Genomic DNA, 124,105 nt, shown 5'->3' on the forward strand with positions numbered 1-124,105 from the left:
TGCTATGATGAAAAAAAAATGGAGGAGCATGATATAAGCTGCTTTAGGTTCCTATTGGGGAGAAATACAGGATCCAAATGAAATAAGATTCAGTTCTTGCCCAATCATTCACCATATACTTGTCTTTCCCTTTCTGGCTGTAACTTTTAAGATTTAATCAACTTCCCATCACACAAACAATCCTGTATTATTCTAAGTGTAGCCTTCTACAACAAATCTAACCAGACATCTGCTTCCAAGGAGGTTGTTTTTTCGTGGTATTTTGTTAGCAGGTTCATTAAAAATGTGGAGCATGTGTGTGCGTAAAATGGAAGGGAAAATGGCAGCAAATGAAGCATGCTCCAATTTCAGAATGAGTTTTAGACATTCTGCTTGTGAAATCCAGATTTAAGGAGTGAAGTACAGTGCAAAGCAAAAAGCCAGGAGAAAAGCAATAGGACAGGAGGAGGATGTCTCTAATATTATATATTATAAAACATTCTTGATCTAGGTTCAAACTAAACAGTGGGCTGATGTTGTGCAATAAATGGCTTCGTTAGCTGACGAGCTACAGAAATATAGGCTAATCCAACCTCTGCAGATCTTAGAAGCTAAGCAAGATAGTACTTGGAAGGGAAGCTACAAAAGAACACTGAGATTGCCACATAGAGAAAGGCAATGGCAAACTCCCTCTGTATGTCTCTTGACTTGAAAACCTTATAGGGACTCCATGAGGGGGTTGTGACCTGATTGTGTTGTACACACACATAGAAAATTAAAAATAAAAGCCCCACACATTTAACACTGGACTAACTTTTTTAAAAGTTTAATTCCAATTTGTTTTTTTTTTTTTAAAAAAACAGAAAATAAAGCATGGCAAATAAACTGTGGCTTCTGAGCTTGGGGTAAGGTTTCAGTGCAGATGCAAACTCAATCTACGCTCCAAGCATTTTGTACAGCTGCATTCTTCTGCGGAGCCCGAGATTATATTTTGGGTGTGAAATATGAGAGATGGGCTCGCCACAGGTTGATCTGCTAAATGATCTCCCCCTACGTGGGTTATCTGATGTCGTTGAAAGTGGCATTTCAAACCTTTCCACAGTGTAAGCATTCCAAAGGTTTCTCCCCTGAGTGGATTCTTTGATGCTGTTGAAGACTGAAACTCCTAGTGAATCTCTTTCCACACTCTGAACATTTATATGGTTTCGTTTGTGAATGGATTTTTTGGTGTTGAGTCAGGGCTGATTTATATTGGAAGCGCTTGCCACAGGCTGAGCAGCTATACGGTCTCTCTCCTGTGTGGCTTCTGTGATGTTCAAGGAGCTCCGATCTGCACCTGAAGTTCTTTCCACACACCAAGCACTTATGGATCTTCTTTCTACTGTGTTTTTGCAAATGAAAATTATATTGGGATTTATCTGAGAAGTTCTTTCCACATTCCAAGCGCTTGTTCGCTTCCTCCACCATGTAAATTACTTCATGGACATTCTCTCCTTGGCAAGAAAAGGGTTTATCCCTCTCCTCGATCATGAGGCTTCCTTTCTGCCTCTTGGCTCCACCTTGATTCGCATTGTTTCCTTCCCACTCGTCACACCTGGCTTCATCTGATGATAAGCGATGCAGTTCTTCATCATCCTCAATTTCCTGATCATCCCCTGTGGGAATAAAGAGAGAGATCGTATTAGGCATCATGCAAGATCTGATTTACACTTGAACTTCGATCCACACCCAACATATTTCATGGCTTCTTCCTGCTGTACATTGAAATGTATATTAAAGGAAAATTTAGCTGTACATCAAAGCCTGCTACATCAGAGGAGATCATTCCAGACTTTGGGGTATTTTATACAGCTCCTCACCTAAGTGAATTCTTGAATGTGATGCAAGGGCCATTCTTCGACTGAAGCTCTTCCCACAATCCAAGCAACTGTAAGGCTTGTCTCCTGACGGAACTTGTTCCTGAGAGATATTTGAGCTCTGAATGGAGCTCTTCCCAACAGCTACATTTTTGTTTTCTTTTTCCATGGAGCAGATTCTCTTGTGAGCACTGAGGCCTTTTCCCCCTCTGTTGTTGGTTGACATTTCTTCGTGCAAGCCCCCTCCATGGCAAGGAATGGGATTATCCACCTTCTTCTCTGGATGGCTTCCTTCCTGCTTCTCTGGCCCACCTTGATCCCAGAAGTTTTCGTCAGCCTCTTCATTCTTGGCTTTTTCCAATGAGAAAACCTGGAATTCCCCACCCGTCTCATTTACAAGTCCTGCTGGAATAAAGGGAAAGAACCAATCAACCCCAACACAAGAAGCCAAGCCACAAGTCTGGCGCCCCTGATGGATGGGTGTGCAATTTGTTCCCTCCATCAGAGCCTCTTCCCCTCCACTCAAAAGGAGTCACAGGTTTTCCCAGCCAGACCTCTAAGTAGAACAGTTTTCACTGGCTGCTTAACTGCCACCTTCCACAACCCGCCCCCCATATGTACTTAAAGGAAAAAAGAGACTGAAGTTTCCTCCTTCTGCCTTTCACCTTAGACTTGAAAGTACTTATTTTCATTTTCCAATATTGATGGTTAAATATGAAATACTTTGCGTACAATCCAGTCCTGTGACTGCATAGTGTTTCCTCAGAGTATGCAGATCATGAGACTGGTTTTCAGTCTCCCAAAATTCGTATTTGCTGTGGGAGGGGAGGGAAGACAGAACCTCACCAAGTGAAATCCTAAATTCAAAAGGGACCACAATAGCTTTGGCAATGAGTCAGTTGTTGGGGGAGTGGTGCAAGGGAAGGCCCGGCTGCACCTACTGCGCCACTCAAGGGAAGTTTAAGGGCTTTGGACTTGTCCCTCAGGGTTCTTCTTAAAAAACTAGCCCCCCCAATTTTGGAATACTCTGAAGAAATTAAGGACAGAATGACCCTTGAAAGGAGAAAAGGAGCCACTGCTGAGCTCAGCCCCTGAAGGTCCAAAAAGGCTCCATCCCCCCCTTACCCAGAAGGCTGGCTTCGCCGTTCTCCTCTTCCTTGATGTTCATCAAGGGCTGCCTCTGCTTGCAGATTCTCTTGTGAGCACTAAGGCCTTTGTCCCCTCTGCTATTGGTTGACCTTTCTTCTTGGACTGGGATTTTGTGCAAGCCCCCCCTTTGGCAAGGACTGGGATTATCTGGTCTGCCTGGATCCCAGAAGTTTTTGTCAGCCTCTTCATTCTTGGCTTTTTCCAATGAGAAAACCTGGAAGTCCCCAACATTTACAAGTCCTGCTGGAATAAAGGGAAACATCCAATCAGCCCCAACACAAGAAGACAAGCCACAAATCTGGCACTCCTCATCGGGTGTGCATTTTGTTCTTTCCATCAGAGCTTCACCCCCTCCACACAAACCAAGTAGGTGATCTCACCTTCTCCCCGAACAGGCCCTTCAGTACTGAACCTAACAATATAATACAAGGGCAAACAATATAACAAACAATTTAACAACATTTAATGTATCAATAATGAATTAAAGCCCAAGGAATGAACCAGACATAAAAATAAGCCCCCACACAAGGGAGGCACAGGCAGCAATAGTCAGTGCGACACAGCAGCGTAGTGAGGGGCAAGGTAAATGCAGTCAGGGTCTTCAAACATCTTGTTTGAAGACAAAGCCTTTAATTCTTAATGTTGCTTGATTTGTGTGTTTTCTCTGCAGGTGTCCATGACCAAACAAGGGGTACAAAGACCACAACGACTCTACAAGGAGCCAGCAGAGAACTTGTTTCAATTTCTCTTCCTCAGGAGTAAAAAAAAAACAGAGGACCACCTTGAACACAGTGAAGCACCTAGAATCTCTATTGTGGCAACATGATGCCTACAGAACCAAAAAGCCTGGTTGCCACAATAGAGATTCCAAGTGCTTCACTGTGTTCAAGGTGGTCCTCTGTGTTTTTTTTTACTCCTGAGGAAGAGAAATTGAAACAAGTTCTTTGCTGGCTCCTTGTAGTCGTTGTGGTCTTTGTACCCCTTGTTTGGTTATGGACAACCTGCAGAGAAAAAACACAAATCAAGCAACATTAAGAATTAAAGGCTTTGTCTTCAAACAAGATGTTTAAAGACCCTGACTGCATTTACCTTGCCCCTCACTACGCTGCTGTGTCGCACTGACTATTGCTGCCTGTGTCTCCCTTGTGTGGGGGCTTACTTTTATGTCAGGTTCATTCCTTGGGCTTTAATTCATTACTGATACATTAAATGTTGTTAAATTGTTTGTTATATTGTTTGCCCTTGTATTATATTGTTAGGTTCAGTTCTTGTGAGGGTTCCTCCGTAGTAGTAGTTGAGGCCCTTCAGTACAGCAGTTTTCATATTCTTCCCGTCCCACAAACTTCCTGTATTTATTAAAGGAAAAAAAAAAGACCGAAGATCGCTCCCCCTCTCCCTTTCAAATTGGACTTGCAATGGCCCTTGAAAGACGAAAACAAGCCACTGCTGAGCTCAGCCGTGGAAGGAGCTTCTGAGCATCCCAGATCTCATGTCCCAGAAAGCCTCCATCCCCTCTTACCCAGAGGGCTGGCCTCTCCGTTCTCCTCTTCTTTGATGTTCATTAAGAGCTGCCTCTGTTTGTCCTCAGATGGAGTCCAGCCTGACTCAGAGACAATCCCTGCTGTCGCCTTCAGAAAAACCAAGATCTGGCCATTAATATGAATTAAATCCCTTCATGATAGACTAATTATTTTCAAAACAACATTTTTATACACATATACACTGTATGTCACTGAACTGCTAGGGTACAGCATCCTAACAATAAGGTGGCACCACCACCAAAAAGGTCTCAAACACATTTGGCACCAACAGAACAGCAGGAGTGGGAGATATGGGTGAAAAAAATCTTCTGGACTCTCCAGGCCACACCTGTCACCAGTGAAGATGGCAAGGGGCAGGAGCCTAGAAATAACAGACTCCCAAGACCCGCTCTTTCAGGGGGGAGATCACCCCATCAAGGCTGACCAAACGCTGACTCTTGAATTGAGAATTCCTCTCCACCCAAATACTCTGGATTCAGCTTCCAGGCAAGTGAGGGAACAGACCCTTCCATCAAGGCCTGGTATTTCCTCAAGACAGACAGACATTTCAGTTCTTGCTCCACTCCAGCCATCCTATAGTAAGAACCCATGCAACAGAAGGGCCTTACCAGTTTCTCCTGCCTGATGAACTCTTCAGCTAGGGCCACTGCCTGGGAGCAGCTCTCAGGGCTATTTTCCCTCACCCGTCTCTGAAGCGTCAGAGGCAGAACAATTAGCAGCTGCTCCAAGATCAAGAGCTCCAGGATTTGCTCCTTGCTGTGATTCTCCACTCTCAGCCACCCACGGCAAGCTTCCTGCAGTTGGATATATGCCGCTCGTGGCCCCTCAGCCTCCTGGTAGCAGAAACACCTGAACTGCTGACGCTGCTTTTCCCGGCTCAGGGCATCCCCTCGCAAGATGGCTGCCTTCACCTTCTCATAATCGTCTCTCATTCTGAAATCCATATTCTTAAAGGCCTTCTCAGCTTCTCCACTGAGTGATGGCAAGAGTCGGGTCACCCACTCTTCCTTGGGCCATTGACAGGCCTCGGCAACTTGTTCAAAGGAGGCCAGAAAGGCCTTGGTATCCTTCCAGGGTGAAGGTTTCTCTGGCAAATGTGGAATTCCCCATCTTGAGTGAGGGTTTTCCATTGTCCTGAGGAATTCCTGCCACTGGGCTTCCCACTGCACAAGGGAAAGAGAACCCTCTCCACCTTGCTGATTCTTGGGATCTTCTGGTCTCCTTTGAAGAAATTCCTTAATACTCTCAACCTGGAAAATATGAGGGAATTTTCCTCTCCGGTCTGATTCTCTCTCCAATTTAGCTCTCGTAGCATCTTCCTTCTCCATTTTTGCCTCTGAAGGATCCCTCAGTAATGGTGCTGCAAGAAAGAAAACTCTAGAATATGTTACTGTGTTCCAGAGGGAGCTTCTCCCCAGAGAAAAGAAAAAAAATGAGAAAGGAAGATGAGGCATACTGGAATGGTCAGATCCTGGTACAGCCCCCCCCCATGTGATTTTTCTGCCCACATGCACAAATTATTCATAAAACGACATCAGTGTGAATATACATGTCCACTTCTTTGTTAAATGCATTTATTAAGATTCTGATTTAAAGGTTCTGGATCCCCACCTCTACCTTCCTAGAAAACTCCTTCCTATACAGCCTGTAAAACGCAAGGAGGGCCAAATCCTTTCTGACCTTCTCAGGCAGGCAGTTCTGTTTGGTAGGAGACATACAGCGAATGTTCCAGTATCAGCCGCAAGCAGTTCTATCTGTTTGCCTGGCAGCACCGTCAAAAAAATCCCTGCTTTAATGAGTGCAAGAGGCCAAAAGGGGTTGTGGCTCGGTGGCAGAGCACCTGCTTTGCATACACAAGGTGACAGGTTCGATCCCTGGCATCTCTAGTTAAATGGATCAGGCCTGAGGGAATGCAAAGCCCTCTGCCCGACACCCTGGAAAGCTCAGAGTATACAAGACTGGCCTTAATCGTCTCAGTAAAAGGCAGCTTCATGTGTGCAGTGTAACAGGACCGGCTGCCCTACAGATTTGTGAGTCTGCCCTACAGATTTGTGAGTCTAATGCAATATAACAAAGAGGCAAATGTCGGAGAAACAGTAAGACAAACAACCCGAGGTCTCTCACGCAGATTCACACCACTACAACATTCAATGTTAAGACATTTTCAAAAAAAAAATTCAATACATTAATGTGCAAAGTGCATAATTGTGTCATACATATAAATATTTCACATATAAATATTAACAATTTCATAAATATCCATCAATCCATAAATACTCAATAAATACCATAAATACCTAATAAATACTACAGTATCTCTCAGTGTCCTCACTTAAAGGTACATCAATAATAATTATTAGACATACAATCCATGTAGTAAACGACTGAATTAATTTTCGTTTTTCTGCCGGTCCAGGAAAGAAGTCCAACACGGGATGCCAACATGATACAGGTAAATGTTCATTTATAAACTTGATTAACTGGTGTGCTCTTGTTTTACAGATTCATTCATCCCACGGGACGCCACTGGAGACGGCTCAGCCCGACAGACTGCTAGCCAGATCGTCTCACACCAACGTGCTTTTTCACGGGCTATTAATGCTAGACCCGAACAAAATATACATGCAATGACAGTTTGTGCTAATAAACATATTGATACCAATAAATGTCTGATTCATTCATAAGTGTTTAAAGATAAAGCACAGAGTCATTACTGACCCATGGGCGGATGTCACATCATGACGTTTTCTTGGCAGATTTTTTACAGGGTGGTGGATATACTCAAGCCTTCATTCAAGACAGAAAAGATGGTTCCGTGAGCACGTAGGTACTCATGACACCTTTATAATAGGCTAATTACACTCTCTCTCCACTATCTTAAAGGGGCCATGCCTAAAGGAAACAAAACAAATCCAACTCTTGATTTCTCCCTTTAGGGACTCTAAAACCAAGTTAAAAAATGCAAAAGGACTCCCTTTGTCACAGGAATCTCTGATTCAATCTCCCTCCCCTATGGGTCACCACCTCCACTATTGAAAAATGTAGATCTCTCTCTCAATGATGCAATTCCTCACAGTGAGCCACAAGTGGCACCTCTAGGGCATGTCGTCTAATCTTCGATAGATGTTCTTGAATTCCAATATACAGTGGCTGCATAATGTTGCCTATATAAATTGAAGGACAGGGGCACAGTATAATATAAATTAGTCCTGGAGAACTGCATGTGGAACAATGCTTTAAAGGGACAGATCTGTCCTGGTCTATGTTGATACAATTGCCTTCTAGAGCTAATCCACAAACATTACCACGACCTTATCTAGAATGACCTATGAGATAATTTGGTTGTCTATCTACCTCCTTCATGACGGAAAGTCTAACAGAATAACTGCAGCTCTTACAATATACCCTATTTCCTTCTGCATTTTTTACTTTCCATTCTTAAAAAATGAAAGCTCACAAACCAACATCCAACATTTCACTGTCTGCATATTCTCTCCTTTCCCCAAAGTGCTCCATCTTAGCTTCAGCCTCCCTTTCTTTTTCTCACTGAGGTCCCAGATAGATTGCAGAGTGCGAGTGAAATACAACATAAGCAACAAGCAGGACATTCACTGAACAAGTACAATAATGAAGAACAGTTAGGATATTCAGTGAAAACAGAGACAACAGGGTATAATAGCAGAAAAAAATAAAAACAAGCATAGAGTCAAGTAAAAAGATGAAATCCTTTTGAAACAACTCATAACTAATTTACATGGCATGTTAAACACTGCGCACACTCCCTAATGGCACATAACTGCAACAGCAAACAGGAGCCAACAGCATAGCATGTAGTTCCGGCCCCTACCAAAGCATCTCTCTAAACTATTTTTATGACATAGCACTGGGGAGAAAGCCCTCCGGAATAATTCAGATTTACATAGTTTTCAGAAAGCCAGAGTGGGAGCTTTCCTGACCTCTTTAGGCAGCTCATTCCGTAAGGTGAGGTCCTCCACAGAGAAAGCATGAGAGGGGGCAGCTGTTAATTTTGCCCAACTGCAGGGCATTACCTGCAGAAAGCCCTGTCCAAGTGAGCGAAGCTGAAGTGGAGGAATATACGGAGCACCCCGTGAGGCAAGCCCAATTCTTTGACTTTACCAATCCTTGCTGCTGTAGAGGAAAAATTCTCATTTCAATTATTTTTTAAAAAGGACAGGATCAAGTTTCAAGCTTGAAAATATCTTTCAAGCGCCATCATCCATCCACGGAAGTCTGTGTTTAGATCCCAAAAGTGGAAGGTCTACTGTGGGTACTCAATGGGGAGAGCAGGGCACTCTGTTCATACTCAAGAGGCAAGAACCAAAGAAGATTCTGGAAGGAGGTCATGTTTGCTCCACAGGAACCCCATGGTATGGAGTGTGATTATAGGCCTTTTTACCTGAGTACCTATGTAAGAATTGTCCTTTATTCTTTATGAATGAGTTTTACACTCAGAGGCTAAGCTTAAAACACCAGTGCAAGCAGCTTGGTCAAAAGTGTTTGAATACTTCCCCTCTCCCAATACTACACAGAGGAAAGGGTGATAAAGCAAATTAGTATAAAGAATGCAAGAAGGCAGGTGGAAGACAAAGGAGCGGCAATACTCTGGTCTGAGCAGCCACAGGAGAAAATCTCTCCTTTTCCCACCATGTTACGTTTTGCCCAGAGGTGGAGTGAGAAGAGGTGGCTGGCCTTAAAACGAACTAACCATTCTTCTTGGGAGAGTCATTCTTGGGGTAGCTGTGCTTGGAGAGAGTTGAGAACCATCTATCCTAGGCAGATTGCTTTAGGAGGGAGATGCACCTTGGGTCTCTGAGCTGAACTGCGCCTACAAAACTAACCTCGCACCCATAACAAATATCCAGCGTATTTAACACCACAGAAAAAAGCTTAGCCAGGGAAAAGAGGCTTGTTGCTTGTTGCTTGTTTCAAACTATTTGGTTTTCCCTGTGCTCAGATGCTGCAGTATTTTGTAGGCCAACTGTAGGGTTTTTTAAAAAAAAATCTGTTATCTAGCGTTTGCGTATATATTTAAAGCTAAATTATTTTTTTTAGAGCCGAGTTGGGTCTTTGCAGCCACAAAACTACCTCTCCCCTGACCCGTTTCCCAAAATTGAAGCCAGAAGCTCAGAGCTCATGCTTAGCTGGGGAAATGCCTCCACACTGGCTCATGTAAGGAGCGGATAACGGATACTTTTCAAAGGGTCCTGGCTCAGGCTAGAGGCCTGTGATGGCAGCAGTGAGGAAAAGGGATTGAGTAATACAGAGAAAGGTTAGCTCCTCGTTAGGGTCTAGCAACTTAAGACCAGAACCAGCAAATCCAGTCCTTCGTTCTGTGGCGAAAACAAGGGCAGGTGAGGTCATTTTTCCACATATATTATGAACACACATACCCCGGTGAAAATGAAAAGCTTCCAATAATAAGGAAAAGATTCTTTTGAAGAGTGCAGACAGGGAAATGCCCCCCCACTCCATTCATAGGACCTTTAGCCCCCCCCCCCAGGAATTCAGGTACGGTAGAGAGTCAGAGGACTGGCACCCTCCACTCTCTCAGACCGCGGCAGCGTCACTGTGGGGCCAGCCCTTCCCCTGCCCCTCCACTGTACGACAGCACACCTGCCAGACTACGTTCCGCAGCCGTATCCACATGCCTTTAAGTTACTGTTGCCAAGGGATCGGGAGAGACTCCAGCCTGCCCTGCTCTTTTATGCGCAGAGATCAGGGAAGGGAATCTGTTCCCGGCCTGGAGGGAAACCTGATCCCCTCCTGCGCTTTGCTGCAAATCCATCCTCGGTTGAAGGGGGCGAATCCAGAGCTAGCCACCCTCCTTGGGAGCAGAGAAGGGGGCCAGCCTGACTTGCTCCTTCCTGGCCCTGCTCTGTATGTGGGGCCCAGAGAGACGGCCCTGCAGGGCTGCCCAGCCCGGGGGAGCTTCTCCTTCCCTACCGCCCCTTACCCTTCCAGGCTTTCCCCAGTCAGCCTCCTTCTTCGCGCTTTCCGGCAAATAAAGCGGGATCCGGAAAGGAGGAAAAAGAACGCCCCACTTGTTCCCCACCCCTGTGTTTCTACTCTAGGAAGTGCAGCTCTATCACCCTCATAACCCTTTAGTACCCTGGATGGCAAAGGCGGCGGGCGGTGGGGGTAGCTTTTAATTTTAATGAATTCGATTTTTTTTTAAAAAAGGAAAATAATTAAATGTGTTTGTTCTTTGAAGTTTCTGGCCAGGTAAGTCTGCTCTGGAAGCCCAGCAGTGGAAGAGGGCTGGCGGGTTGCTGCTCCTTGTGCCCAAACCTAACCACTAGATAACGCTGCCTCCTTCAAGCTCTTCTCGAGGGTGCCTCTCACACACACACAAATCTCATGAACAACGAAGTCGTGCTGGGCGAAACCGACTTTCTGTCTAGTCGAACAGCAACCGTGCTCAGCCTAGATCAGTGGTTCTCTACTACTACCACCCCAGCTAAGTGAAAGGCAGTGTGGTGTAGTAGATACAGTTTCCAACCTAAATCTGGGAGACCCAGTTTCATATCCCCACCCTGCCCTGGCCTAGTCACCTACCTCACAGGGCTGTTGTGAAGATGAAAAAGAAGAGGGAGGGGAGTCTGTGCACACCCACTGTCCTGAGCGCCTTAGAGGGAGGAGGGCTGGATACAGAGGCACTCAAATAAAATATAATGGCTTAAAATACAGAGACACACCCGGCCCACAATTAGGACATTAAAACAGCACTCTAAAGAAGGCACTTTTTATTTTATTTATGCAGATCTATTAAGCAGGTTCTGGGCTGCTTGTGCCCCAGGGGTGGGTGCTTGCTTTTTGGCACTGTTCCTCTCTTGGCTTCCTTGCTCTGCCCTCCCTTCATCATTACACAGAGATAGTCTCACAGGTGGAAGTGCATTAATTTTTATGTTGTGCTTTCCTCCAAGTAGGGAGGGGTCATTCCTCTGATTCCTATTTGTTGTGCACCAGTTGTGGAGGATTTAGCAGAGAAAACTACGTTTGCCAGTCTCCAGATAAGGGCTGGCAATCTTCCAGAATTATAACTTATCTCCAGACTGTTGGAATAGAGGGGACTCGGCATGCCTGGATATTGGGAGGGGTCTATGTTTTGTCTTTAAGGAAGCCTGAAAAGTAGGAAAAATTATATTAGGGAGGTTAAATCCCCTCTGCCCCCAACCAAAGCATGTGACAAGGACATTCCAGGATACCTGGGCAGCCTGCAGCTTTACTGCTATGACAACAGTAAAGTCTCTGCTGCTTAAGCACCCTTCTTCTCACTTGAGGAGGAAGTAAGCACATTTTCTACTCATAACTCACATGGGGAGAACCTGCCACACTGTGAGGAAAAATTCACCATGAGCGGTAGCTTTATTGTCCACCACAGAACACCCTTGGGGGAGGGGGGAGCCACGTAAATGTTTCATGTGTGGAAAAAGTTTCAGTGTGAACTCAACACTTCTCTAGCATCCCAAGATCCATAGAAGCAAGAACTGTATCAGTGTTTCGATTGCAGCGAAAGCTTCAACCAGTGTACCGTCTTGATCTCATGCCAGAGAATCCACATGGGAGAGAAGCCATATTGATACTCGGATTGTAGCAAAAAGTTTTCTTGACTAGCTGAACCATATCAGGCATCAGAGAGTCCACACAGGAGAGAAGCCATATAAATGAGAATGGGGAAAGCTTCAGTAAGAACTCACCCCCATTAGACACCGGAGAATTTACACTGCCACAATGACACACAAATGCGCAGAACCTGCAGAAAGCTTACACAATAAATCCAATCTTAAAAGACATCCAGATGTTCATAGAGAAAACACACTATTACCCAGACTGTGGAGAAACCAGCAGTCAGGGAACAGACTTGCTGAAGTATCAGAGAATTTGCACAGTACAGAAATAGGAGCCATGTTTCCATTGTAGTGAAAATTCTAGATGTATTGTTTACCCTGAAAATTACCCAGAAGCAGCTGTTGGGGGGGTTGCCTTTCTTCCTATTCCTGGCTATTCCTCACTTCGCCTTTTGGATCTGGCTGGAGAGTAGTGTGTACTATAGAGTGCCCTCTACTGTCCATGGGATGGGCATTAATGTCATCTTGGTCAGGGATGTGGAATCACTAGGATTGTCAGTCCCTTGCTGGGGGCAGAGGATCCTCTGCTTACCTGGCCGACGGGGAAAAGGTGGGGGAACATGCCTCCCAGGGCATGCTCCTGTGCTCCACAGCAGCCTGATTTGGGCCCCAAATGGGCTGTATCAGGCCCGTTTGGGGCTTAAATTGGCCAACTGTGAAACGCAATAGTTGTTCAGAAACCTCATGGCAGTGGTTCCGTGCTCCTCAGTGGGCTGAATTGGGCGTGTTTTGGGCCGAAATTGGCCTGCTGTGAAGCGTGGGAGCACTCCAGGGCCTGTCATGCTGCCCCAGCAGCACTCCCATGCTCCTCAGCGAGCCGATTTTGGCCCCAAACAGGCCCAATTGGGCCCACTACAGAGCGCGAGAGCACTGCTGGGAGGACCCTGAAGAGCTTCTGCACTTCGCAGTGGGCCAATTTAGTCCCCAAATGGGCTGAAATTGGCCCACTGTGGAGTGTGGGAGTGCTTCCAGGGCGGCACAGGCCCTGTGTGATGATATCTCTCTCAGAAGTTACATCATCACACTGTACCGGAAGCATGTATCTCCTGCCTCCCACCCGGAGGGTAAGGGGACGTGGCAACCCTTGGAATCACTGACCCTTCCCACAATACACTTCACTGTACAGTTGATGGGTATCCCAGCAATGTCTACACCTATAGCCTCCTCACCCCTGATAATTGATCTGTGGGCACAAGGAAGGGGACAGGAAGGCAGTATACTAGGGTTGCCTGCTACAAGTTGGGAAATTCCTGGAGATCTGGGGGGTGAAACCTGGAGATAGTGGGGTTTAAGGAGGGAAAGAACCTTGGCATGGCATAATTGCATAGAGTCCACCCCCCAAAGTAGCCATTTTCTCCAGGTGAACTTATCTCTGTGGCCTGGAGACCAGTTGTAATTGCGGGGGATCTCCAGCTACTACCTGGAGGCTGGTAACCCTACAGTACACATGTGGTCCTCCTGCAGTTGTGGGAATATGCCTTCCTCGAAAGGTGCCTGGTGGGAGAAGGCGAGCTGTTGCTTCTTTCAAACCACCATACCGCCCTTTCTGCTGGGCTCAGTCTTGATCCCTCCCAGACTATCTCACCCAGGCCTGGCTGCCTGCTACTGTTGAACGGCAGCCCACCCCCACCCCCCACAAGCCAGTATAGTGTAGTGGGTAGAGTTTCAGAGTAAGACATGGGAGACCCAGGTTTGAATCACCACTCTGTTGTAGAAGCTCATGCGGTGACTTTCATCCAATCACATACTCTTAGCCTAACCTACCTTTCAGCTAGTTTCAAGAGGGTAGTTGTGTTGGTCTGTAGTACAAGAGCAAGACTTGGGTCCAACTAACTAAATTTCCAAGGTACAAGCTTTTGAGAGTCGAGGCTCCCTTTGTCAGATATGATGAGTGGAAAAAGGAAGGGATCTTTTTAATCCAGGCAGACAGTGGGAGGCACATTGTAAATTAGAGCATCAGGAAGCTAGCTATTACACATGCTTGATAGATCATGGGAGCAAAGTGCAGAAAATCAGCATCTGTAATATGAGAAAAATCCTATGTCCCAGTTCAACCATGGGGATCCATTATTCCAAATTTGCAAATTTTCCATTGAAGTTTCTCTGCTTGAGAACTACTACTCTTAGGTAGCATTTCTCAAGCAACCAACATGAAACAATTCATCATTGACAACAATGCATTTTCCAACATGGACACAAACTCTGGGACTGCAATAAACCAAGACGCCAACTCTGTCCCCATATTCACTCTAGCAACACAGTCACTGGGCTTAATAGTGACTAGTTATAACATCTCACGGTCATTCACTTGTTCATCAACCAGTGTTAAATATGCCATCGTCAGCAATGCCCTTCAGCGCTCTACATGGGACAAGCAGGTGAGTCACTTCACAAAAGAATAAATGGACATAAATCTGATATTAAAAAAATTGCAGCAGTGAAAACCAGTGGTAGAACATTTTAATCTCTCAGGACATTCCATTGCTGACCTAAATATTTTGTACTTTCATTGTGGAATGGAGTCTGAAGTTACATTTTGGCCATGAAATATGAGAGAAGGTCCTGACATAGGTTGAACACCTAAATGATTTCTTCTGATGTGAATTATTTGATGTCGTTGAAGGTGGGATCTGCAACCAAATCTCTTTCCACACTCTGCGCATTCAAAAGGTTTCTCCCCTGTGTGGATTCTTTGATGCTGTTGAAGATTGTTCTTCCAACTGAAAATCTTTCCGCACTCTGAACATTTATATGGTTTCTCTTGTGAATGCATTTTTTGGTGATGCGAAAGATTTGTTTTATGTGGGAAGCTCTTCCCACAGACTGAGCAACTATACGGTTTTTCTCCTGTGTGCACTCTGTGATGTCCAACAAGCTCGCCTCTGTACCTGAAACTCTTTCCACAAACCAAGCATTTATGGGTTTTCTTTCTATTGTGCTTTTGCAAATGAAAATTATATTGGGTTTTATCTGAGAAGTCCTTTCCACATTCCAAGCACTTGTATGCTTCCTTTGCCATGTAAATTACTTCACGGAAATCCTCTCCTTCACAAGAAAGGGGTTTATCCCTCTTCTCAATCATGTGGCTTCCTTTCTGTTTCTTGGGTCCACCTCGATTAGTATAGCTTCTTTTCCACTCCGCACACCTGGCTTCATCTGGTGATAAGCGATCCAGTTCTTCATCATCCTCAATCTCCTGATCATCCCCTGTGGGAATAAACAGAGAGACTGTATTAGGAATCATGCAAGGAGATCTAATTTGCACTTGAACTTTGATCCACACCCAACATATTTTGCGGCTTCTTCCTGCTGTACATTTAAACATATGTTAAAAGAAAATTTAGCTGTACATCAAAGCCTGCTGCATCAGAAGAGATAATTCCACACTTTGGGGTATTTTATATGGCTCCTCACCAGAGTGAATTCTTGAATGTGATGCAAGGGCCATTCTCCGTCTGAAGCTCTTTCCACACTCCAAGCAATTATACGGTTTATCTCCTGAGGGAACTTGCTCCTGAGATATAATATTTGAGATCTGTATGGGGCTCTTCCCAACAGTCACACTTTTGTTTTCTTTTTCCCAGGAGCAGATTCTCTTGTGAGCACTGAGGCCTTTTCCCCCTCTGTTATTGGTTGATCTTTCTTGGATTGGGATTTTGCGCAAGCCCCCTCCTTGGCAAGGACTGGGATTATCTGGTCTGCCTGGATCCCAGAAGTTTTCGTCAGCCTCTTCATTCTTGGCTTTTTCCAATGAGAAAACCTGGAAGTCCCCAACATTTACAAATCCTGCTAGAATAAAGGGAAAGATCCAATCAGCCCCAACACGAAAAGCCAAGCCACAAATCTGGCACTCCTCATTGAGTGTGCATTTCGTTCTTTCCATCAGAGTTTCACCCCCTCCACACAAACCGAGTAGGTGATCTCACCTTTTCCCCAGCCAGGCCCTTCACTACAGCAGTTTTCATATTCTTCCCATCTGCCACCTCCCACAAACTTCCTATATTTATGAAAGAAAAATAAGAGACCGAAGATCGCTCCCCCTCTCCCTTTCAAATTGGACTTGCAATGGCTCTTGAAAGGCAAAAAGAAGCCGCTGCTGAGCTCAGCCGTTGAAAGAGCTTCTGAGCATCCCAGATCTCATGTCCCAGAAAGCCTCCATCCCCTCTTACCCAGAGGGCTGGCCTCTCCATTCTCCTCTTCTTTGATGTTCATTAAGAGCTGCCTCTGCTTGTACTCAGACGGAGTCCAGCCTGACTCAGAGACGATCCCTGCTGTCGCCTTCAGAAAAACCAAGATCTGGCCATTAATATGAATTAAATCCCTTCATGATAGACTATTTTCAAAGCAACATTTTTATATACATAGATATACACTGTATGTCACTGAACTGCTAGGGTGCAGCATCCTAACTCTAAGGTGGCACCACCACCAAAAGGCCTCAAACATATTTGGCACCAACAGAACAGCAGGAGAGGGGAGATACGGGTGAAAAAAATCTTCTGGACTCTCCAGGCCACACCTGTCACCAGTGAAGATGGCAAGGGGCAGGAGCCTAGAAATAACAGACTCCTAAGACCCGCTGTTTCAGGGGGGAACAGACTCTTCCATCAAGGCCTGTTATTTCCCCAAGAGAGACAGAATTTCTTGCTTCACTCCAGGCCATCCTGCAGTAAGAACCCATGCAACAGAAGGGCCTCACCTGTTTCTCCTGCCTTAAGAGGAACTCCTCGGCTAGAGCCACTGCCTGGGAGCAGCTCTCAGGGCCATTTTCCCTCACCCACCTCTGGATCTCTGGGGGCAGGACAGTCAGCAGCTGCTCCAAAATCAAGAGCTCCAGGATTTGCTCCTTGCTGTGATTCTCTACTCTCAGCCACCCACGACAGGTTTCCTGCAGTTGGATATATGCCCCTCGTGGCCCCTCAGCCTCCTGGTAGCAGAAACACCTGAACTGTTGACGTTGCTTCTCCCGGCTCAGGGCATCCCCTCGCAAGATGGCTGCCTTCACCTTCCCATAATCCTCTCTGTCTGTGATATCCAGACTGTTAAAGGCCTTCTTGGCTTCACCGCTGAGGGCTGGCAGGAGTCGTGTCATCCACTCCTCCTTGGCCCACTGACAGGCTTCGGCCACTTGCTCAAAGGAGGCCAGAAAGGCCTTGGTATCCTTCCAGGGTGAAGGTTTCTCTGGCAAATGTGGGATTCCCCATCTTGAGTGAGGGTTTTCCACTGTCCTGAGGAATTCCTGCCACTGGGCTTCCCACTGCACAAGGGAAAGAGAACCCTCTCCACCTTGCTGATTCTTGGGATCTTCTGGTCTCCTTTGAAGAAATTCCTTAATACTCTCAACCTGGAAAATATGAGGGAATTTTCCTCTCCGGTCTGATTCTCTCTCCAATTTAGCTCTCGTAGCATCTTCCTTCTCCATTTTTGCCTCTGAAGGATCCCTCAGTAATGGTGCTGCAAGAAAGAAAACTCTAGAATATGTTACTGTGTTCCAGAGGGAGCTTCTCCCCAGAGAAAAGAAAAAAAATGAGAAAGGAAGATGAGGCGTACTGGAATGGTCAGATCCTGGTACAGCCCCCCCCATGTGATTTTTCTGCCCACATGCACAAATTATTCATAAAACAACATCAGTGTGAATATACATGTCCACTTCTTTGTTAAATGCATTTATTAAGATTCTGATTTAAAGGTTCTGGATCCCCACCTCTACCTTCCTAGAAAACTCCTTCCTATACAGCCTGTAAAATGAAAGGAGGGCCAAATCCTTTCTGACCTTCTCAGGCAGGCAGTTCTGTTTGGTAGGAGACATACAGCGAATGTTCCAGTATCAGCCGCAAGCAGTTCTATCTGTTTGCCTGGCAGCACCGTCAAAAAAATCCCTGCTTCAATGAGTGCAAGAGGCCAAAAGGGTTGTGGCTCGGTGGCAGAGCACCTGCTTTGCATACACAAGGTGACAGGTTCGATCCCTGGCATCTCTAGTTAAATGGATCAAGCCTGAGGGAATGCAAAGTCCTCTGCCCGAGACCCTGGAAAGCTCAGAGTATAGAAGACTGGCCTTAATCGTCTCAGTAAAAGGCAGCTTCATGTGTGCAGTGTAACAGGACCGGCTGCCCTACAGATTTGTGAGTCCCATGCCACAGAGGGCTTTCCTTCTGGTCCTGAAAGCCAAGTGGGAACCAATCTCATGGAATGGAATGTGATTATATGCCTCTTTTCCCGAGTACCTATGTAAAAATTTTCCTCTGTTCTTTATGAATGTTGGCTTTTACACTCTATAAATACTCAGAGCCAAGCTACAAGTGATGCCTGACACAGGTTGGACACTTGTCAGCTTCCCTCAAGTTCTGATGGGAAATGCAGGCATCTTGGTCTTGCAGCTGTAATGGAGAGCCAAGCTGTAAAACCAGGACGCCTACATTTCCCATCAAAACTTGAGGTAAGCTGACAAGTGTCCTAACTGTGTAAGGTGTCACTTGTAGCTTGGCTCTCAGAGGTTAAGCTTAAAACACCAGCGCAAGCAGCCTGGTCAAAACAGAGGCTACAAAACTAACCTTGGGCCGATAACAAATATCTGTCAGTCTATTAAACACCAAATAGAAAAGCTTAGCTAGGGAAAGAGGATTACATGTTTCAGATTATCTGGTTTTCTCTGTGCTCAGATACTGCTGCGTTTCGTGGCCCAATCATAGTTTTCAAAAAAAATCTGTTATCTATGGTCTGCTTATGGTCTCCCAACTATTAAAATAAAGCCAGAACCAACAAAGCAAATCCTTCATTCTCTGTGGTGAAAACAAGGGCAGGTGGATTCATTTCCCCACATGTGTTGTTGTTGTTGTTGTTGTTGTTGTTGTTTATAGTAGTAATGTATTATGAATACACATACCCTGGTAAAAATGAAAAGCTTCCAATAATAAGGAAAAGATTCTTTTGAAGAGCGCAGACAGGCAAATGCCCCCCCCACTCCATTCACGGGACCTTTAGCCTCGGTTGAAGGGGGCGAATCCAGAGCTAGCCACCCTCCTTGGGAGCAGAGAAGGGGGCCAGCCTGACTTGCTCCTTCCTGGCCCTGCTCTGTATGTGGGGCCCAGAGAGACGGCCCTGCAGGGCTGCCCAGCCCGGGGGAGCTTCTCCTTCCCTACCGCCCCTTACCCTTGCAGGCTTTCCCCAGTCCGCCTCCTTCCTCGCGCCCTGCAGGGCGGCCCTGCCCCAGGGATCGTCTCCTCCTCCCTCCCCGCGCCTTACCCCTCCAGGCGTCTTCCAGTCTGACGCCAGCCCCTTTTTCCTGGCTCTCCTACAAACAGAGCCAGACCCCGAAAAGAGAAATAGGTATTCCCTGCTTCTTCCCCGCCTCTGTGCATCCAGTCTAGGAACCTCAGCTCTGTCACCTTCTTAACCCTTCAGACCAAATCTCCATCTCCTCCAACATCCTTCTTCCCCCGTGGGCAGCGGGAAAGCCCACAGAGGAGGGCGGGCGGACAGCTGTCTTCCTCTGTGTCTGTCCCTAGCGCCTTAAAATTTGGGTAGACTGTCTTTAAATATGGAGGCTCCATTTCAGTGCCATGGCTAAGACTTGTTACTTGGGAATTTTCCCCCAACAAAAAAACGCCACCACAGTACTTAAAAAAAATACAAAAAAACATGATAGCAGCCATTGACACAATGAATTCTGTATTTCGGTTATGCTTTGTATGAAGAGGTAATGGAGTGTGAAAAAACAGTAAAAGGAGAGAGGGTGTTCCCTCTAACACCTGTGTCTTGAGACCCTTTTACCTGAGATGCAAGGGAAAGAATCTGCAACCTCACACATGTCAAGTTTGTGTTCTTTGCAAATCCATTCACCCTCATGGATTGGGTCTTCCCCAGTAAAGGAATGAACAAATACATCTTTGGATTTTTAAATTTATCCTGAGTCATGATTAGGTTCAATTTTTGTTTATATTCCACCTAAGTTTGTAGAAGACATGCCTTCTTTGTATCCCCTCCAGTGGTGTCTGCCTAAATGTGTTTACTGTGACTATAGAGCTTGTTTCTGTATTCTTTTGAAATTGTTTTGAATTATGGTTAAAAACCTATTCATCAACATTTTTTTAAAATCTCACATTGCAAAAAAATACCTTTGTAAAATATGGAGGCAAAATAAAAGCAGAACAAGAAATAATACATTTGGTGTTTCCACGATAAACCAAATATCTGTTTTTATTTACAAGTAATAAAAGCACAATATTTTGATTCAGATTAATAATGCTGAGCCTTTACAGCTATCAAGGCTTTTATATACTTTTTTGCCAAAATATACAACAATCCAAGGCCAGTATTATTCCCATATTGCAGGTGTGCAGGGACGGGGGGGGGGGGGAGGAAACAGGCAGGGTTTGCCAAGGACTACCTTTCTCAAAGTCACTGCCTGTGATTATTATTTATTTGTTTACAACCTGTCAGCCTGTTCTATACTGTCACCCTGGGTGGTCCTGCAGTAGAAACCAAAGCAGACTTTTTGCAATGTAGGATTTGCTGAGCAGTCCTTTCACAGTCAAAAATTGTTGTTAAAATGAATCTTTAAAATCTAAAGCATTAGTCCTACAAAGCATGGCATACTTGGTAAATCAGTAGACAGATAGAAGAAGCAGAATGCTAAAAAGAACCAAAAGATGTAAAGCTAGCTAATTCTGTATTTAGAAAGAAATCTCACCATTCTCCTCAAAAATTAGTTCAGGTCTTAAAAGCCAATTTGATGTAGCGGTTAAGAGCGCAGGACTCTAACCTGGAGAACCGGGTTTGATTCCCCACTCCTCCACTTGAAGCCAGCTGGGTGACCTTGGGTCAGTCACACCTTTCTCGGAGCTCTCTCAGCCCCACCCATCTCACAGGGTGATTATTGTTGTGGGGATAATAATAACGTACTTTGTAAACCGCTCTGAGTGGGTGTTAAGTTGTCCTGAAGGGCAGTATATAATTTGAATGTTGTTGTTGTTGTTGTTAAAAGCTTGACTCTCAACTCCTGGCTTTTTGAGATCTCCCCAAACACCCATCTCCATCTCCACGCTTAACCTATTCTACCTCGCAGTGTTGTTGTGAAGATAAAACAGAGGAGAGAAGACTGATGTAAGGCTGCTGTAAGGCTGCTTTGTGTCCCCACTGGGTAGAAAAAGAGGGTATAAATGGAATAAATATCAGATTCTGTTTTTAGCAGGAGTAACTATGACACTCTAAGTTACAGGAGGAGCACTATCATTTGGTGTCACCTTCCCTGAACATATTGGTAAGGATCCAGGTCCTGAGAAGTGTCACAGGTATTTTGTTAGTCCATGTCAGGGATCGTATGGTGTTAATAGTAGTGCTGAACAGAAGATCAGTCATGAAAGACTCCATATGATTGTGCTAGGCTCTGAACAAAAATATTTAGGAGTTAAGCTGGATCCTTGGAGGTAAATTCTATTGACATGGTTAAGCTATGGTTAGTCAGGATAACTAGTGCACCTTTGAAACCGATGCAGCAGGTAGAACTTTTGAGAAATTATGTGATTCCAAGGTTGTTGTATATCGCTGACCATGTTGATTTATTTATGGCTCAGCTAGGCCCTGTTGATGATGTAGTGCAAGCTGTAGTTAAAAAGTGGTTGCATCTTCCAATATGCACCACTAGCGGTTTGTTTTATTCTCACTTTAGAGATGGTGGTTTAGGGTTGGCAAAGTTAGAGATGTTAGTACTGATAACACAACTGAAGAAATTACATAGAGTTGCTCAATCTGATAACACTACTATAAGAAAACTTTGCAGAGTTGGGCAGCTACAGGATGTATGATGAAAGGTGGATGAAGTTAGGCGATATTAAAGGGGAGGCTCCGTGTTGTTTTTAGCAAGATTGATAACAATGAGCACATTGATATTGATAGATGGATTTGAGAGAAAAGGATAGTTAAATATCTGACTCTCCTTGATTACTGAGATTTGGAATAATTAATCTGTCAAGGAAGTGGTATCCAATTGTTTAAGGATGATTTTGGCAGCAACGCTTGGATTAGTGATGGGTGGGGATTCTCAGAACGACATTATATCACTGCACTGAAGCTATGTTCCAATGTCCTGCCTACATTGTTGTTGGCAATCCCAATAAGAACCCTCGGCAGTGTTCAGATCATGAGGGAAAGATGGGGCAGCCTGAAAGGAAACCCATAAGTCTGATTCCCTGAACCATACCAGTTTCTGTCCACTTTGCATGTATTACTTTGTAAAAACAGTATCTGTGGGGGCCACCAGAAAAGGCTGATGGGCAGGTCTACTCCTGATTCATGCAACAGTCCTCAGTGAAATCAGCATTCACCTACACCCATGGTGGCCATTTTGATCTTGGGATGTTGGCTGGTCACATTGATTTCAGCCAGTAACAGAGGGAGAGTTCTCATATCATCAAGAAGCTGATTCTCCCCTACATAATGAAAAATAAAGTTTTTGCCAGCTTCCTGAAAAGAAAGAGCTCACTTGTTGAACCTCCTTAGGGAAGGAGATCCTCAGACAAACAGCAAATATTAAAAATACTCTTCTGTGTGTAACTAAGGGCCCTAACTAGGGTTGCCAGGTCCCCTTACCCTCCTGGTGGGAGCAGGGGAGACCCGGCTCTTACCTCTTGTCGTCTTTATTTTTTTTACTTGTGCACGCACAGGGCTTTTTTTCCTGGGGAAAGAGGTGGTGGAACTCAGTGGGTTGCCCTTGGCAGCACAGAGGGCAATCTCAACTCCCCTCTGTCTGGAGATCAGGGGGCGGGGCCACCAGCCATGTGACCATTTTCAAGAGGTTCCAGAACTCCATCCCCCTGCGTTCCTGCTGAAAAAAAGCCCTGTGCATGCATAGCAACATCACTTCTAGTTATGTCACTTCCGGAGATATCACCATGCAGGTGCAAGGGCACGCCTGCTTCACAGCAGGCTGATTTGGCCTGTTTCGGGCCCAAACCAGCCTGCGGGGAAGCTCAGGAGTGCTTCCGAGGCAGCGCAATGACATCAGTGACATCGTCGCACCTCCCTGGGAGTTTGCCTGGGAGGCCCATTCCCATACCTTCATCCTCTCCCCCTGTCAGCCAGGTTAGTAGAGACGGTTTGCAACATCTGAATGCCTTTCCACACTCTGAGCATAAATATAGCTTCTCTTATGAATGCCGTTCTTTCGTGGTGTCTAAAGTACACTTTATGCGAGAAGCCCTTGCCACAGTCTGAGCAGCTATACCGTTTCTCTCTTGTGTGGATTTTGTGATGTCTAAGGAGTTCTGATCAGCATGGGAAGCTGTTCTCATACTTCAAGCAGTGACGGGTCTTCTTTCCATTATGCGTTTGCAAATGTGTATTATATGGGGCTTGATCTGAGAAGTTCACTTCATACTCCAAGCATTTATATGTTTCCTTGGCCCTGTAAATTACTTCATGGAAATCTCCGTGGCAAGGAATGGAACCATCCATCGTCTCCAACCTCTTTGGTCCACCTTAACTCTTGAAGTTTCCTTTCAACTCTTCACACTTGGTTTTGTCCAATGAAAAATGATATTTTTTATCTTTCTCATTCTCCAGTCATCGCCTGTGTGAATAGAGAGATCCCGGAAAACAATACCGAAGTATTTGGGAAGAGAAGGTTCCTTGGTTCTTCTGTCCCTGTGTGGGGAGGCTTCCTATGAGAGACCACTGAAGAAGAAACCGTTTCTGCCCAAATCTTCATGGTTTTATTGTGCTTTGTTGTAGGAAAATATAGCAGAGTTTGTGCAAAGATTGCGCATTGGAAGTAATGAGAATAGATTGACAAACACACACTTTACTAAAGGATAAAAAATTAGGGTTACATTTGGAGAAAATAATAAATTGCTAAGCTGACTACATCTTGCTAGATAAGTGACTTAGAGTAGAGACAAGAAGAAGTGAAGTAGAAGTGGAAGAAGAAGTGAACAAAGAGCAATAAAACTTCAGTATATAGCATCAATTAATTGCCCCCAATAAACTAACTGCCCAATAGAAAATCCTAGTCTTACTTCATGATGCTTAGTGACTCCCCTTTCTATGGCGGGAATCTTATTCGAAGCTCTAATGGTTACATTCAAAGTATGTTTACTAATTAAGTAGGTAACACAAACAGTTTAACTCTTTCATGACTGGAATGAAAACACTTGCTAAATTCCCACATTTGTTCTCCTCCTGAGAATTACAGTTCCCAGATGCCCTTGTGAGACCCAAGGCGGCCGGCCCAGATTGCTTTTCCTAGAGGGGACGAGGAGCTCAGCCAGGTGGCTTTTTTCCCCTTTCCCTGTATTGAGGGGGATCCAAAGGGATTCTAGAGGGACCTTCATTTTCACTGGGGGGAGGGAGAGTTCGGCTCTTGTGTATCTGCGGGAGTTTAGGATTCCCCCAAGAGATCCTGGGCAAAATCAGGTGGAGATGAGTGGGGGGTTGGCGGAAATCTACCTGAAAAGAGCCCCTAAATATGGGAGAGGGAAGGGGGTGGCTGGAGAGAGAGCAGATGGGAAGCACAGAGTGAGGCTCTCAGTCCTTTACGGATCCTTGCACGAGTTTCACGCAGCCATCTTGATTTTATTCTCATTATGAACAAAAGAATAATCCCCTCTCCTGTTCTTTCAACTTGAAATCCAACGGCTCTTCTTAATGTATTATTATTATTTCATTTAATTTATTAAATTTAGAGCCTGTTTTCCCCACAAGCGGGTTCAGAGCAATCAGTAAATCACATTAAAATACAACAAATGCATTAATCACATTAAAACATGAAGACATAAAGAAAAATCAATGCACGAGGCAGCAACTTTTAACAGCAACCCATGTACTGAACCCAAAATACATCCCAAGGGATGAGTGATGGCATACCTGATAAGTGGGTCAGCAGACAATCTGGAGGAGAGGGCTACAATCTCCACTCAACAGGAGACCGGCAGAAAAGGAGCCACAACCTCAACCGTATGCCTGGTGGAACATCTCTGTTTTGCAGGCCCGGCAGTAAGCGATTGGTCAGCCATAAGTTTTTGATTATTATCTTCTATTTCTTGAGTTGCAGAAACTTCCTCGCCCTTAAAGGGCACATAAACCAGTCTAGGTGTCTGTTACATGCTGTCAAGTCACTTCTAATTTATGGCAATCCTATGACTGAAAGACCTCCAAAATGTCCTATCATTAACAGCCCTGCTCACATCTTGTAAAATGGAGGACGTGGCCTTCTTTATTGAGTCAAGCTATTTCATTTGGGGCCTTTTCCCCTACTGCCTTCAATTTTCCTAGCAAGCATTGTTGTAAAACAAGAACAATAGTATTTAGGGCTTTAAAAAAAACATTTAATTTTTATGGCTATTTATTGGTCTATTGTCGAAGGCTCTCACGGCTGGAGAATGATGGTTGTTGTGGATTTTCCGGGAATCCACAACAACCATCTATTTATTGGTCTGTTCTGTTAACATCCAGTTACTGGCCTGTTGGATTTCTGTCTTCATCTCTAAATGCTTAGACATTGAAAGACATGATCAAATGGGAAGGGTTTCCTCTTCCAGGGGTCACCAATGTCTTTCAAGGATGTGGCAGTTTTCTTCACGCAGGAGGAATGGGGTCTGCTGGATGCAGCGCGAAGAGCTTTTTACTGGGAAATCATGAAAGAAAATAATGAGGCTGCAGCCTTTCTGGTAAGGATCATTCCCCTTTTTTCATGAATCAGGAAGAGAATGGGGGCACCCATCTTTGACTTCAGGACTGCCGTCATCTTTGACTTCAGGACTGCCTTTGCGCCCATCTTTGAATTCAGGACTGCCTTCAGAGGAAAGAATACAACTCCCCTATCTCTAGATATTGCAGTGACTGACAACAAACGCATTGAACAAATAATATCAGGAGAAATCTGTTACTGGAAAAGGCTGTGATCAGAAGAGGGGGATCTTGTCCTAGGTAAACTGAATGCTTACTAGCAGATCCCTGGAGTTGCTCCCTTATTCTCCAGTCTTTCTGTTTTGTCTCAGAGTACTTCTCCCTGTCCTTAGCTTGTATGAATGAAGTTGATGGGGAGAGGAAAAGCGGCACTAGTGATTAGACAAGAGCAGAGAAAGGGCTCTCACTCGGTGGCAGAGCTCCTGTTTTGCCTGTCGGAAGTCTGTAGTTCAATCCAAGGCATTTGAAAAGGGTTTTTGAGAGGAGGATCTTTAGGATCAAGGTTGGGACTCCATAAATCCTAGCCTGAGAACTTCCAAGGAAGCTCTCTAAAGATGTTGGGGAGGAGAGGAGAATATCAGCTTTTTATTGTCCCACATGATCGGGGTGGCCTGCAGGCAGGAGATATCATTGTGGAGAAGTCAAACAGAAGCGACTGTACTGCAATCCAATGGGGACAGGCAGGGCTTTTTTCTGGGAAAAGAGGTGGTGGAACTCAAGACCGTACAATGACGTCACTTTGGGTCAGCTGGAACTTTTTTAAAGTTTAAATCGCCCTAGGTGAAAATGGTCATATGGCTGGTGGCCCCGCTGGAGCACCGTGGAGGGCAATCTAAACTCCCCTCTGCTTGGAGATCAGGGGGCGGGGCCACCAGCCATGTGACCATTTTCAAGAGGTTCCGGAACTCCGTTTCACTGCGTTCCAGCTGAAAAAAAGCCCTGGTTCTGTGAATGTCTGAATTAAGCAGTGCTGGGTGGATGGAGATGGGAGAAAATCCAATGGCATCAGTTCTAGCTGCCTCTCCTCAAAATTAGACAGCTGGAATAGGAGTTGGAGCATGTTTATTAGGACAGAAGGCTGTGGAGGGGGTGTTAGAACAAACTAAGGGGACTGTGTATAGTAGAACATTATAAAACAGAACATAGGATGGAGAGATGGAATGTTTCTTCCTTTCCCAAAATACGTGGGTCTGGATTTCACCTGGTTGCCAACCCCCTAGCAGGGGAAAGGCTGGGAGAGAAGCCCCCAGAACAACCACCTCAACTCCCTCGCTGGCCCCTTTTCTGGCCCGGTGACAGGGAAGGGCAGCGGGAGGTGTGAGGAGGCCAGCTTCCAGCCAGGGTACCCAAGATGTGGCCACCGATCAGCTGCAAGGCAGGGCCATGGGAAGCATGGCAGCAGTTGCCACCAAGGCGGCAGGCACTAACAGACCAGTCAGGAACCCGGACAAGCCCACCCGAGTTGTCAACTCCACTGACAGGTTGATGGCCCCAAGGGGCCAAAGAGCCATCACCATGGTGCCACCCACCCAGCAGGGGTGGGGCATGGGTGGAGAAGGCCAGGGAGTGGTTAGAGATGGCCTGCGCTGATGGCAGGCTAGGGAAGAACCGGCCAGCCACGGCAACCGGGAGTGGTGTGGAAGGCTGGGAGCAGCCATCCCGAGCGGCATCAGGACGGGCACTGCCCAGGCTTAGAGAGAAGTCCCAGAACCACCAGGCGAGAAGGCAGAAGACTTTGTGGGTGTACCAGGCTGCTTGGTGGCTCACAACTTGTAACTGAGATTGTTCTCTCTCAGTTTAACTTCTTTACAATGGTCATGTGGAAAGAGTAATTCCATTACAAACATGTTACACATTACTTGTAAGACTGCACATATTCTGGTGCTCAGATTCACTTGTAAAGGGAAAGCATGTTGGTTTTCTTACGCATAGGTGTACGCATATGTGTCTGGAAGTTCAACCCCCCTGGCCACCGTTCCAAGCACTGATCATAGCCATTCAGACCCTTAGCAGTCCTCCTGGGAGGTTGAACAACTTTATTTTGAGACTCACCAGTCTCCGGGTTCTTTGCTCTGGGGGATCTTGCACACAGTCAGTGAGACCCTCAAACACAAGGCTTAAATATAATAGTTGTTTATTAGCTTTAGAGAGTGTATGCAGAATTGCAGGAACCACTCTGAAGGCACGAGCAAAAGGCAATTAAAATAACAAACAACTTCATCTATTTCTATCTAAGACTAACGGACTAAACACCAGGCTGGCTAACTTGCATTTCTCTGAAAGGCTTGATTGCTCGTACTCACAACGCAGTCCAAAACCCAAGCCAGGCAGCTCTGGTCGTTTCAGGCCTGACAGGGCACAAAGTCTCTGACATGTTGGTACAAAAGGATAGAGGCAAGATGGTCAAACCAAATCCTAGTGAGAGTGAAGCCAGATTTAGAGTGCAGTGCCAACCTTTCTAGCAGTGACAGCCAATCAGAAGTCACTTGCTATCAGCATTGCTAAGCTGAGACAGAGAAAGAGGACATGAGGAAACCAAGACTCCCTTTCTGTCAAGGCCGCCTTGTCTGAGCAACGGCACACAGGTGCAACTAATTAATGGGGTGGCAGGCCAAAACTGGACCTGAGAGATCTTAGGAGCCTGAACAAAAATGCTCAAAATAGGCTTTTATGTGCACTTCTAGACAATGTGTCACAGGGCTAGGTGCTTCCTTGGAGCAACAGTGACCTGGGTAGGCTAAGGAATGATTTTCCATCTTTCCTGCCCCCACCCCCAGAAATCACACCAACCTGCTCAGATGGGTCAATATCAGTCCTTTATTTGCACACCATCACACAAAGTTCACGAAAAATGGTTAGCATCACCCTTCCTGTCACATAGTCAGATAACCAATATACTCAAAAAATGTTACTATACTCTTTAACTATATGCATGTTCTAGTGAACTGTGTATGAATTTTATTGTAGTTTGAAAGCCGGTTGTAAAACACAGATCTTCCTTTTATCTTTTGACAACCAATTAAAAGTAGTGGACAGTAGTAGATAAATTATACTTTATTTGCTAGCATTCATATAGCTTCTCCCTCAAGTGAACATTTTGATGTCTAGTTAGGGCATCATTCCAAGAGAACCTCATCTGATACTCCAAGCATTTATATGGCTTCTCTCCCATGTGAACCTTTTGATGTCTAATTATGGCACCATTCCTAGAGAATCTCTTATATGGCTTCTCCCCATGTGAACCTTTTGATGGCTACTTAGGGGGCCATTCTGAGAGAAGCTCTTCCCACACTCCATTCATTTATATGGCTTCTCCCCGTGTGAACTCTCTGGTGGCTAGTTAGGGAGCCATTCTGAGAGGAGCTCTTCCCACACTCCAAGTATTTATATGGCTACTCCCCCATGTAAGCCTTTTGATGGCTAGTTAGGTGATAATTCTGAAAACATCTCTTCCCACACTCCAGCATTTAGACGGCTTCTCCCCTGTGACAATCTTTTGATGTTTAGTGAGGTCACCACCATGAGAAAAGCTCTTCCCACACTCAAAGCATTTATATGGCTTCTCTCCTGTGTGAAGCCTTTGGTGGCTAGTTAGGTGGTAATTCCGAGAAAAGCTCTTCCCACACTCCAAGCATTTATATGGCTTCTCCCCCGTGTGAACCTTTTGATGGCTAGTTAGGTAGTAATTCCGAGAAAAGCTCTTCCCACATTTCCAGCATTTATATGGCTTCTCCCCTGTGTGAATCTTTTGATGTTTAGTGAGGCCACCAACATGGGAGAAGCTCTTCCCACACTCCAAGCATTTATATGGTTTCTCTCCTGTGTGAATCCTTTGATGGCTAGTTAGGGAACCATTCTGAGAGAAGCTCTTCCCACACTCCAAGCATTTATATGGCTTCTCCCCTGTGTGAACCCTTTGATGACTAGTTAGGGAGCCATTCTGAGAGAAGCACTTCCCACATTCCAAGCATTTATATGGCTTCTCCTCTGTGTGAACCCTGTGATGTCTTTTTAGGTGGCTGTTCAGACAGAAGCTCTTCCCACACTCCAAGCATTTATATGGCTTTTCCCCTGTGTGAATCTTTTGATGTTTAGTGAGGTCACCACCATGGGAGAAGCTCTTCCCACACTCCAAGCATTTATATGGTTTCTCTCCTGTGTGAATCCTTTGATGGCTAGTTAGGGAGCCATTCTGAGAGAAGGTTTTCCCACACTCCAAGCATTTATATGGCTTGTCCCCTGTGTGTATCCTCCAATGTTTAGTCAGCTTGCTATTCTGAAAGAAGGTCTTTCCACACTCCAAGCATTTATGTGGCTTCTCTCCTGTGTGAATCCTTTGATGGCTAGTTAGGGAACCATTCTGAGAGAAGCTCTTCCCACACTCCAAGCATTTATATGGCTTCTCCCCTGTGTGAACCCTGTGATGTCTTTTTAGGTGGCTGTTCAGAGAGAAGCTCTTCCCACACTCCAAGCATTTATATGGCTTCTCCCCTCTATGTATCCTCTGGTGTTTAGCTAGCTTGCTATTCTGAAAGAAGGTATTTCCACACTCCAAGCATTTATATGTTTTCCGGCATGTTGTAATGTTCTGATTTTTTTTACCTCTGAGTGCTTTGCTATTCATGGGACTCCTATGCTTTCTCTTTCTCTTCAGCATTTCATCTTGGCCCGGGACCTCAGGAATCTTCCAGCTCTGATGCGAAAGCAATTTCTTCCTCTGCTTCTGTTTAGCTTCCTTTTTGTTTCTCTGCTGCCTCTTTGGTACTAATTCATCCCCAGATTTTGCTTCTCTCTCCAGATCTTCATCTCTTTCTATAATTGCCCTTCCTGGTTCTTTCTCACTCACCATCTCCCTCAAATCTGCAGCTGCAAAAGAGAGACACAGATCAAATAAGAAAAAGGAAGAATTAAGAAAAGGTAAAAATACCTGTTAGCAAGTAAAATTAGTATGAATAGTACTTTTTACACTGAGAGCAGGTAGCCTGAAATAACCACAGCAATATCCTATAACATAATTCTGTAAGCGGGTTTCCAATGACTCACCGGCTAATGTGGAGCAGGCGCAGTTTGTGTGCCTGAGGGAAGGACTGCCCGCCTCCCTCCCTTGCTTTGATAGGCTAGGGAAGAAGGGCCTGCTCGTCAAACTGCTTGCCCGAATCGGGATGGCCAGGCTGCAGGAGGAGCAGCCACTTCCCTTCACCACCCCAGGATGGGTGGCAGGGACAAGCCTGCTCACCTGCCAAGCCGGCAGCCAGGCTGCAGGAGGGGTGGCTACTTCCCTTCCCTTCGCCACCCCAGGATGGGTGGCAGGGACAAGCCTCCTCACCTGCCAAGCCGGCAGCCAGGATGCAGGAGGAACAGCCCCTTCCCTTCCCCTCGCTGCTGGGATCGGCTGCAGGGACAAGCCCGCCCACCTGCCAAGCCAGTGGCTGGTTGCAGGAGGGGCAGCGGTTTGCCTTCCCTTCCAGCCGGGATTGGCTGCAGGGACAAGCCCGCCCACCTGTCAAGTCGGTGGCCGGTCATAGGAGGGGCAGCCACTTCCCTTCCCTTTGCTGATGGGATCGCTGGCAGGGAAGAGCTGTCCACCTGTCAAGCTGGCAGCCGGGCTCTCAAGCTGCCACCCAGGCTTGCATCTGGGATTGAGAAGGGCACCCGTTTGTCATGTGTCCCCAGCCCCCATGGACGGCCAGGATGGACAGCCCTTCCCCGCCTCACTGCAGTAGCAGCCAGGCAGGAATGACCAGCCCATGTGGGCAGCCCTCCCCTGCTCCCACTGGGCTGCAAAGGCCTGTTGCAAGGCAGCCATGAGACTGCAGGGCCTGTGGGGGGGGGGGCGCGGGCAGAGTAGCACTGGCATCCTGGCCTCGCTAGGCAGGGGGAGGGATCAAACCAGCCACACCCTGCAGAATTTCTTTAAAAGGCCAGGGAAGGGCTGGGGGCATGGCGAAATCCAGAAGCTCCAGAGAATTGTCCATCAGGAGTGAGAGGCTGTGATATCCTGTGGGTGACGAGAACCTGGTTGGGGGGGGGAGCTGCAGAATCTGTCCATAGCCTAACCTGTATTCCCCATGTGGGGTTGCCAGCTCCAGGTTGTGAAATTCCTGCAGATTTTGAGAGCTGAAACTGGGAGGGGAGGGTTTAGGAGGGGAGGAAACCCAGCAAGGTGTGATTCCGTAGAGTGCATCCTTTGAAAGAGCCATTTTCTCCTGGGGATCTGGTCTCTGTCATCTGGAGATCCATTCTAATTCGAGATCACCAGCTGCGACCTAGAGGCTGGCAACCCCATCCCTGCGCCTAACGTGAGGGTCCCTGAGGAGAAGGCAGAAGCCCTGGGGAGGGGGGGGCTTACATCTGAGTAGGCCATCTCGCAGTTCTGCACACTCCATTGCTGTCTTCTCTGTCACAGGGAGGGGGCTGGGAAAGATCCAGACAGGCCCCCGGAGCTTCAGAGAAGCATCCATCAGGTGCCAGAGGTTGGGAGATCCTGCAGGTGGCTGGAGCCTGGTGGGAGGGGGCTGCAGAGTCTTTCAACAGCCAAACCACTACACCGTGTGGGGTTGCCAGCTCCAGGTTGTGAGATTCCTGGAGATTTTCAGAATTGACACTGAGGAGGGCAGGGTCTGGGATTGTCCATGGACCATAGCATGACAATTCCCAAGTCTTTATTGTATTTAAAGACATCTTTCAATATTGATTATTGCTATGTTTCATAATTAAAAAACAATAGCAGCAGCTTTCTAGAGCCTGTTGTTATTTTTCCACAATGGGCTTTGTTTCTAGTCTAACCTTAAACCAGGATGCTTGGACAGGAGGAAGAGGTCACCAAAAGAGGAGGGAAAGGAATTCATAGCTTTACTTAAGGAAAGAATGTGGTTTCTGTTGTTTATTTAGGAAGGACATGAAGACAGAACGGAAAATGAAAGGCTTCTTTAAAAAAAAATCATAAATTTTATTGAAATACTTTTTGTTTTCAGAAAAGGAAAAAATTATGGAATCACTTAATTTCAGAGACTGGAAATATGAATGGATAAGCCTGAAAAACACCCCAGGTTTGTAGAAAAATTGTAAATTAAAAAAAAAAGGATTAATAAATACGATATGCAGAGTCCCAGAGATAAATGGAATACTGAGACAGATCATTCCATTCTGCCAAAGCAATTGGACTTGACGTTAAGGTTTTAACTTGTTGCTTCTATGGAACTTAAGGAGCAACTTATCCAGCAAAACAATTATGTTTAGCGTATACTGGAAACCACAGTGTCTTTTTAGTAAAGGATCAAGTACAGAAGTACGTTGTCCAAGACCACGGCGATACAGCCCGGAAAATCCACAACGACCAATGGAAGTGTAGTTTCTTGTGCAGGCATAACTCAGCGCATGACACATGACCACAGCAAGCTACAGAGCCGGAAAGTAAACAGGTCAGACCCATAAGAAATAAATAAATGGCTACTAGCCATAGTGACTGAAGGGAACCTTCATATTCAGAGGTAGTAAACTCCTAAATTACAGTGCCAGGAGACAGCATCACAGGCTGGTTGGCCATTGTGTGTGTGAAACAGAATGCTGGGCTAGACGGACCACTGGACTAATCCTGCTGGGCTCCTCTTATGTTCGTAAAAAAATTGCAGAATATGAGAGTCCCGCTTTGATTTTCCAGGAGAATGAAGTTTAGAGTGTTCCTGTAAAGGGCAGGTGGGGTGGGGGGAAGAAGGCCAAAGTTCATATTGTTCTTCCAAATCACCTGAGATTCACTGAACTGCAGAAGAGATGAGAGAAAAGAGTCCAGCTACCCTCCCCGTCCATCTTGGGCCCACTGAATGATCTGAGAATATTTGATGTTTTGGGATAATCTGAATTCGGGCCTGGCTTATGCTTGGTTCGGCTCCCATCAGTCTCAGCTGGTCAAGGAACAGGAGAAATCTTACAAGGGGAAACAGTTCTGTCTCAAAAATCCCCATTCGTCACTTGGAACCTAACGGCAGTGTCTTGTTTGGCGCTCCTCTTGTCCCTCATCCCATCTTCCTTCCTCTGCAACATTGTGAGGTTTCGGAAGGCTCACAGGCAACACCCATTTCCCCCTCCACCAGGACAAGAACTTCTCATCAAGCCCAACAGATTCCACTCCAGTGGGTGCTGCCTGCAGAGGGCCTCAGCCAGGGTCGTTTCTCACCCTGGCAAACCAAAAACCCTCCTCTCTAACCCGCTTTCCAGTGGGTGGGAATGGAACCATTGATTATCAACAAGCAAAGCAGGAGCTCTGCCACAGAGCAAGGAGCCCTCTTCGGCTCTTGTCTAATCAGCGAGACCAGTTCCTTTCTCCTCCCATCAGCTTCAGTCGCACAATCAAAAGGAGTGTAGGTGTGCCACTCTGTGTCAAAACAGAAAGACCAGAGAATGAAACAGGAACTACAGGGATTTGCTAGCATCAACCCAAGCAGATATCATCCATCTCGCCTGATCAGAACCCTCTTCATCAACAGCTTTCTCTACAGCATGAAAGTACTTAATCAGGGCTTTTTTTCAGCCGGAACACAGTGGAATGGAGTTCCGGAACCTCTTGAAAATGGTCACGTGGCCGGTGGCCCCGCCCCCTGATCTCCAGACAGAGGGGAAATCAGGGGGTGGGGCCACCGGTCATGTGACTATTTTTGCTAAGGGCAATTTAAACTTTAAAAAACTCTGCCCTTGTTCCAGCTGACCCAAAGTGACGTCATTGTGTGGTCCTGAGTTCCACCACCTCTTTTACCAGAAAAAAAGCCCTGTATTTAATGCTTTCTTTTCCACGCACTGTAATATCCCCAGATGTGGGAGTTCCATTCTTTCCTCTGTGACAAATGAAAGTGAGTCCCAATATCAACAAGGGTCAAAGGAAGATGCTGCTTCCTCCCCTCCCTTCTAGTCTATCGTTAGGATAAAATGGAAATGGTCATTACCGAAAGAGGCCACAGTCTCATAATTTTCCTGCATCACTTCCCAGTACAATTGTCTTTGGCCTGGATCCAGGAGAGCCCATTCCTCCTCGGTGAAGAACATGGCTATTTCCTCAAAGGACATTTGGGAACTCTGAAAGAGGAAAATATTGCCCACTTCATCACTGATGTCCATTTCTGAGCAGTGAAGAATAACAGATGGCAAGAAAAATTGGATTATTCCTTTTTTCAGCCACTGACATATAGAATATATTGAAAGTCTCCAAGAAATACAAAGTCAGAACATTCCACAGAACTGGACTTCTGTTGGTTAAGTCAAAATACACATAAAAAAACCCTTTTGAACATTTTAGCCCAGAAATTCATGGAAATTGCATTTGCACAAAATGTTTCTGCTTTAAATATTTGTGTCTGTAGAGATGTTTTATGTTACTCTAAAGCTTGCATCCAGCTCTGGAAACATAAACTAGCCTTCATTCAGTTTTCCCCCCAACAAACCCACGGCCTCTTGACCCCAGGCCGTGATCCTTGGGACTTGGCAGTGGAGAGATTCAGGGCACCGAATGCCATGTGCAAGCCTCCTGCCTTGGAGACCTTTCAAGATATTTGTGCATTGTGGAATGACTGTTGCATGTACAACACACCCTTGAACAGCATGTAAGCTACTGCATCATCTTGACAGAGTCTGGCTTTCAAACAAAAGGGTTTAAGAGAAAGATAAATATATTGTGGAAAGTTACTAAATGGGGGGTGGCATTCTAATCTAGAACAAGAAAAATGAAGGATAGGAAAGCAAAAATTAGCCACCAGCTTCAGAATCCCTCTGGGAGTACACTGCCAAAAACAAAGGAAATGGGATCATCATGGCCCAAATGACCTCCAGAACCTCCCTCTGCTATTTTGCAGCAAAAGTGATGATTTATTCCTAAGAAGCCTGCAAGGCGGAGGCAGGACAGACAGGGAGGTTGGAAAATTTCCCTCCTTTCCAAAGCCAACCTTTGGACCAGCTTGACAATGATGCCCATTGGAATCAGACTTCAGAGGAAGGAATAGAATGTATTGAAAACTCTTACTGCAAAATACAGCCAAATGCCTCTTTTGGGTTTAGCTCGTGCACCGCACAAGGGCACAGAGCCCCTTAAATTTTTTCAAGCAAAGGGAGCCACAAGGGCCAGGGAGAACAGACAAGAAACCCTCTTGGATCACACCAGTGGCCCATGTAGCTGTTAAGAGTGAAATCATGGAACACGTTCAAGGACGTGAAGCCACAAACCTTCCTCGTGCAGATGTAACCCGGTTCATCTTCCCTTCAACATTTTAATAGTAAAGTTGCTCCTGTATTGCCAAGAGGGAACGCACCCTTCCCTGCTCAGCCACTTGTTGGCTGTATTATAAATTTGTTTACCTTGAAATCTGTAATACTGTGAATGTTTTCTTTTTAAAGCAATTTCATAATTGCTTTCCCGCAGACACCCAAAAGCCAAAGTCTCCCTCCAGCCGGGGAAACCGAGAAATATGAGCATCTCTTTGCACCACCATTTGACCCAAATTTCCCTCTCCGCCTCCTCGACGCCTAAGAAAGGCAGGACTGGCCTCTCTGTGCTCGCGGCGCCTCCTGGGAAATGTAGTTCCTGCACAGAACCCAAACGGGATAACAAAGCCCAAGGGAAGTGAAGGTCTCTTGGCTCTTCCGTCTTGCTGTACAGGGAAGTTTCCTGTGACTCCTCACTGCAGGAGAAAGGACAAGAGGGCAGGGAAACCCAGCCACGTGGGTTGACGTCTTGGCTCTTTCCCCGCCTTGTTTCGGGGGGTTACCTGGAGGGATTAAATACGGGCTCTGCTTTTCTCTGGGTGGAGGGAGAGTTTAGCTTTTTGCCTTATGTAAGGTCTTCTATATCATGCTAAGAATTGTACTTTAAACGTTTTTTGAATGTCTGTAAAGCGATTTAAATAATTCTTGAAACAGCAATGCCACTTTACCGATTTTAATGTATTGCATATTATTTATATTAATCTTATTAATGTTCTTGTTTTCCTGTTGGATCCCCTGGCAAAGCATATTGTAAAACACTAGAAGATCAAATGAACAATTCTGTAATACACCTTGCTCCTTTTTTTTCCTTACTCGTCCTATGTGCAGATCACTTGGGCACTACATAATTTGCTATAAGGAATTTTCCAGGGATTTAACCCTGTCATTTTCTAATTTTGCAAGGACTGAGCTGGAAGGGCACTCAGCTGATCAGTCCAAATGTTCTCAAGATCAAAAAGAGTCCAGTAGCACCTTTAAGACTAACCGATTTTATTGTAGCATAAGCTTTCGAGAATCAAGTTATCTTTGTCAGATGCATGATACAAACTGGTCAAATACAGAAGAGGATGAGGGAGAGGGGAGAGAAGGGGACATATATCAGATCTCTTGGCCTTAGATAGCCCCCAGCAAGGAAAGGAACTCCCCCCTGCCTTCCCAAGCATAACAGTGACAGAAAAAAGATCCCTGCAGCTGCTTCCTTATTCTCTCGCCTTTCTGTTCTGGCATGCTGTGCCTCTCCCACGATGCTTAGCTTGTATGACTGCGGCTGATGAGAGGAGAGGAGAAGCAGCGCTGGTGGTTAAAGAAGAGCAGAGGAGGGGCTGTTGTTCGGTGGCAGAGCTCCTGTTTGCCTGTCAAAAGTCCGTGGTCTGATCCAAAGTATTTGAAAAGGGTTTCTGACAGGAAGATCTTGTCAGAACTGTGGCTAGATAATGTCCTTACTCCAGACTACCTTCTGCAATCAGACAAAAGCCCGTTGTTTTCAAAAGTTTACTGAAGAAAGAATTCATTATAGTCCACGGGCCCAGATTCAATATCCAGGCTGGTACACGTGTATTGTTACGAATGACAGGCAAAGCATGAAGTACAAAGTATCAGAACCCAGCAGGCCCAACCTCCCCCCATAGTTCTCAAAACAATCCCTTTGAAGCTGAGAAAGCGAAAGTTTCCCAAGGCTGGAGAAGCGATAGCCAAAACAATCCTCTTCCGTGAGATAGCTGCTGGGAACATCTTGGCACCTGTGAACAAAGCACTTAGAATACTGAAAGAATTAATATGGAGTCTCTTTGGTTACATACAAACACTTCAACCCTGACACATCTTTAGGATCATAGTTGGGAAAGACTCTGCAGGCTCCCATCTGAGAACATCCAGGCAAACTCTCTAAAGAGTGTGGAGAGTCAGGGTGGCAGAACATCAGTCCCACAAGATCAGGGTGGAGTGCAGGCAGGAGGCGTCGTTGCAGAGAAGTCAAACAGGAAAGACTGTACTGTGATCCACCAGGGACAGGTGAGGACTAGCCACCTTGGTGGTCCATCTCTGTAGGAAGGCAGGTTATAAATGCTAAAGATATGAATTTAAAACCCTTCATGTAGTTTTCTGTTTCCCCTGGAAACAGTTTCCAAACCTCCTTTCTCAGCCGCAGCTGAGGGAAATGCTCTTCCTTCAGAGCTCTGAAGAATCAGAAAGGTGTGCGGGTGAATTCCTGTCAAGGTAGGGTTGGAGGAAGCAAAACAATGTAAAGGTCGTTTCAAGGGAATCTATAGAGCAGAACCACAAGTGACGCCTGACACAGATTGGACACTTGTCAGCTTCCCTCCAGTTTTGATGGGAAATGTAGGCATCCTGGTCTCGCAGCTTCACTCTCTGACTGCTGTCCAATGGACTTTTCAGCTGTCACTTGTCCAACATTCCGCCAAGCTGCCTACATTTCCCATCAAAACTTGAGGGAAGCAGACAAGTGTCCAATCTGTGCCTTTTGTCACTTGTGGTTCTGCTCTGAGATTTCCACTTGTTCTGTTTTGTCTCATCAAGCAGACAATCCGAGTGAAAGGAATCCAGCATTATAGTGACACTTCTCATGAGTGTAACTTCTAAAAAAATCTTGGCTCCACATTAGGGCCGAACTAGAGAGGAAGTCAAATGCATGGCTGTCCCAAGAAGCAGCAGCCGCAGGTCTGGTTTCTTCCTCCTGTAATTCCTTGATGACTGCAGAACATCACAACCTTCTGATTAAAAGAAGAGTCATAGTTTGCAGGCAGAACTCCTGCTTTGCGTGCAGTTAGTCTGCCTAACATCACATTTCTGCTGAACAGATCTCGGGGAGACGATTTCGGGAAAGATCTTTCTCTGTCTGACGCCAGGAAGAACCCTGCTGGTTTGAGCAGCTGCTTTACGTATCTGGATCACAAGTCTGATCGTGTAAGGCAGTCCACATATACAAATCCCCCACACACTGACACGAGCACACACGTTAGTATACGCATTAGCATTATATTATCCAAATTATATATATTTTAAAAATATTTAACATGGTCTAACTCTCTTTTTTTCTAACTGTAGATGAATCCCCAAAGTTGAAAGCTGACTACATGCCCACAGATAGAAGAAGAGGTATTTGTCCAGGACTCCAAGGAAACCAAGACACTGCCAGGAATTTCCTTGAATGTGCAGAAGGACCTTCCAGGGTGTGAGAAATGGATCCCATTTAAATTCCCGCATGAAAGACAGGTGTGACCAATCTGGTATATAGTGGGACAGTGACACTTTGGGATTTGGATATTATGCCTTTGTTGATACACCCCAAGTTTGCATTGGCCTTTTTTTGCTGCTGCATCACACTGACTGGTCATATTTAGCTTCCCATCTACCCATACCCCAAGATTTCGTTCACATGCATTGCTACCCAGGGCCGGATCGAAGGGGGGCAGGGGGGAGTAGTCTGCCCCCAGTGCCACCAGGGAGGGGACGCCGGGAGCAGCTGCCAGCTGCCAGAGGGCACAGACAGACAGTAGCGCGGGCAGCCTCGCAGCCCCCCGCGCTGCCTTTCGCCTGCCCTGTGGGACAGGGGGCGGCCGGCTGCGGGGCCACCCGTGCCATTCGCCTGCCCCGCAGGTTGCTGCGCGCGGCCCGTCTTTCATGAGGCGAGTTCAAGCCCGCAGCATCGGCAGGTGGCAACAGGGCTCCTGGCCTGGGAGCTCCAGCTTGGGGAGCCACCCACGGGATCTGTGACCGCTGGCCTTCCGCTGGAGGGGGCAACGGGGAGGTTCTCAGCAAAGCCGGCCCGAGGGAGCACGTTGCCCGCCTGGAGCCTCCGACGGCGCCTCTCGGCGGGGCAGCCACGCTGGGCTGAGCCCCCCGCCCTGGCAAGATGCGCCGCACCTGCGTGTCCCCAACGGTGGCGCCTCCTCGGCCGCGTGGCTCTGCTTCCCGCAGGCAAATGGAGCAGGTGGCCGCGCTGCCTTTTGCCTGCCCTGCAGAGCAGGGGGTGCGCGGCAAGCCAGCTGCCCCCTGTCCTGCGGGGCAGGAGAAAGGCAGCGCGGGGCACTGCGAGGCCACCTGTGCCATGCGCCTGCCCCACAGGACGGGGCAGCTGGCTGCCCCCAGTCCTGCGGGGCAGGTGCAAGGCGTGGGTGGCCGTGCTGCCCTTTGCCTGCCCTGCAGGGCTAGGGGTGCACAGCAAGCCAGCCGCCTTCTCTTCTATGGGGCAGACAAAAGCAGCACAGAGGGCTGTGAGGCCGCCTGTGCCATTTGCCTGCAGGGAGGCGAATGGCGCGGGCGGCTTTCCAGCCTCACATGCTGCCTCCGCCGCACCGCCCCACCCCGCATGATGATGTCACCAAAGTGACGTCATCACGCAGCGCGGGGAGTGCACATGCACGCTGCGCCGCAAGGTGCTCAGCCTAGGGTTGCCCCAGGCACGGGCAACCCTAGATCCAGCGCTGCTGCTACCCAGAAGTGTATCCCTCATCCAGTATGCATGCTTTGCATTTTTGTTGCCTAGGTGGAGAACTTGGCACTTATCCGTGTTAAATAGTAATCTGCACACTGTTCTGGTCTCATTGAACTCTATCCCTGTCTTCAAAGGTGTTTGCTCGTCCTCCCAGTTTGGTGTCATCTGCAAATTTAATGAGTAATCTCGTCACACTCTCATCCAGACAATTTATAAAACTATTGTAAAGCACTGGACCCAGAACCAAACCCTGCGGCACGCCACTGGACACCTCCCTCCAATCAGACATTATACCATTGACAATTACTCCTTGGGTGCAGTAATCCAACCTATCCATCTATCCATCCCAGAGTCTAGTACACAGTCCTCCAGTTTACCCATCAGACTATCATAAGGAACCGCGCCTAAAGCTTTACTGAAACCCAGATAACCCAGATAAACTAAATCGATAGCATTTCCACAATCCAATCCAATAAGACTGTTGCTGGGTCATAGAAAGTTATGAGGTTGGTCTGGCAGGATCTGTTGGGGACAAATGTCTGCTGACCTTCCCCTTCCCACCAGATGCTTGCACGTTAGCACCTTTAATATCTGCTTCAGTATCTTTTCAGGGACAGAGGTCAGGCGAACTGGCCTGTAGTTCCCTGAATGGTCCTTTCCCCCTTTTTTGAAGATTGGGATGACACTTGCTCTCTTCCAGTTTTCCAGCTGCCCTCCAAGATGCCTAGAAGATGATCAACAAAGATCTGCATGCTCTTTCAAAAGTTCTTTAAACACTCTTGGATGCACCCCATCTTGCCCAGATATTTGGACACATCCAGTGCAGCAATGTGCTTCTCCACAACTTCTCTGCCCAATGTTGTGTTTCTTAGATAGCCTATTAAACTGCTCACAGATGGCAGAATCTACCTCATCTCCTTGGTCAGGCAGACTGCTGCAAACCCCAACCATGATACTGCTCGTCCTTCCCTCCCTCATCTTCACCCAGGGGATTCCACTAGGTTGTCACTCTCCTCCTCCAGTATTTCCTGGCAATCGAGTCCTTTCCTCAAATCCACTGCCACACGACCTCCTCTGTGACAGTTCCTGTTCATCTTGAATAGCCATCCACTGCTGCCATCCACTGCTGCATTCCAGTCATGCGAATCATCCCACCAAGACTCTGTAATGTCTACTAAGTCTCATCTTTCTGTCTGCATTATTAGATCAAGTTCCTCCTTCTTATTGCCCAAGGTTTGGGCACTGGGATACAGGCACTGGAAGCCATGCAACATCTCCCCCTCTTTGATCTAGCCTTTCCAGATAGGCCTTCTGCTATGTGCTCTCCTTCTTCCCTGAAATTCCTATGAGAGTCCTCTCCGTTCCCCTGCGATGTCAGTTTAAAGCCCTCCCAATGAATCTCCTCAAATCCCTTCAAAATATGTTCTTCCCTGTCTTTGACAGATGAAGTTCATTGCATGCAAACACACCATCTTCAAGAAAACATAGTCCATGGCCCCAGAATGCAAATCACTGCTGCCAGCACCATAAACGAAGCCAGTGGTTCACCTCCAAAACCTTCTGTTCTTGTTCCCTCTCTCTTACTCTCACCAGCAGATCAAAGAGAATACTACCAGCGCTCCCATTCCTTTCAGTTGCTTCCTGAGGGTCATATGTTCAATGGTGTTCAGAGCCATGTCATTTGTTCTCACAATGGTTAATGGTCTGTTGGCTTGCCTAGCTTGACCATCTGGTCTATGATATCCTTGAACTTCACTTCTCCTGGCAAGCAACACACCTCTCAGATCATGGGGTCAGGTCTGGAGAAATCACGTTCCACACCCCTCAATAGAAAATCACCAATCCTCCCTTGATAGACCAAAGATTCCCTCTTTCTCTTCCCCTCACATGGATGATGAAACCTTGAAGAAAACGGTAAGAGCAGGTCTTCATTGTTCCTTTCTCCAGTTATAGGCTTTGCATTTTTGTCTCTCTCCCCCATAGGATTTAGTTTAAAGCCCTCCTTATCAGATTTGCAAGGATCTTACTAAACATAAGAGCCCAGTGGCACAGAGTGGTAAGCTGCAGTGCTGCAGCCCAAGCTCTGCTCACGACCTGAGTTCGATCCTGGTGGAAGCCAGGTTCAAATAGCTGGCTCAAGGTTGACTCAGCCTCCCATCCTTCTGAGGTCGGTAGAATGAGTACCTAGTTTCCTGGGGGTAATGTGTAGATGACTGGAGAAGGCATTGGCAAACCACCCTGTAAAAAGTGCCAAGAAAACATCGTGATGTGACGTCCGCCATGGGTCAGTAATTGCTTGGTGTTTGCACGACTACCTTTACCTTACCAAACATATTTTTCCGACCCATAACCACTTAACTTTTACTCAACTTTTTTAAATGAAAAAATTTATTTTATTGATACATTTAAAATCCCATTAAAAAGGGGGAAAGGACGAGAGAGAAAAAACAGCAATAGAGAAGAAAAAGAGAAAAGAAACTAGAGAAAAAGAACAGAGAAAAATGATACATATATAAGAAATCATTTTCAATTTTCTCTACAACACCTCTGATATCCTTACAGACATTATACTTGTAGTTTTCTTTATTACCCCCCTTTTATTTAATTTCCCCAAATTTATCTTCTTAGAAATCAAATCCACAGATCATCAGTTCATCTTTTCCCATCTCAAGGAAAAAGTCATTAAGGGGTTTCCAATTTGTTATGAATGTAGTCAATGTTTTATCTCTGATCAAAGCTGCAAGTTTAGCCATCTCAGCTAACTCCATCATTGTTACAATCCAGTCATCCGTTGAATGCAGTATTGTACTTTTCCATTTTTTGAGCATATAAAAGCCTTGCCGCTATTGTAAAAATATCTGTATTATTGTATAAATTTGTGAAATATACATGCCTTGCTCACCGGTGATACTGTATACATTTGTTTGATGTTATCAAAAAGGATGGGAGATAGAGAAAAAGGAGAGAATTAGGCAGAGAGATGTTCCTTGTCAAGATACCACAGAACATTTCATAGCACAAATAGGCAAGGTCATTTATGGCTTCTCTCCTTTGTGAATATTTTAATGTCTATTTAGGTCCGTTCTGAGATCAGCTCTTCCCACGTTTCAAGCATCTGTACAGTATGTGTTCTTCCCTGTGTGAACCATTTGATGGGTAGTCAGGAAATTATTCCGAGAGAAGCTTTTCCCACACTCTAAGCATTTATATGGCTTCTCCCCTGTGTGAATCCTTTGATGTCTAGTTAGGGTGCCTTTACGAGCAAAGCCATTCCCACAGTCCAAGCATTTATATGGCTTCTCCCCAGTGTGAATCCTGTGATGTTTAATGAGGTCACCACCATTAAAGAAACTATTCCCACACTCCATGCATTTATATGGCTTCTCTCCTGTGTGGACCTTTTGATGTGTACTTAGGTTACTATTTTGAGAGAAGCTCTTCCCACATTCCAAGCATTTATATGGCTTCTCCCCTGTGTGAACATTTTGATGTACAGTTAAGGAGCAATTCCGAGTGAAGCTCTTCCCACACTCCAAGCATTTATATGGCTTCTCCCCTGTGTGAACCTTTTGATGTCTGTTTAAATGGCCACTGTGAGAGAAGCTCTTCCCACACACCAAGCATTTATAAGGCTTCTTGCTTCTGAGAACCTTTTGATGACTAGTTAGATGGCAATTCTGATAGAAGTTCTTTCTACATTCTAAGAATTTACCTGGCTTCTTCCATATGTGAACCTTTTGATGTGCAGTTAGGTGGCCATTCTGGTAGAAACTGTCCCCACAGATCAAGCATTTATAAGGCTTCTCTCCTGTGAGAACATTTTGATGACTACTTAGGTTCCGGTTCAGAGAGAACCTCTTCCCCCACTTCAAGTATTTATAAGCCTTCTCCCTCATGTGAATCTTTTGATGACTAGCTAGAAGGGAATTCAGATAGAAGCTCTTCCCACATTCAAAGCATTTGTATGGCTTTTTCCCTCTGTGACCGTTTTGATGTATAGTTAGGGTTCCATTTTGACAGAAGCTCCTCCCACACTCCAAGCATTTGTGAGGCTTCTCCCCTGTGTGCACCCTCTGATGTTTAGCCAACTTACTATTCTGAAAGAAGGTGTTTCCACACTCCAAGCGTGTTTTCCAGTGTGTTGCAATGTCCTGGCATATTTTTACTTTGAGTTTGATTCTCAACGCTTTGATGTTCATGGGACCCTTATGCCTTCTCTTTCTCTTCTGCATTTCATCTTGGCCTGGGATCACAGGTATCTTCCTGCTCTGATGGGCAAGCAATTTCCTTCTCTGCTTCTGTTTTGCTTCCCTTTTGCTTCTCTGCTGCCTCTTTGGTGCCACTTGATCCCCAGGTTTTGATTCTCCCTCCAGATTTTTGTCTCTTTCCAAAATTGCCCTTCCTGGTTCCTTCTCACTTGCCATCTCCCTTACATCTGCAGCTTCAAGAGACACAAATCAAATAAGAAAAAAGAAGACTTAAGAAAAAGTAAAGTACCTATTAGCAAATAAAATCAGTATGAATAGTACTTTTTACACTGAGAGCAGGGAGCCTGAAATAATCATAGCAGCAGGGCTTTTTTTCAGCAGGAACGCAGTGGAACGGAGTTCCGGAACCTCTTGAAATGGTCACATGGCAGGTGGCCCCGCCCCCTGATCTCCAGACAGAGGGGAGTTTAGATTGCCCTCCACACCGCAGCGCGGAGGGCAATCTAAACTCCCCTCTGTCTGGAGATCAGGGGGTGGGGCCACCTGCCATGTGACCATTTTCTCCGAGGACAACCCACTGAGTTCCGCCACCTCTTTTCCCAGAAAAAAGCCCTGCATAGCAGTATCTCAGAATCACAGAATCAACCAGTTGGAAGGGGCCATACAGACCTTCCAGTCCAACCCTCTGCCCAATGCAGGATGAGCCTAAAGCATCCCTGACAAATATTCATCCAGCCTCTTCTTGAAAATTGCCAGTGAATGGGAGCTCACCGCCTCCCTAGGCAGCTGATTCCACCTTTGAACTACTCTGACTCTGAATTTTTTTTGCCTAATATCCAGCTCGTACCTTTCTGCATGTAATTTAAGCCCGTTGCTTCGAGTCCTATCCTCTGCTGCCAACTGGAACAGCTCCTTGCCCTTCTCCAAATGATAGCTTTTCAAATATTTAAAGACAGCAATCATCTCACCACAAGCCAGGATGCCTTTGACAGGAGGAAGAGGTCACCAGAAGAGGAGTGAAGGGAATTCATTGCTTTTGTTAAAGAAAGGTTAAGGTGTTTTCTGCTGTTTATTTAGGAAGCATGTGGAGACAGAATGGGGATTGAAATGCTTTTTTAAAAAAAAACCTTGATTTTTATAGCAAGTTTATGTTTTGAGAAAAGGAAAAAACAATGGAATTACTTAAATCTAGAGACTGGACAGACAAACCTGGAAAACACTCCAGGTTAATAGAAGAACTGGAAATTTAAAAAAAGATTAAAAATATGATATGCAGACTTCAAGAGAATATGGAATAATGATCTAGATCGTCCAATTCTACCAAAGCAATTAGATTTGGCATTACGGCTTTAACTTTTTGCTTCTATGGATCTTAAGCTGCAATGTGTTCAGCAAAAAATTATGTTTAGTATATATTGGACACCACAGCATCCTTTTAGTAAAGTTTCAAGTACAGTGTCCAAGTTTTGGCATTGTAACTTACAAGATGTGTCTCTTAATCATATGCTTTGGACATGTCTGATTATTTGGTCCTTCTAGGAGAAAGTCATTGCTCATATTAATTTTGTACTAGAATACTTATTTATTTTTGAGAACGTTTATGTACTTTTACGCTATTTGCTTGTATCATGGCACCTAACAGATGGTCAATGGAAATGGTCCCTCTGCACCACTAAAGATGTTAAAAAACTTATTCTACAGCATTGGAAAGACATAAGCACACTTCCTGTAACTCACAGGATTGAGGACTTTCTAAAATTATCAACAATTCAATGTATTGTATTGAGACTTTCAGGGAACAGAAAGAGGAAGTAGTGGGGGAGAACAAAATGAGATGACATGAGATGACCACCTAATTCCTTGTAGTTATCCCTCTGAAAACACTATGCTAGCCACCAAAACAGGAAAGCTACAAAGAAGGAACCACCTTCGTTTGGAAAAAAAAAGTTAGGATGATAAGCAGAGTCTACAGGAAATTCAGTAAACCCCTACACACCCACCCAGAGCAGAACAGCTGAGTGTTCTGTATGAATAAAAGGCTTCATCCTTATGCTGCCTGCATAACTCCTCAGAAAATAAAGCTAGGTGGCCTCAAAAATGGGTACTAGCTTTGGGATGATTGCAAAATTTCCAGTGCTTTTTGCTTCTGATGCAATGGCTGTCTGGGGCAGACACAGTTCATCCAAAAATAAAGCTAGGAAGCCTCAAAACTGGCATCCTGCTTGAGGATGATGATGGGAGTTGCTGTGCCCCAAATGAAGGTAATTGGGCTACTGTGGACCGGATAATTTCCAGAACCTCTCCCCCCAATTTGCAGTGGGAGCTCAATTGACTGGGGCAGGCATAAGTCATCAAAAAAAACAAACTGAAGGTCTCAAATATCCCTGAGATATTGGAGCCGGGTGGTTGAGCAGGTAGAGATCTGATTAGGCTCTAGGAGCTCCAGGATTGATTCCCCAAGGATTGATGCCCGCCCCCGCTTCACCCAGTGGGAATAAGGTGTGGAGCAGGTGGCAATGCCTCTCCCTTCACCTGGTGGGAATCAGGAGCGGAGCAGGTGGCAACGCCCACCAGCCCTCCCCTTTCAAGAGCCTGTTGTATTTTTCCCCACAGTGGGCTTTGTTGCTAGTTTGTTATAAGTCTTTTAATTTTGCCTACAGTTTGCCAGGAAAGAATGATCTCTGAGGTTGTTACTTCATCCAGTATTGGTACAACTTTTTTGTAAGATCTAGGGATGTCAACTCTGTTTCGGGAAATTCCTGGAGATTGGGAGTGGCTCCTAGGGAAGGTGGGGTATAATGCCATAAGACTCCAAAGGAGCCATTTTTTCCACAGGGGAACTGGTCTGTGCGCTATGCATAACACTTGTAATTTAGGGAAATCTTCAACCCCCAACTGGAGGATCACAGGGATACAGCACATAGGGTAATACACTCATATAACTGTTTAGTGAATATTTGCAAACAAACGTTACTACCATAAATGGAGTGTGTGCTGTCAAGTCATAGCTGACTTATGGCGACCTGGTGGGGTTTTCATGGCAAGGGATGAACAGAGCTGGTTTGCCATTGCCTGCCTCTACAACCCTGGTCTTCTTTGGAGGTCTCCCATCCAATTACTAACCAAGGCTGACCGTGTTTAGCTTCTGATATCTGACAAGATCAGGCTCTCCTGGGCTATCAATGGCTGTTTCCAGATTGCTTACCTGCACCCGGGACGTCGCGGCATGTTGCGGGGAAAACGCGAAATATCGCGTTTTCTTGCACGAGTTTTGCACGACGTCACATGACGTGCAAAACTCGCGCGAGAAAACGCGATATTTCGCGTTTTCCCCGCAACATGCTGCGATGTCCCGGGTGCAGGTAAGCAATCTGGAAACGGCCAATGTCAGGACACTACCATAAATATCAGTGCCTATGTATCAAACGTTGTTAAAATAAATATCAATGTCAATGTATTACTTAATGATTGGAAACTGTTAACAAATGTTTTCCACAGTCAGTGTAACTTAACCCTACCGAAGTAAGAAGTTCAAATCCTTGAGGAATGCTGTTTTTTCTCCTTCTGACTTCCAAGCTGAAAGGCCAGCTTGGAAGCTCCGTTTCAATGTTCTTTTACCAAAACAGAATTTGCTTAGTAAATGTCTCTTTAACAAAGCTACAGCATTAACAGAATTATGTAAGTACTAGCAACAAAGCCTACTGTAGGAAAAAACACAACAGGCTCTAGAGAGGGGACAGCAGGCAGGCGGGCATTGCCTCCTCCTCCTCCTCACCTCATCCTGGCTGAGTGAAGGGGGGGGCGGGCATTGACACCTACTCTGCTCCCAATCTTGGCTGAACTATTGTCCCTCTGGGAGGGTATTGTCTCTCGCTCCGTGACTGATCCCAGCCAGATGAAGGCAGGGGTGGGTGGGCATTATCTCCTGCTCTGCTTGCTCCTCATCCCGGAGTAGGTTTTATTTTATTTTTTATTTATTAATTTGATTTTTAGCCTGCCCTCCCCATGAACAGGCTCAGGGCGGGTACAATAAAATGCTCAATGAGCATTTAAAGCATAAACATATATAAGATTTAAAATACTAAAAACATAAATACATAAATACCTAAAACGGCATATGGCGGCCCCCTTCAGTTTCCCCAATCTGAACATAACAAACCAAGAGGAGTGTGTGGGGGCCATAGTTGATCATATTCTGGTGGCAGCACTTATGGGGGGCAGATGACTTTGTTGCCCCCTTGACGGGAGACGGGTAGGGAGGCACCTAAGCAATCAGGTCAAAGACTGGCCTCTACCCCCCTATCTGCTGGGGGATAGAGAACCAACGACTATGCTGGCTTCGGCCACCATATTTTCCTTACAGAAATAAAGATTCGTTATCCACTGCGCAAGATCACTGGATCAAAGGAGCTGGAAAGGAAAGGGCAATAATGCAAGTGCAGTGAGCTATGAGGCTGGCGAATGGATTGGGGTCTGATCTAGGGAACCAGAACATCCCAGCCCATATTACTTCAAGAACATCCCTGTGCTATTTGCAAGGCAAACAAAGGTTTAATTGTGAGAAGTCAAAAGGCAGCACAGACAGGGAGGGTGGAAAATATCCCATCTTTACAAAACAAAGGGATTTAATAGCCACTTCCCTGAGCTATCAGACCCAATGAGGCTGTAGTGATCAGAGTGTCTGACCAAGGATCTAAGAAACGCAGGACTCTTCCAAGGACTCATTCAGGGGGATCTTGAGACAGTCACACCTCTCAGCCAGAATTACCTCGCAGAGTTGTTGTGAGGAAAAAATGGAAGAAAAGAAAACTATGTAAGCAGCTCTGGGTCCTCTCTGGGGAGGAACATCCTATTATATAAAAGACAAGCCATATTCCAGACAACTCACCTCTTATCCTTATGTGCCTCCAGGGAGCGCACCACAGCAGGAAGCGCAGGTAAGGTGTCCTGTCACTTCCTCAAGCCCCCCGCTGACACCCGGCAGCAATCGGGGTGGGGAGGAGGCAGCAATGCCCAACTCCCCACCTTCACCCGGTGGCGATCAGGGTGTGGAGCGGATGGCAATGCCCGCCTCCCCTTCACGCAGCTGGGATAAGGCGCGGAGCAGGAGGCAATGCCCGCTCCCCTTCACCTGGCCAGGATCAGGCGTGGAGCAGGTGGCAATGCCTGCCCCCTTCAGTCAGCCAGAATCAGGAGAGGAGCAGGAGGCAGTGCCACCCCTCACCCAGCTGGAATCAGGCACAGAGGAAGAGGCAATGATCACCTTTCTAGAGCCCATTGTATTTTTCCTCACGATGGGATTTGTTGCTAGTGGGACATAAATGAAGTATATCGCTCTGAAATTTGCAATGGAAGTGACAATTCCCTGTCTCTGGCAGGCATAACTCAGCAGAAAACACATGACCACAGTTAGCTACAGAGTAGGTGAGTGGAGTAAAGAGGTCGGAGCTGTAGGAAATAAACTCCTGACTTCGAGTGCTAGGAGGCAGCATCCAAGGCAGACCTTGGCCAGTGTGCCCAGTTTGTTAATCCCACAGGGCAACTGGTTGGCCACTGTGTGGAACCAGATGCTGGACTAGATGGACTGCTAGACTAATCCTGCCGGTCTCTTCTTACCTTTTTAAAAAAGAGAAATTGCAGGGTGTGGGAGTTAATTTTTCAGAGATTTCAAAATACGTGGAAGCCCCTTTGTGGTTTACCAGGAGAATGCAGTAAGAGTGTTCCTGTTTGGAGCAGGTACAATGGGGAGAAGGCAGACAACATTTGCGTTCTTCCAAACTACCCGGGAGATATTCCCTGAACTGAAGAACATGGAAGAGGGAAGATAGTAAAGAGTCCAATTGCACTTTTAAGACTAACCGACTTTACTTCTTCTTTTCAAGAAGAAGTTCTCTTCTTGAAAGCTTATGCTACAGTAAAGTTGGTTAGTCTTAAAGGTGCAATTGGACTCTTTACTATTTTGCTACTACAGACTAACACGGCTAACTCCTCTGGATCTATGACCAAGAAGAGGGAAGGGAGTCCAATTGCCCTCCCCATCCATCTTGGGCCCATAATTACTCTGAGAGTATTCAATGCTCTAGGATAAAGTGAGTATGGCCCTGGCTTATGCCTGGCTTGACTCCCACTGCTCTCATCTGGACAACGATCTGTGGCAAATGAAGAAGTGCCATGAAATTAAAGAGGGCCAAAGGAAGTTCCCACCCCATATTCTTTTTTGTGTTTGTTGCACAAACGAGGTGTTCTCTTGCTCTTACCCAATTCTTCTGAGCAAAAGAATGAGATGGTCCAAAGGCTTGCTTCAAAGGATATATTGAATATTGCAATATGAGCACACAGCTTCAAAGGAGCTCTGGATGTACCACCAGAACAAAGGATTACAAGAAGTTTTAAGGGCAAGTTACATCACAAAAGGAAAACATCTACAGGACTGTGGGCTGGACCTGGCACACCAGCCAGCCTTGGCAGCCCCACTCTGCAGGTCCTGGTCAATAGGCACACCGTGACCAGGACTTAGAAGGGAGTGAGTACACCCTGGCCTTGGGCCCTTCTCAGCATGTCTCAGCATGCCCTTTCATCCTTCACAGAGCTGCACCATATTCTCATATGATCAGCTCACAATGTGCTTCGCTGGGCTTCACAGGGCTGACGGCAGCATGTTTGCCCAGTCATCTGTGACTGGCTCAGAAGATTGTAACCTTTGCTACTGGCTTGATTGTTCTTGCTCTCTTCTGGGACTTCTGGAAAAGTTTCCCAATAAAGCACTCGCCTCCGAAAGGAAGGTCAGACTTGCATCCTGACTTCGTCTCCTGTCGGTTCTTCGCTACACAGGACAGTTAACAATTGGTCAATGCATACATCTGACCTTTACATACCTTATGATTGGCTAATTTCCAGTTCTCAAGCTTGATCTCACAGCAGTGCATTTAGCATCCTAACCCTATCCTATTACTTCCCCTTATCTATTTCATTTATATGGTCACTCCGCACCTTAATTCTGGATCCATGAGCTAGAAGCAGGACAGCACGTATCCTTTTGGAAGGGGAGGAGGGCTATCACTCCTCATTATCCCTTTCTTAAGTGAACATGTGCCTCTGGAATGTCCTCTTATCTCCGTTCCCCAGGCAACAGGGAGGAAAGAGGGAGGCCAAAGTTCCCCTTTTCGGCCAGGGGCACTTTCTTAAGCTGTTTCCAGGACAGCGAAAGGGGGGGAGGGGTGTTCTATGGAAATTGCACTCACTATTAACTAACTCTTATAGTATGAATATAATTAATACAGGTATATAAAAATATTAATCCTACATGTTTAGGAGAAAAGGGGAAAGAGTCTTACCCAGAGAGGCCACGGTCTCGTAATTGTCCTGCATCACTTCCCAGTAGAGTTGTCTTTGGCCTGGATTGAGCAGAGCCCACTCCTCCTCCGTGAAGAACACGGCCACCTCCTCAAAGGACACTGCGGAGGTCTGAAAGAGGAAAATATTGCCCATTTGATCATCTATTTTTGTTCTTGAGCATTCAAGAAAGAAAGAAAGAAACAATCCCTTCAGCCAGCCGTTTGATTAAATGAGCGCAATACAGCAAACTGATGGCAAGAAAAATGGCTTCCCCTACCCCAAGCCTATGACAGTATATTGAAAGTCTCCAAGAAAGCCAGAACATTGTACAGAACTGGGCTTCTGTTGGTCAAGTCCAATTAAATGTAAACAACCCTAGTTGACTGATGCCTCTCTTCTCCCCACCCTGCACCCTGGAATTACACAGAAATTGTGTTTGCAGAGTATGTTTCCTCTAGATATTTTTGCCAGCAGAGGTGCTCTGTGTTACTGTAAAGCTTTCATCCAGTTCTGTCAACATAAACTGGCTGAACGAATTAACAGCAGGATTTCAGTCCAGGAGCACCTTAAGAGACCCAGAAGATCTCCAGGGTGGAAGCTGGAAGCTCTCGAGAGTCAGAGCTCCCAAGTTCTCCCCCAGCCACAAGGCAGCTGTCATTTATCGGCTAGAGTCACCCCCGACTCCCCTATTGGGAAATACTATTTAGGAGAGAGATCTTCGTGGGGTCACACAGAGATCTCTCTGCACTCCCTCGGGCCGCCCTGCCTCCTCCATCCCGTTCACACGTATTTCTGCCCCAGCCCCTGTCCTTGCCCGGCATTTGCTTATGAGACCCCAGACTCACCTCACCCGCAGACGGGCCAAAGCCGAAGTCTCCCTGCATCCGAGGAAGCCGCGGGAGAGGAGAGGCCCCGCTGAGCTCCATCTCTCCCCGCCGGTGTCTCTCCCCTAGGGAAAAAACCGCAGGTTTGTCCTCACTGTTGCTCGCACATCCTCCTAGGAACTGTAGTTCGCCGAAACAACCAAGCACCCAAAAAGGAGAACAAACCCAAAGGCTTGGGTAAGAGAAGGTTTCGTGGCACTTCTGTCCCTGTGTGGGGCAGGTTCTTATGAGGGCCCCCTGCAGGAGACACCTGCTGAACAGACCCTGAGGAGAGACAGAAGAAGAAACCTCTCCTGCCCATACCGTCACGGCTTTACTGAGAACTACATTTCCCAGACGCCCTTGCGAGCCCCAAGCCCAGAGTTTCGAGGCTCAGAAGAGTGCTGGGGACGGCGCGTTTTTCCTAGAGCGCGCGGGATAGCTCAGCGGCATGGCTCTTTCCTCGCACTGTCTTGATGGGGTTCGGAAGGTGTTAAATAGGAACCCTCCTTTTCTCTGGTCGGGGGAAGAGTTTGGCTCTTTCGTGTCTGCGGAGAAGTCGAGTTTAGGATTCCCCCAAGAGATCTCGAGCAAGAACAGGCAGAGGGATGAGAGAGGGGGAAATATACCCGAAAAGAGCCCCTTAACAGGGAAGAGAGGGGAGGGGGCTGGCTGGATAGAGCAGGTAAGAAGCACACAGAGAGCCCCCCAGTTCGCTTCTTCTTTACGTATCCCTGAGTGAGTTTCATGCAGCCACCTTCACTTTATTCCCATTATGAACAAGAAGAATAATCCCCTCTCGTTCTTTCACTTTGAAATCCGGCTACTCTTCTTTATGCTGCAGTTGGTCAGCCATGTGGTTCTGATTAATATCTTGTATTTCTTGAGGTGCAGAAACTTTCTTGTCCTTGAAGGGCATATAAACCAGGCTGTGTGTGTGTGTTATATGCAATCAAGTCACTTCCAATTTACGGCAACCCTATGATTGAAAAATCAAAAAGAGTCCAGTAGCACCTTTAAGACTAACCAAATTTTATTATAGCATAAGCTTTCGAGAATCAAGTTCTCTTCATCAGATGCCTGATCAAAACTGGGCAGATACAGAAGAGGAGGGGGAAAGAGAGAGAAAGAGAGGAAAGAAGGGGGCATAAATCACAAGAGGACAGAATGCAATTAGCATGGAGGCTATCAAAACATTCCTTTGCTTGGAAATGTAAACATCGGTGTGCAGTCAGTTTGCTGTATTAGTTTGTAGCAGTGAAGGTATCCAATTCCTATGTAGTATAAGCCTTCGGTAACCACAGCTCTCCCTGCCAGCTGCATCTGACAAAGAGAACTGTGGTCCCCGAAAGCCCACACCAGGTGTCACTGGGCTCCCCCAGATCATGCCTCTGTAAAGAGAATCTGTTACCTGTGATAATGTGATAACCATTCATAGTCTCTATTCAGTCCCAGCTTGACAGAGTCAAATTTGCATATGAATTCCAATTCAGCAGCCTCCCGTTGGATTTTGTTTTTGAAAGGTTTCTGTTGAACCACAGCGACCTTTAAGTCTTTGGTGGAATGTCCTGGTAGATTGAAGTGTTCTCCCACTGGTTTTTGGACGTTTCCATTTCTAATGTCAGATTTGTGTCCATTTATTCTTTTGCGTAGAGGTTGGCTGGTTTGTCCAATGTACAGAGCAGAAGGACATTGTTGGCACATGAGGGCATATATCAGATTGGAGGATGAGCAGCTGTAAGAGCCAGAGACAGTGTAGTTGATGCCATTGGGTCCTGTAATTGTATTCCCTGGGTAGATATAGGGGCAGAGCTGGCATCTGGGTCTGTTGCAGGGCCTGGTCCCTGTGCTGGTGACTCTGCTGGCCGATTCATGATTGTAAGTGAGAAGTCGTTTAAGATTGGGGGGCTGTCTGTAGGCAAGGAAAGGTCTTCCACCCAGGGCTTCTGAGAGAGAGGTATCATTTTCCAGGATGGGTTGTAGCTCACTGATGATACGTTGGATGGGTTTGAGCTGGGAGCTATAGGTGACAACCAGTGGTGTTCTGTTGTTAGTTCCTTTAGGTTTGTCCTGGAGCAGACTGTTTCTAGGTACTAGTCTGGCCCTGTTGATTTGTTTCTTCACTTCATTTGGTGGGTACTGTAGTCTCAAACACGGCTAACTCCTCTGGACCTATGATTGAAAGACCTCCACAACGTCCTGTCATTAATGTCATGCTCAGATCTTTCAAACTGGAGGACGTGGCATTCTTATTGAGCCAAGCCCATCTCATTTTGCCTTCCTCTTTTCCTACTGCCTTCCATTTTTCTAGCATTGTTGTGAAACAGGCATTTTAAAAAATTTAATTTGTATTGCTATTCATTGGTTTGTTCTGTTGCCAACTGGCCTGTTGGATTTCTGTCTTCATCCCTAAATGCTTAGACATTGAAAGACAAGATCAAATTGGAAATGTTTTTCTCTTTCAGGGGCCACTGATGTCTTTCAAGGATGCGGCAGTTTTCTTCAGACAGGAGGAATGGGATCTGCTGGATGCAGCCTGAAGAGCTCGCTACTGGGAAATTATCAGAGAAAATTATGAGATTGCAGCCTCTTTGGGTAAGAATCTTTCCCCTTTTATCATAAATCAGGAAGAAAATGGGGGGAAGACATCTTCCAGGGCCCATCATTGACTTCATGACCGCCTTCATCTGCCACAGAAGAAAGAATACAACTCCTCCATCTCCAGATATTCCAGTGACTGACAACAAACGCATTGAACAAATAGTATCAAGAGAAATCTGTCACTGGAAAAGGCTGTGATCAGAAGAGGGGGGTCTTGTCCTAGGTAAACGGAATGCTTACTAGCCTGTCCCTGGAGTTGCTCCCTTATTCTCCAGTCTTTCTGTTTTGTCACAGAATACTTTTCCTTCAGTCCTTGGCTTGTATGAATGAAGCTGATGGGAAGAGAGGAGAAGCGGCACTAGTGATTAGACAAGAGCGGAGAAAGGGCTCTCACTCGGTGGCAGAGCTCCTGTTTTGCTTGTCGAAAGTCTGTAGTTCAATCCAAGGCATTTGAAAAGGGTTTTTGAGAGGAGGATCTTTAGGATAAAGGTTGGGAAAGACTCTGCAGACCCTGGCCTGAGAACTTCCAAGGAAGCTCTCTGAAGGGGGGGGGGCGGAGCAGAATATCAGCCTTTTATTGTCCCTCAAGATCAGGGTGGCCTGAAGGCAGGAGGAATCAGTGTGGAGAAGAGAAGTCAAGCAGGAGAGACTGTACCGCAATCCAGCGGGGACAAGTGAGGACTAGGCACCTTGGTGGCCCTGATTGCACAAGAAGGCGGAGTATAAATGCTAAACACACAAATCCCTTTGTGTTGTCTTCTGTTTCCCTTGAATGAGTTTAGGTTCCAACCCTCGTTTCTCAGCTGCATCCAAGGGAAATGCTCTTCCTTTTGAGCTCTGAGGAATCAGGAAGGTGACTTCCTCTCAGAGATGCTGTTCCATATGTATTATGCTTTGGATTTTTAAATGCATTTATATATTTTAATGTGCACTGAGCATTTTATTGTACCCCACCATGAGCCTGTTCGTGGGCCAAAAACTGAATCAATCAATCAATAATACAAGGTTAGAGGAAGAAAGACAATGACAGGGCCATTTCAGGAGATTCTCAGATATTCGTTCGTTCTGTTTTGTCTCATCAAGGACACCATCCGAAAGAAAGGTGTCCTGTATTATAGTGGCACTTCTCATGGATGTAAACTTCTCAAAAGTCTTGGCCCCACATTAGGGCCAAACTAGAGAAGATAGCAAATGCATGGCAGCACATCACAACCTTCTTACTTACTTACTTAGAATCATAGAGTTGGAAGGGACCTCCAGGGTCATCTAGTCCAACCCCCTGCACAATTCAGGAAGAAGCGTCCTATCTCATGGGCAGAACTCCTGCTTTGCATGGAGGAAGACCCAGGTTCAAAACTACCACCTCCTCGCGTCCCTAGTGAACAGATCTCAGGTAGGTACTTTTGGGGAAGACCTTTCTCTACCTGACTCCAAGAAGAGACCTGCTTGTTTGAGTAGGTAATTACCTAGGTGTAGGTGGTGGTACCTAGGTACCTAGGTGGACCACAGGTCTGACTTTGTGTAAGGGAGATTCACATATACAAATCCTTCACACACTGACACAAGCTCACACATTATCCACACAATGACACAAGCTCACACTCATCATCCTATAACATAATTCCCTTAGCAGGTTTAGACTACTTACATTGATTCTACTGAGCAGGCGCGGAAGTGCGCCCCTAGCGGGGATATGGAGTCGCTCTGTGCCAGCAGCCCCATTGGGGCGACTGCAGGATGGAGGAGCCTCGAACCTTCGACCCTCCCCCTGCGCCTCCCGCCCGCAGCAGCACCCCGATCGGGATGGCTGCCGGGCAAAGCAGCCTCGAACCGCTGGCCGCCGTGCGCCTCCCGCCCGCAGCGACCCGATCGGGGTGGCTGTCGGGCGGAGGAGCCTGGAGCGCCGCCCCCTTATACTCTCCCGGTGCGGGGTGGCTGCCAGGTGGAGCAGCCTCAAACCGCGAGCCCCCGTGCATCTCGCGCCCCAATCCCCAGCCCCTCACGCTCCCGGCTACAACGCCCTGACGGCCTGATGGGGTGGCTGCTGGGCGGAGCAGCCTTGAACCGCCTGGAGCTGCTGGCCCGTGCGTCTCCCGCCAGCAGCGACCCGATCTGAGTGGCTACTAGGCAGAGGAGCCTAGAGCTGCTGGCCCCGTGCATCTCCCGCCTGCAGCGCCCCGACTGGGGTGGCTGCCGGGCGGAGGAGCCTGGAACCACTGGCCCCCGTGCGTCTCCTGCCAGCATCGACCCGATCGGGATGGCTGCCGGGCAGAGCAGCTTCAAACTGCCAGTCCCCCTGCGCCTCCTGCCCCCAGCGACCCCATTGGGGTGCCTGCCCGGCGGAGGAGCCTGGAGCGCCGCCTCCTCACGCTCCCCGGCCGCAAGGCCCCCATCGAGGTGGCTACCGGGCGGAGAAGCCTGGAGGGGCCGCCCCCATTCGCCTCCCACCCACAGCGCCCTGATGGGGCGGCTGCCGGGCAGAGCAGCCTCAAACCGCCAGCTCCCGTGCGCCTCCCACCCGCAGCTCCCGATCGGGGTGGCTGCCTGGAGGAGGAGCCTGGAGCCGCCCCCCTCATGCTCCTTGCCAGCAGCGCCCCAATCGCTGGCCTCCTCTCCCCACCAAAGCCACGATCCTGGGGGGCGGGTCAGTGGCATGGATGCTTCCCTGGCCTCCTCTCCCTCCCAAAGCCATGATTCTGGGGGGGAGGGGCGGTGGGGCACAGAGGTGGACAAGCCTGGCTCTCCTGCTTCCCTCCCCCAAAGCTGTGATTGTGTGTGTTGGGGGGGGAGATTCTGGAGAGGCTGGGGCAGGGGGAGAGGAGGGGCCTCAGAAGCTTATGATTGAATCCACCCTCTGAAAGGGCTATTTTTCCCCAGGAGAACTAATCTCTGTGGCCTGGAGATAGGGTTGCCAGCCTCCAGGTAGTGGCTGGAGATCTCCTGGAATCACAACTGGTCTCCAGGCCACAGAGATCAGTTCCCCTGGAGAAAATAGCTACTTTGGGGGATGGACTCTATAGAATTATGCCATGCCGAGGTCCTTTCCCTCCCCAAACCCCACTTTCTCCAGGTTTCACCACCCCAGATCTCCAGGAATTTCCTAACTTGGAGCTGGCAACCCTACCTGGAGATCAGCTGTAATTCTGAGATATTTCCAGCTACCACCTGGACACTGGCAACCCTAGGGGCATGCACTCCCCACAAAGCCACGATCATTAAGGACGGGGGGGAGCAGGCTTGCCTGCCTTGCCCCCCAAAAGCCTAGAGTTGCCAGTCTCCAGGTGGTGGCTGGAGATCTCTCAGGATTACAACATATCTCCAGGTAACAGAACTGAGTTCCCCTGGAGAATGTGGCCTGCCTTGGAAGGTAGGCTCAACGGGCATTATATCCACCTGAGGTCCCTCCCCTCTCAAAGCCCACCCTCTCCAGGCTCCACTCCCCCCCCCATCTCCAGGAATGTCCCAATCTGAAGCTGGCAACCCTACAAGTCCCAATGGGGAGCTGAGGGGGCCATGCAGGGGCAAAGGGGGGCATGGCAGCGGGCATACCTCGCTCACCTCCCCCCAAGTTACAATGGGGGCAAGGGCAGGGGCCCCGGAGGTGGGCATGCCACCCTGCCCTCCTTCCCCTGCCCCAGATCCGGGCTGGCAATGGCCAGCCAGGCCCCCCTGCCCTTTCTAGAGCCCGTTGTATTTTTTGCTACAAAGGGCTTTGATTCTAGTCTTAAATAAACTACTGCTATAAGACACAAGAAGCATCCGTCTCTTGGCTGAACTGTAAGTTAGTTCTGGGTCATTGGGAATGGAATCCCTTGGGTCAGCGGTAGCTAAAGAGGAGTGGTAACCTGGAACTCCAGGATAGTAAAAGCAAAGCTTCTCTCCCTTCCCCTAACGAGGAAAAGTGCAAAGGGATGGAATTTTAGAATTCTCCACCCACCACAGATTAAGTCAGCATGTTCTTTGCTCTGGCATCAGAAAGCATCACGAGAAGCTCCCAAAAGTAAAAGGGGATGGAAGCCAATATATTCCCCAGGGACCGGGAGGGAAAATGTGCGTCTGCGTTGCATGCTACCTTCATCCACATCGTTTTGCTTCACTGCCAGTAAAAGGGACGGAGGAATCCCAGCAGAAAGTAATTGCTAATGATTGCCTTGCAAAGTTTAACCAATTTTATTGTAGCATAAGCTTTCGAGAATCACGTTCTCTTCGTCAGATGCATCTGACGAAGAGAACGTGATTCTCGAAAGCTTATGCTACAATAAAATTGGTTAGTCTTAAAGGTGCTACTGGACTCTTTGATTTTGCTACTACAGACTAACACGGCTAACTCCTCTGGATCTTGCAAAGTTTGTCTCTGATGCAAATTGCTCCATTTACTAACCGCTCAGCACAAACTCAAGAGCTCTTTGCATGCCTGCGCGCCCTCTCCCCTTCACCCAGCAGTGTAAAAGTGCCAAGGATTGAAGTCTTTAGAGATATCTCCTAGCAGCACAGATCCCTCCAAAGCCTTGAGCCAGACAGGAAAATTGTGCAGCTTTACAGATACCTAAAGGATAACCAATCTAATACTTGTTGCTGAAGAAGAGAGAGAGAGGAAGCTAAGGTTTAAAGCAGGAGACTGAAGGGTTAAAGAGCGCACAGCGACATCTGGTGGTCATTCCATGTAACTACAGTGAATTTCCGCCCAGAGCTGCAGACAAGCCAAAGCTAGACAGGCCGCTGCAGTGCTGCCACAGCGCCACACAGTGGCTCCAAGGCGACATTGCAATGGGAAATTCATCTGAGAATCTACCAGATAACATCCCTGATCCCAACCAAATGGCGCAAGACGAGCAAGAAGCAGAGCCTGCTCTTGGTTCACGAAACAGAGCCATGACAGCTAAAATGCGTGAACACTTGTGTGCAATGAAGGCAGAAAGATATAAGAAGGCAGAGATGGAATGGATCAAGCTACAGAAAGAGCTGGATAGCCTAACAGACGTCTGTGAGCCAGAGGACCTGTCCTCTACCCGGGCATGTCTGCTGTATCGTATAGCCAAATGGGCTTCTAACAATGAATTCATTGTTACCACCTTGAAGAAGTTGGACATGGAAGAAGCACGGGAAGAGCAGCTACACTTTGAGGCCAAGGTTGATGAACGAGAGTGACTTGTGAACTCCTGCACTGATGACCTGGAATTGCGCATCAAAGCAGAACATTTGAAGCTCCTAGATGCAACCAATGAGGATCCCCAAAAGACAGCTGCTCCGGAGGGGAATCTGCCTCCTCAGACCAGTCTTCCAAGCCCCACCACATCTTCAAAGCCCAAGGAGGACCCTAGCTGCAAATCACCTAGGGCCCCATCCTCTACAGCCTCTTCTTCCTGTCACAGCCGCTCATCACGAAAGTCAACTGAGGCAGCCAGAATGCAGGCTGAAATGGCTATCATGGAGATGGAGCTTGAATTCACCAAGAAGCAGCAGGCTCTTAAGACGCAGCTGGCTACACTTGAGAAGGAGATTGAATTGAACAAGATGCTGGTCCGAGCTAAACTCCTGCATGGTGGTCCACTGAAAGCAGATTCCAGTCTCGCTGCGCTGAAGGTGGAATATGCGTCCCATCGAGTCCTGTCCTACGTGAAGGACCACGCGCACCCACGTGAATGCCGGCCGCTCAACCCAACTGCTCCAGTTATCTTCCCACGCAGACTGATGGCAGCGCATCAGCCTATGCCCAGATCGCCTCTGACCTTCACTCCTGTCCCTAGGAACCGAGATCCAGTGCAACATCAGGAACCTAAGGTTAGTGAGGTGCCTCGGAGAACCAAAAGGGACCTCATGGAGTTTGGTGTGCAGAAGTTCTCGGATTGCCCAGAGGACTACATGATCTGGAGGGCATCTTTCCAGGCAGCAATCAGGGACATGATGCTTCAGGCCGATGAAGAAATCACCCTCCTGACCGCGTGGCTGGGACCTGAATCTGCTGCACAGGCAAAATGCATTTACAATGCATACATTGAAGACCCCTGGACAGCCCTTGTGTTAGCTTTACCTTTAGCTAGCAGTTTACTATGCGAAAGGGGGGACCTTTAACATATCTTGAACTGAACAGATTTTCCCCAAATGAAGAGAGAGCAAGGATACGACACAGGCCTGGTCATGAATTTCAGTGAGTTTTATTTAAATCATTTTGCATAGGTTACAGAGACTTTGAGAATCATGGTACAGCATGGTCTTAGCAGTGCAATGGCTTAATTAGCAATACAACAAGGCACAATGAATAAGGCATAATGAATTATCTTACCAATCCTGGAGATGTCCCAGAGGTTCCCGTTGATGGAGAGTGGGAGAGCGTTTCGCCAATCTGAAAGGGAAAGGAGAGAGATAGCAAGGAGATATTCCTTACTTTCTCTCCTCCTAGCTTCTTAGAATCCATGGTTTTGCTGCTCATTTTTTATACGGTTGTGGCCTACATCGTCCCACTCAATTCCACCAATGAGATTCCTCAGAGTCATTCCTGGCACTGGAAATCACCTAAAAATTGTAACATTTGCAAAATTTGCACTAAGATCATGACATCTGTGAAATGGTCAGGTCATTCTGATCCCTCAATATTTGCTATCATTACTCATATCAATAACATGCATCAGCAAAAAGCTCCTAGATTTCAGCTTATTGCCACATATCCATCCAAAGGTTCATTTTGACTCCATTTTGTTTGGCTCAGTATATCTTGAGTTCCTTATGATTAAGGCCTATGTGATTGATATATGCATAGTAATTGCTGAGTTATTTCATGTAGAGTTATAGTGAGATTGATTGAGCTGTGAATATATGGATATATGCATATGTGTATATGTATTTCAGCAAACCAATCATGTGGTTAGTGTTAAAGAGACGTTATAGTCAAGGCAGCGTTCCTAAGTGACTTGGACTAGCATTTCTAAGTGTACTGGACTGGTCAGTCAGAGTTTCCTCTTGAAAACAGCAGACGGTCTTAAAAAGAATCTTTCTTGCTGTGGATTTTACTCATTTTCCTCTCTTTAATTGTGTTGTCATAACTGCTAATGTGTGTACAATGTTTTCCTTCTTAAGACATAAGAGTAGATGTAAGAATTACTGTGTTTTAACGTCTTGAATCTTAAGAGTCAGAAAAAGGAAAAAAGATTGTCCTTTTTAAAATCCATGCTTTGTTATCCGTCAGCCCCCCTTCCTCCGGCCTTTGTGACACTGTTTTAGAGAATAACCGAATTCTGGACGGTTGTCAAAATCACTGACCCCCCAATTATTGATTTTGTCTCAGTCCACATAAGCTAATGCAAACATCGCTTGTCCTTCCCTTGTTCAGAGAACATGTCATTTGGAATCTTTCCAGATGAGACACAGCTTTGTGCCTGAAAAATAATATTCTGGTGCTTTCCATACTTAAAATGGATTCCAGGATCTGATTAAAGGATAGGCTGGCTTCACTATACAGGAATACAACACTTGACTTGATTTGGGAACGCCTTGATGAGCGCTGTGGAACATCTTGGCAAATCGAAACCTCATTCCTGTTGAAACTGAAGAAGTTTCCCAAGATACTCGCCTCTAACGCTGGTAAGTTATGGGACCTGGCTGATCTCCTTGTGGAGCTAAGGAATGCCATGCGCAACCCAGCTTTACCAGGGCTTGCAACTCTTGATCAGCATTTGACACAGAGGGAAATCACGGAAAAGTTACCAGTTCTGCTACAAGACAGATGGGGCGACGAAGTTTATGCTTATAAGGTTGAAAATGAAGGGCAGTATCCTCCTTTCTCATTCCTGGTGGACTTTGTTCGCTGGCTGGCTAGGTTGTGTAATGATCCACAGTGCGGATACGCCGTGCGCACTTCTGAATCCCGCATCGAGAAGGCACCTCTACGAGACACCAAGCCCAAGGCAGCGGTCTCTGTGCTGAAGACGGGGAGTCTCAAACGCTCCAGCAAAATCCCACCCTGGAAAGAAACCAGCTCACCAGTCACACGCTCAGGAACCACCTGCACAGCAGTATTATTGTCCACTTCACAAGTACAAACACCCGGCAAATAGATGTAAGGCTTTCAGAGAGATGCCTCTGGTGGCACGGACGGCCCTGTTAAAACAGCACAAAGTGTGCCCCAAGTGTTGCAAGACTCGGGAACACACAGATACAGATTGCAAGGCCAGCGTCAAGTATTATATACGCAGTAGTGACGCGCACCCGACTGCCATGCATCCAGATCCTGACATGGAAGCGGCGCCCACATCTACAGCCACAGGCCAAGAGGACGCATCGGGCCAAGACAAGGTTGTCGCGGCCCACTGTACTCAAGTTTGCGGCAATGGGAAAAGCGACCGCTCCTGCCATCACATATGTCTCGCCAAGGTCTACCCTGCTGGTCACCTGGAATTGGACCAGAAGATGTACGTAGTCTTAGATGGTCAAAGCAACTGGTCCTTAGCCAGCCCAGAGTTCTTTGAGCTCTTCAATTTACAGGGAGACGAAACTCCATATATCCTCAGGATGTGCGCTGGAGTCCAGCACACGGCAGGGAGGACAGCCATTGGGTTTCAGATCGAACCACTCAATGGCGGCAACCAGTTCTCCCTACCAACATTGTTGGAATGTGATGCCCTACCCGGTGATCGCAACCAGATACCAACACCAGAGGTGGCAATCCATCATCCCCATCTACGACCAATTGCAGATCAAATTCCTGCCCTAGATCCAGATGCACAAATCATGCTTCTGCTCGGAATAGATGTCTCTGATCTTTTGGCCTGCCATGAGCTGCTCATGGGACCCCCTGGCACTCCACACGCCCAGGGGTACGATCTGGGATGGGTCATCATAGGGAATATTTGTACTGATCGTCTGCAGATGCCAAGCCAGGTGAGCGTCTTTGTCACAACTGTCCTATGTAATGGGAGAGCCTCACACTTGAAACCATGTCCGGAACACTTCACGCTGACTGAACAGGACTATGACTTAGGAGCTACAGTGTTCCAAACAACCAAAGAGGACAATATGCTTGCCCCGTCTAGGGAGGACAAGCAATTCCTGCAGTTAATGGAAAGGGAACTCCGGCAAGACGACTCCGGGAGTTGGATCGCCCCACTTCCTTTCCGCACGCCTAGACAGCAACTACCCAACAACCATGAACAAGCCTTATCTCGACTCAACACCTTGCGCAGAACCCTGGCAAGAAAGCCTGAGATGAAAGTCCATTTCATGGAATTCATGGACAAGATGCTGCAGAATAACCATGCAGAAATTGCACCTCCACTACGAGAGGGAGAAGAATGTTGGTACCTGCCATTCTTTGGGGTGTACCATCCCCAAAAGCCTGGCCAGATCAGAGTGGTCTTCGATTCCAGTGCCCAATACCGGGGCTTCTCGTTGAACAAGGCCCTCCTAACTGGACCAGACCTGACCAACAGCCTACTTGGCGTACTCATCCACTTCAGGAAAGAAGCTGTAGCTGTCATGGCAAACATCCAGTAGATGTTCTACTCCTTCCTTGTCAGAGAGGACCACCGCAATTACCTACGATTCTTATGGTTCAGTGACAAGCAACACAGCCAGACCGTCACAGAATATCGCATGAGAGTCCACGTGTTTGGCAATGGACCATCCCCAGCAATTGCTAACTATGGATTGCATCAAACTGCACGCATAGGAGACGGGAAGTATGGCCCGGACGCAAGGCGATTTGTGGAACGGGACTTCTACGTGGATAATGGGCTGAAGTCCTTGCCCACTCCAGAAGAAGCCGTGGACCTGCTAAAGAGAACGCAACAAATGCTGGCTACAGCTAACCTAAGGCTGCACAAAATTGCATCCAACAGCGCGAAGGTGTTAGAGGCATTTGCTCCGGAAGACCACGCCAAGGGGTTACAGGATCTAGACTTGGGTGGTGATGCTCCCCTCCTCCAACGCAGTCTTGGACTGAGTTGGGACCTGAAGAAGGACACCTTTGCCTTCCAAGCGCCAGACCAAGAGAAACAGTTCACATGACGAGGAGTCCTGTCAGCAGTAAACAGCATATTCGATCCCTTGGGGTTTGCTGCACCAGTGACCATCCAAGGGAAGCATCTCTTACGTACTCTCTCCTTAGGTACCAAAGACTGGGATGAGCCTCTTCCCCCTGACCAAAGGAAGGAATGGGAGGCCTGGAAAGACTCGCTCAGCTGCCTGCAAGCCATCCACATACCATGCACCTATGTATCAGTATCACCTGTCGCCGCCTCACGCAGAGAGCTGCACGTCTTCTCAGATGCATCAACGAAGGCTATCACAGCTGTAGCATATCTACAGGTTGTCGGCAGGGAGAACCACGTCCACGTGGGTTTTGTCCTGGGAAAGGCCAGGCTAGCCCCACAACAGGGACACACCATCCCACGCTTGGAACTATGCAGTGCCGTGCTGGCTGTAGAGCTTGCAGGAACAACAGAGCGAGAACTGGACCTTAAATTTGATAATACTACTTTTTACACGGACAGCAAAGTAGTGCTCAGATACATACACAATCAAAGCCGTCAGTTCTATGTGTATGTCAGCAACTGAGTAGAATGCATCCGGCAATTCTCACGCCCTGACCAGTGGCGACATGTCCCTACAGATCAGAATCCGGCAGATCACGCAACGCGGTCTATTCCTGCCTCTCAGCTGGCTGGGTCCTCCTGGCTAAAGGGACCTGACTTCCTCCTGCATCCAGACAACTTGTTACGGCACGAGGAGGAACTCTATGAGCTCTTAGACCCAGATCACGACAAGGAGGTACGGCCTCAAGTCACTTGCATGAAAGTGGAAATACAGACCAGCTGCTACCTGGAAGCACGGCGATTCGAACGCTTCTCCAAGTGGACACCACTTGTTCTAGGGGTGGCACGCCTTATCCACTTCATTCGTCGCTGGAACAAAGATCTGACCCTACCAGAAGCGCGGCGCAAGGCAGAAATCCTGATCCTCCAGAGTGTACAACAAGAGTTCTACTTGGAAGAACTTGACAATACCAAAAAGGAATTACCTATACCCAAGAACAGCACGCTACTCAAGCTGAACCCCTACCTTGATGATGATGGTCTGCTTCGGGTAGGAGGGCGCCTCAGGGCGGCTGATGTGGCCCCTGCAGTAGCGAATCCAATCATTCTTCCAGCTCGACATCATGTGACTGTCCTCTTGGTGCGACACCACCACAAACGGGTACATCACCAAGGATGCCACTTTATAGAAGGAGCCATCAGAGCAGCAGGTCTATGGATCGTAGGAGCAAAGAGATGTATTGCCGCAGTCCTTCAGGCCTGTGTACAATGTCGGAAACTCAAGGGTCCCCATCAACAACAGAAGATGGCTGACCTGCCACCGGATCGACTCAGTACCGAGCCCCCTTTCACCAATGTTGGACTTGACACCTTTGGACCCTGGAACGTGGTGACACGCAAAACCAGGGGAGGACAGGCCAACAGCAAACGATGGGCAGTGCTTTTCACATGTCTGAGTATCCGAGCCGTGCATATTGAAGTGATCGAGTCCATGGATACCTCCAGCTTCATAAATGCCCTCAGAAGATTCCTCGCCATACAGGGACCTGTCAAGCTACTGAGGTCTGACCGTGGCACGAAGTTCGTTGGCACCTGCAAGGAGCTGGGAATCAATGGAAGCACAGATCTTGATCCAACCCTCAGCAGCTACCTGAGTGACCAGAATTGCAAATGGATCTTCAATCCACCCCACGCCTCTTATATGGGAGGAGTGTGGGAACGCATGATTGGCATTGCACGCAGAATATTAGACTCCATGCTAGCAGGAAAACCTTCTCTCACTCATGAGACCTTGGCTACCCTCCTGGCAGAGGTGTCTGCTATCATCAATGCCAGACCTTTAGTTCCAGTATCCTCTGATCCTGAGAACCCTACCATCTTAACACCAGCCACCTTGCTGACACAGAAGACAGGCACCTGGCCTGCACCTCAAGGAGACTTCGTCTCCAAGTATATGTTCAAGCAGCAATGGAGGCAAGTTCAACTCCTCGCTAACACCTTCTGGAAGCGATGGAAGCAAGAGTACCTCCCCACTCTACAATGCCGATGCAAGTGGGAGAAGTCCGAGCCCAACTTACGAGAAGGTGATGTCGTCCTCCTGAAAGACAAGGACGCCCCCAGAAACTCGTGGCCCATGAGACTCATAGACCGAGTTCTGCTCAGTGCAGATGGGTTAGTCCGCAAGGTTGACATCCATGTCGCTAGACATGATGGCCCGAAGATTTTCACCAGACCAGTCACCGAGGTGGTCCTGCTTGTACGGAAGACTGATCTTGAAGACTGAATCTCAAGCTTTGCATGTCACTGTTTTGCTTATTTTAGCCTGTAGAGTAGCATGCCTTATATACTCAGTTAAGTATGTAGTGCATGTAGTATATGCTTAGTATTCTACTAGCCTTGCATGTTGGGGTGGAATCCACAGGATCCCAGGCGGGGAGTGTGCTGTTAGCCACAGCTCAGAAGCTTGTATTAGATCTATCAGAAATATGTGTGGCCTCTTTAAGGCTTTGAATGATGGGAATTGTAGTTTACACTACCACCACCAAGACGAGGGATATTTGAAGCCTTAATGACCTAGGTCCTGTTTTTAGTGTAATGTTTTACAACCACTCTTCCTCCCTTTGTCTGTACTGAGCATCTCCCACGAGGAAAGGGAGAAGATGACTGCTTTTACCACGAGCATCTTAAATAAACTACTGCTATAATACACAGGATGCATCTGTCTCTCTTGGCTGAACTGTAAATTAGTTCTGGGTCATTGGGAATGGAATCCCTTAGGTCAGTGGTAGCTAAAGAGGAGTGGTAACCTGGAACTCCAGGATAAATTCCATTAACCACAATGGGGAATGAGCCATTTCAGAAGAACAGAGGGTGAAAACCTCCCACTACCCATCAGTATTTAGCCTCCCCATCCCCATTGGACTCCTTGTGGGATTCAATTTGCATTATGCTCCCAGCAGAAACTCAGTTAAGTGGTGACTTGGAGGGGTCAGCCACCCTCCTCTCTTAAACAGAGGTGTGTGTGTCAACCAGTGGCCTGCTATATGCCACCCTCTTGGAAAGCCCTCCCCAATCATACCGGATTCTGCAGGTTTGCCCACGTCCCTTTGCCCTACAGCTGTCAACTGATCCAACCTGCCCTACTCGTGTTCCTTTAGTCGAGGGCTGTAATCTGCTGCAGAGATCAGAGTGGGAATCTCTTCCTGCCTTCAGTTGTAACCTGATCCCTTCCTGCTCCTTGCTGCAGATTCAGGGCCAGTTCGCGGAGCTGGATCCAGAACTGGCAAGGCTCCTTGGGAACAGAGAAGAGGCCAGCCTGCCCTGCTCTGTCCTGGCCCTTCTCTGGGACCCAGAGAGACCCCCCTGCAGGCTGCTCAGCCTGGGGGAGCTTCTCCCCCTTTCCCTGCCCCACCGCTCTTTACCCTTCCAGGCATCCCTCAGTCCAGCTCCAGCCTCAGTCCTCCTGCTCTCCTGCAAGTAAAGTCCAGTTCCAAAAGAAGAAGGAAGTCAGAGTTCCTTCTCTACTTCTTTTCATCCTCGCTAGGAACTGCAGCTCTGACAGTTTAACCTTTTCTAATCCTTATAGGCAAAAAGTAAGCATCTTTAATTAGGGTTGCTACCTCTGGGTTGAGAAATTCCAGGAGATTTTGGGGGTGAAGCCAAGGGAGGGCAGAGTCTGGGGAGGGGAAGGACCACAGCAGGGGATAATGCATACAGCCCAATTTCCAAGGCAGTCGTTTTCTCTAGGGGAAGGAGTCTCCGTCACCGGGAGATCAGCTGAATTTCTGAGAGAAAGGTAGGGTATGCCAAAACAATAAGCCCAAGGTCACTGAGTGAGATTTCACTCACGGTACGGAGTGAACCAGGGCCTCTACAGCCCTAATTCACTTCTCCATGTGGACTCTTGAATTTTTAAAAAAATTTTCTACATTATTTATAGTCCACTTTTCTCACTGAGACTCGAGGCAGATTAGTCAATTGGTCAATATGATCAATGGCTGGGACACTCAAACAATAAAATAGTGCGAGGACTGCAGATGTTTGAAACCAAGCAGAAATCCAATACAGAACTGAAAAAACAATGCAGAAACAAAACATAAGCAAGTTGATATATTAAATGACATGGAACTATCCAGTAGGAGCATACTTACAGCAACAGACAGTACACAATAGTATAGTCTACAATTCCTGTCCCTTTACCAATACATCTCGCTGAACCATTTTCTTATAGCACAGTCCTATTATTCAGTTTTGCATAGTTTGTGGAAAGCCAGGAGAGTGGTAGCTTTCCTGACCTCTTCAGACAGGCCGTTCCATAAAGTGGGGACCATCACAGAGAATGTGTATGTATGAACAGTTGTTGATTTTGCCCATTTCTAGGGTGGTACCTCCAGAAGGCCCTGTTCAGATAAGTGAAGTTGCCATGGTGGGATATAGGGAGAGAGGTGGTCTCATAGATATGAAGGACCAAGGCCACAAAGAGCAACATACTTCCACTGCATTAATCCTTTGCACATTTAATTAACTCCATTAACTTTGAAACTAAAAAAACCCCGCTATTTGCATTGATCTATTAAAAATAGTATTGTTTATATACGATTAAAAAGGATACAACATAGACTTATATTGAATTAACCTTTTAAACATTTAATTAACTCCAACTCATAAAACCCCCAGCAGAGCAGAGCAGAAAACACACAGTCTGGAGTACCTTCTGAAAATACTAATTCCTTCAATAATGTATAAGCCTTTCTTAACTGAGTTTTGATTTTTCAAATTGATAAAAGAAACATCCAAATAAAGATTCACCAAGTGCCTGGAGAAGAAAAAAAACTTCCTGTCCCTTTAACAGAGGCTTCATTGGATATTATTAACCTCCAAGCCAAGAAAAGTTCAGCTGTCCCATTTCCACTCACTAAGCCTCAAGGAAGAGGCAGGACATTTTCCCCCCTCCAGACCCGTTAGTAACCCTTTCTAAACTAAACTAGAAAGATGAAAAGAGAATTTTCTCAGTCTGTTCAACAAATAATAATAACAACAACAACAACATTCTCAATTTATATATTGCCCTTCAGGACAACTTAACACCCACTCAGAGTGGTTTACGAAGTATGCCATTATTACCCCCACAACAAAACACCCTGTGAGGTGGGTGGGGCTGAGAGAGCTCTGAGAGAGCTGTGACTACCCCAAGGTCACCCAGAGAGTCTCCATGGAGGAATTCAAGGGCATTGTGAGTTGTTAGGGCTGGAGAAAACCTGGCCAGGAAGTAAATTACCAGGCTTCCTCACTCAGGGCTTAGGCCAGCTCATTTCTGGCTGAAGGAGCCCAGGGGGTTCTGAGCTGGAGGACGGAATCTTACTTCTCCATCCCGGAGCTCTCCAGGAGAATATGGGGGTGAAAGACAAGCAGGGTTGAAGAATTTGTGTCCCACAATGTTCACTTGCCAACTCTGAGGATTCCTGCCCATTTCCTCCTTACTGTATGTCAGGGGGGGGGGGGTCTGGCCCCTCTGAACTTATTTGGGGGTGGGGAGACTCAAACACTTACTTTCTATCCAAGTTAATTCTACTGCCAGAACTCTTGGACTTCACAGTGGGAAGACCCTGAAAAGCTCGCAGAAGGCTGGATTGGGCAGAAGGGCATTGGTTGGGGATGCCTCTTTAGAACTCCTGGTGAGATAAAAAATGTTTGTAAATTAGAGATACTGGCTGTTCTCTTTACATTTACACTTGTAGCAGAGAGACTGTATTATTTACTTTCCCCAACTTGTCTTTTTCATCACAGGATTTGGAAAATATAAATGTTTTTGCCAGTTTTCCAAATGTCAGAAAGAGTTAGATTGGCAGATTATCCTTAAGGATTGAGTTTCACAGAGAAGGACAACCACTAAAAAGGCCCTTCTTTGTGTAAGAGCATTTTCAACCTTTGACACTTGGGCAATCACAGAGGAGACTCACTGGACCCATCGATAGGGTAGTTCTAGGAGACAACTGTACCCTTGTGTGGATTCTCTGAAGAAGGTCTGATCTTTGCCTCATGGTCTTTCCTTGCCCTGAACATAGATGAAATTTCTCCCCTGTGTGGATTCCTTGATGATTAAGGAGGGCAGAACTGGCCTTGAAATTCCTTCTCCCCCATTTGATTTTTCTTTGTTTGTTTTCTAGGTTTCTGTGCAGATGCAAGACCTTTACAGGAATTAACATGGTTTCAACTCTGTGGCCTTTAAGGTGTGAAATACGAGATGAGCTCTTGTCATAGGCTAAGCAACTGCATGGTTTCCCCTTATGTGGATACTCTGATGCCGCTGAAGGATGGATTTCTGACTGAATTTCTTTCCACATATTAAGCATTCAAAAGGTTTCTCTCCTGTGTGGGTTCTTTGATGCCGTTGAAGAGCACCACTCCAGTTGAAGCTCTTTCCACACTCTGGGCATTCAAAAGGTTTCTCCCCTGTGTGGGTTCTTTGATGCTGTAGAAGACTGAAACTCCTATTGAAACTCTTTCCACATTCAGAGCATGCAAAAGGTTTCTCCCCTGTGTGGGTTATTAGATGCTGTTGAAGATGGCAACTCTGACTAAATTTCTTTCCACACTGTAAGCATTCAAAAGGTTTCTCTCTCGTGTGGGTTCTTAGATGCTGTTGAAGATGGCAACGCCGATTGAATTTCTCTCCACACTCTGAGCATTCGAATGGTTTCTCTCCTGTATGGATTCTCTGATGCTGTTGAAGACAGAAACTCCTACTGAATTTATTTCCACACACTGAACATTCAAAAGGTTTCTCCCCTGAGTGGGTTCGTTGGTGTGCAAGAAGCTCTGATTTGTATCTGAAACACTTTCCACATGGAAAACATTTTTGTGGCTTTATCACAGTACACTTGGGAAAGTGTACAGTGGCCTTTTTTCCATCAGAGAAAGTATTTCCCGCCTTTGAACAAATCAGTGGCTTCCCTCCTGAATGAATCCTTTGATGCTGAATAAGGTTTGCTTTCTGTAAGAAACTCTTCCCACAGTCAGAGCAGCTGTGTGGTTTCTCTCCTGTATGGATTCTTTCATGTCTAAGGAGCTCTGATGTGCGAATGAAGCTCCTTCCCCACTCTGAGTATTGACGGGTCTTCCTTCCACTGTGCTTTTGCAAATGGATATTATAATGGGCTTGATCTGAAAAGTTAATTCCACACTCCAAGCACTCATACATGTAAATTACTTCATGTAAATTCCCTCCTTGGCAAGCAATGGGTTTGTCCCTCTTCTCCACCATCTGGCTTCCTTTCTGCTTCTTGGGTCCACTGTGAGTCATGAAACTTCCTTTCAGCTCTTCGTTCTTGGCTTCGTCTGGTGATACCTGATGCTGTTCCTTGTCCTCCTCATTCTCCTGATCAACCCCTGTGGGAATAAAGAGAGAGACCCCATTAGCACCCACGAAAAGAGGCCTCACCTGCACAGGAAGTTCTCGCTACACTCAGAACATTTCAAATGGTTTCTTTCTCCTGAAACCTGGAAGTGCATATTAATGGATTGTTTAAATGTTCATCAAAGCCTGCTGTGTCAAAGAAAACCATTCAGTTCTTGCATATCTATATAGCTCCTCACCTGACTGAAATCTTTGCTGGGAAGTAAGAGTCTTTCCACACTCCAAGTAATTATATGCTTCCTCTCCTGAGTAAACTCTTTCCTGGAAAATAACATTCATGCTCTGACTGAAGGTCCTTCCAAATGCCACACTTTCGTTTTCATTTTTCCTGGACTGAATCCTCTGGTTAGCACAGAGGCCTTTGTTCCTTCTTTCTTGGGCTGAGCTTTCTTCTTGGACTGGGGTTTCATGCAAGCCGTCTCTTTTGCAAGGAATGAGTTTTCCCCTCATCTTTTCTGCATGCCTTCCCTGCTGCCTCTCTGGTCTGTCTTGATCCCTAAAGATTTGTTCAGCCTCTTCACTCTTGGCTTTTTCCAGAGAGAACCCCTGGAATTCCCTGGCCGTCTCCTCTACATCTCCTGCTGGAATGAAGAGAGAGACTCAATCAGCACACGGGCAAGAAGCCAAGCCACCTATCAGGCATTTCTAATCAATGGGTGTCCAATTCCTTTGTCAGAACTCATCTTCTCCTAAACTGAGCAGCTGGTTGACCCAATTTCTTGGCCAGGCCCTCCAGGAGAGCAGTTTTCATATGCTGCCTATCCCCTCCCCGCATCCTACATCTTCCCATAGGTATTTTATGGGGAAAAGTGATAAAGAATCCTACCTCCCCCCCCCCCCCTTCACGTTTGACTTACTCTGCAAATCTTTAGATTCTCTGCTACTGATTGAATTGAATTTATTTCGGTCTACAACCAGCTTTAGACTAATAAAATAAGACATTCCCTTATTGGTAAATATTATACAAGATAAAACTTCAGTTAAAATAATACAAATATAAATATTATAAACTCTAATTAGCATACATCCTATAATGATGATTACATACATTAAGTTACCAAAATGACCAGTCCTGTAACTGACCAGAGAGTTTCCTTCTAGTTGTGATGAGAGCCATAAGGAGCTGGTTTTCAACCTTACAAAAATATAGGGGGTTTTGGGGGGGGGCCTCACCAAGTGAACCACCCAAGTCAAAGAGGACCTCCACGGTTTGTTGCAGTAGAAGCATGTCTGGAGACACGTAGATTACCGCTACAGGAAACAAGTAACCTTCAAAAGACTCCACTGCTTGTTAGTAAGAGCTTTATTGAAAAGTTGCTAATTCATGATCTTACTGGGTTCATTGTCAGAAATGAGACATAAACAAATATCAGGAACAGATATTGTTTACAGACTAACATTCCCACCCCCTTCCTAGAGGCTGACTAATTCTGCTGGGAACTATCAGCACAGCAGAGGACATAAGATTCGAGGTTAAGTGGGCTCCTTTCCCAGATGCTAGGAGCAGGCATAGTCTAAGAAAGGTAAGTCCAGAATTCACATCCTGGGAGAGTAAAGAAACACTGCTGCAACAGACAGTCATAACAGCATAACCTCCAGCCCCAACCCCCCAACCCCCAGGTGACAATATAGGTTGACAACCAGCCCCTTTCTGTGTAATAGCTGATATCTAAGGATACTGAAGCAAGAACCACTGCTAAGCTCAGCTCCTGACCTCCGAGCCCTCGGAGCCCTGCCGAGCAGCGCCATGGCGCTCTTGGTGGGGCCCGGGCGAGTGAAATGCTCCCGGCGAGAGCAACAGGCGCTTCGTCTGCCCAGGCCCCGTTGAAAGTGGTGCGGCTCAGAGGGCAAGGGGTGTTTCGCTAACCCGGGCCCTGCCGAGCCACGGCCCGGGCGGGTGAAACTCCCATCCCACCCCACACCCCTCCTGCCTTTCCCCTTCCCCAAACCACCCCTGCCCTTGCTACCTGCCTTCCCACCCCACACCCCTCCTGCCTTTCCATCCTCCCCAAACCACCCCTGCCCTTCCTACCTGCCATCCCGCCTCACACCCCTCCTGCCTTTCCACCCCCCCAAACCACCCCTGCCCTTCCTACCTGCCATCCCGCCTCACACCCCTCCTGCCTTTCCACCCTCCCCAAACCACCCCTGCCCTTCCTACCTGCCTTCCCGCCTCACACCCCTCCTGCCTTTCCACCCTCCCCAAACCACCCCTGCCCTTCCTACCTGCCATCCCGCCTCACACCCCTCCTGCCTTTCCACCCCTCCAAACCACCCCTGCCCTTCCTACCTGCCTTCCCACCTCACACTCCTCCTGCCTTTCCACCCTCCCCAAACCACCCCTGCCCTTCCTACCTGCCTTCCCACTTCACACCCCTCCCCCTTTCCACCCTCCCCAAACCACCCCTGCCCTTGCTACCTGCCTTCCCGCCTCACCCTGCCTTGCCACCCTCCCCAAACCACCCCTGCCCTTCCTACCTCCCATCCCACCTTACACCCCTCTTGCCTTGCCACCCTCCCCAAACTACCCCTGCCCTTCCTACCTGCCTTTCCATCCTCCCCAAACCACCCCTGCCCTTGCTACCTGCCTTCCCACCCCACACCCCTCCTGCCTTTCCACAGTCCTCAAACCACCCCTGCCTTCCTACTTGCCTTCCCACCTCATACCCCTCCTGCCTTTCCACTGTCCTCAAACCACCCCTGCCTTCCTACTTGCCTTCCCACCTCACACCCCTCCTGCCTCTCCACCCTCCCCAAACCACCCCCGCCCTTCCTACTTGCCTTCCCACCTCACACCCCTCCTGCCTCTCCACCCTCCCCAAACCACCCCCGCCCTTCCTACCTGCCATCCCACCCCACACCCTTCCTGCCTTTCCATTCTTCCCAAACCCCCATTGCCTCCCTACCAGCCATCCCTCCCCAGACCCCTCCTGCATCTCCACCCTCTCTAAACCTCCATTGCCTCCTTACTGCCATCCCTCCCCAGACCCCTCCTGCTTTTCACCTCTCCCCAGACCCCCTTGCCCCCCACCTGCTAGCCCTTCCTAACCCCCCCCCCCCAGCCCTTCCCAGCTTTCTAGAGCCCGTTGTTTTTATTTGCACAACGGGCTCTGTTTCTAGTGCTACAATAAAGTTGGTTAGTCTCAAAGGTGCTACTGGACTCTACTATTTTGCGACTACAGACTAACACGGCTAACTCCTCTGGATCTATGATCATAGGGAAGAAAGGAAGGGTTATTATGACATTTGCTATCAATCTAATTTTGCTTACGTTTTGCTAGGAAAGAGTGATCACTGAAGCTATTGCTTCATCCACTATTGCTACAACTCTTGTCAGCAGGCAGGCCTAGGGTTGTCAACTATGTTCTAGGAAATTCCTGGAGATTAGAGGGTGGAGCCTAGAGAGGGTGGGGTGTAAAGCCTTCCAAAGGAGCCATTTTCTTCAGGGAAACTGGCCTGTGTTTTTGTAATTCAGGGAAATCTCCAGGCTCCACTTGGAGGATGGCAGAGCAGCTCATTCTGTATTCAGTATTTAACTATCATTAAATATCATGGGTGGAATGAGATGGAACACCTCTAGCAGAATAATATTGTCACCACGATGATTTACCAGATTGGCAAGCAGAGCAAGAAGGGGTGGGCTCTCATCTATAACACCCAGAAATAGGAAGGAGGTAGGTGGTTCCTGGAGGTAACATGGACTTGCCAATTAAGAGGCTTTCTTGTGGAAGCAGCAAAGGAAGACTGGAAGAAGGAAGTGTAAAGAAAACAGTTATCACTGTAGAAGAAAAAATATGGCCAAACAACACATGGTGGACCACGGCAATACAGCCCGGAAAACCCACAACCACCAACACATGGTGTGTCAGTCTACAGTACATGCTGGGACAGAGCCCATAAAAGACAATGCCACAAATGCAGTGAGCTATGGGACACAAGAGCAGAGTGAGCGGGTTACCATCTAGTCTATATTAATGAAAGGGTGTGTCTGTCCGATTTTTCGTAGCAGGCATTCCTCATCGGAAAATAAGGCTAGGCATTTGGCTACCAGGTCTTGAATGACAGTAGGAGTAGTGGTGCCGAAAATAGAGGGAATCGGAACATCTTCACACTGTTTGTAATGTAAGGAAAGGTTTACTGGTGAGAAACCAGAAGGCAGCACAGACAGGCAAGGTGGGAAATATTCCCTCTTTTACAAAATGAAGGATTTGGTAGCAAATTTCCCGAGTTATCAGAACCAGAGTGCTGTACTGGTTAGTGTCTGACTAGGATCTAAGAGACCAAGTTCCGAATACCCAGGACTCTTCCAAGGGTGTTTCCAGGGTGATGTTGGGCCACTCACAATCTCTCAGCCTAGATGTTCCTCACAGAAGTGTTGTGAAGATAAAGTGGAGGAGAAGAGAACCCTGTAAGCTACTTTGGGCCCCCAATGGGGAGGAACATGGGGCATCAATGAAGTACATCCCTCTGTTATTTGCAATGGAAGCGACAGTTTCCTGTCAGTGACAGGCATAACTCAGCAGAAGTATATGAGCCCAGCGAGCTACGGAGTTGGCGAGCAGAGTACACAGGTCAGTCTTGTACAAAATAAATAAATGGCTACTAGCAATGGCGACTGAAGGGAACTCCCATATCCAGAGGCAGCAAACGCCTGAATACCAGTACTAGGACGCAGCATCATGGAAAGGCCCTGTGCCCAGTCTGTTAATCCTCCAGGGCAGCTGGTTATCCACTGTGTGGAACAGGATGCTGGACTAGACAGACCACTTGACTGGAGTCGTCATGCATTTTTTAAGAGGTATTGCAGGGTGTGGGAGTTGAGTTTTCAGAGGTTTAACTGAATAATTGGAAGCCCCGTTTTGTTTTTTCAGGAGAATAAAGGCTGAAGTGTTCCTTTGGAAGAGGAAGCCAAAGTTCACCTCATTATTCTTCCAACCTACCCAAGAGATAGACCCTAAACTGCAGACTGGAGAGGAGAGAAGAGAGTCCAACTGCTTTACCTTTCCTTTTATATATATATATATATATATATTTATTCTTTTTAACATCTAAAACAATAAACTACAAAAAACTACAATAGTACAAGGGAAGGGAAAGAAGGGAGAATAAGAAGAGGGGGAAGGGGGGGTGGAAAAAAGGGGAAGGCAACTTACAAACACTAAACACTACACTTCAATGCTTTCCCTTCATACTGCGGTAATTAAAAAATAGCTTAATAAAGTAATGATGGAATGGTTGATCTTACAAAATACAAATTACAATTCAAATTAAATCTTTTTCCCCCCTCTGGGCCTCGGACGCAGTTCTCTCTGAGCAGCTACAGCCGCAGCGCTCGTTGCCTCCCCCCCTCCCTTCAGGCTTCGAATCTTCTTCTTTTTGCTTGATGTCTGGCCCAAATTCTGGATTTTTGTCCACAAAATCCCTTAGCTGATCTTCCGAATTAATCTTGTAAGCTTGATCTTTATAACTAAACCCGATTCCTTCCGGAAATAGTCATTTGTACTTTATGTCACGTTCCCTCAAAAGAGCAGCCAGCTTTTTATACTTAAATCTTCTCTTCCGAACTAAAAATGGAACGTCCTTCAGTATCTTGACTTTATTTCCCAGAAAGTCCAACTCCGCATTATATGAGTTATATAGGATATTGTCCCGGACCCTCCTAGATGAGAACTCAATAACGATCTCGCGAGGCAGCTGCCGCTTCATTTCATATTTTGAAGATGCTCGACGGACTCCCAAAATGGCGCTTTTTACTTCTTCTTTAGTTGCCCTCACGGGTGACGCTAAAAGTTCCGAGGCAAGATCCCACAAATCCTCGTTTTCCTCCTCTTTAACATTCTGGAGACGCAAAATGGTCTGTGTTCGTTCCACTTGCAGCCCAATCAGCTGATTTTCCACCAACTTTAGCTCCTTGTTCGTTGCTCTCATAAGTGACGCATTTTCCCGAGCAGACTTCTCTGCCCCCCCCACTACTTCCTTGATGGCTTTCACATCGCTCTCAATTAAGCCCACCCTTTGATCTGTTTCATTCAGCTTGTCAACAAAGGGTTTTATGGCTTCAGTAACCAATCTTTTCACCAGTTCCTCAAGCGACTCACCTCTTCCCTGCAGGGCAGCCGAAACTGACTTGCCCAAAGCAGGACTCTGTTTTTTTGCTGCCATTTTAGGGGGGGGGGACCGCCAATCTTCCAAGACTCTGCGAGGGGGGAAAAATCCGAATCTTCTAAGCTTCAGATCCCACCACTCCTTCACATGCGCTTGTAGTAACAGAAGGGATTCGCTTACTTACAGGCTTCCGCCTAATCCTGTTCTTTGCCGTTTCCCATGGCCCGGCAGCACACAAGGCGCCGCGCACATCTGCCGGCCTCCATAGGGACAAACGGGCAATTTACCCCCTGCCTCGATCTGCCAGAGGGCTCTTCCCGTCGCGTCCCGGACCCAGACTCCCTCCCTGGGAGCCCTGGGGGCTAACCTTTGCAGATCAGCCGCCCGGTCAGGGTGCTCGGCCGCTCCTTCTCGGACCTGCCATGAGGAGCGTCCGACATGGCCGCGAAAACGAAAACGAAACTGCTTTACCTTTCCTTCTTGGGCCCATTAAATGCTCTGAGAGTATTTGACACCCTAGGATAATTTAGATATGGGCCTGGCCCATGTGTGGCTTGGCTCCCATTGGGACCTGAGCCAGCTGAGGAAGAGCAGAATGTTACAAGGGAAGCAGTCCTGCCTTCAAAATTCTCATTCATTGCCTGGAACCTTGCTGCAGCGTCTCTTGACCCGGCAACCTGCCTTCCTCCTCCCTCAGCTTGGTGAGGCAACAGAAGGTTCAAAGGCAACTCCCATTGTCTCCTCTGCCAAGACTTTGCCATGAACTTTCCATCAAACCCAGCAGATTCCACTCCAATGGGTGGTAAATCAGGAGGGCCTCAGCCAGGGTTCTTTCCCAGCCCAGCAACCAAAGACCCTCCTCTCTAAACCCCTTTTCAATGGTCACATAGTGAACCACAGACTTTTCACAAGGAAAACAGGAGCTCTGTCCCTGAGCTCTGCTTCTGTTTGATGGCCAACCACTGCCAGTTCTCCCTTCTCTTCCCTGTTCATGATAAAAGGAGGAAAGATCCTTACCCAAAGAGGCCACTGTCTCGTAGTTTTCCTGCATAACTTCCATGTAGAGTTTTCTTTGGTCTGGATCCAGGAGAGCCCATTCTTCCTCCGTGAATAATACAGTTACCTCTTCAAAGGACACTGGGGATCTCTGAAAGAAGAAAAGATTTTCCAGTTCATCATCTATGCCTGTCCCTGAGCATTCAAGAAGAAAGAAGAATCCCATCAGCCAGCCATTTGATGAAATGTATTTGTGTTTTGTGCATTTTATATATTTTACTTTATTTACATCCTGCCTTTCTCTTTGAAGATGACCCAAAACCATTTTCATCATTCTCCTCTCATCCATTTCCTCCACCCCCACCCCCCAAACAACTCTGTGAGGTATTAAGAGTATGTGACTGGCTCAAGGTCATGGAGCAAACCTGGGGCTCCCAGTTCCATCACTGCAGCCAGATACATCAAACCAATAGCAAGAAAAACTGTTGTAGGTTTTTTTCTTCCCCAGCATCTGACGGGTATAATATACAGTAAGTCTCCAAGAAACAGAAACTCAGAAAATTGCATGGAACTGGGATTCTATTGGTCTAGTCAAACGTTTTTTAAAAATCCTAATGGACTGTATGAGTATCTACTACACTATCTTGTACGTTTTGTTCCATAAATACATAAATATTGTTCTTGCATAGAAGGTTTCTGGTTTAAATATTTTTGTCTGCAGAGGTGTTTGGTGTTACTCTAAAGCTTGCATCCAGCTCTGTAAAGATAAACTGGGCTAATTAAGGTGGGTAGCCGTGTTTGTCTGTAGCAGTGGAAAAGAGCAAGAGGCCAATAACACCTATAAGACTAACAAAATCAGAGGTAGGGTATGAGCTTTTGTGAGCCAGAGCTCACTTCCTCAGATACCTTATAGGTGCTACTGGACTCTTGCCCTTTTCCACTGGACTAATTAGAGTCTATTTTTTTTCTAACAAGCCTAAGGCCTAGTCACTCCATGGGAGGTCCCAAGGATCACAGCAGGTGAGAAGTGCAGGGCACAAAACACCCACTGCAAACCCACTACCTCAAGGCCTTTCCAGATACTTGTGTATTGTGGCATGACCGCTGCTTGTACATCACATCCTTGAACTACAAGCGAGCTAGGACATTCTTGACAAACGTGGGCATTGAAACAAATGTTTTAAGGCAAAGATATTGCAGAAACATTACTAAATTGGAGGGGGGGTTATTCTTATAATAATAAAGGCTAGAAAAAATACTAGCCATCAATTTCAGGATTATTGTGGTAGCTGAACTGTCAAAAACAAAGGGAAGTGGAGCATTCTTGCCCAGGTTATCACCAGAACATCTCTCTGCTCTTTTGCAATGGAAGGTAGGGCTTACTCCCTAGAAAACAGAAGGTGGAAGCCGCCAAGATAGGGAGGACAGCTCATATCCCCTTCAGAGAAGCTGGCCGCTAAGAGGTCTTCTTGAGGGTGATACTCACTGGAATCATATTCTAGAAGACGTCACAGAGGGTATTACAAATATTTAGAGCTACAGGAGGAAACTATGGCCAAAAACCTCTTTGGGGGTTAGCTAACTGGGCATGCAAGGGCAGAGAGCCGCTAAAAATTTTATTTATTATGTTTATAACAATTATAATTCAGTTATAACCATAGTTGTAAAGTTGTTGGGTTTGTGATAAATATATTACCTCGAAAACTGATACCCTCAATGTTTTCTTTTTGAAGCAATTTTAATTACTTCACAGGCCACAAGGGGGCTGTCGTTTATTGATTTGAATCACCCCCCCCCCTCGCCCCTCCTGAGTAGCCAGGGTTCTGCTCTCTCCGCGCACCCTCCAGCCGTCTCTTAATCCTCCATGCCATCCACACTGTTTTCTCTCCCCGACACTCGTCTGTTCATGCAATCCTAAACTCACCTTTCCTATAGACACGCAAAAGCCAAAATTTCTTTTCATTGAAAGACACCAAGGACTAAGCGCAGCCCTATGGAATTCCATTGTCTCCCAAATTTTTCTCTAGGAAAAAAATGCCCGTTCTGCACCCGGGAAAGCGTACACTCTGGTGCCCCCGGAGCCTTCTGGGAATTGTAGTTCCCTGAAATAAGAACCCAACCGTGAGAAGAAAACCCACGAAGTTGGGAAAAGGTTTCTTGACTTTTCTGTCACTGTGTAGGGCAACTTCCTAGGATGCCCACTAAAGAGAGAGAGAAGGCGATGGGAAGCCTTGCTCTTTATTCTTCCACTGGGAACTACACTTCCCACGTGCCCTTGCCAGCCCAAACGAGCCGAACCTGGGATTCTAGGCGTAGATGAGTTAAAGGAACTGAGAGCCAAGCTACAAGTGATGAATTACACTTGCCTGACAAGTGAACAGACTGTCATGTAAAGTGAATGGCAAGTGAACAGGGAGGAATACATGTGAGTCTGCTCACTTGCCAGGCAAGTGTAATTCGTCATTTGTAGCTTGGCTCTGAATGTTTTTCCCGGAGAGTGCAAGAAAGCTCAGAAATGTGCGTTAAAACCCTGGCTGTTTTCTGCCCTCCTCTTTCTGGGATGATCTGAAGGGATTAAAGAGGGACTCTTCTTTTCACTGGGCGGAAGGGTATGCGAATGGCCAGTTTCCCTTAAAAATCTTGGTCAAAGCAGGCGGAGGGAATGAGAGACAGGGGAAATATACCCTACAAGAGCAAATGAGTATGTTTCGAAACATCTGAGAAGCCTGATTGTGGTATCCTATACACAGCATCTCCCCATCTCACATACAGACCCTAAGCATCAAGTTGTGGCCTGAATAGGCCTTAGGGTTGCTAGAAAAAAGTAGTATAAAAGAAGCAGGCTGAAGTAGGTTCCCAGTTCTTTATTCACAGTTCCTGGTTCCTAATTTTGAATGCTACCACAAATGTTGAGGATATTTTAAAAGCTCGGCACCCTAAAATAAATCTTAGAACACCGTATATCATGCACACCTGCATGGCTGGCCTGCCTGAGTAACTTTGGTTCAGGTCTGTAAGTTTCCAGAGGCCCAGTTTTGGCCTGGCACCCTGAGAAAGGAATGAGCAGGCCTCTTAATTAACTGCACCTGCAGCCTGTTGTTCTCAAAGGGAGGAGTCCTTGGGAGTATTAGTTCCACTTGCCCTCCCCGCTTTCTCATGCTAGCAATGCTGTTCTCTAAGTGTGCCCTGATTGGCTGGCAGCTCTTGAAAAGATGGCTCCTCACAGCAGCCTGGATCATTCAATCTTGATCTGAACCACGCTGGTCAGAACCATTCCACCAGTATGAGAGAGACTTTGCTCCAAGCCAGATACCATGATGACCGGAGTGGCCTGGCACGGTTTGGACTTTTCTTACTGTTTGTGAGTATGAGCAACACCTGAAAGCTACTTCAGAGAATGCAAGTTAGCAAGCTTTCATGTCTAATCAGTTTTATTCAGCATAAAGCTGTTATTTTCATTGTCTTTTGCTCTATGCTTTAATAGAGTGGTTCCTGCCCTGCATATACTCTTCCTAATCTGAATTTAATAAACAGAGTATATTTTACTCCTGGTGTCAAGAGTTACTGATATCATGTGTGCCTTTACTCCCAGATACAAACCCAGAGACCGAAATTCTAAACCTTGGTGACCCGATTCCCCCCAAGGCTGCTAGGAGTCTCAAATGGCTGTGGTTTTGGTGCTTAGGAACGGTGGCTGAGGCTCTCAGGGGTTAAGACAGTCGTGCCTTAAAACTGAATTTTTCTTCCAGATAGGGATCCCAGACTCCCGGTGGGATCCCTCCCCTCACGCTGCCCCCACTTACCTAACCGGGGGGGGCTCACTTTCCCTGTAGGCTCCCCCATGTTGCTGCATGCTCCTGTGCACAGAAGCCACCAGGATCGGGCCCGTTTTGGCCCAGATCAGGGCCTCTGCAGAGCACAGGAATACTTCTGCGCTCCGCAGCGCCTGAAAACGGGCCCAATCAGTGGCAGAACGGGCTTGTTTTCGGGCACTGTGGAGTGCAGGAGAGCTCCTGAGCTCCACAGCGCTCAAAATGGGCCCATTCTGCCATGGATCGGGCCCATTTTGAGCCCCTGCGGAGCCTGGATGTGCTCCCAGGGGCTGCGCGATGACGTCACTTCCGAAGTGGCGTCATCGTGCCTGCGGGGGCGCACGTGCACTTTGTGCGTGCCCCCTCTCCCCCAAGGTAAGTGCCAGGCCCCTATCCCCTGCCCAGAGGTTGAGGGGGCCTGGCAACCCTACTTTATAAGAATTCATGAATCAAAACTTACTTTGTCAGACACAAGTGAGAATGAAGCCCCGTCAGTCATCCCATTCCATTCAAAGGGTGTTACAAAGAAGAGCCAACAGGAGTAATGATGCAGAAGTACAATGCAAAATGATCACGTAGATCAGATGGGGATATATGCTTACAGATGGTGTTACGTGCAAAATTTTGCACCTTTGTGGTTCGTTCTCCCTTTTCCGACCAACCACAATAAAAAAATTAAAATAAAATCCAGGAGTCCTTGAATTGAAGCAAAACAGATGGTTTTTATTTACCCAGTGGATGAGCCCTTTTCTTACACAGAAGTAGACGGTCTCCTTGTGTGTAAAGGCTCAACCCCTTACAACAGAAGCGTAGAACAATTAATACTTTCAGATAATCATAACAATATTACAATATTCTAATATCTGTTATCTTATTGGCTCGTAAAGTATCTAGGGTTAGTTCTGATTTGAAGATGCAATTCTGGGTTGGCTCTTCTACTTGGGAGAATTCCAAATCCTGCAACCCCCTTATCTTGCCCTCAATTTAGAAGGACATCCTCTAATCTCTTACCTACTTTCTTCTGGGCATAATACTTTCAATAGCGCCAATGCGTCTCAGTCTGGCAACCTTGATACCCTCTGATAACTGAAGTCTGTTGGTAAGAAGGGATGTTTTTTTCCTCTGTGCCCTTTCCCCCAGTTCCTTCTCAGCCTTAAGGAAGATAGGCCACAGGTGGCCAAAACCAGCTTGCTGCATCAAATCAGTTTTCTACAAAAGGCTCTCTGGAACTGGTTCCTTTTGGAATCTTATAGAATAATATAACATATGCATAATATTTCATAAGTGCAGCTCTACAAGCAGTATATTATTAGTTCTCAGTTCTTGCAGAGTTTCAGCATACTTCTCTTGATCTTCTTGTTTCAAGTGTCATATTCTTACAGGTTGCATTACAAGTACTACATTGGCTCCTGAGCGTAGGAAAAAAGTGCAAGGCATACAAGTGATATATAAAAGTAATATATAAAATCCTTTTCTTCAAATCTATATCCATCAATGGGAAACCACTTGAGAAAAACAGGGTTTCTCACCTGTAACTGTTGATCGTCGAGTCTCTTCTGTGCAGACACACATTGGGACTGCGCAGGCGCAGGCCAGCCGCGGAAAAGATTTTTCTAGCTTTTAGAGATGTGAAGGGGACGTTCGGATCCACCGCGCATGCGCGTCGGTGTTCCCGCCAATTTTGAATGCATATATATCCGAACGTCCCCGGCATTCCCTCAGTTCACCTGAGCCGCCGGAGAAACTAAGTTAACAAAACACTCACAGCGGGGCAGGCGGGAGGGAATGTGTGTCTGCACAGAAGAGACTCGACGATCAACAGTTACAGGTGAGAAACCCTGTTTATCGTCTTCGTCCTTCTGTGCAGCCCCACATTGGGAGAGTAACTAGCATCTCACCAATGGGGGCGGGAGTGAGTGTCTACTTGAACAAGGACTGCAGGACAGCTGTGCCAACAGCCGAGTCACGTCGTGCATGCACGTCCACAGAGTAATGCCGGATGAAAGTGTCTGCAGAGGACCATGTCGCAGCTTGGCAGACGTCCTGGAGCGGCACCCCTCGCAGGAAGGCAGCAGAAGCAGCTTGCGCTCGAGCGGAATGAGCGGTAACCAACAAGGGACACTGGACTCCAGCATGCTGATAGCAAAGTTTAATCGTAGACACAATCCAGCGAGAGATGGACTGGGCAGAAGCAGGTGAGCCCTTGCGAGGGCCAGAGTAACACACAAACAGGACAGGAGATTTCCTGAAACATTTGGTGCGGTGCAAATAAAACAATAAAGCACGCTTTACATCCAATGTGTGTAGAGCTCGTTCCCCTGGGGATGAGGGTGTTGGAAAAAAGGAAGGGAGGAACACCTTTTGCTGTAGGTGAAATCTTGAGACTACCTTGGGCAGAAACTCCATGCTAGTGTGGAGCATGACAGTACCAGGGAAAAACTGCAGGAAGGGAGGGTCACACCGCAGGGCAGACAGCTCCCCAACACGCCTAGAGGACGTGATTGCCACCAGGAAAGCCACCTTCTGAGTGAGCAAAGGTAGGGGACAAGAAGATAGAGGCTCAAAGGGCTGGAGCATCAGTTGGGAGAGAACCAGGGAGAGACTCCATTGTGGAATGGGATGGGCCCTAGGAGGGAAGGTCTTGAACAGGCCCTTCAGGAACTTCTTGGAAAGCCAGTGAGTAAAAACTGTCTTCCCATCAATCTGCTCATGGAAGGCAGAGATTGCAGCCATGTGGACCTTAACACTGGAAAACGCAAGGCCCTGGGAGCAGAGTTCCAGGAGGTAGTCCAGGATGACAGGAAGCGGGCAATTAAAGGGAGAAACCCCCTTCAGGGCCAACCACCGGGAAAAACGTGACCACTTCCTCTGATAGGACAACCTGGTGGACGGTTTCCGGGCATTCAAGATCACCCCAAGCACTCCAGAAGAGAGGCTCACTCCCGGTTGCCCAGAAGCCAGGCAGTCAGATTCAGTACAGCCACATCGTGATGCCACACCCCGTCCCTGGTTAAGAGGTCCGGGGCGTGAGGCAGGGGGAGGCATCGCCCCTGGGACAGGGAAAGTAAAAGGGGGAACCAATCCTGGCGAGGCCACCGAGGGGCAACGAGGATACAGTGGGTTCGGAAGGCCCTGATCCTGGAAAGAACCTTGTACAGGAGCGGGAAGGGCGGGAAGGCATAAAAGAGCCCTGGGGACCAAGGTATTTGGAAGGCATCCCCTAGGGAGTGGCGGCCAATGCCGGCCCGGGAGCAGAACAGCGGGGCCTGTTTGTTGCGGGCAGTGGCGAAGAGGTCGACCAAAGGCGTGCCCCATGTGCGGAAAACCTGGTCGAGGTAAACCCTGTTTAGGGACCACTCGTGCTGAGGCAGAAACACCCTGCTCAGTGCATCCGCCGAGGTGTTGAGATCCCCGGCAATGTGCACAGCTCTGGGAAGGACATTGTTGACCATGGCCCAATTCCATAGAGTCGTTGCCTCCTTGCAGAGCTTGAGCGAGACCGTTCCTCCCTGCTTGTTGAGGTAGTAGCAGGCCGTGGTATTGTCCGACAGGACCTGAACCCTCCTGTTCTGAATGGCATCTGCAAAAGAAGCGAGGGAGTAACGGATCGCCCTAAGCTCAAGAAGGTTGATATGCATGGATGCCTCAGATGGGGACCAGATGCCCTGAGCCGAAAGCTGTCCACAGCGCCCTCCCCATCCCAAGTTGGAGGCATCGGTATAAACTGTGACCTCAGCTAGGAAGGGGCCGAAAGGACAACCTTCAGACAGGTTTCCAGGGACAGTCCACCAGGCCAGAGAGCGCAGCACCACCCTGGGGATGGAAAACCTCTGGTGCTGACCCATGGTGAGGGGGTTGTACCTCCGGACAAACCAGTTTTGCAGAGGCCTCATACGCAGGCGTGCAAAGAAAATCACCCCTGTGGAGGAGGCCATAAGGCCCAACAGTGTCTGAATCAAAAGGGCCGTCTGGTACCGGCAATGCCTAAAATGCCGGGCTAAAGCGGAAAGCCTAGCCAACCGGTCTGGGGGCAGGTAGGCTCTGCCCAGCAGGGAATCGAAATGGACCCCAATAAACCTAATGGCCATGCCCGGGGCCAGGATAGACTTATCCCCATTAACCACCAAGCCCAACCTAGCCAGCACGGACAAAGTGAGGGCAATATGGGCCTGGAGAGAGTCAGGCGACGGTCCCACCAGGAGCCAGTCATCCAGGTACGGGTAGATAAAGCAACCCTGGGACCGCAGGTATGCCACTACGGTGGCCATGCACTTCGTGAATACCCTGGGCGCAGAGGCCAGCCCAAAGGGCAATACGGTATATTCATACACAGAATTCCCATACACAAACCGCAGGTATTTCCTGTGGCCCTCAAATATAGAAATGTGGAAGTAGGCATCCTTCAAGAGTAAAATCCCCATGGGGAAGTAGAGACATTGACCACCCGGACAGCACCTTTGTTAACCAACTCCACAACATTATTGTGTAACACAACATCACAACACGTAGAACAACGGGGAGGGAGAGAGAGAGGAGGTGCATCTGTAAACATTAACTTGTAACCATGGGCCACAATGGACAGGACCCAAGTGTCAGAAGTAACACGTTGCCAACAGGGCAAAAAAGGCCGAAGCCTGTCCAGAAACTGGGCAGCAGAGGAAGTGTCCTCGGAGGCCAACAGGGGAGCGTTCAGGCTTAGTCAGAAGACCGAGGGCTTCTGCACCGAGGTCAAAGGCTTGGGTGAAGAGGGCTGTTGCCTGCCCTTGGACCGGCCAGAGCGCCTGGAAGAGTGACGCTGCTGGGCTGAATAGGATCGGTGACCGTAGGACTGGCCCGAGAAGAAGCGCCCTTGACGCTGCTGGTAAGGCTGGTAAGGGGTCTGGTAGGATCGGAACCGACCATAACGATACCTCGGACCCGACGACTGAGCTGAGGGGGCGACTCCGAGGGACTTGGCCGTCTGCTGATTCTTTTTCATCAGGGAGAGGGACTCATCCGTCTTCTCCGAGAAGAGCTGGGGCCCCTCGAATGGGAAATCCTCCACTTTCGCCTTCTTCTCTGGCGGCAGGGCAGTGGACCGGAGCCAGGCGTGTCGACGCAGGACCACCGAAGTCGCCATCGAGCGCGCCGCGGAATCGGCAGCATCCTTGCCCGCTGTCATCTGCTGTTTTGACAGCCGTATGGCCTCTGCCTGAAGGGCCTTCACCAAGTGGCGGCGATCCTCGGGGAGATCGGAAAGGTAAGAGGACAGCCGTTTCCAGAGGAACAGATTGTAGGACCCCATTATGGCCTGGAAGTTGGCAATACGGAATCCCAAAGACGCGGACGAGTAGACTTTCCTGCCCATGCCATCCAGCTTTCTGCCTTCTCGGTCCGCCGGGGCCGACGAGGAACCGGAACGGAACCGAGCCTGACCCTCCTCAGCCACGATTGACGAGGGTTTCGGATGACTGAAGAGGTACGGGCAATCATCCTGTTTTAAACGGTAGTACCTCTCTACCTTCTTTGCCGTCGCGGACACGGACGCCGGTGTTTGCCAGAGCGCGAGAGCGCTGTCAACAAAATCCTCCACAGGGGGAAACGCCACCGACGCGGGGGACCCGGAATACAGTGCCTCCAGCAGCTTACTCTTGGGCTTGGAGGTCGTGGAGGAGACGTCTATCTCCAGCGCGGCGGCCATCCGCATCATTTGCTCGGAGAACAGCCTGTAGTCGTCATTCGGGGACGACGAACGGGGCCCACCCACGGTGTCATCCGGGGAAGGATCAGAGGCCGCGTCCGAAGAGCACTCTGACGGGGACACCAGACCTTCCTCATCCTCGGAATCTGAAAACTCCGGCGAGGTTTGCGTCGGAACCGAAGACCGGTGAGCGGTCGGGACCGACGGACAAGCCGCAGGAACTGACGGTCGCAGAGGCAAGCCAGGAGGAGGAGGAGCGGATGCCGGGAGCCCGACAGGCTGAGCCGGAACGGAAACCATCGGAACCGAAGGATGCTGCAGGAAGGGCAGCGACTGCTGGAACCACGCCACAAAATCCTGCCAGGAGGTCATGTTCCCAATCCCCGCGACAGGCTGACAAGGAGGCAGAGGAGCAGGCACCGGGGCAGGCCAGCGAAGAGGCATCGGAACCGACGAGGTAGACGGCAATGGAACGGAGGCCTCCGAAGGCGCCAGGGCGGAAGGCAGGGAACGTTCGAATGACTGGAACGGTTCCGTGAAAGACGGGAACGGCACGAATTCCTCGGGAACCGACGGAGGAGGCGTGCAAGGAGGAGACGGGGTGTGGAGACTCACCACATCATCAGGGATCAGGACCGGTCCAGATGGAGTACCAGGTTGCACAGTCGGAGCCGGGGATAAAGTACGGCCCTTGGCCCTCGATTTCGTCTTGGCCTTCTTGGGCTGGGGTTCCGAAGCAGCCTCTGCGGCCGAAGGCTTGGAGGAGGACTTCGGCTTGGATGCGGAACACTTCTTGGCCTTCCGGTCGGAAGGATGATCCCCGGAACCGGAGTCAGGTCGGGCCTCCGGAACGGGTTGCCCCGTCGGTTCCGTGGGGAGCTGCTCTGGCGACTTACGAGACGGCGCCGGCGACGGAGCGGCGGAGCGGGGTCTATCTCCCGAAGAGCCCGATGGCTTGGGGGGGAGAAGGTTAGCATCCCACAAGAAGGCACGGAGCCTGGCCTTCCGATCACTCCTTGCCTTCGGAGTGAAGGACATACAGATGGAGCAGCGCTCGACAACATGCCCCTCGCCCAGGCAGATGAGGCAGAGCTCATGGCCGTCCGAGTGTGTCATTTTAGTGCCGCACTTAAGACACTTCTTAAACAAAGAAGTTTGGGACATAACGAACGGTATCTCCCACCGACAAGGGGAAGAAATACCGACTAGAAGATCACGATCCAAAAACTCCGAAGAGATGCTGAGAGAATAAACGCTAGACAATAGAACCTTTTCGTACGGCGGCGAAAAAGGAACTGAGGGAATGCCGGGGACGTTCGGATATATATGCATTCAAAATTGGCGGGAACACCGACGCGCATGCGCGGTGGATCCGAACGTCCCCTTCACATCTCTAAAAGCTAGAAAAATCTTTTCCGCGGCTGGCCTGCGCCTGCGCAGTCCCAATGTGGGGCTGCACAGAAGGATGAAGACGATTATATAGATTAATATACGTACAGGTGATTTATACCTAAAATGCATTACCGCCCTCAACTCAAAACTTTACTTGAGAACGGTTGGCAGAGTGCCAAATAAACAGCAGTAGTTACACAGTACTGGTTTGAAGGTGCAAAAAGAGTTTATTTAGGAATTACATTTCTGATAGTAAAGAGGATAGAGATGCTGACTATCTAACTACATAGTGGATAGTGTTCTCAGAGTGGAGAGAGGAGGATATTGCCCCTGTTTAGCCCAATAGGAGACAAGACAAGTGACACTTAACAGAGAAGAGAGGTGCTGCCCTCACTATCTTATCTAACTAATCCTTGATGTCCCCTGTATGGAAGGGTCTTCTTTTCATCTTCTTTTTGTACACCAGACATTGCTATTTCCAACAAGAACAGGTAAAATGCAAAACTGAAATCAAGCCATTCGTGATTGTGAATCCATTAGAAGGACATCACTTGGTCTTCAGTAGTCTTTTAGTGAATTTTAGTAGTCTTGGCTGACATCTCTAGATCTCCTGGAGCCTTTCCCCCAACTGGTTTCAGAATGGTAGCTGTGTTGGTCTGTAGTAGATGAGCAAGGTTTGAGTCCAGTAGTGCCTTAAAGGCCAACAAAGAGGTTCCAGAGTATAAGCTTTTGAGAGTCAAACTACCTTTGCTAGATACACAGTTCTGATTAATCATATTGGATTGGTATCTGACGAAGTGAGCTTGATTCTTGAAACCTTATACCTTGGAAACTCTTTGTTGTTCTTTAGGGTACCACTGGGACTGAACCTTGCTTTTCTCAGCTGCTATGAGTTAAGCTGGCAGGAATCCATCAGGGAGCTGCTATTAATCTTCAGATGGTGGCTTCATGCTAAGGGGAGGAATTTTTCAGACAGGGAAGATATATTGATCTAACTACCTCAGATCACAAGGGATTTTCACCTCTATTTTCTTGGTTCTTCTGCCACATCGACAATAAAAATCTCTATAGGGGGATCTATCGGCTTAAAGCTGAGTCTTCTGAGCCATGGGATGACACACAATGAATAGCAGATATCCAGGTGCTCTTGAGTCTTCACTGTATAGGAGTTCATTTCTGAGTGCACTTTAAGGTGCTGGATTTGATCTGATCAAAAGCAGGGCATTTTTGGTAGTAGCCCCGAAGCAAGGGAATGAATTTCTCTGATTAGTTCATATTACTTCTCTCCCTTTGTGGGATTTCCTTCATATACCCCAACCCCCCATGCCCCCTTTTCTCTCTCCTTTCCCCACAGGATTTCTCCCCACTTCTTTCACACTTCCTGACCCCCCTCCTCTTTCCTGAGGCAATTCTCCCCATGTTTCAAGGCTCTCCCTCCTTCACATTTTCCCACTTTCTTTCTCTTGCAAAAATTTCCACCATCACCCCTCCATATTCCTCTTCTCTCTTTTCCAGGCTCTTCTCTCCCTCCCGCCATTTTCTACACTCTCTGGCTGTATCCACACAATTTATTTGCCCTAGGTTCAATGCTGTTGGGAAGTGGGGATTTTTTCCCTGCCCCCCCCCCACAGCATATAGGTGCAGTTATCCACCTCAAGAAGTTTCATCAGCTTTTCTCCAATCTTTCTCAATCCTGTTTTTCTGCAAAGCTTTAGGAAACATTGGCAACAAAGCGTGGATGGCTGCCCTATAGGCAGGAATGTTCCGATTTCCCAAACTGCACCCGTTTCCCTCACACCAGCCATTTCCTTCCCCCACCACCAGAGGCTTTAAAAAAATAAAAGGGCAACAGAATAGCATTTTATCCAAAATAAGGGGAAAGGTGTATCTCCACAATGAAATAGGCTAGATTTACTTTTTAAAAATGAAAGCTGGGAATTCAGAGAACCTGTTACACATTTGTATAACCTCTAATGATATTCAACTGACAGGTTTTTTTTAAAGGAAAAAGCCTTAGTGGTGTCTGTGCAAGAACAGCCGCTCCTGGGGGACTGGGCAGAGAAACCTGCCACGTGGAAGCCCCATCGCTGCTGTGCTCTACTGGCAACCGCACCAGCAATGGGGAAACTGCAGAAGTTTGTCCCTGTGTGGAAAATTCCTCTATGTGTTTCTTCCTAGCCTTTCCTCTACTTTCCCCGATTCACCACATTGGGTTTCTGTTGCAGATGCTGCCGCCAGGATCGCCTAGGGTGAATATCAAATACTTTGGTTGCTAGACAATGACACAGTGGGTTCTGTCCTCTCACGAGATGTTGTGAAATTTCAGTTGGCATTGTTCGATTTAGGTAAATTGCAGCCCCCCCCCCTTTTAAAACATTCTGTATTTTTCTGGCTCAGTCTCATAAGGAGTGTCTGAGCCTCCTGGTGCCAGAAGGCCCTCCTTCCCTCCTTACCCAGCGGGCTGGACTTTCTGTCCTTCTCTTCCTTGAGGAACACTGAAAGCTGCCCTCAGATGGATCCATAACCTTATAGGTGCTCTCTTGCTCTTTTCTACTGCTACAGACAAACATGGCTGCCCATCTTATATGAGACAGGTGCCAATGGAGAATCTTTTTTAAAAGTTGGAATTCTGCACTTCACTTTTTTTGCTCTCAAAAACGTTGCCCATTCAAGAGAAGTTGGGCCAAGACAAAGAAGGAAAGAGGATTCTGAAGAGGGTGCGCTATGTGATGCACAGAGGCGACAGGAGGGGCTTTCCTTGTCTCCTTCCCTTGCGCTGTATTTGCACACCTCCTCCTGCCAGGAAGCAATCCCATTAACCACAATGGGGAATGAGCCATTTCAGGAGAACAGAGGGTGAAAACCTCCACTACCCATCAGTATTTAGCCTCCCCATCCCCATTGGACTCCTTGTGGGATTCAATTTGCATTATGCTCCCAGCAGAAACTCAGTTAAGTGGTGACTCGGAGGGGTCAGCCACCCTCCTCTCTTAAACAGAGGTGTGTGTCTCAACCAGTGGCCTGCTATATGCCACCCTCTTGGAAAGCCCTCCCCAATCAGACCAGATTCTGCAGGTTTGACCACGTCCCTTTGCCCTACAGCTGTCAACTGATCCAACCTGCCCTACTCATGTTCCTTTAGTAGAGGACTGTAATCTGCTGCAGAGATCAGAGTGGGAATCTCTTCCTGCCTTCGGTTGTAACCTGATCCCTTCCTGCTCCTTGCTGCAGATTCAGGGCCAGTTCAAGGAGCTGGATCCAGAACTGTTCTAGTTTCTTCTCTACCTCTTTTCATCCTCGCTAGGAACTGCAGCTCTGACAGTTTAACCTTTTCTAATCCTTATAGGCAAAAAGTAAGCATCTTTAATTAGGGTTGCTACCTCTGGGTTGAGAAATTCCTGGAGATTTTGGAGGTGAAGCCAAGGGAGGGCAGAGTCTGGGGAGGGGAAGGACCACAGCAGGGGATAATGTATACAGCCCAATTTCCAAGGCAGTCGTTTTCTCTAGGGGAAGGAATCTCAGTCACCGGGAGATCAGCTGAATTTCTGAGAGATGTCCAGCCACCACATGGAGATTGGGAGCTCTACGTTCAATGCCTATCTCTTTAATTTCTTTTAAGGAGAGCTCCCTGGAGTTAGAATAACTTTAGTAGTGGTTACTTAGTGGTCATGCTCAGAAACACTTTTTGCCAGTGGAAATAGAGGATACAGAAAAAGGGATACCTCTCCCTGTCACAGACTGCAAAGGAGTACAAAATGGGCTCCCAAAAGCTCATGAGATACTAATTATAGGAAATATTAATTCCTTGTTATCAACTATATTTTATCCCACCTTTCTCCAAGGAACTTAGGGAAGCACATATGGCTCTCTGCTCCTCCATTTATTTTTGCAACAGTCCTGCAAGGTAGGGTATGCCAAGAGAAAACAATAAGCCCAAGGTTACTGAGTGAGATTTCACTCACAGTACCGAGTGAACCAGGGCCTCTACAGCCCTAATTCACTGCTCCATGTGGCCTCTTGAATTTTTTATTTTTTAAAATCTTACATTATTTATAGTCCACTTTCTCACTGAGACTCGATTAGTCAATTGGTCAATATGATCAATTGCTGGGACACTCAATAAAATAGTGCGAGGACTTCAGATATTTGAAACCAAGCAGAAATCCAATACAGAACTGAAAAAACAATGCAGAAACAAAACATAAGCAAGTTGATATATTAAATGACATGGAACTATCCAGTAGGAGCATACTTACAGCAACAGACAGTACACAATAGTATAGTCTACAATTCCTGTCCCTTTACCAATACATCTCGCTGAACCATTTTCTTATAGCACAGTCCTAGTATTCAGTTTTGCATAGTTTGTGGAAAGCCAGGAGAGTGGTAGCTTTCCTGACCTCTTTAGACAGGCCGTTCCATAATGTGGGGACCATCACAGAGAATGTGTATGTATGAACAGTTGTTGATTTTGCCCATTTCTAGGGTGGTACCTCCAGAAGGCCCTGTTCAGAAAAGTGAAGTTGCCATGGTGGGATATAGGGAGAGAGGCGGTCTCATAGATATGAAGGACCAAGGCCACAAAGAGCAACATACTTCCACTGCATTAATCCTTTGCACATTTAATTAACTCCATTAACTTTGAAACTTAAAAAACCTATTTGCATTGATCTATTTAAAATAGTATAGTTTATATACGATTAAAAAGGATACAACACAGACTTATATTGAACTAACCTTTTAAACATTTAATTAACTCCAACTCATAAAACCCCCAGCAGAGCAGAGCAGAAAACACACAGTCTGGAGTACCTTCTGAAAATACTAATTCCTTCAATAATGTATAAGCCTTTCTTAACTGAGTTTTGATTTTTCAAACTGATAAAAGAAACATCCAAATAAAGATTCACCAAGTGCCTGGAGAAGAAAAAAAAAACCTCCTGTCCCTTTAACAGAGGCTTCATGGGATATTATTAACCTCCAGGCCAAGAAAAGTTCAGCTGTCCCATTTCCACTCACTAAGCCTCAAGGAAGAGGCAGGACATTTTTCCCCCTCCAGACCCGTTAGTAACCCTAACCTAGATACCTTTCCAAACTAAACTAGAAAGATGAAAAGAATTTTCTCAGTCTGTTTAACAAATAATAATAATAATAATAACATTCGATTTATATACCGTCCTTCAGGACAACTTAACACCCACTCAGAGTGGTTTACAAAGTATGCCATTATTGCCCCCACAACAAAACACTCTGTGCGGTGGCAGCAGGCTGGATTGGGCAGAAGGGCATTGGTTGGGGATGCCTCTTTAGAACTCCTGGTGAGATAAAAATGTTTGTAAATTAGAGATACTGGCTGTTCTCTTTACATTTACACTTGTAGCAGAGAGACTGTATTATTTACTTTCCCCAACTTGTCTTTTTCATCACAGGATTTGGAAAATATAAATGTTTTTGCCAGTTTTCCAAATGTCAGAAAGAGTTAGGTTGGCAGATTATCCTTGAGGACTGAGTTTCACAGAGAAGGGCAACCAACTACAAAGGGCCTTCTTTGTGTAAGAACGTTTTCAACCTTTGACACTTGGGCAATCACAGAGGAGCCTCACTGGACCCATCAATAGAGTAGTTCTAGGGGACAACTGTAACCTTGTGTGGATTCTCTGAAGAAGGTCTGATCTTTGCCTCAACTGTCTTTCCTTTCCTTGAGCATAGATGAAATTTCTCCCGTGTGGATTCCTTGATGATTAAGGAGGGCAGAACTGGCCTTGAAATTCCTTCTCCCCAATTTGATTTTTCTTTGTTTTCTATGGTTACAGAAAGGTTTCTGTGCAGATGCAAGACCTTTACAGGAATTAACATGGTTTCAATTCTGTGTGGACTCTGTGGCCTTTAAGGTGTGAAATACGAGATGAGCTCTTGTCATAGGCTAAGCAACTGTATGGTTTCCCCTTATGTGGATACTCTGATGCCGCTGAAGGATGGATTTCTGACTGAATTTCTTTCCACATATCAAGCATTCAAAAGGTTTCTCTCCTGTGTGGGTTCTTTGATGCCGTTGAAGAGCACCACTCCAGTTGAAGCTCTTTCCACACTCTGGGCATTCAAAAGGTTTCTCTCCTGTGTGGATTCTCTGATGTCGTTGAAGAGCACCACTCCAGTTGAAGCTCTTTCCACACTCTGGGCATTCGAAAGGTTTCTCCCCTGTGTGGGTTCTTTGATGCTGTAGAAGACTGAAACTCCTATTGAATCTCTTTCCACATTCAGAGCATGCAAAAGGTTTCTCCCCTGTGTGGGTTCTTAGATGTTGTTGAAGATGGCAACTCCGATTGAATTTCTCTCCACACTCTGAGCATTCGAATGGTTTCTCTCCTGTATGGATTCTCTGATGCTGTTGAAGACAGAAACTCCTACTGAATTTCTTTCCACATACTGAGCATTCAAAAGGTTTCTCCCCTGAGTGGGTTCGTTGGTGTGCAAGAAGCTCTGATTTGTATCTGAAACACTTTCCACATGGAAAACATTTATGTATCTTCATCATAATATGGTTTGGAAAATGTATATTACTCTTTTTTCCATCAGAGAAAGTACTTCCAGTCTCTGAACAAATCAGTGGCTTCCCTCCTGAATGAATCCTTTGATGCTGAATAAGGTTTGCTTTCTGTAAGAAGCTCTTCCCACAGTCTGAGCAGCTATATGGTTTCTCTCCTGTATGGATTCTTTTATGTCTAAGGAGCTCTGATGTGCGAATGAAGCTCTTTCCCCACTCTGAGTATTGATGGGTCTTCCTTACACTGTGCTTTTCTAAATGGGTATTATAATGGGCTTGATCTGAAAAGTCCATTCCACACTCCAAGCACTCATACATGTGAATTATTTCATGTAAATTCCCCCCTTGGCAAGCAATGGGTTTCTCCCTCTTCTCCACCATCTGGCTTCCTTTCTGCTTCTTGGGTCCACTTAGCTCTTGATTCTTGGCTTCATCTGGTGATACCTGATGCAGTTCCTTGTCTTCCTCATTCTCCTGATTAACTCCTGTAGGAATAAAGAGAGAGAGACCCCATTAGCACCCATGAAAAGAAGCGTCACCTGTACAGGTAGTTCTCTCTACACTCAGAACATTTCAGTGGGTTCTTCCTCTTGTATATCAGTGCATATTAATGAATCATTTAAATGTTCATCAAAGCCTGCTGTGTCAGAGAAAACCATTCAATTCTTGCATATCTATATAGCTCCTCACCTGAATGAAATCTTTGCTGGGAAGTAAGGGTCTTTCCACTTTCCAAGTAATTATATGCTTCCTCTCCTGAGTAAACTTTTTCCTGGAAAATAATATTTATGCTCTGACTGAAGGTACTTCCAAATGCCACACTTTCATTTTCATTTTTCCTGGACTGAATCCTCTGGTTAACACAGAGGCCTTTGTTCCTTCTTTCTTGGGCTGAGCTTTCTTCTTGGACTGGAATTTCATGCAAGCCTTCTCCTTTGGAAGGAATGAGGTTTTCCCTCATCTTTTCTGCATGACTTCCTTCCTTCTTCTCTGGTCTGTCTTGATCCCTAAAAATTTGTTCAGCCTCTTCACTCTTGGCTTTTTCCAGTGAGAACCCCTGGAATTCCCTGGCCGTCTCCTCTACATCTCCTGCTGGAATAAAGAGAGAGAGATGCAATCAGCACACAGACAGGAAGCCAAGCCACCTATCAGGCATTTCTAAACAATGAGTGTGCAATTCCTTTGTCAGAACTTATCTTCTCCTAAACTGAGCAGCTGGTTGACCCAATTTCTTGGCCAGGCCCTCCAGGAGAGCAGTTTTCATATTCTGCCTATCCCCTCCTCGCATCCTACATCTTCCCATAGGTATTTTATGGGGAAAAGTGATAGAGTCCTTCCCCCACCCTTCATGTTTGACTTGCTCTGCAGATCTTTTGATTCTCTGCTACTGATGATTACATACATTAAGTTACCAAATTTCCAGTCCCGCAACTGGCCAGTTTCCTTCTAGTTGTGATGAGAGCCATAAGGAGCTGGTTTTCAACCTTCCAAAAATATAGGTTGGGGGGGGGGGGCCTCACCAGTTGAACCCCCTAGGTCAAAGAGGACCCCCATGGTTTGTTGGAAGAGAGGCACATCTGGAGTCATCCAGGTTACCATTATAGTTGATGGGTCTTTGGTCTGATCCAGCAGGGTTATTCTTCAGTCTCCAGCCCTTTTGAATCGATTGATTGATTAAATTTGTAGTCCATTCTCCCCTTGAATGGGCTCATAGTATATAACATCAAAATCACACTTACATTAAAATTTGTTCATTAAAACCATCATAAATAAGAGTTTAGTCATAGAACAGTCCTAGATGGTGGCCCATTTTTCCCGACCCCAGTAAAACATCTCAGTGGGGTGGGAGGTGAAGAGCAGCAGTGGTCTCACCGATGGAAAACCGGGTGGGGGTTCCATTACGCCCTCCCAACAGGAGACCAGCAGGAAGCTCACCTCTATTGCATCATTTGCCTGGAACAATTCCATCTTACAGTTCCGATGAAAAGACAGTACATCCTGTTGGGCCAGAGTTTTGACAGAGTTCCACCAGGCTAGTGCCGGGAACAAAAGGGCCCTGGCTCTGGTCAAGATTAGGAGAGCCTCCCTGGGGCCAGGGACCGCCAGCAGATTTTTATGGCTGATCTAAGCACCCTCCAGGGCGCATATGGTGAGAGGCGGTCCCACAGATATGCTGGTCTCAGTCTCTTGAGGGCTTTAAAGGTTAAGACAAAAACCTTGAATCTGATCCAGAATTCCATGGGGAGCCAGCAGCTGCTGTAAAACAGGAGTTATATGCGGCCCTATACAGGGTATTTGTAAGGACGCATGCAGCTGTGTTCTGGACCCGCTGTAATTTCTGGACTAGACCCAGAAGAAGCGCTGGTGGGGACACCACACTAATGAGTGTCTCAATGACAACTTCTCCCCCAGCACCACCCTCTGTCCCCAACTGTGGAGAAAGGACACAAGCCACTGCAAGGTAGTCCCTCGTATCCCCACATTGGCGAGCGGTAAGACAACAGATAGTAGTCGACCATATTGAACGCTGCGGTAAGATCCAGTGGCACCAGCAGCGCCAATCCACCTTGATCCAGATGTCTACAAATATCGTCTGTGAGGGCGACCAGTACCGCCTTCATCCCATAGCCTTGATGGAAACCCGACTGGAATGGGTCCAGGGTAGGGAATTCTTCAGGAAACCCTGCAGCTGTTCTGCCACTGCCTGCTCAATCACTTTGCCCAGAAACAGGAGGTTCAAAACTGGGTGGTAATTGGCTAGGTGGGTAGGGTCCAAAGATAATTTTTCAAGAGGTCTCACCAAGGCTTCTTTAAACACTCCAGGAAAATTTTTGGAGTTCAAGGATAAGTTAACAAAGGCCTCCAATGGGGTCTGTAGCCCATCCAAGCTAGCCTTCACCAGCCAAGATGGGCAGGGGTCTAGAGGGTACATGGTGGGCCTCACCAGCTGCAGGATCCTGTTAACCTCATCCTGGGAGAGTGGGCTGAATTGATCTAATACCAGCCCAAGAGATGGCCAAGAGGCCTCCAGTTCACGTACTGTAATATCTGGTATCTAAGGATACTGCAATAATTTAAGGAGATTAAAAGAACCCCTGCTAAGCTCAGTCCCAGAAGGGGCTTCCAAGCCTCCCAGATCTCAGGCCCCAAAAGGTCTTCCACCCTTCCTCCTCACCCAGCAGACTGGCCTCTCTGTCCTCTTCTTCCTTGATGCCAATCAACATCTGCCTCCGCTTGCTCTCAGGCAGATCTTGTCCTGGCTCGGAGACACTCCCAGATGCGTCCTCCAAGAGCACCTGCAACAGCAGAGAGGGACATTTTCAAGGCAAAGCTACAAAAAAAAAGGCGGAGGACAGAGGGGACAATTCTGTGCCCCATTCTGAATTTAGCAAATGTATTGGTACATAGTAGAGAAAATCAGAAAAAGACAAAAAATGGAGGGGAACCCCTTCAAAATGAGTTCACACCCTTGAAGGTTAAATACATCCAAGTTACAGGGCTCAGTGTTTAAATAACTAAACACAGAACATAAATATATATCAATATACAAAATACATTTATTTATTACAAAATAGTTTTAAAATATTAACCCCCAAATATTGCTTCAGTACAGATTAAAATCATACAGAAATCTCAAACAAAAACCTTATGCGACCCTGACCAAACGTGTTTTGGCCCGATGGCCTTTTCAGTGGTCAAGCATAATTATTACACATTAACTCCATAACTCTATATCACAACTATGTAATAATATTACAGTACTTAGTCAACATAGAATTTGGGATTGAGCTTTATACCCACCCCAAAATATTATTCCTTCCAAACTTGTATTGACTATTTCAACTGATTACACAATTGAAGTTACAAACTTGTTTTGGTAAAACAGAAACCCAAAAAAGAAATACATCTTGTCCAAAATCAGTATTTATATCTGTTTCTAATAGCCCATCTATTCAAGTAGTCAAATAATTACAGGACTTAACTAGACCTGGGAATTCCTTTAACCATGGATGGAATAAATTTCAAAATGGGAACGTGAAATTATGAAGAATTTGGCTGGGGATGAATCCATTGCAATTAAAGAGGCAGATAAGGATGGAGGTATAGTCTTAATGGATACAGAGGATTATTAGAGAGAGGTTCAGTGTCAGTTAGAAGACCATACCTGTTATGTTGCTATTGCCATTTGGTCATACTGATGAGCCTACCTCTCTACGTTTTTGATAAGTCAGTATCCTAGTCCCTCGTATGTTTTATGTACTGTCTAAAATACACAAACAGGGCTGCCTACCATCATTGTCTCAGGTTCAGATTCCATTTAGGAACCATTATCGCAATAGGTGTATTCTTGTTTAAAGCCCTTTTATAAGTAATTCTCCTTCCAGTATTAAAGATACTAAATACTTGATACTTAAAGCAGAAAGGATGTTCTGGAAAGCTCAGTTTTAGTATCCATGGATGCAACTTCATTATATATTAGCATTCCTCATGAGGAAGCAAGGTCAGTGTTAGAAAAAGTTTTGGACTCTCGTCCAATATTGAAACCTCCTCCTTTTTTAAAAAAAAGAAATTAGTGGATATTATCTTAGAGAAAAATTATTTCCGGTTTGATGAGCAGTTTTATTTTCAAGGGGCAGCAATGGGCAGTCATTTTGCTCCCAGGGTGGCCAATTTGTTTATGACTTCTTTGGGAGAGAGAAAAATTTGTCATCAGGTGGGAAACCCCTTTTTCAAAGAAATATTGTTTTAAAAACTTTATCTTGATGACATCCTCATTGTCTTTTCAAATGGTGATATTTTGGAAGCATTTTTTTCCTGGATTAATACAATAATACAATACGATAACATTAAGTTTTCTTGTCCTCATAGTAGGACAGTTCTTCCATTTCTGGATGCAGAGGTACACACGAACAGCATGAATGAATTGTCAGTAGACATTTGTAAAACCAACAGGCAACAATTCACTGTTGCAATTCAAATCATTTCATCCACCTCATTTACGTTATAATCTTCTATATGGACAGTTTTTTTAGATTAAAACAATGGCACAAGATTATTATAAGAAATGTAATAGGTTGGAAAAACATTTTTTAAATTGGGAATATCCCCACAAAGTGATACAATATGCAAGAAATCGTGCTCACTTGGTCCCTAGAAGTACCTTGTTTAATAACAAACTAGAGCAAGTCCAGAAAGGCATAACTTGCATTTCAGTATACACCTTTAGCTAACTCGATTAAACATATTATTAACAGACACTGGCATGCGACTGCAGATTTGCCCGCATGCAATAATTGACCATTTATTGGATTTAGGAAGACTAGAAGTATCAGAGAAATATTAATTCGGTCTGATTTTTATCGGAACCAGTCAAATAGGGATCGTCCATCTGGACAGTACAAATGTGGAAAGTGTTCTGTATGTCCCTTCTCTTTGGAAATGAAAAAGTCTGAACATCCACAAGGTTTTTACAGACTGAATGTTTTTCATTTTACAAACTCTAATACTAAAAAGGCAATATATCTTATTATATGCCCATGCCAGCATCTATATATTGGGATGAGTGTATGTGCTGTAAAGACATGCATTATAGAACATAGTTCATGAAACTGCAATAAAAATATGGACGCACCTTTGGTAGCACATTTTGTAGAACAGGGATCCTCTATTGAGGATCTGTAGTTCTTTATACTCAGCAAACATGTATCACATGCATACAATCATTTTGACGTTCAAAAAACATTCCTCTGTCAAAAGGCAGCTTGGATTTATAGGTTAAAAACATATATGCCCTATGGACGCAATACAAATTTGGATCTGTCATGTTATATATAGGAGCAATTTATTAAAGACCATTTTGTACTGTATTTATAATACATTTGTGATAGGCTGCATTTTGAGATATTGTTATACTGTAATACTAAGGTATTTAAAATGTATTGAATAATTGTGGTAATGTTATATTAATTTTTTATTAATTTCACAGTAACTGCTTATGGTTAAAATTGTGAGGATGTGGTAGTTTCACACACAGCTGCATGGAATTGCAGGGGACAGTTTGTCTTAAGAAGGGTATGTTGTTAGTATGCTTAGAGAGCATGTTGCCGGCCAGTATTGGAGCAGTACCTTTCCACCTGATTAAGGAATGGCTATTGCACTGACTTGCTTCCTATGTAAATGTTGAATTATAATCAAGAGGTAAGTTCAAATATTACAATATCTACTTCTTTATAATACTCAGATTCCATTCAGCTGTGTGGTATTCCTTGTGGCACAAAGATTATGATTTAATCTTAGAAAGAACTTCTGGGGAAGATTTACTAAGAATAACTACTAAGGAAGGTCAACAAAGAAACGGGCTTACATCTCGATGCTCGTCTTATTGCTATTCATTGTTCCACTACATCACAAGAATGGGACTTTTCTAAATTTGTGATGCAAGATCATAATATTTTTGTGATAATTTCCTGTTATTTATGTAATTTGTATGGATTATATATTATTGGATTATTATATTATAAAATAGTAGCCATATAATCACAGTGATTGTTTGGTTTTTGTTAGTCGTACTCCTTTGTCATGAGGCAGAGTTAAGGCTGTCAACTCCAGGTTAGAAAATGTTTGGAGATTTGGGGGCGGAGCCTAGGGCAGGCAGGATTTGGGAAGGGGAGTGACCTCAGCAGACTATAATGCCATAGTGTTCAGTCATCTCCTTCAGGGGAACTACAATACAGACATCAGTAGTAAATTGGGGATATCTCCAGGCCCTACCTGGAGGATGGCAACTGTAGGCAAAGTTGCTCATTCAGTGTTCAAATAACCACTAAATATCCTGAGTGGAGCAGGTGTGCATTCTTCTAGTAAATTAATAGAACATTAAACAGAATTGTTATGAAAAAGTGTATTATTTGAACTAATGACCTTCAATGAAAAAAGCCACACTGACTTCCATTCCTGGCATGAGGCTGGCATTGCAGGGAGACTTGCAACTTACCCAGTTCTCCAGTGGTGGCTGGTTCAAGATGGCAGCCACCCACCAACCACAACCCCCCATCCCCCCGGCCATGGGCCTTGCTCACTTTCCTGAAACATGGGTCATTTGCCACCCTGAAGAACAGTGTTGTGAAAACCTACAGGTGGGATGGCAGAGAGCACATGCCGCTCCCAAGCTACTGAGTGAGTATCACTGTTTTAGACACACCCTGCAGTCACTTCAAGTCAACACTCAAATCTGCAAATACTTTCCAAGAGCAACACCACAGAGAGCACATGACAGCAGTCCAATCTACAGGTTACTGAAGCATGTATGATGGAGACAAGCTGTCTGTCATCTAGGAAACGGAAAAGCTGCAGACAACTACTGGGAACATTGCAAATAGAATTTAAACAAAAGCTCCCTCAAACACAATATTCAACAGTATATTATCAAGTGTCTGAAGTGCTCAGCACTTCAAATCCATGCTATTCAAAATTCATGACTATTACTTATACAATCAATGCAATGTTACCTAAACAAAGTTAATCACTAATGCTGGTACAGTCAATGCAATATACCATAATATGACACACAATGATTACAGTATCAATTCATTCAGAAATTGCAATACATTCATTACAACTGAGGTTAATCCGATAATAAATAAAGGTGCAGTCTGTGTAAATTGCAACGAAGACTGCTTATTGCCCTGTTCCATTATTCTCCCATTTTACAAGGAGGTTGAATTCACTCATTAATGAGCCCAATGGTGTGATCTTTGTGTAGTTCAGCCCACACGTCTCAGCGGGGAACCCACAGTTCCGGCTTGCCCGACAAACTGCTAGCTTGGTTTGTTTCGCATACACACCAGCTTTCTCAAGGGCAGTGTGAACACTACGGGTTCTTTCGGTCATCGAATGAACTGCTTCAGTAATTAGATGGATGCCGTTTCCACCTAAATAGACGGATGCCGTTTCATTAATGAGTGAATTCAACCTCCTTGTAATTGATACGGTAATCATTGTGTGTGTACATTGCTTTGACTGTACCAGCATTAGTGATTAACTTTGTGATTAACATTGATTGTATAAGTAATAGTGATGAATTTTGAATAGCATGGATTTGAAGCACTGAGCACTTTAGACACTTGAGAATATACAGTTGAACATTGTGTTTGAGGGAGCTTTTGTTTAAATTCTAGTTGCGCTTGCTCTCTGGCTGGTGAGCTTCTGTGTTGAGCATCAACATTGCAAATAGGGCAGGAAATAGAAGTATCTAGAACCTCCAATAGTGCTCTTTGATGGGAAGGGGGACCTATCTCGGACAAACCAACTGATGCCCAGATTGAAAGACAATCCCCACCCCAAAGAAAATCCAACTTTGCCAACATTTGGTTTTCCAGATAACGGAGACAACAGACCCTGCCTATCACCCTACGGTCATCCCCTTTGCCCTCTTGAGATGGAGAGGGATCTCAGCCCCTGCTCCACACCAGGCCCTCCCACACTCAAGAACCACACAAGAGAAGGGTCTCACCTGCTTCTCCTGCCTTAAGAGGAACTCCTCGGCCAGGGCCACTGCCTGAGAGCAATTCTCGGGATCGTTTTCCCTCACCCAGCTCTGGATCTCTGGGGGTAGGATGGACAGCAGCTGCTCAAGGATCAAGAGCTCCAGGATCTGCTCCTTGCTGTGCTTCTCCACTCTCAGCCACCCTCGGCACATTTCCCGGAGTTGGCTGTAAGCCCCCCGTGGCCCCTCGGCCCCCTGGTAACAGTAATGCCTGAACTGCTGACGCTGCTTCTCCTGGCTCATGGCATCAGCTCGCAAGATGGCTGCCTTCACCTTCCCATAATCCTCTCTGTCTCTGAGATGCAGACCGTTAAAGGCCTCTTGGGCTTCTCCGCTGAGGGCTGGCCGGAGTCGGGTCACCCACTCTTCCTTGCGCCACTGACAGGCTTCAGCCACTTGCTCGAAGGAGGCCAGGAAAGCCTTGGCATCCTCCCAGGGTGATGGCTTACCCGACAAATGTGGGATTCCCCATCCAGAGTGAGGGTTTTCCATTGTCCTGAGGAACTCCTGCCACTGGGCTTCCCACTGCGCAAGGGAAAGGGAACCGTCCTCTGCTTCCTGATGCGCCTGAACTCCTGGTCTCCTCTGAAGGAATTTCCCGACGCTCCCGTCCTGGAGGAGGTGAAGAGATTTTGCTATCTCCTCTGGTGCCTCCCCTGCTGTGGTGCTTTGCCCCTCCGTTTTCATATGGGGTGATCGCTCTGTGATACTGTTCCGATGGAAAACTGTGGCCATGATTTACAATGTTCTAGATTCGGCTTCTCCCTGGAAAAATGAGACAGAAACAGGAAAGGGAAAGAACAGATAAAAGTGACAGTGTCCTTTAATTGGCTTTCTACTGGTCAGATACTTAAGTTACAGGTTAAATGACGTCAGTATGATTTTATATACAGAATTGTTTATTAAACTGGCATTCTCATTAAAATGTTTAGAATTTCTTTTAAAGGCTGGAATCAGCACTTTCACGCTTGCTCTCTCCTGTATGACCACATTACTGTTGTGAAAAGCAGTGAAATCGTCGTATCAAGTAGATTCTCTCTCCACGTACATTTGCACGAAGCTCCCTTATATCGAGTCAGACCTTTGGGCCACCAACTCCCCCATTGTCTGCAATGAATTGGAGCCATTTCCATCCATCTGATTTGTGCTTCCTTTGGATGGAGGTGCCTGGGAAGGAACCCAGGTTTCAAGGCGTGTTCTTAAGCACAGAACTGTGTTCTACCCTCATTTCCACCCCACGGAAATCCCTTCATCTCTATCCAAGCATCATGTCACTGTGCTGGCCTCACCTCTTGACACCACTGGTTCATGAGCACAATGCCTATGTGCATAACAAATGCACGCAGGTAGATTCCCTCCCGGTAACTGGGAACTCTGCTTTTTAAACTTTTTCACTCACAAAGAGGATCTTGCAGTCGAGGCACTGTGGTTGGGGCAGAAGCCAGCCCACTCATGCCCCACACTTTCCCCTTGAGTCATGTTGATCCGGCATGCTTAGGGCAAAGTCTGGAAGGATAAGAATTGCTCAAATGGATGAGGAAAGGTGAGCAACCCCCTGCCACACTGGAGGGCCACGATCAGCTGGGCCTCCCAGCTTCCCTCTAGGCAGGAATCTTCTGGAACTACCTGCATGCCCGTGTAAGCGCACACATACCTGGGCAAGAAAGGGGCTTCTCCCTCCCACCCCGCCGCTCTTTACCCTTCCAGGCATCCCCCAGTCCGCCTCCAGCCTCAGTCCGGCATCCCCAAAAACAGGAAGTTGGAGGACTTTACTATTTCTCCCTTGATAGCCTCTCTAGGAGCCGCAGCTCTGTCTGCCTCTTAACCCTTTCCTAGCTCTTTAAGACAGAGAGCAAAGAAAAGACTATTCTAATGATTTTTTCCCCCGAATTAAGGAAAATATTAAATGTGACTTTTAAATCTGGCCAGGAAAATCTCGAATTCCACAGGTTTGAAGTCTGGCTGTGGTTGCTCAGTGGGGCGGGCTAGGCACTCTGCGCAGGCGCAGGGGCATTGTCAACAAGTGGGAAACTAGGCTAAAAACAAAAGGGAATAAAACAAGTAGCCCGGTAAAATCAGGAACATCAACTCACTGCTTACGAAAGACATCAATCCCTCCCAAAAATAGCAGTGAACGAACTTAGGTATGAATGTCTTAGTGATGTTCCTTAGGGTTCCTGAGCAACCCCCAAATGGCAACCAACATCTTACCTGACCAACATTCATCACAATTTTGGATTTTTCGGACTGATCTAATATTGTATTGGCACTCATTCACTATTTGCTTTTAGAAACAATAAATCTTTAGAAATTGAAACTTTCTCACAGAAAAATAAAGCTCCAGAAATTTTCCCACTGTACATTTTTGCTCTCAACCTTCTTGAACTGAGCAGTCCAAAAGGAAGTGTGCTTCCAGGGGTTCAGAAACGTGAGACTCTGCTCAGCATTGCTAATTTTTCCAGATCTGGGGTAAGCCAAGTAGCCAGGCTCTTGTTTGAAGGAGGGAGTGGACCCCAGAGAGAAATCCCATCCAATACCTCAAAAAGTCTCTCATTCTAGCCCTGAACAGAAACTTCAGCATAGATACCTCCGAGATTCTTGAAGTCTCCCAGAACATTCCAGAATCCAAAGCATGGAGGACAAGATGGAGCCCTCTGCGACTACATGGTTGATGTCAAGCAGGGATGCCTCAGCCCTACTTCTGAGGCTGCTCAGTCAAATAGGACCAGAATCACCAGAGGGTGATGCCCCTAAATACCATCTTTGCTATTTGACACAGGATGCTGCCATCTAAGGTACTGATGGAGAGCAAGCTGGGACACTCTCTAACCCCTCTTTCTTTCTCGGAGGAAGTCTTCCCTTACAGCCTGTGGAAAGCTATGTTGTAATTTATCTTTCATTTTAGTACAAATCCTTCCCTTTTAATTTTAAAAAGATTTCCTGTCTGATAACAGAGAACAGGCAGGGGTGGGGTGGGGGGAGGCACCGAGTAATACTCTAAAAATGCGAATCCATACCTCCACCTAGAACCTGACACCTTGAAAAGGACAGGGACTTAGGAGGTGAAAGAGGCTGCCATGTATCCTCCTGGAGATGTCAGGAAAGACTTCTTTGATGTGTGTGTGTGTGTCTGTGTGCGCGTGTGCAGAGATAATAAAACCCCATGGCAAAGAGGGGGAAGCTCTCTTTGGCTGATTACCACGTGGAGAGCAGGCTGCCTGAACAGAGCCACCCACAAACGTGACCAACTCTGTCATCTTTTAGAACCCCTGTAAGAACCTTCCTTAGAATAAGATCAACTTAACGCATGCACAGAGTGAGGAACAGAAGAATTTCATATTTACAGTTCCCAAACCCTGCCTGAATTATAGGTTGGTAAGGAACCCGCATCCAGATTTTTAAGCCTTGTGGCTGATGCCAGTAATTTCTTTAATATATTTTGTAATCTTATAAATGGGAGATTTCTACACCTCTGCACCAAAAAATGACTCAGAAGTTTGACTTTGATGTTCTCACAATAACAGACAATTGGTATCTGGCACAGAAGTAATCCAAGACGTACCATTTACCAACAATTAGTGAGATTTCCGTGCCTATCAAACACATTTCTTCCATGAAGGGTTCCCACCTCCAGCCTAAGAAGAGAGAATCTTTCCAACAATCCTGCAAAGTATGTTATTCTGAAAATGTGATTGGCTGACAGTCATCCAATGGGCCTCCAGGTCAAGTATGGATTTGAGCCTAGATCTACACAGATATAACCCAACACTTTAGCTCTTGAATTTAGCTGACCCACATCATGAATGTGGGCTAAGTGGTTTGGGTTCAGTCCCAGGGATCTGTCATAGTAGGAGTTGCCAGTCTCAAGTGTCTGCAAGAGGATTTAGTTCTACAGCTTTATATACAACTAACAACAAAGCCCATTGTGGGGAAAAGTACAATGGGCTCTAGAAAGGGGAGAGCTGGCAGGCAACCATTCCCTCCTCCTCTGTCACTGATCCTGGCCGGTGAAGAAGGGGGGTGGGCACTGCCACCTGCTCCACACCTGATCTCGGCCACATGAAGGGGTGGTGGGCTTTGCTACCTGCTCCACACCTGATACAGGCTGGGTAAAGGTGGGTGAGCATTGCCACCTGTTCTGCTCCTGATCTCAGCCTGGTGAAGAGGAAATGGACATTGCCTCCTGCTCCACTCTTGAACCCAGCTTGGTGAAGGGCGGCAGGCATTGCCACCTGCTCCAAGCCAGATCCTAGCTCAGTGAAGGGATGTGGGCATTGCTTCCTGCTCCCTGCTGGGTGAAGGGAGGAGTGGGCATTGCCTCCTGCTCCACGCCTGATCCTGACAGGCGAAGGCAGGCAGCAGGATTTGCTACCTGCTCCGCTCCTGATACCAGCTGGGTGAAGATGTTGCGGGCATTGCCACCTCCTCTGCTCCTGATTCTAGCAAGGTGAAGATGGGGTGGGCATGGCCACCTGCTCAGTGACTTATTCTGGTAAATTGAAGGGGACTGGTATTACCACGTGCTTTGCTCCTTATCCTTGGTGGGTGAAGGGAAGAAGGACATTGCCTCCTGTTCCGCGCCTGATCCTAGCCAAGTGAAAGCGCGGGGCGGGCATTGTCACCTGCTTCACTCCTGATCCCAGACGGGTGAAGGGGGGCAGGCATTGCTATATGCTCTGCTCCTAATTCTAGCTGGGTTAAGGCAGGGAGTGAGCATAGCCACCTGCTCTGCTTCAGATTCCAGCTGGGTGAAAGGGAGGGGGAATTGCCACCTGCTCTGCTCCTAATACAAGCTGGGTTAATGTGGGGGTAGGCATTACCTCCTGCTCTGCTCCAAATACCAACTGTGTTAAGGTGGGAGGTGAGTGGGCATTACCACTTTCTCCGCTCCTAATACCACCTGGGTTAAGGCAGGGGTGGGCATTGCCACCTGCTCTGCTCCAAATTCCAGGTACAACAAAGGACCAAGTCCACGGGAAGTAAAATTCACAATGAATGTATGGGTATGAATTCACAATGTGTATGAATTTTCACTATTTATAGCACTTGCACTTTGAATATACATTTTGTAAATTTACTGTTGAGTATTGCATTTTACTTCCTGTGGACTTGGTCCTTTGTGGTACCTGTGATTGGAGGGGAGTAGCCATTTGTTTTTCCTCTGCTCCAAATACCATCAGGGTTAAGGCGGGGGGTGGGCGTTGCCACCTGCCCCGCTCCTGATCCCAGCTGGCTGAAGGGGGGGCATTGCCACCTGCTCCGCTCCTATTACCAGCTGAGTTAAGGCGGGGGTGGCGCCGCCACCTGCTCTGCTCCTAATACCAGCGGGGTTAAGGCAGGGAGTGGGCTTTGCCACCTACTCCACTTCTGATCCCATCTGGCTGAAGGGGGACAGGCAATTGATACTTTCTCCACTCCTAATATCAACTGGGTTAAGGCGGAGGGTGGGCATTGCCACTTGCTCCTCTCCTAATATCGACTGAAACAAAGCAGGGAAACCCCGGATAGTCAAAAGCTACAGGAAACAATACCGGGAATATACAGTCAAAATTTTTGGATTTTTATAACAATATATTGGTGCAAAATGTGCAAAAGTGCAAAGTGTCAACAATAAATACAATCTATAATAAATACAATCTATAATAAATACAAGGTAACAATTATACAAGGTAACAGTTGTTTGTCCGTGTTTTTGTAATGTTCATAAAGAAACGTCTGGGTGAGAGCTGCAGTAGATTTTGCACTGTGTCCGTTGCACTGAAATGGTGGTTCATGCCAGTAATGAAAATATCATGTGGTGAGCTGTTCTAATTGAAGACCATTAGGAAGGTGTACATCCAATAACTGTGCCCAGGAAGAAGTTGTGTATACGAAACGGGAATGGTATAATATGCAAGCATAATCCCGTCGGCACATCAATATTTTCATTTGATTTGGATTGTGGTCACCCTCCTCTGTGGGACTGTCTGCCTACATTCCTAAGAAGGCTCTACTGCACCTCTCACCCAGACGTTTCTTTATGAACATTACAAAAACACGGACAAACAACTGTTACCTTGTATAATTGTTACCTTGTATTTATTATAGATTGTATTTATTATAGATTGTATTTATTGTTGACACTTTGCACTTTTGCACATTTTGCACCAATATATTGTTATAAAAATCCAAAAATTTTGACTGTATATTCCCGGTATTGTTTCCTGTACCTCTCCTAATATCAGCTAGGGTTAAGATGGGGAGTGGGCATTGCTACCTGCTCTGCTCCTCATACCAGCTGGATGAAAGCAGGGGCGGGCATTGCCACTTGCTCCCATCCTGGGCTTCCTGCCACGGCACATTTTTTGGAGGGACATGGTGCCTTGCCTGGGCTTTCCTCTGCGGCAGCACCCTCTGGTGGTGCACCAGGGTTGGAAGTCTTGAATATGCATACTCATTTATATAGTAAGATTGAAAAAGACTCACCACAGGCTTAAACTGGACTAGCCTTTTAAATATTTAATTAAGTCCAAAACCCCACAAAGCGCAGAAAAGTAAACACACAATCTGGAGTACCTTATAAAAATATTAATTGCCTCAATAACTTATAACCTTTCCTTAGCTAAGTTTTGTTTTCTCAGATGGTAAAAAAGAAATACCCAATGAAGGTTTCACCAACTGCTTGGAGAAAAAAAAAAGTCCTGTCCTCTTAACAGAGGATTCATGGGACGTTATTTACCTCCAGGCCAGGAAAAGTTCAGCTGTCCATTTCCACATACTAAGCCTCTATGAAAGGGGCAGGATATATTCCCCCCGCCCCCCGCTGGATCCATTAGCAGCCCTCAGCTAGATACCTTTCCAAACTAAACTAGAGAGATGAAAAGAGAATTTGCTCAGTCGATTCAACAAAGGCACACTCTCCATGGAGGAATTCAAGGGCCAGGTGAGGAGTCAGAGGTGGGAAAATCCTGGCTAGGAAATAAATCACCAGGTGAGAAAGCTGGCCTCCTCCCCCAGGGTTAACACCCAGTCATTTCCCATGTATGGAGTCCAGGGGGTACAGAGCAGGAGGGAGTTTTAATTCTCCTTCTTGATGCTCTCCGGGAGAACATGGGGACGAGGGTCAAATGGAATTAGAGAATTAGTATCTCACAATGTTCACCTACCATTTCCAAGGATATCCACCCATTTCCACAATATTGTTATGGTGTTAGGGGGTCTGACCACTTTGAATGTGGAGGCAGTCAGTTCCACTGCCAGGACTCTTGGGCTTCACCATGGGGAGATCCTGGAAAGGTTGCACCAGGTAGGGATGGGGGAGGGGGCAGGGTTGGGGGATGTGCCTTTAGAAATCCTGGTCAGATAAAAATGCTTGTAAATTAGAGATGCTGGCTATTCCCTTTAACCATTTAGGATTAATTTCGAGTTATGGTATACTATTGATGGTAAAGGTAAACTTAAAGTTAGAGCATAGTATGTAATACTTATATATCATTTCAAAGAGAAAATTGGTAATTATCCCTAATTTCTTTTGTTTCTTTTTTGGTAGACACCTATTGGTTTTTTTCCACTGTCTCTTTATTAATTTGGAAGAATTATTTTCAATAAAGCATTTGGAAAATATAAATGTTTTTGCCAGGTTTCCAAATTTCAGAATGAGTTAGGTTGGTAGATGTCCTTATGTAGCAAATTTCACAGAGAAGGGCAACCACTAAAAAGGCCCTTCTTTGTGTAAAAACCTTTTCAACTTTTGTCGCGTTGGAAAAGAGGAGCCTCACTGAACCCAACTATAGGGTAGTTCTAGGGGAAAACTGTATCCCTGTGTGGATTCTCTGGAGATCATGAAGGTCTGACCTCTGCCTCAAAGTCTTCCATTGCACTGAGCATATATGAAATTTCTCCCCTATATGGATTCCATGATGGTTAAGGAGGGCAGCTCTGGCCTTGAAGTTCCTTCCACCCTGACAGCACTTCCTTGCTTTCTCCCCCATGATATGTATTTGAGGCTTCAATTATGGTTAGAGCTCTTCCCACAATCTGAGCATTTATACACTTTCTCCCCAATTTGATTTTTCTTTCTTTTTCTTCTGTGGTTACAGAAAAGATTCTGTGCAGATGCAAAACCTTTACAATAATTTATATGGCTTCAACTCTGTGGATTCTGTGGTCTTTAAGGTAAGAAATACAAGATAAGCTCTACTCATAGGTTAAGTAGCTACATGGTTTCTCCTTGTGTGGATTCCTTGATGCTGTTGAAGGACACACTTTTGACTGAATTTCCTTTCACAGTTCGAGCATTCAAAAGATTTCTTGCCTGTGCGGGTTCTTCGATGCTGTGGAAGATAGCAACTCTGACTGAATTTCTTTCCACAAATGGAGCATTCAAAAGGTTTCTCCCCTCTGTGGGTTTTTAGATGCTGCTGAAGATCACCACTCCAGTTTAAGTTCTTTCCACACTCTGAGCACTCAAAAGCTTTGTCAACTTTGTGGATTCTTACATGCTGTTGAAGATGGAAATTCTTACTGAATTTCTTTCCACACTCTGAGCATTCAAAAGGTTTCTCTCCTGTGTGGATTCTCTGATGAGCTTTAAGATTGCAGCTCCGACTGAATTTCTTTCCACATTCTGAACATTCAAATGGTTTCTCACCTGAGTGGCTTCTTCGATGCTGCAGAAGATGGTAACTCTGACTGAATTTCTTTTCACACTTGGAGCACTCAAAAGGTTTCTCCCCTGTGTGGATTCTCTGATGTCGTTGAAGAGCACCACTCCAGGTGAATTTCTTTCTACACTCGGAGCATTCAAAAGGTTTCTCACCTGTGTGGATTCTTTGGTGTGCCAGGAACTTTGATTTGTATCTGAAATACTTTCCACATGGAAAACATTTATGTGGCTTTATCACAACACGCTTGGGAAAGTGTACATTGACCTTTTTTCCATCAGATAAAGTATTTTCCGTCTCAGAACAGATCAATGGCTTCTTTTCTGAATGAATCTTTTGATGCTGAATAAGATTTGCTTTCTGTAAGAAACTCTTCCCACAGTCAGAGCAGCTGTGTGGTTTCTCTCCTGTATGGATTCTTTCATGTCTAAGGAGCTCTGATGTGCGAATGAAGCTCCTTCCCCACTCTGAGTACTGACGGGTCTTCCTTCCACTGTGCTTTTGCAAATGGACATTATAATGGGCTTGATCTGAAAAGTTCATTCCACACTCCAAGCACTCATACATGTGAATTTCTTCATGTAAATTCCCCCCTTGGCAAGCAATGGGTTTGTCCCTCTTCTCCACTATCTGGCATCCTTTCAGCTTCTTGGGTCCACTGAGAGTCATGAAACTTCCTGTCAGCTCTTCTTTCTTGGCTTCGTCTGGTGATACCTGATGCAGTTCCTTGTCCTCCTCATTCTCCTGATCAACACCTGTAGGAATAAAGAGAGAGACCTCATTAGCACCCACGAAAAGAGGCCTCACCTGCACAGGAAGTTCTCGCTACACTCAGAACATTTCAAATGGGTTCTTCCTCCTGTAACTTGGAAGTGCATATTAATGGATTGTTTAAATGTTCATCAAAGCCTGCTGTGTCAGAGAAAACCATTCAGTTCTTGCATATCTATATAGCTCCTCACCTGACTGAAATCTTTGCTGGGAAGTAAGAGTCTTTCCACACTCCAAGTAATTATATGCTTCCTCTCCTGAGTAAACTCTTTCCTGGAAAATAACATTCATGCTCTGACTGAAGGTCCTTCCAAATGCCACACTTTCGCTTTCATTTTTCCTGGACTGAATCCTCTGGTTAGCACAGAGGCCTTTGTTCCTTCTTTCTTGGGCTGAGCTTTCTTCTTGGACTGGGGTTTCATGCAAGCCGTCTCTTTTGCAAGGAATGAGTTTTCCCCTCATCTTTTCTGCATGCCTTCCCTGCTGCCTCTCTGGTCTGTCTTGATCCCTAAAGATTTGTTCAGCCTCTTCACTCTTGGCTTTTTCCAGAGAGAACCCCTGGAATTCCCTGGCCGTCTCCTCTACATCTCCTGCTGGAATGAAGAGAGAGACTCAATCAGCACACGGGCAAGAAGCCAAGCCACCTATCAGGCATTTCTAATCAATGGGTGTCCAATTCCTTTGACAGATATTCTCCTAAACTGAGCAGCTGGACATTTCTTGGCCAGAACTTCCAAGAGAGCTGTTTTTATATTCTGCCTATGCCCCCCCTCCCCACATCTTCCTATAGGTATTTTATGGAGAAGAGATAAAGAATCTTTCCCCCACCCTTCACGTTTGACTTCCTCTGCAGATCTTTTGATTCTCTGCTACTGATGATTACATACATTAAGTTACCAAAATGTCCAGTCCTGCAACTGACCAGAGAGTTTCCTTCTAGTTGTGATGAAAGCCATTAGGAGCTGGTTTTCAACCTTCCAAAAATATAGGGTTGGGGGGGGGGACTACACGAAGTGAACCACCCAAGTCAAAGAGGACCTCCATGGTTTGTTGCAGTGGAGGCATGTCTGGAGGCATCTAGGTTACCATTATAGGAAACAAGTAACCTTCCAAATAGTCCCTTGCTTGTTAGTAAGAGCTTTATTGAAAAGTTGCTAGTTCATGATCTTACCGGGTTCATTGTCAGAAATGAGACATAAACAAATATCAGGAACAGATATCGTTTACAGACTAACTTTCCCACCCTCTTCCTAGAGGCTGACTAATTCTGCTGGGAATGATCTGCAGAGGAGAGGACATAAGATTCAAGGTTAAGTGGGCTCCTTTCCCAGAGGCTAGGAGCAGGCATAGTCTAAGAGAGATAAGTCCAGAATTCACATCCTGGGAGAGTAAAGAAACACTGCTGCAACAGACAGTCATAACAGCATAACCTCCAGCCCCACCCCCCACCCCCCAGGTATGGGTATGGCAGATGCTGCCAGCATCTTGACAACCAGCCCCTTTCCATGTAATAGCTGATATCTAAGGATACTGCAGCCAAGAACCACCGCTAAGCTCAGCTCCAGAAAATGCTTCCAAGCCTCCCAGATAGGCCCCCAAAGGTCTTCCACCCTCCCTCCTCACCCAGCAGACTGGCCTCTCTGTCCTCTTCTTTCTTGATGCCAATCAACATCTGCCTCCGCTTGCTCTCAGGCAGATCTTGTCCTGCCTTTGAGACACTCCCAGATGCGTCCTCCAAGAGCACCTGCAACAGCAGAGAGGGATCCTTTCAAAGTGAAGCTTCAAAAAAAGGAGCAGGGACACAGGGGAAGATTCTGTGCTCCATCCTGAACTTAGAAATTTATTGGCATGTAATAAAGAGAATCAGAAAAAGACAAAGAAGGAGGGGAAAGAAACGTAACCCCTCCCCCAAAATAAGTTTAGAACTTCAAAGGTTAAATAAATTCAGATTGTAGGGCTCAGTACTTAAATAACTAAATATAGAACAATAGTATATATCAATATAGAAAAATACATGAATTTATTACAAAATAGTTTTTAAAAATTTCAGGGTGAGTACAGATTAAAATCACACAGAAATTTCAAATAAAAACCTTATGCAACCCGTGATCAGTTTCGGCTGTATGGCTTTCTTCTGTGGTCAAGCATAGATATTATACATTACCTCCAGACAATGTAATAATTTGGCAATAGTTAGTCAATCTAACTATTAATTCCGTCTGATTTTTATCGGAACCAGTCAAATAGGGATCGTCCATCTGGACAGTACAAATGTGGAAAGTGTTCTGTGTGCCCCTTCTCTTTGACGATGAAGTTTGAACATCTGCAAGGTTTTTACAGATTGAATGTTTTTCATTTTACAAACTCTAATACTAAAAGGGCAATATATCTTATTATATGCCCATGCCAGCTTCTAAATATTGGGATGAGTGTATGTGCTGTAAAGACATGCATTATAGAACATAGTTCATGAAACTGCAATAAAAATATGGACGCACCTTTGGTAGCACATTTTGTAGAACAGGGATCCTCTGTTGAGGATTTGTAGTTCTTTATACTCAGCAAACATGTATCACAAGCATACAATCATTCTGACGTTCAAAAAACATTCCTCTATCAAGAGGCAGCTTGGATTTATAGGTTAAAAACATATATGCCCTATGAACGTAATACAAATTTGGATCTGTCATGTTATATATAGGAGCAATTTAATAAAGACCATTTAGTACTGTATTTATAATACATTTGTGATAGGCTGCATTTTGAGATATTGTTATACTGTAATACTAAGGTATTTAAAATGTATTGAATAATTGTGGTAATGTTATATTAATTTTTTATTAACTTCACAGTAACTGCTTATGGTTAAAATTGTGAGGATGTGGTAGTTTCACACACAGCTGCAGGGGATAGCTTGTCTTAAGAAGGGTATGTTGTTAGTATGTTTAGAGAGCATGTTGCCGGCTAGTATTGGAGCAGTACCTTTCCACCTGATTAAGGAATGGCTATTGGACGGACTTGCTTCCTATGTAAATGTTGAATTATAATCAAGAGGTACGTTCAAATATTACAATATCTACTTCTTTATAATACTCAGATTCTATTCAGCTGTGTGGTATTCCTTGTGGCACAAAGATTATGATTTAATCTTAGAAAGAACTTCTGGGGAAGATTTACTAAGAATAACTACTAAGGAAGGTCAACAAAGAAACAGGCTTACATCTCGATGCTCGTCTTATTGCTATTCATTACAAAAGTTGTTCTACTACATCACAAGAATGGGATTTTTCTAAGTTTGCGATACAAGATCACATAATTTTTTGTGATAATTTCCTGTTATTTATGTAATTTGTATGGATTATATATTATTGTATTATTGTATTATAAAATAGTAGCCATATAATCACAGTGATTGTTTGGTTTTTGTTAGTCGTACTCCTTTGTCATGAAGCAGAGTTAAGGCTGTCAACTCCAGGTTAGAAAATTATTGGAGATTGGGGGCGGAGCCTAGGGTGGGCACGGTTTGGGGAGGGGAGTGACCTCAGCAGAATATAATGCCATAGTGTTCAGCCATCTCCTTCAGGGGAACTACAATACAGAGATCAGTTGTAAATTGGGGACATCTCCAGGCCCTACCTGGAGAATGACAAGTGAAGGCACAGTTGCTCATTCAGTATTCAAACAACCATTAAATATTCTGAGTGGAGCGAGTGTGCATACTTCTAGTAAATTAATACATTATTAAAATGAATTGTTACAAAAATGCGTATTATTTGAACTAATGACCTTCGATGAAAAGAGCCACAATGACTTCCATTCTTGGCATGAGGCCGGCACTGCAGGGAGGCTTGCAACTTACCCAGAGTTCCAGTGGTGGCTGGTTCAAGATGGCATCCACTTACCAATCACGAGTCCCCCAGCCAAGGGCTTACTCACGTCCTGAAACATGGACATGTGCCACCCTGAAGAACAGTGTTGTGAAAACCTACAAGTGGGATGGCAGAGAGCACATGCCGCTCCCAAGCTACTGAGTATCGCTGTTTTAGACACACCCTTCAGACCCTTCAAGTCAACACTCAAATCTGCAAATACTTTCCAAGAGCAGCACCACAGAGAGCACATGACAGCAGTCCAATCTACAGGTTACTGAAGCGTGTATGATGGAGACAAGCTGTCTGTCATCTAGGAAATGGAAAAGCTGCAGACAACCACGGAGAACATTGCAAACAGGGCAGGAAATAGAAGTATCCAGAACGTCCAACAGTGCTCTTTGACGGGAAGTGGGACCAATCTTGGACAAACAACTGACGCCCAAATTGAAAGACAATCCCCACCCCAAAGAAAATCCAACTTTGCCAACATTTGGTTTTCCAGATAATGGAGACAACTGACCCTGCCTATCACCCTACGGTCATCCCCTTTGGCCTCTTGAGACGGAGAGGGATCTCAGCCCCTGCTCCACACCAGGCCCTCCCACACTCAAGAACCACACAACAGAAGGATCTCACCTGCTTTTTCTGCCTTAAGAGGAACTCCTCGGCCAGGGCCACTGCCTGGGAGCAATTCTCAGGACCGTTTTCCCTCACCCAGCTCTGGATCTCTGGGGGTAGGATGGTCAGCAGCTGCTCAAGGATCAAGAGCTCCAGGATCTGCTCCTTGCTGTGGTTCTCCACTCTTAGCCACCCTCGGCACATTTCCCGGAGGTGGCTGTAAGCCCCCTGCGGCCCCTCGGCCTCCTGGTAACAATAATGCCTGAACTGCTGGCGCTGCTTCTCCTGGCTCATGGCATCAACTTGCAAGATGGCTGCCTTCACTTTCCCATAATCCTCTCTGTCTCTGAGAAGCAGACTGTTAAAGGCCTCTTGGGCTTCTCCGCTGAGGGCTGGCCGGAGTCGGGTCACCCACTCTTCCTTGCGCCACTGACAGGCTTCAGCCACTTGCTCGAAGGAGGCCAGGAAGGCCTTGGCATCCTCCCAGGGTGATGGCTTACCCAACAAATGTGGGATTCCCCATCCAGAGTGAGGGTTTTCCATTGTCCTGAGGAACTCCTGCCACTGGGCTTCCCACTGGGCAAGGGAAAGGGGACCGTCCTCTGCTTCCTGATGCGCCTGAACTCCTGGTCTCCTCTGAAGGAGTTTCCCGACGCTCCCGTCCTGGAGGAGGTGAAGAGATTTTGCTATCCCCTCTGGTGCCTCCCCTGCTGTGGTGCTTTGCCCCTCCGTTTTCATATGGGGTGATCGCTCCAGGATATTGTTCCGATGGAAAACTGTGGCCATGAATTACAATGTACTAGATTCGGCTTCACCCTAGAAGTAAGAGACAAAAACAAGAGAGGGAAAGAACAGATAAAAGTGACAATGTCCTTTAATTGGCTTTCTACTGGTTAGATACATAAGTTACAGGTTAAATGACGTCAGTATGATTTTATATACAGAATTGTTTATTAAATGCATACATTGGCATTCTCATTAAAATGTTTAGAATTTCTTTTAAAGGCTGGAATCAGGATTTCATGTCTTGTCTCTACTGCACGGCCATATCGCTCTTGTAAGAAGCAGCGCAGTTGTCATATCAAGGAGCACATTCTCTCTCCATGAAGATTCGCCTGAAGCTGCCTTATATCAAGTCAGATGTTTGGGCCACCTACTCCCCTGTTGTCTGCAGTGATTTCTGGAGCCATTTCCCACCATCTTATTTGGGTTGGCTTAGGATGGTGGAGCCTGGGATGGAACAGGGGGAATTCCTGGACTCACAGGCATGTTCTTAACCACAGAACTGTGGCCGAGCCTCACTTCCGCCCCACAGAAATCCCTTCATCCCTGTCCAAGTTCCACGTAACTGTACTGACCTCACCTCTCACCATCACAGGTTCATGAGCACAGTAACAAATGCACGCTTGTATATATCACCTCCCTGTAATTTGGAACTCTGCTTTTTTAACTTTCTCACTCATTATGCGTGGTTGGGGGAGGCATGTTGATCTACCATGTTTAGGACCGCGTGTAGAAGGCTAGGAATTGCTCAGATGGAGGGGGAAGGGAGAGCAAGCCCCTACCAGACTGACGGGCCAAGGGAAACCTGCACTTCCCTCTCGTGGAACTACCCGCGTATCCGTGTACGCGCACACACAACCCCGGGCAAGGAAGGAGCTGCTGGGTCTTGCACATCTAGGCTGCCTTGCTACACCTCCCTCCTGCTGCTCCAAAGGAATCCCAGAACAAGGGGAAAGACGATGATACCAGAAAGTATAATGCAGCCTCCAGACTCCACGTGGCTTTTGGTTTGCTTTTAGCCACCTGCAGGATCTCCGCCCCCAGCTGCACATCCATCCGCAGAAGAGTAAGCAACCCTCCTCGGGAGAGAAGGGGGCAACACGACCCCTTCCTCCCGGCTCTGCTCTGCCTGTGGGGCCCAGAGAGACTACCTTGAAGGGTTGTCCAGACGGGGAGCTTCTCCCTCACTCCCCGCTCCCCGCTCCTTACCACTCCAGTTATCCCTCAGTTCGCCTCTAGCTTCAGTCCTCCCGGTCTCCTCCAAGCAGACGGAGCCAAAAAAACAGGAAGTTGGAGGAATTTACTATTTCTCCCTTATTATCCTCTCTAGGAACCCCATCTCTGTCTGCCTCTTAACCCTTTCCTAATACTTGAGGACAGAGAGCGAAAAAAGATTTTGATCATTTTTTAAAAAAAATTCAGGAAAATATTAAATGTACCTTTTAAATCTGGCCAGGATAATCTTCTCTAATTCCACAGGTGTAAAGTCTGGCTGTGGTTGGTCGGTGGGGCCAGCAAGGCACTCTGCTCATGCTCAGAGGCATTGCCAGCCAATGGAAAACTAGGCTGACAATAAAAGGGAGTAAAACAATTTGCCCTGTAAAATGAGGAACATTCACCCACTGCTTACGAAAGATACCAATCCCTCCATAAAACAGTAGTGAATGAACTAAGGTATGAATGAATGTCTTCACGCTGTTCCTTGGGGTTCCTGAGCAAGCCCCAAATGGCAACCAACATCTTTTCTGAACAGGTTCTTCTGAGTTCATGGTTTGCCAAGTTGTAGAAATAAGGCATAGGTGTTTGTCTATTCATGGTGTCTGAATTGAAAAGGAACTTTTTGTTTATATCACGTTGCCTCTCAACCTCGAGTATCCTGTGCTTAATAAACCTTTTTGCTTGGTCGTAACCCACACTGAGCAATAATGGTTGTGATAGGCCGTAAGAGGCTAATTTCCTTTCTAGCTTTCTGGTCCAAGATGGAGTACTAATATCAGTTAGTATTAAATTAATGAGACCTTTGGGGCGAAAATTAGCATTAACCAGTGTGATATTGCTAGGATCCATAATCTGGTCTCCACAGTTGTCAGATTGCAGCATTAGTGACTCTGGAGGCCTGAAAAATTCCTCTCAATAATTTTGATTGTGTTATTTCCATTGAGGTTCACTTGGATTTAGTACTGAGTAAAGCTCAATACGTGAGTTGGGCTAAAAATTTCGCAGTAAATAATCTGAGCACAGCTGTCCCCTTACGTCTAGGAAAATTTTTGGATTGCTCCAGCAGACCTTTGAGCACTCAAGGCAGCGTGAGCAATCTGGGAATTGATTGACCCTGTCGCCTGAAAAACCACGCCCAGATACTTGAAGCATTGAACTTGTTCTATGCAGACTGAGTTCAAAAAACATGAGTGAATTCTAGGTCTTTGGGCAAAGACCATTAATTTGTTTTTTGCAAAATTAAGCTCTATGGTATTATCCTGGCAATATTGCATGAGTGAGGGCATATCTCTCCGTAGGCCAATGGGAGACCTGGAGAGAGTAACTGCATCACCTGCATAGGGAAGCACAGGAATATATCGTTTCCCCAGTTTATTTAGATAAGATACCATGTTGTCGCTGATGTGAAAGTTGAAAACTTCAGCTCCACTTCTGAGGCTGATCAGCCAGATGGGACCAGAACTACCAGAGGGTGATGCTCCCAGATACCATCTTTGCTACTTGATAGAGGGTGCTACCATCTAAGCTACTGATGGAGAGCAAGCTTGGACAATCTCCACCCCCCTCTTTCTTTCTCGGAGGAAGTCTTCCCTTACAGCCTGTGCAAAGATAACTTGTAATTTAGAAGTCAGAATCATGCAAAACCTTCCCTTTTAATTTTAAAAAGATTTCCTGTCTGATAACAGAGAATAGGTGGCGGGGGTGGGGGGGGATTAGTAATGCTCTAGATGTGCTAATAATCTCACACTTCCACCTAGAACCTGACAGCTAGAAAAGGACAGGGACTTAGGAGGTGAAAGAGGCTATCATGTATCCTCCTGGAGATGTCAGGAAAGTCTTCTTTGACCCAAAGCAGTGGGGATGTGAGCAAGCAGAGATCATAAAACCTCTCGGCAAAGAAAGGGAAGCGCTCTTTGGCTGATTACTGTGTGGAGAGGCAAGTGGTGTTCTCACAATAACAAATAATTTACACTTGGCACAGAACCAATCCAAGATGTACCATTTACCAACAAAGAGCGAGATTTCCACACCTATCAAACACATTTCTTCCAAGAAAGGTTCCTACCCCCAGCCTAAGATGTAATCCATCCAACAATCCTGCAAAGTATGTTAGTCTGAAAACTTGA

General features: G+C 46.5%; 4 protein-coding genes across 4 annotated transcripts; all 4 read right to left on the reverse strand.

Moving 5' to 3' along the window:
• Positions 1-789: 789 nt before the first annotated feature.
• Positions 790-10,548, reverse strand: LOC129327134 (zinc finger protein ZFP2-like). The gene is made up of 7 exons (XM_054975595.1): positions 10,500-10,548; positions 8,575-8,674; positions 5,134-5,885; positions 4,504-4,612; positions 2,961-3,227; positions 1,839-2,240; positions 790-1,634 (listed from the first exon to the last, which is right to left on the reverse strand). The coding sequence occupies exons 3-7, from the start codon at positions 5,851-5,853 to the stop codon at positions 1,066-1,068; spliced, it is 2,067 nt and encodes a 688-aa protein (XP_054831570.1). The 5' UTR covers positions 5,854-5,885; positions 8,575-8,674; positions 10,500-10,548; the 3' UTR covers positions 790-1,065.
• A 4,079-nt stretch (positions 10,549-14,627) lies between these two features.
• LOC129328890 (zinc finger protein 436-like) lies at positions 14,628-19,367 on the reverse strand. Its single transcript, XM_054978199.1, has 5 exons — positions 19,324-19,367; positions 16,874-17,628; positions 16,344-16,452; positions 15,589-15,963; positions 14,628-15,381 (listed from the first exon to the last, which is right to left on the reverse strand). The coding sequence occupies exons 2-5, from the start codon at positions 17,594-17,596 to the stop codon at positions 14,681-14,683; spliced, it is 1,908 nt and encodes a 635-aa protein (XP_054834174.1). The 5' UTR covers positions 17,597-17,628; positions 19,324-19,367; the 3' UTR covers positions 14,628-14,680.
• Positions 19,368-28,686: 9,319 nt separating this feature from the next.
• On the reverse strand, positions 28,687-107,814 carry LOC129327806 (uncharacterized). The gene is made up of 15 exons (XM_054976561.1): positions 107,775-107,814; positions 106,043-106,840; positions 100,706-100,826; positions 98,221-98,622; positions 71,856-72,973; positions 66,612-66,797; positions 63,762-63,944; positions 63,438-63,516; positions 61,843-61,902; positions 57,563-58,255; positions 53,145-53,243; positions 52,941-53,044; positions 52,095-52,224; positions 43,707-44,993; positions 28,687-30,363 (listed from the first exon to the last, which is right to left on the reverse strand). The coding sequence occupies exons 2-15, from the start codon at positions 106,808-106,810 to the stop codon at positions 29,279-29,281; spliced, it is 6,315 nt and encodes a 2,104-aa protein (XP_054832536.1). The 5' UTR covers positions 106,811-106,840; positions 107,775-107,814; the 3' UTR covers positions 28,687-29,278.
• Positions 107,815-113,588: 5,774 nt separating this feature from the next.
• LOC129327807 (zinc finger protein 397-like) lies at positions 113,589-120,788 on the reverse strand. The gene is made up of 5 exons (XM_054976562.1): positions 119,997-120,788; positions 117,112-117,232; positions 115,680-116,081; positions 115,143-115,472; positions 113,589-114,890 (listed from the first exon to the last, which is right to left on the reverse strand). The coding sequence occupies exons 1-5, from the start codon at positions 120,762-120,764 to the stop codon at positions 114,262-114,264; spliced, it is 2,250 nt and encodes a 749-aa protein (XP_054832537.1). The 5' UTR covers positions 120,765-120,788; the 3' UTR covers positions 113,589-114,261.
• Between the last annotated feature and the right edge of the window lie 3,317 nt (positions 120,789-124,105).

This window comes from Eublepharis macularius, chromosome 4 (genome assembly GCF_028583425.1).
Source record: "Eublepharis macularius isolate TG4126 chromosome 4, MPM_Emac_v1.0, whole genome shotgun sequence".
NCBI lineage: Eukaryota > Metazoa > Chordata > Lepidosauria > Squamata > Eublepharidae > Eublepharis > Eublepharis macularius.

What these genes read in the sequence shown, in the direction of transcription:
- LOC129327134 (XM_054975595.1), bottom strand. Translation starts at nt 5,853, where the DNA reads ATGGAGAAGGAAGATGCTACGAGAGCTAAATTGGAGAGAGAATCAGAC. An exon ending in CGGCGAAGCCAGCCTTCTGG is followed by an intron (nt 2,241 to 2,960) that starts GTAAGGGGGGGA and finishes CCTTTATTCCAG; the next exon opens with CAGGACTTGTAAATGAGACG. An exon ending in ACATTCAAGAATTCACTTAG is followed by an intron (nt 1,635 to 1,838) that starts GTGAGGAGCTGT and finishes TTATTCCCACAG; the next exon opens with GGGATGATCAGGAAATTGAG.
- LOC129328890 (XM_054978199.1), bottom strand. Translation starts at nt 17,596, where the DNA reads ATGGAGAAGGAAGATGCTACGAGAGCTAAATTGGAGAGAGAATCAGAC. An exon ending in TCTTAAGGCAGGAGAAACAG is followed by an intron (nt 16,453 to 16,873) that starts GTGAGGCCCTTC and finishes GTTTTTCTGAAG; the next exon opens with GCGACAGCAGGGATCGTCTC. An exon ending in TGGAGAGGCCAGCCCTCTGG is followed by an intron (nt 15,964 to 16,343) that starts GTAAGAGGGGAT and finishes CCTTTATTCTAG; the next exon opens with CAGGATTTGTAAATGTTGGG.
- LOC129327806 (XM_054976561.1), bottom strand. Translation starts at nt 106,810, where the DNA reads ATGGCCACAGTTTTCCATCGGAACAGTATCACAGAGCGATCACCCCAT. An exon ending in GGGCTTGGTGTCTCGTAGAG is followed by an intron (nt 61,903 to 63,437) that starts GTGCCTTCTCGA and finishes TTTCCCTTTCAG; the next exon opens with ATTGGCGAAACGCTCTCCCA. An exon ending in CGAGACCGTGGCCTCTCTGG is followed by an intron (nt 44,994 to 52,094) that starts GTAAGACTCTTT and finishes TGTCTCTTGAAG; the next exon opens with CTGCAGATGTAAGGGAGATG.
- LOC129327807 (XM_054976562.1), bottom strand. Translation starts at nt 120,764, where the DNA reads ATGGCCACAGTTTTCCATCGGAACAATATCCTGGAGCGATCACCCCAT. An exon ending in CAGAGAGGCCAGTCTGCTGG is followed by an intron (nt 116,082 to 117,111) that starts GTGAGGAGGGAG and finishes TCTTCATTCCAG; the next exon opens with CAGGAGATGTAGAGGAGACG. An exon ending in CACATCAGAGCTCCTTAGAC is followed by an intron (nt 114,891 to 115,142) that starts ATGAAAGAATCC and finishes AGTTCCTGGCAC; the next exon opens with ACCAAAGAATCCACACAGGT.